Source organism: Eriocheir sinensis, chromosome 7 (genome assembly GCF_024679095.1).
Source record: "Eriocheir sinensis breed Jianghai 21 chromosome 7, ASM2467909v1, whole genome shotgun sequence".
Classification (NCBI taxonomy): Eukaryota; Metazoa; Arthropoda; class Malacostraca; order Decapoda; family Varunidae; genus Eriocheir; species Eriocheir sinensis.
The window spans coordinates 14164986-14309164 of record NC_066515.1 but is presented as its reverse complement, the minus strand read 5'-3'; the positions used below and the strand labels follow the sequence as shown (position 1 = coordinate 14309164).

General features: G+C 44.0%; 1 non-coding gene across 1 annotated transcript; it reads right to left on the bottom strand.

Moving 5' to 3' along the window:
* Positions 1-9883: 9883 nt before the first annotated feature.
* On the bottom strand, positions 9884-9957 carry Trnaa-cgc (transfer RNA alanine (anticodon CGC)). Its single transcript has one exon. It is a non-coding gene; the product is annotated as a tRNA-Ala (tRNA).
* Between the last annotated feature and the right edge of the window lie 134222 nt (positions 9958-144179).

The following is a 144179-nucleotide window of genomic DNA, read 5'->3' as shown; positions in this document are numbered from 1 at the left end:
GATAGGTGTTTGGAAGATTGTGTCGAGTTGATAGGTGGATAAATTGAGTTTTTTGAGGCATTGAAGGACACAAGGTCCCTTCTACCCTAATCGGAAATGATAGCAAGGTCTGAGGTTAAGCGTTCTGCAGCCTCCAGTCTGGAGTCATGTACTTCCTGTTGGGATGGTCTTCTATTGAAGAAAGCTGAATAATGCAGAGTGGAGTCATCAGCGTATGAATGGACAGGACAGTTTGTTATGGAAAGAAGATCATTGATGAATAACAGGAAGAGAGTGGGAGATAAGACAGAGACCTGTGGAACACCACTGTTAATCGGTATAGGTGAAGAACAGTGGCCGTCTACCACCGCAGAGATAGAACGGCCGGAAAGGAAACTGGAGATAAAGGAACAGAAAGAAGGATAGAGTCAGAAAGAGGGCAGTTTAGAAAGCAAAGACTTGAGCCAGACTCTATCGGAGACTTTCGATATAGTGCAACAGAGAAAGATTCACCGAAACAGCTAAGAGAGGATGACCAAGAGTCAGTTAAGAGAACAAGAAGATCGCCAGTAGAACGCCCCTTGCGGAACCCCTACTAGCGATCAGATAGAAGGTTAGAAGTGGAAAGGTGCTTTTGAATCTTCCGGCTAAGGATTGATTCAAAAGTTTTGTATAGACAGGAAAGTAAAGCTATAGGGCGGTAGTTTGAGGGATTGGAACGGTCACCCTTCTTAGGCACAGACTGTACGGAGGCGTACTTCCAGCAGGAAGGAAAGGTAGATGTTAATAGGCAGAGACGAAATAGTTTGACCAGGCAGGGTGTCAGCACGGAAGCACAGTTTTTAAGGACAATAGGAGGCACTCCATCAGGTCCATAAGCCTTCTGGGAGTTGAGGCCAGAGAGGGCATAGAAAACATCATTATGAAGAATCTTAATAATAGGCATAAAGGAGTCAGAGGGGGGATAAGTAGGAGAAATATGCACAGAATCGTCCAGGGTGGAATTCTTACAGAAAGTTTGAGCGAAGAGTTCAGCCTTAGAGATTGATGAGACGGCGGTGCTGCCGTCAGAGTTAAGGAGCCGAGGGAAAGAGGAAGAAGTGAAATTGGGGGAGATATTTTTGGCTAGGTGCCAGAAATCACGGGAAGAATTAGAAAAAGCAAGGTTTTGACATTTTTTATTTATGAAAGAACTTTTAGTAAGTTCAAGAATAGATTTGGCACGGTTCCGGGCAGAAATATAAAGATCATGGTTAGCAGGAGTGCGAAGGCTCTGGTACCTTTTGTAAGCTACCTCTATCTTTAATAGCACGAGAACAAGCATGATTAAACCAAGGCTTTTTAGCATGAGGAGTAGAGAAAGAACGTGGAATGTATGCCTCCATTCCATAGACAATCACCTCTGTGATGCGCTGGGCACACGCAGAGGGGTCTCTCTTCTGGAAGCAGTAATCATTCCACGGAAAATCGGAAAAGTACATACTCAGGTCGTCCAATCGAGCTGAATGAAAATGCCAGAAACATCGCCTCTTCGGTGGGTCCAGAGGATGTACAGGAGCGATAGGACAGGATACAGAAATAAGGTTGTGATCGGAGGAGCCCAACGGAGAAAACAGTTTGACAGAGCAAGATAAGGGTTAGAGGTAAGGATGAGGTCAAGTATGTTGGGCGTGTCTTCAAGACGGTCGGGAATACGTGTAGGGTGCTGAACCAAGTGCTCTAGATCGTTGAGGAGAGAAAAGTTGTCGGCTTGTTCACCAGGCTGGTCTGTGAAAGTGGATGAAAGCCAAAGCTGGTGGTGAACATTGAATTCTCCGAAGATGGAGATTTCAGCGAAGGGAGAGTGAGTCAAGATGTGCTTCACTTTAGAGTTCAAGAAGTCAAAGAATTTTACAAAGTTAATAGAGTTAGGTGAGAGATAAACATCACAGATGTATTTAGTGATTGAAATTAAGGATAAATATAGTAGGAGGGAACCGAGTAGAGATTGCCGTCAGTAGCCTCACAAAACTGTGTTTCGGTGAGGAAGAGAAGGTGAGGTTTAGAGGAGGAGAGATGGTCTTCCACAGAATGGAAATTAGAACTACGACCGCGAATGTTGCGAAATAATAGTACAATATCCAAAACCAACTTACAATATTCACACAAATATACGAAAAGGCCAATAGACTAACCTACCCTAACTCACACCCTTCTTTACCATGCACGGGAACCTCAGGTCACGATGAAGGCCAGCGTAGGTGACGGGCGCGGGTAGCTTTGCCCCTCCCCCACGAGGAATATTCCAGAAGAATATCTCGTGCTGTTACTGAACGACGTGTTTCCTGAGTGGAAATTTCCACTCGGGAAACAAGGAATGTCACGGCAAAGCCATGACATTGTTAACGTTTATAGTATATATTTAACTTACACAACGACTACCCAGACAGCTAGAGAAAGAGAGAAAGAGAATGAAATACGTACTTGGTTTACCGTTTGGGCAACTGAATTACTTCCAAAAAACAGCAACAGGATGGTAAATCTTGGGTACATGTATTCCTCTGAAAAAGAGAACAGTTAAGTGAAAATTTCACAATGGTATTAACAATGAGATAACTTAGTGCATGTCAAACGAACATTACCATAAGCTCATATATAATAGAAGAAAAAATAGAACATCCTGCAAACGTCCGAACGAACTGTGAAGATATGGCAGGACAATTCAGCAGAACATAATGAATACTTCAAAGCCATGTTATTCTATGTAGAAAGGAAACAAGTAATATTATAAAATAGGTCAGTACTTGGGGTGTGGCCAGGTGAAAAGGAGGCGCAGAGAGAGAGAGAGAGAGAGAGAGAGAGAGAGAGAGAGAGAGAGAGAGAGAGAGAGAGATTTACCTCTTCATGTGTCCTCGCTCCATTACTTCATATTTAATCTTGGAGAGTAGTCAAAGGTGAAAGTGATCCACTGGCGCATGTTTTCTCCTCCTTTTGCTCAGGTGAAGGTGTCGGGGGACACTGAAGACGCCACTAAGTGTTTGGGCAGATGGGAGACGGAAGAAGAGGCAGTAAGAAGTGGAAGATAAAAAGTGAAGAGGATATTGCGAGTGATAGACGTGTGTGCGACGTTTAAAAAGAAAAAAAAAGCAGTAAGAAAAGAAAACTATGTATAGTTACGCGCAGTGTGAAAACCAGACGCATTTTGTTATGTAGACACGGTGATGTGGTGCCGATGGGCAAGCCTTCCATAAATCACTCAGCGAGTGAGGTAGCTCTTTAGCCGACTGATTACCCCTCGGTACCACAGACGCCGATTTGTTCCCGATTTTGAAAATTTCTAAATCTGCGCAAAATCCCAGTTCATCCTGACCATCCTAGTGTAGCCCAGTTCATCCTGGAAGCAAATCGGCAACCAAAACCTATCGGGGAGAAAATTTCAGCATGTCGAAAAAAAATTGCCGATTTTGGAGTGTCCCGATTTGATAAGAAATCGCCGTTTATCGGTGTTCATCGGTGTTTGTCCTAGTCTGTCCCAGTCTATCCTAGTTTATCGGTGACCAAATTCGCCCTCTTAACCAGGAATTTGTTTCCCGATAGACACCGATGAACCAAAATGATTCAAACTGAAAAGTAGCAGAGTTTTACACTACGGTGGGTCTTTGGTTCAAAATCGGCACCGAAATCCTGGTCATCCTCATATATAAGTGTTCATCGGGGAACTTACTGCTTCCCTATAGACACCGATAAACACCGACGATCGGCGTCTGTGGGACCGAAGGGGCAGGGAGTGGCTCTCCAGTCTCGCTGGTTGCGGGTTCGATCCCCGGCGCCGGCAAAAACTTTACTTGTCTGGATTAATTACTCGCGTGTTTCGTTACACGCAGAGGTCGTGGAGGAGTATAGTAAAGAGAAAACTCGGGCGTTTCACTAGTGGCAGCGTTGGGATCCTCTCCTGTTATTATGTTGTGTCTCCCCGAAGTGTCAACAGGAAGAGTGATGGCCCATTCTCTCCGTAGAGTTCATAGAAAATGGGAGGCTTCAGTAACAAGTACACAGAAATTGATCTAGGCGTGGAGGGGGAGTCGTGTGGTGCCGAGACCCGCCTGATGGACGAGCTTCCCATTACTCACTCAGCGAGTTGGGTGCCTCTTTGCCCTCCTGGTAAGGAAGTGGCTCTCCTGTCTCGCTGGTCGCGGGTTCAATCCCTGGCGCCGAAAAAAAACTTTCCTTATCTGAATAATTTTTCGTGAGTTTCGTTACACGCAGAGGTCAATGGGGGAGTAAAGTACAGAAAATTCGGAGCGGGAGCAACTATGACTCTCTTAAGGAAGGCATAGGGTAGTAAGGTGTCCCCCTCCTCGTGGGCCCGCTGGGCGTAGAACGCAGGGTGTTTCCCGCCACACCCGTCGTCGCCCAGGCTGCGACCCTCGTTCTACGGCAGAGTGACACCACATTGCTGACCTGTCGCCGCCATAAGTCAGTTTGAACAGCGGATGCAAGATAAGCTTTTGCTCCTGCTCGACTTGTCCAACCAACATGTCGGGCTCCGCTGATGATGGGCTCCCTGAAGTCGACATTGGACGCACCTGCCCCATCTGCGGCCGCATCCTCGCCACGCTTGCCGGGCGGAGGGTGCACGAGAGACGAGCCCATCCTGAGGCGTTTCACGATGCTGAGTCTCGGAGACTGGTTGACCGCCCAAAGGCACGGTGGGACCCTGAGGAAGTCGCCCTGATGGTCGCCTTTGAAAAGTCCAGCCCTCAAGGGCGCCTTATCAACCAGGCCATCCAACGGGAAGTGTTCCCTCATAGGACCCTAGAGGGAATAAAGGGCAAGATGAGGTTGGCGGAGTACAAGTGCCTGATCCAGGCTGAAGTGAGGGAGCCCGGGCCAGCCAGCGCGCCACCTCCTGCACTTCCCCCAGCTGAGGGCCGGGTTACTGGGGACCGGACTTCAATCCCTCGTCCCGGAGGACCTCCAACACCATCGGAGCCGCCGGGGCATCAAGAGGACGCCGATGCCACTCCCGAGGTCGGCAGCCCACCGCCACCTCTACCAGCCAATGACCTGACGTCCGAGGAAGAGGTCCGAAGAGAGGTGGGTCGGCTCTCAAGGCTCCTTGGCGTCGAAATTCCTCAAGACATCGAGGATCTCCAGAACCAGCTTGATGTGTGGTCTCCTCCCAGGCCGGTAGCTCCTAGGCCAGCTGACCGTCCGCCACCGCCGATGACAGCCAGGCGGCGAGCCCTTAATATCAGGGGCATGTTAAAGAGACGGGGGTTTGCGCTGTTTTAGCGGGCCTTAAGAAAGACCGCGGCCGTGCAATTGGCAACATCTTAGCCGGCCACAGCCCCGGGGGGGTATCAGACACCTGCCTGAAGGCACAGTTTAGTTCTGGAAGGTTTTTTTTTAACGTCCTAGCCCCGACTTTGTCGGGCAGCCTCCTCAGGTCAGTCCCAATGTGGGTCATTTGCTAATAGCCCCGGTGACACCTGAGGAGGTGATGGCGGCTTTCGCCGCCACAAAGGCTGACACAGCAGCCGGACCCGATGGGAGGACAGTGTCTGACATGAGGGCCCTAAGCACTGATCGGCTTTTGTGGCCGATGGACTCATCTATCATGCTGGGCTCCCTCCCCGAGAACTGGGTCTTCGGGCGAACAGTGCTTCTCTCGAAGGTAGACGTGCATTCTTGTGCTTCGGATTACAGGCCGCTGACGATAATACCCATCCTGACGAGGACGTTTCATAGGGTACTATCGCAGCGGCTTGCCAGATTAGCTCCCCTACCACTGGGTCAAACAGGGTTCAGGTGGGAGGAGGGTTGTGCGGCCATCCTGTTGTTGGTGCGACACGCCTTGGAGGCAGCCAAACGCGCCCCCCGCTCCCTTTCCATGGCCTTTGTCGACTTTAAGAAGGCCTTTGACTCAGTGGACCACCCCGCCATAGTCGGAGCTGCTAGGCGGTGGGGGCTAGGGGAGCAGTTTGCCCAGTACATCAGGGCCATTTATGACAAAGCTCAGACTGAGCTGGATGGCACCTGCCAGGTGCGACTTAAACGTGGTGTGATGCAAGGGGACCCTTTGTCACCCATGCTTTTCAACATCACACTGGACCAGGTGCTGTCCGCCCTGCCCCAGAACGTCGCAGTAGAGCTGGGTGGCCGCGCCCACGGCTACCTGGCTTTTGCTGACGACGTCGTGCTGTTGGCCTCTACCAAAATAGGCCTGGAGACAAGCACGCGTGCAATAACATCTGCCGCTGCTGCTCTGGGCCTTGGGGTGGGCCCATCCAAATGCGCGACCATGGGGGTAGTAACGGATGGCAAGAGGAAAATCTGGTACCAGGACACTCAAAGGCTCCAGGCTGGAGGTGGTGAGATCCGGCCCTTGGCCCCAGGTCGCTTTTATAATTACCTGGGGTCACCGTCCCACCTATTGGACCGGCTCACCGAGAGGCTGGGGCGACTCCAACGAGCCCTAGCCAAACCCCAGCAGAAGCTCTGGGGCCTCGTCAATGTCCTCCTCCCACAGATGCTGTACCCTCTGGTACACACAAGGGCAAACAATTTTTTTTTTAAAAAGATGGATGTGGGGGCTCGGAAGTTCGTCGAACCGCCCTCCATCTGCCGCATGATACTCTTTTGGAGTACTTTCATGCGACTAGTGTGGATTGCGGACTCGGAGTTACGGCTCTCGAAACCCGCATCCCCCGATTAAAATCGGCCCTTTTAGACCGACTCAGGTCGTCCCACGATCCTGTAGTCAGAGCTGTGGCAGAGGGGCTACATCAGCTCGAAGACGCCTCTACTCCATCTGAGAGGAAGAGAGCGGAGATGGGGCTTTGGCGCGAGAGCCTATACGGCTCAGTCGACGGTCGGGGGTTGCAGGGAGCTTACTTAACACCAGTCTCTGCAGCCTTCCTGGACGGGTCGGCCCTGATGAAGGATGGTGACTTTTCGAAGGCGGTGAGGCTCAGGGGAGCCTTACTGTCGAGGGGTCGGCTAGAACCCGACGTCGCGTGTGACCTCTGCTTCGGCCGAAGGGTTGAATCCCAAGGGCACATCTTACAGCAGTGCCCGGCCGTAGCAGGGGTCAGAACTCTACGCCATGATAAGATCTTAGATGGCGCCGTCCAGGCCCTCCAGCAGGCCGGGTACCTGGTGATGCGTGAGCACGCCATCCCCACTCCAGCGGGGCTGAGGTACCTGGACATTGTATGCTGGAGGGGCAACTCCTCATGGATCATCGACGTGCAGGTTGTCGCCGACAGTGCCGCCACGGACCTGCACGTGACCCACAGGAGAAATATAGAGTACTACAACGTGGCGGCAGTGAGCAGCGCTGTACTCGAGTTGTCTGGTAGCCCCCCCACGTTTAACTCGCTCACGCTATCGTGGAGGGGGGTGGTGGCCCTGGCCTCCAATAACACCTGGGAGGCCCTAGGACTACCTAAGTTCAAGCTCAAACTGCTTGTTGTCCGGGTCTACCATACATTTAAAAAATACTTCGGGTGCGCCAGTGTCTTGAGGGTTGTCCAGAAAAAGGAGTCGCGCCCTATGGCGAACACTGTGTGATGATGGGATAAGATCAGTGCTAAGTGTTGTGTCGGTTGTGAGATCGAGTGAGGCAAGTGCAAAGTGTCACCATATCCCCATCTGGGGTCTTCCCCCTGTGTGCCTGCCTCGCCTATGTATATAATATTCAATGAGAATGTATTGTTATTGGTGCCTGGGTTTGTGTAATTGTTGGTGAATTTGTTGTATCCTTCGTGTTTGTTAATAATTAATGACTGTATGTATTATGGCTTAAAAAATAAAACGGCGAGGTAAGGAGATGGCAGGGGGTGGCAACGCCAAAAGGTCACCGTGTAGAAAGTTGTATGCAAGTTTGATCTTATTGAAATAATTGTTATGCGCTGAACCACTGAATCAAACAGGAGATACATGAGCCCAAGGCGGTCATCGCGTCGCCTAACCTATGACGCCGGAGTAGTAGGATAAAAGAGACTCAGTATAAGAAAAAAAGGACCCTCGTTGTGCCCATGTGCTACTCTCTCAAAACATGCACGCTCGCCCGCTCTCATGGCGGTGAGTGGCTCTCATCAGACCATAACCAAGGCCTGGGTTCTCTATCCTCTTTAGTCACCCTATTAGTTTATTATAATATCACCACTCTCCCCCCGACTATGTGGTGCATGAGAGATAAATGTTTGTTCTCTACTCCACAAATACGCCTTAACTATTTTTTTTCTTCAGGCGATCAATATTTAGTTTATTTAGCGAGATATCCTACTGTTATATTTATTGTTGTGTTGTTATATCGTCCAGCATCCATTGTTAAAATGGTCAGTGCTGTACAATATTTAAACAGCAATAAATGAGTATTATCTGCAAGACATGCTCGAAGAAACTGCTGGATAAGTACCGTTCGCTAATGCAGCAGTTCAAGTCTACATCACCAAACATTATGATTTCAGGAATTTTTCCAATGATGTCGGCGGCAAGCGAGTTTTACAACAAGGCCTTCAGTCTTAATAGCCGTTTAAAGACTTTGCAGGGAGCACGACGTGAGATTCTTCGATGCCTGAGACCATTAATTTTCTACAGTTCTACAGGGGTGGTCTGCATCTGTCCCCTTTCGGAGCAGTTAGATTTGGAAGACTTCTTAACGAATCAGTGCGCGACTCTCGTCCAAAAAACATATATCGGCTGCGTCTCCCCAACCCCCTTCCTGCAAATGAACGTCATACGCCTAATCGTTAAACAGCAAGTAACACCACCTCTAAGTTTCAATGCTCGTAGTCTAAGAAATAAGACTGAAAAAATAAGATGACTTGTTTCAGAATAAAATTTTGACGTAATAGCTATAACGGAAACATTAACTGACACCTCAAAAATTGATTAAATTTCAGATTATAATATAGATGGCTACAGTCTCTTCAACAAAGATCGCATCAATAGAGTTGGTAGTGTTGCCCTTTATGCCAAAAACTATTTGCAACCCAGTGATATAACACCAAGAAACACTAATATTGAACATTTATAAATACTGTAAAAAATATTTTTAACAAATCTGTCACCTACAGGTCTCCGGGTCAATCACTCGGTGATGATGTTTAACTGTATAGTGTTTTGCAACATTCACAAAACAGCGACTCGCTGATTTTAGGAGACTTCAGTCTTCCTCATATTGCCTGGACGTCACTCTCCGGTACAGAAGCTGAGTTACATAGATTGCTTGTATTTTTAGATGATAACTACCTAAGTAAAATGGTTATTGAACCAACTCGACTAAATAACATATTAGACCTTGTAATTGTAGCCCAAGCTAACCTAGTCAGTAATGTTGTTGTAGGTAACTTGTGATCACATATCAGTGCGCATCGACATTGACGCTCAAACTAAAGTGACTGAAAACAAAGTAATGGTGCCTAAATTCAAAAGGGAAAATTTCACAGAAATCCGACATAAATTGACAGAAATACAACAATCAGTTGATTCCAGAAGATTCCAGATGATTTCAAGAAGCGTGGCTATACTTTAAAAATCAATTACTCACTCATCAAATTACGTATGTTCCGTTTTTTGAGAAGCGACGTAACACTAATAAAAGTCAACCGTGGGTTGACAACGAACTTAAGCATTCAATAAAGGACAAATTTGCTCTACCGGCTAAAGAAAGTTCAAAACACTCATGAAAATATGACATATCATGAAGCTTGGTGACCAGTGAAAAAGTTGGAAAGTTTCGTTTAGTCGGCGCAACGTCTGTGGTCATATGCCGTTGAGAGACAGAAGGGGAAGGAATTATAGGAGAAGGGAACAGATCCCAGGAGACGGGACACAACCCCAGATTAATTCCTGGTACCCATTCACTGCTGGGTGGACAGGGGCGTAAGGTATCGGAAAAGCCGGCCAAATTTTTCAACTCCGCCCGGGAATCGAACCCGGGCTCTCTCGGTTGCGAGCCGAGTGTGCTAGCCACTGCACCACGAAGCCCCCTGCGACCAGTGAAAAGACTAGTAAGTCAGACAAATCGTATGTACGTACAGTCGTGGGACACAAGTGTTGACACAGTTTCCAAAATGTTTCGGATGCCGCTAGCGAAAGACGGCAACTATCCAGCAGAGCTGCATTCGAGTTATATAAGACGTATGTGTGTCTGTTAGGGATGGGCAAGTACCGTTAATTTGAGTACCGGTAGTACCGGTACCGAAAACTCAAGTACCGTTAGTACCGGTACCGGTACCGGTACCCAAAGGAGTTTTTTTTTCTTAATGACTTCTGATGAAATTCCCAAACAAATTTCCTGTAAAGAAAACTCTCTCTCTTCCTTCAACTTAATATCAACTAGAGTAGAAATGCAACGTTTAGGAGCCTTCTGATTAATGTAAAATCACTTAGGTTTAAGGACAGACCACCTAGTCTGTACCATGGGGTCTGTGTAGTCTAATTTTCTATGTAAATCTATTTATCTATCTCTCTCTCTCTCTCTCTCTCTCTCTCTCTCTCTCTCTCTCTCTCTCTCTGAAGTGAATATTTATTTTATCGAAAAAAAATAGCATGTATAGTGTATTATGGATGTACTCGTCATAGTCTAATAACAATAAAATATTTATTAGCAACCTAAAAAGAAAAAGAATCGGACATGAATGAATTATCCAGTAATTCAATAAATAAATAAACGGGAGTGATGGAAACGGAAAGCAGGACAAAATGGTGGGAACTTGGGAAGACGGTCAGCGGGGCAGTGACTCAGCGTCTACACACAGTAGACGCTACCACATGGAGGCGGGCGGGCGAGCGCCGAGCGTCACTAAGATCCAAACGGTACCGGTACTAGCGGCAATGCGCAGTGCCAGTGATCATTAAGCTTCCCGGAACCCAAGTGATCATGATGCTTCGCGGTACCAGTACCGATAGCAGTTATCGATACCAGTACCGGTACCGCGAAGCATTACCGGTACCTGGTACCGATACCTGGTATCGGTACTGGTACCGCGAAGCATCATGATCACTTGGGTTCCGGGAAGCTTAATGATCACTCGGCACTGCGCATTGCCGCTAGTACCGGTACCGTTAGGATCTTAGTGACGCTCGGTGCTCGCCCGCCTCCATGTGGTATGAGCCCTGTGTGTAGACGCTGAGTCACTGCCCCGCTGACCGTCTCCCCAAGTTCCCACCATTTTGTCCTGCTTTCCGTTTCCATCACAGCTCCCGTTTCCATTATTTTATTTATTTATTGGAGTTACTGGATAATTTTTCATGTCCGATTCTTTTTCTTTTTTAGGTTGCTAATAAATATTGTTATTGTTATTAGACTATGATCGAGTACCCACTACCCATATCACCGAGATATCCACTCACTAAGTGGTGATATCTCTCTCTCTCTCTCTCTCTCTCTCTCTCTCTCTCTCTCTCTCTCTCTCTCTCTCTCGCCTGCTACACCTCCAATATTTAATAATCTTATATAATTCATCTATATATTATTGATAGACAGAAACTCTCGCCAAGTGATTAAAAATTTTTTCTTTAATTATTTATTTGATAAATTTTATCTCTCTCTCTCTCTCTCTCTCTCTCTCTCTCTCTCTCTCTCTCTCTCTAAAAGTTAACGAGTCATACGAATTTAACAGTTGCAAGTAAAAAGAAAACGAAGTCTTGGGTTAAAAGTTAGTGAGTCCCACGAGTCTTTAGAAAACGCTAATATATATTGTTATTGTTATTAGACTATGATCGAGTACCCACTACCCATATCACCGAGATATCCACTTACTAAGTGGTGATCTCTCTCTCTCTCTGAATGAAGAGAATATTTATTTTTTCGATAAAAAAATAGAATGTATAGTTATTATGGATGTACTCGATCATAGTCTAATAACAATAACAATATTTATTAGCAACCTAAAAAAAAAATCGGACATGAAGAATTATCAATAAATCCAATAAATAAATCCGAGCAACTGGTACCGGTACCGAGCAATCTGGTGTCAGTACCGTGCCGTTTAGCTGGTACCGTTAGTACCGGTACCTGCCCACCCCTAGTGTCTGTGTGTGAGTGTGTGCAAGAATGAAAGAGTGTGTGTGGGTGTGAGAAACATATTATTATAGGATTTTTCTTACGAAATTGTGAGCATCAACTGTACGACGATTATGTTTCTTTAAAAAAAATCTATTATGAATGCTCTTGTTTCCACTAGTGCACGATCTGTAATAAGATTTTCTGCATTCCATTAGCTAATTACTTGCTTCCCTTTGGTAGCCAGTGTGCATTCTGGAGAGAGAGAGAGAGAGAGAGAGAGAGAGAGAGAGAGAGAGAGAGAGAGATTAATTTCTCTTAAGAAAAAAAGTCACTGCAAAATAATAGCGTACTTTTCTTAAATGCATAATAATAACTTAGTATTCGTTAATGCAAAGTAATAGCCTAGTCTCATAAATGCAAACAAATCGCTTAGTATTCTCAAATGCAAAATAATAGCTTCGTAATTCATTTCAATTCATAATAGCCTACTAGTTTCCTAAATGCGCCGGCTGGCATGGTCGATGACGTCATTGCATAACATTGTCAAGCTAGAATTAAACGGTTGTATTATTATATATTTTTAAACCATATCAGAATTTTTGTGCACGTTATCAATGTTTTCTTCGTATTTTCTTAGCGAGGACGTTGCAGGAATGAATACAACATTTATTCAAATGCATAATAGCGTTGTAAACAACTTTAGCCGTCCCTGACTAAATTTGAACGAAGTGTAAAGAGACATTTTCGTCCGCGAATTTAAAAGTTGTTATCAGTGTGCACAACTGACAAATTCATACCTAATAAATTATGGAGAGTGTATATGCAGTGACATATCTGAACATTAGCCTCCTTCCATGCGCTGTATAGATTTTAAAGTCGGGGCCGCTGAACGAAACTCAGTGGACAGTGTGTCATCACTTGTGGCCCACGATTGTACGTACAGTGTAAAAAGTTGCCTGCCATTATTATTGGATGCGTATACCGACAACCTAAAAGACTTGCTGTATTTTTTGGTTATATTCAAGACATATTAAAGTAAATATATTTATATATTAAGAAAGTTTTTATTCTTGGTGATTTCAATGACAACTTACTATCGGGAAATTAATTTAACAAGAGAATAAAGAACAATTGTATAGTTCAGATAAATGACAGACCCACTTTGATCACTCACACATTAGCTACTTTACTTGATCTAATTATAACATAAGCTTGATGTTATAATTTCACATCATGTTGTCCCTGAATTTTTTTTTTTTTTTTTACAACAAAGGAGACAGCTCAAGGGCACCAAAAAAGAAAACAATAATAAAAAAAAACGCTACTCGCTGCTCCCCAAAAAAGAATCAAAAGAGGTGGCCGAAAGAAAGATCAATTTCGGGAGGAGAGGTGTCCTGATACCCTCCTTTTGAAAGAGTTCAAGTCGTAGGCAGGAGGAAATACAGATGAAGGAAGATTGTTCCAGAGTTTACCAGCGTGAGGGATGAAAGAGTGAAGATGCTGGTTAACTCTTGCATAAGGGGTTTGGACAGTATAGGGATGAGCATAAGTAGAAAGTCATGTGCAGCGGGGCCGCGGGAGGGGGGGAGGCATGCAGTTAGCAAGTTCAGAAGAGCAGTCAGCGTGGAAATATCGATAGAAGATAGAGAGGCAACATCGCGGCGGAATTTAAGAGGTAGAGGACTATCAGTAAGAGGATAAGAGCTGATGAGACGAAGAGCCTTAGTCTCCACTCTGTCCAGAAGAGCTGTGTGAGTGGAGCCTCCCCACACGTGAGATGCATACTCCATACGAGGGCGGACAAGACCCCTGTATATGGATAGCAACTGCGCGGGGGAGAAGAACTGGCGGAGACGATACAGAACGCCCAACCTCGAGGAAGCTGATTTAGAGAGAGAGGAGATATGAAGTTTCCAGTTGAGATTTTGAGTTAAGGATAGATCGGATGTTTAGTGTCGAAGACGGTGACAGCTGAGTGTTGTCGAAGAATAGGGGATAGGTGTTTGGAAGATTGTGTCGAGTTGATATGTGGAGAAATTGAGTTTTTGAGGCATTGAAGGACACAAGGTCCCTTCTGCCCCAATCGGAAATGATAGCAAGGTCTGAGGTTAAGCGTTCTGCAGCCTCCAGTCTGGAGTCGTGTACTTCCTGTTGAGAGGGTCTTCTATTGAAAGAAGTTGAATAATGCAGAGTGGAGTCGTCGACGTATGAGTGGACAGGACAGTTTGTTATGGAAAGAAGATCATTGATGAATAAAAGGAAGAGAGTGGGTGATAGGACAGAACTCTGTGGAACGCCACTGTTGATAGGTTTAGGGGAAGAGCAGTGACCGTCTACCACCGCAGAGATAGAACGGCCGGAAAGGAAACTGGAGATAACGGAAAAGAGAGAGGGATAGAATCCGAAAGAGGGCAGTTTAGAAAGCAAAGACTGGTGCCAGACTCTATCGAAGGCTTTCGATATGTCTAGCGCAACAGAGAAAGTTTCACCGAAACGGCTAAGAGAGGATGACCAAGAGTCAGTTAAGGAGGGCAAGAAGATCGCCAGTAGAACGCCCCTTGCGGAATCCATACTGGAGATCATATAGAAGGTTAGAAGTGGAAAGGTGCTTTTGAATCTTCCGGTTAAGGATTGATTCAAATGCTTTAGATATACAGGAAAGTAAAGCTATAGGGCGGTAGGTTCTATTAAACTCTTATATATAAGGAATGGGCCAATGGTCAAATCCCTTCCTCCCCTGGGGTATTTTCAAAGACCAGTATTTTTAGATAGGGTACACATCAACATTCATGAATCTGCTTGTCTGCAGTTGAATCATCGGTGGGTAAGTGTACCAGCCCATGTTAAAGTTCGAGGTGCACTGCTTGTTTTGAGCCAAAATTTTAGGGGTAGGAGAACTGTAAATTCAATTCAGTTCTTATAACAGGAACGCAAATTATTCACCAAAATGGATGCCCTCTTTCTAACGTGCAATTTCTTAATTTCAGGTGGTCTGTATGAATTACTTTGATGATGGCCAAGAATAAAACGTCAGATGAAAAGCCTCTTAGACTATCGAAGTCAAAAAGGAAGAAAAAGCGGGTGACTTTGTGTGCATCAAACATTATTCTCATGTATCAGACAAAAAAGTCCGGCCATTGTCTGAAACTAGCTTTAACCCTTCGTTACTCCCCTGGGGTGTTTTGGCACCCCAATTCTGCTTAATTGCTCGTAATTCCTAGTTTAGTTGGCATTTTTTTTTTTTTTTTTCCTCCTCTCTCCTCCATGAAGGTGGTGTGTGTAGTGTTGCTCAGTTGTTGTTGTCAGTGGTCTTGGAGAGAGAGACGTCGACGTGGCCTGTTGGGTTCAGTCACCACCCCACCCAGAGTATGTTTTTATTGTTTTTATATATTTTTATTTTTTTTTTTTTCCATGGAAAATAAATGGGTCGAGATAAATATTGTATATATATCGCCTACCTACTAATATAGATAGATATAGAAAGAAAAAAAAAAAGGAATTGATGGATGGAAAGAAAAAAGAACATGAATTGGAAGAAATTGCCAAAAAAAAATTGTCGTAGTTCTATAAAGGTATCAAAATTAATATGCTACCAAAAAGGACCTAAATTAAATACCTCCTACTTCCCCTGGAGTTGGGACCATCTATTCATACATCATTTATTTGGTTTTATTAGCAATTAGCATAGCATACTAACTCGATGATCGCTATGGCAGAACAAAAACAAAGTCAATGCACAAAGATGAAAAACAAAACTGATTGGTTGTCTTATGAAGTAACTGATTGGTCTACTACGTGTTAGCTGGTACATATCTGCACCTTGCTGATATTTGCTGAGCAGGATTGTACTATCGATAGGATGGTATCGAGGTGTTGTCACTGATCGCTTTTGTTTTTCGTTACTTTTGTCTGTTATGTTGTCACAAATTTGACGACAAAAGAACAAGAGGAGAAAGAAAGAGGGTTAGGCAGCTTTTGGATGTTGAAGGCAAATATTTGAAGAGTTTGTAGAAAAAAAAACCCATCAGCTATAGATGTTGTCCCTTTAGGCAATATATCCCCAAAAAACCAGCCAAATATGGCATCAAAATACATGCACTGTGTGATGCACAAACATATGTATGTAACATGGAGAGATATATGAACACAACACAACCAGATGCATTCAAGGCTGACAAGCAGTACAATCAATCATCACAGGTGGTCACAAGACTTATTTCTTCTGACATCTGTCTGTCTGAATGAGATGTGTAATTTGTATACTAGCTATCCACTAGTGGAATCACTACTTACTCTCTATAAGACTATAAGTTGGACCTCAGAAAAGAGAAGAGGAAAGAACAAGATTCCTCCAGAATTCTTGACAAAGAATAGACCTCCTGTGGACAGCATGTTTGGATTTGGAGACAACCTTACATTAGTCTCCATACATACCAAATAAGAGAGAAGAAAGAAATGGTGTGTGCTCGTTAGCAGCATGCACCATGATGACAGGATAGACGAAGAAGGTGATGCCAAAGAAACCTGAAATCATCACGTTCTATAATTCAACCAAAGGAGGCGTAGATGTGGTCGACATGATGATGGATAAGTATAGCGTTTCTAGAAACAGCGGGTTGTTGGCCTCTAACTGTGTTCTTGCTCCTCCTGAACATCTGTGTAGTAAATTCGTATGTCTGTATGCTGCTCAACCCACAGAATAAACTCAAGCGCCTCAAATTCATCAAGGAAGTATGCATGATGCTATTAGAGGACACTCTAAAGAGGAGACTCCAACACATCCGCCTGCCAAAGGTCTCAGAACAGGGATTGCAAGACTATTCCCGAAGCTGCAGATGCAACAACCCCAAACAAGCACAGACATTACAATGCCAAGCAAAGAGATGTGTATTTTGTGCCAGGTCAAAGGATCGGAAGGTGAAAACAGTATGTAAACATGTTTGCAAGGATCACAGTAAGATGACTGTGAGTTGCATAGATTGTGAGAATACAGCAGTAAGTGGTGAATCAGAGTGAATATAATGCTATGTAATGAGCTCACACTGATTTTTTTTTAGAATTTCATTTCATAGAAATATTTTTTTTTTTTTTTTTACTTTTGATAAAGAAACCATGTATAAGTTTATGTAACTAATTCAATGTTATGCAATGAGCTCACCTTTTTTTATTTCATTTCAACTCATGGAAACATTTTGTGTTTACTTTTGATAAAGAAACCATGTTTATGTTTATGTAACAAATTTATATTAACTTTAATTTCAATGAATAATTATGTCTTTAGTTCAAGTTTTCATTTCATGTAGTTTATAAGGGAGATTTGCCTATTTTGTAATTTTTTAATGTTAATATTCATCATAAATATTAAAGGGTCACACAAAATGGTGTATCCCGTGAATATTTTCAAAATAAATGTGATCTGAATCTAAGTTTTGGTAATTTTTCCTTAGTTTTATAATTTATTTTATTGCATTATTGTATATTAATATCAGCCAGCTACAAGCGATTCAAACTGTTCAATAGGGATTGTAGATATGTCCTGAATCAACAGATTGACTATGTTTTACATAATAGTAACACTATAAATATTTTTGTATTGGGGTGAGTAAATACCCCAGGGGAGTACTCATGTTTGGAAACCCCAGCAAAGTAACGCAGGGTTAAAGACAATAACAGAGACTGTTCAGCTGCGACCGTCTGCGGGCAATGACAGTGATAGGTTGGATGCCATTTGTGCTTGTGTCCCAACAGTTTTCAATAAACATTGCCACGGTATTCATCAATGGTGTTATAAAAAAATCACCACCTCTAGACTTCGTAAACGTAAGCATTCGGAAAGTCCAAAAAGACTAGACAGGCAACTGCTGAACGAAATGTGTTTGCCCAACTGTTGTTACTTCCAATGAAGAACGAACTCAGTATGGAAAAAGTACGCAGCTATCCCTTAATACCAGTTCCTGCATCACTGGTGATATTTGATGGTGTGCCTGCTAAAACAGATAAAACAGCATTGACGCATACCATCGAACAGGACTTCACGGCTGAATAACCCAAGGCTACCAGTTCCATCATTCATGGAAATGCGTTGTTACAATCTCTGACGACTCTTCCGGAGACTTTCGGACTGCTGGCAAGGAGTGTGTTTTCACCGCTCCCCGGGGGGGAAGCGAGTAGACTTTGTAACTGATTCGTACTTGGAGCAATCCACTAGACTCACCTAATCAAAGGACCCAACACCAAGGTGCCGAGAGATTGGAAATCGTTCATGTAATTGATGGAAATAAAGAGCAGCTGATCGAATTCCCCTTCAAGGAATGGACAACAGACAGTTATGCAGGAAAGCTTCAGGGCCGGGAGATTTTCTTAGTACATGGGGAGAGCTGCACCAGGCTCAACAGTCGAGATGGCGCCGAGACAATGGCAGAATGTGAGATAGACTTGTGCTCTGATCAAGAGGAGGCGGATCCAAGAATAATACTGCACCTGCACATTTCCAAAGAGACCCAGGAAGATGTTCCAATCGTGGTCAGATCCCCCGACACTGATGTATTCGTGTTACTTGCACATTTTTCCCATCGGATAAAGCAGAATGTCCTATTCGATACTGGAGTAGGTAACTAAAGGGGCCTTATTGATGTACAGCAAGTGTCAGCATCCCTAGGAGAGGATATGTGTCCTGCATTACCAGCATTACATGCCTTCAGTGGCAGTGATTCTACAAGTGCTTTCGTAGGAAAAAGAAAGCAGATTCCATTGAAAACACTGAAATAACACTCGGACTTCTTTGAAGTTTTCAATGCACTTGGGCGATCACCTGAAATACCCCGCTACATCTTTGACACTTTGGAACACTTTGTCCGCCTTCTCTACCAGAAACGCACGCCAACCACTAACATTAACACTCTTCGCTACTTAAAGTTTGCAGAATGTTTCAAAGCAGAGAGTGGGAAACCTCTTTCGAGTTTAAACGGCACAGGCATGAGCGTCCTTCCACCTTGTTGAGACTCACTGAGACAGCATGTCAAGAGAACCAACTACCAGGCCCTTATTTGGTATCGAGCGGATCAGGCAATGCAACGTTTTCCTCAACCTGATGCCCATGGTTTGGAAATAGAAGATGGACGCTTGACAATCAAATTGACTGATGGGGATTTGATGCCTCATTAATTAACTGATATTCTGGTTGAGCAACCAGATCAGGAGGACCAGGATGATAGCGATGATGATGAGATGGAGAATATGTATGACGCGATCTTTGAGGAGGATGAGGAAGATGATGATGAGGAGAAAAGGGAGGACCAGGACGAGGGGGAGAGGGTTAGTGACCCTGGTGTTTGACACATGATGAAGGTGGACTAGCAAACTTTTAGGCATGAAGGAATAAATTGTATAAACGTATATATATTGGTAATTATCCATTAGAACAATTTTACACCATGACCGGCTTAACATGTTCTACAGTACCTTTACGAATGAGCTACAAAAGTATTTTTGGGCAAACTGCTCATATCAATATAACTGTAAACCATTTTTTTCTCAGTAATAAATCATGAAATGCCACAATTTCTGTATTTTTCCAGTGTGGATAACATTGTAATATGCATTCTCTTTCCTTGACCTTTTTAACCTCTGGTGACCTGCTTCTTGGGTTAATTTGCATATTGTTGATTTTAATTGAAAGGACATCAAGCCGATCATTTTGAGCCATAATTTGTTGTCCTTTGATTAGAAATAATGAAGATATTGTGATTCATATTTCCCCTACCCCTAAAATTCAAGGTTAAAAACGTACAAATACACCTTAACTTTGACATAGCCCCATACCCTTACCCACCGCTAATCTAAGGGTAGACAAGCATATTCATAAATGGCACACCTAGGGGTATCCAATAATACTAGTGGCCTTAAATCCCTAAGGGTATGACATTATTTCAGGTGTTACTTTTGTAAGCCTCAACAATTTTAAGTTTTACTTCTTTAATGTAGCATGTTTAAAAGTGTTCCTTCGCTGAAATCTCTTATCTTGGGAGATTTCAATGTTCACCACCAGCTCTGGCTTTCATACTCTTTCACTGACCAGCCTGGTGAACAAGCCTACAACTTTGCTCTCCTCAACGACCTAGAGCAGTTGGTTCAGCACCTTACACGTATTCCCGACTGTCTTGGAGACAGGCCCAACATACTTGACCTCTTCCTTACCTCTAACCCTTCTGCTTACTCTGTCAAACTTTTCTCTCCGTTGAGCTCCTTCGATCACAAAACAACCTTATTTCTGTACCCTGTCCTATCGCTCTTGTACATCATCTGGACCCACCGAAGAGGCGATGCTTCTGGCATTTTGCTTCAGCTCGGTGGGACGACCTGAGAATATACCTTTCCGATTTCCCGTGGAATGATTACTGCTTCCAGGAGAGAGACTCCTCTATTTGTGCCCAGCGCATTACAGAGGTGATTGTCTCTGGAATGGAGGCATACATTCCACGTACTTTCTCTACTACTCATGCTAAAAAGCCTTGGTTTAATCACGCTTGTTCTCGTGCTGTCAAAGATAGAGAGGCAGCTCACAAAAGGTACCAGAGCCTTAAAACTTCCGCTAACCATGGTCTTTACATTTCCGCCCGGAATCGTGCCAAATCTATTCTTCGACTTACCAAAACCTCTTTCATCCATAGTAAATGTCAAAACCTTGCTTTTTCTAATTCTTCTCGGGACTTCTGGCACCTAGCCAAATATACCTCCTCCAATTTTACTTCTTCCTCTTTTTCTCCTCTCCTTAACCCTGACGGCAGCACCGCCGTCTCATCTATCTCTAAGGCTGAACTCTTCGCTCACACGTTCTGTAACAACTCCACTCTGGACGATTCTGGGCATATTCCTTCTACTCATCCCCCTTCTGACTCCTTTATGTTTGTTATTAAGATTTTTCGGAATGATGTTGTCTATGCCCTCTCTGGCCTCAACTCTCAGAAAGCTTATGGGCCAGATGGAGTGCCTCATATTGTCCTTAGCCCGGTAGCAGCGACGGGCCAAATTTGTGGCTTTACCGAGTACCAGCGACGGGGGCCAAATTTTTGCCATGATATAACCTCCCCAAAAAGAGATGATGCATAAACTGATGACAAATGCGTTGATATATATTATGAAATGGTTTGCGTGAGTGATGATTTTTTCTCATTTTTCTCGCTTAGAGGGGCCTTTAAGAAACATGATCCCCGCAGCTACCGGGTTAAAAACTGTGCCTACGTGCTGACACCCTGCCTGGTCAAACTTTCGCCTCTGTCTATCAACATCTACCTTTCCTTCCTGCTGGAAATATGCCTTCATAAAGCCTGTACCTAAAAAGGGTGACCGATCCAACCCCTCAAACTACCGCCCTATAGCTTTACTTCTCTGCCTATCTAAAGCTTTTTAATCAATCCTTAACCGGAAGATTCGAAAACACATTTCCACTTCTGACCTTCTACCTGATCGCCAGTATGGATTCCGCAAGGGGCGCTCTACTGGTCATCTTCTCTTAGCCGTTTCGGTCGCAAGCTTTCGATAGAGTCTGGCAAAAGTATCTGCCTTCTAAACTGCCCTCTTTCGGATTCTATCCCTTTCTCTGTTCCTTTATCTCCAGTATCCTTTCCGGTCGTTCTGTCTCTGTGGTGGTAGACGGTCACTGTTCTTCCTCTAAACCTATCAACAGGGGTGTTCCACAGTGCCCTGTCCTATCACCCACTCTATTCCTGTTATTCATCAATGATCTTCTTTCCATTACAAACAGTCCTATCCACTCATACGCTGACGACTCCACTCTGCATTATTCAACTTGTTTCAATAGCAGACCCTCTCAACAGGAATTACATGAATCCAGACTGGAGGCTGCAGAACGCTTGACCTCAGACCTTGTTATCATTTCCGATTGGGGTAAAAGGAACCCTGTGGCCTTCAATGCCTCAAAAACTAAATTTATCCACCTATCAACTCGACACAATCTTTTAAACATCTATCCTCTATTCTTCAACAACACTCAGCTGTCACCTTCTTCAACACTAAATATCCTAGGGCTATCCTTAACTCAAAATCTTAACTGGGAACTTCACATCTCCTCTCTTACTAAATCAGCTTCCTCGAGGTTGGGTGTACTGTATCGTCTCCGCCAGTTCTTCTACCCCGCACAGTTGCTATCCATATACAGGGGCCTTGTCCGCCCTCGCATGGAATATGCATCTCACGTGAGGGGGGGGTTCCACTCACACAGCTCTTCTCGACAGAGAGGAGTCTAAGTCTCTTCGTCTCATCAGCTCTCCTCCTCCTACTGATAGTCTTCTACCTCTTAAATTCCGCCGCCATGTTCCGTCTCTTTCTATCTTCTATCGATATTTTCACGTTGACTGCTCTTTTGAACTTGTCAACTGCATGCCTCCCCCTTTTCCGCGGCCTCACCACACACGACTTTCTACTCAAGCTCATCCCTATACTGTCCAAACCCTTTTGCAAGAGTTAACCAGCATCTTCACTCTTTCATCCCTTACGCTGGTAAACTCTGGAACAATCTTCCTTCATCTGTATTTCCTCCTGCCTACGGCTTGAACTCTTTCAAGAGGAGGGTATCAGGACACCTCTACTCCCGAAATTGATTTCTCTTTCGGCCACTCCTCTCTAACCTTTTTAGGATCAGTGAGTAGCGGGCTTTTTTTTTTTCATTATTTTTTTTAAGCCCTTGAACTTTTTTCCTTTGCTGTAAAAAAAATAGGATTCACATATATTATATACTTTTTTTTTACAGCAAAGGAGACAGCACAAGGGCACAAAAAAGGAAACAACAATAAGAAAAAAAAAGCCCGCTACTCGTTGCTCCTGTAAAGAATCCGACGAGGTGGCCGAAAGAGCAGTCAATTACGTGAGAAGAGGTGCCTGATACCTTCCTCTTGAATGAGTTCAAGTCGTAGGCAGGAGGAAATACAGATGAAGGAAGATCGTTCCAGAGATTACCAGCGTGAGGGATGAAAGAGTGAAGATGCTGGTTAACTCGTGCGTAAGGGATGAGCTTGAGTAGAGAGTCGTGTGCGACGGGGCCGCATGAGGGGTGGAGGCATGCAGTTAGCAAGTTCAGAAGAGCAGTAAGCGTGAAAATATCAACGGAAGATAGAAATGGAGGCAACATGGCGGCGGAATTTGAGAGGTCGAGGACTATCAGTAAGAGGAGGAGAGCTGATGAGACAAAGAGCCTTAGACTCCACTCTGCCCAGAAGAGCTGTGTGAGTGGAGCCCCCTAACAAGTGAGATGCATACTCTATATGTCTTTTGCTATTTTTTTTCTAACAATCTTTTTGCTATTATCATTATATCATTTTTGTTGTGCTAGCCGATGTATCCTTTGTAAGTTTTTATAGAGTCACGAATATATGTGTGACCATTGCTGTACCTGTTCATGTACTTAATAACCACTTGTAGATGACTAAATAATATCAATATGAACATGAATTTCTCTCTCTCTCTCTCTCTCTCTCTCTCTCTCTCTCTCTCTCTCTCTCTCTCTCTCTCTCTCTCTCTCTCTCTCTAAGTTATATACTTTATGGGGCAAAAAAAGAGAATATTCACTCGAGACACTTTCATGGATTCATAAACGCTTAAGGGGATTCAAAAAGACCCATAGTATTAGGAACTTTTTCCACCGTGCCGTAAGTAATGTTTATTATGATCATCCTTATGGACTAAGTTGGTACAGGCGATGATGTGGCCATTTAAGCGGTTTTCTTACCCCATAAATTATGAAAATTTTGGGACGAGTGACCTACCTCAAACTACCAAAAAACAAAATATTAAGAAGGAAAAGGGAAAAATATGAAAGAAAGGCTAAATAGAAGACATGTAAATCAATAAAAAAGTGTGTACATGCTGTATAAATAAATACACACACACACACACACACATATTATATATATATATATATATATATATATATATATATATATATATATATATATATATATATATATATATATATATATATATATATATATATATATATATATATATATATATATATATATATATATATATATATATATATATATATATATATATATATATATATATATATATATATATATATATATATTTTACGTCGCTGTCTATTGCGCCAGTAGGCTTGATCCTGGTGGGTCCTGATGGCCGGGCCGGCCAATCGAGTGTTTATAGTGGCGCCATCTTGTGTTGGCTCATGCTGCCCCCTGAACTCATCTTTGAGCCTCTCTTTGTTATCTAGAGCCCGGGTTGATGGGTGGTCTTCAGGGCAGCATATGTATATATATATATATATATATATATATATATATATATATATATATATATATATATATATATATATATATATATGAAAATTCATAGTGACTGCAAATAAGGTACCTATATCCCTGCAGAAGTAAAGTGAAAAACTCAAATAGGTAGATATTTAATTTTTTAGAGCAAACAATCCCTTATTTTTATCTCATAATGAGACCCTCAAAATTTTCGTTGAACAAGAGTTTCCCCTTCACTGCTCGTCGAAGGGGAGTCACCTTGTCGTGGTGACGGGGCTCGAAGCGAGGTCGGCGGCACCACCTACCGTGGTAGCTTGCCTACCTCGATAGGGCTGGATGTCCGCTGACTTCGTGGACCAAGTGCTCTCCCCTCATCATCGGTAGAGGAGGCCTACTGGTGATGTTGCCTGCGCCCGTCCATTTACCACCTAGGGCAGGGCTATTGTCTCCCCACGTGTTTGCCGTGCGTGGCATCCCGTATACTCCCCGTGCCCTCTCATCTGGATCTGGATCTGGATAATAATGAGCAGGGCACCTGCATGGTGCATAACACGCATATTTGTTGGCTGTTGGGGGGACGCGGAAGCCGAGTGTGCAGGGGAGGGAAGTGAATCAAGTGTAATTGTTAGTGTTGGTGTGTTGTGGTGACAAGTGAGTATGTATTTGTTTTTTGAATGAGTCTATTGTATCGCAGTCTAAAATCTGTTGAGGGAGGCTGTTCCAGTCATGTATGGCGCGTGGAAAGTATGAGTGCTTGTATGCGTCAGTGTTAGTATGATATGTTTGGTATTTATGGATGTGTGTGTTACGAGTACGTTGACTGTTTGCCTTGTGTAGGTATGTTTGTGGGTCAATGTCAATGTGAGTGTTTGTGATCTTGTACATAAGTGTAAGTCTGTGTGCTTGTCTGCGTATGTGAAGAGGGTCCATGTTTATCTGTTGTTTGATCTGGGTTGTGATTCCAGGCGTTCGAGTGTAATTGTTTGTAATAAACCTAGCCGCCTTGGTGTTGATTTGTTCTAACCTATCAATGTTTCTGTGTGTGTAAGGATCCCACACCGTGGAGCAGTATTCCAGTGTTGGTCTCACAAGTGTGTCATAAGCTATGTGTTTAATGTCAGGTGTGCAGTTATGTAAATTCCTCCTCAGGAACCCCAGTGTTCTGTTGGCTGTGGCACTGATATGGTCTATGTGGGTGTTGAATTTCAAGTTAGTTGAGAGATGGATGCCAAGGTACTTGTGTGTGTGAACTGATTCTAAATTTGAATTGGGAAGAGTGTAGGTGTGATGGAGGGGGTTGTGCGCTCTGGTGAATCTTAAAAGTTTGCATTTGTCTGGTCGGAAGTGCATCTGCCAGGTGCGTTCCCACCGCTCGAGGGCGTCCAAGTCGTTTTGTAGTAGTCTGCAGTCGTCAGTAGTCTTTACTGCTCTAAACAGTAAACTATCATCTGGGAGTCGAGCCCACCTCGGGGCAGGGTGCAGTTTCCCTCGCTGGGCAACACGCTCCTTTGGTGGGAGGGTTGGGGTAAGACGGGCGGTTCAGTGTGGCCCCACTGAATCAATCGGTTGGTCATGCGCTGGCTGCGGCAATGCGATGGCTAGGGTCAAGCGGTCACTGCCGGGTGGGCGGTCGCAAGAGTCCCGCGGCCGCCGTTAAACACCTATCAATGGCTTCGTATACTTCTCCATTACCACTGGGGCTGTTGGGTGCGGTCTGGCCCCAACATCCAGCCTCCCCTTGTTGGGCTCCGTGGTGGGTGGGGGTGTGGGGGAGCGAAACGAATCCCCTGTGTATGGGTAAGTTATCCCTGCATCGGCCTGCCTCTCTCTCCCTGACGTCCTCCTGTCCCTGGAAACTCCCACACGGCCCTCTCTCATCGCCACCCTGAAGCCTTTCACGGCTCCTGGTGGTGCTTCTGAGAAGTCCCTACCCCCTAGAGCAGTGGTTCTTAACCTTTTCAGAGGCGCCGAACCGTAACGAAAACCTCCGCACAGTAGCCGAACCCCTCAAGTATAAAGAAAAAAATAGACTAGTGGAAGAAAAATTGCTTCAAAATTCAAAAGTATATTAATTTTGGATAATAAAAATAATGGATTCCATTTTAATTCATAAAAATATTAATGAAAATTTTATTAAAATTCAATCGCAAAATTGTAATGTCTTTCAGGAGGATCTTTGCCAAACCCCTGAGACTGGCTCGCCGAACCCCTGGGGTTCTGTCGAACCCAGGTTAAGAACCACTGTCCTAGAGGGTCTGCCCAAGACAAGTCCATGCGACCCAAAAGTCCACGGAATAGTTCGCGTAAACCTGGAAACCCCCCAGTTTCCCAAATAGAAGTTATGCCTGGTGTATATGAGCCTGTTTCGTTTGATAAATATATAGTAATCAAGTCTGTGGATGGCTGCTCAATAAACGACCTTGACAAAATTTGAAGTATACCGTTCCTTGGTCAAGGCTTGCGGCCGTGAGCCCAAGATCATGCCACAAGGCCACAAGGGAGCTTGGTTGTTGAAGTATCGTCACCTGCGAAGAGCTCAAATCTCCGCGCCCTTACTTCTGTTCCGGGCGCATCAGTATCCTGCTCCCCTCATGATACCATGAGCCAATCTAGGGGAGTTGTCTTCTCATGGAACCTTCTCCGCTATTAAGAAGAAAGACTGGTGACCGAACTTCAAAACTACGATGTCACATCAGTGCGACGAGTGCAACGCAGAGTAGACGGAGTACTCACACTTACACCAATCCTGTTCATTACCTTCAACCGTCTAGTACTGCCCAGGACCGTCAAGCTGGTGTGGCTTAATCTTAACGTGAAGCCTTACATCCCCAACCCAAGAAGATGCTTCCACTGTAAAGCATATGGTCACGTCACCCAGACTTGTCGTCGCTCGAAAAATGGACTTACAAAAGAATGTGTGCCTTGTGGCCTGGATAACCATGATGAAGACTGCCCTGGCCCTGTGCGGTGTTACCACTGTGGTGAGCCTCATCCTGCCTCATCAAAGGATTGTGAGCGTTATCGCTTTGAAAAGGAAGTACTCAGTATACGTAATCAAGAAAGAGTACCCTTTGCGGAGGCGTAGCAACTAGCCCTCAACATGATGTCAAGCCCTGGTATGACATACGCCGCTGTCCTTTATATCCATGCCAATCGCCGTCGTGCTACCACCAAGCCTGTTGCTCCCACAACCTCAGGTTGCCTGAAAAGGCCGCCCAGACACCTGCTGATGGCCGCAGTGAGCCCCATCAGCAGAAGCGCATTCGCAGCGAGGAGTCCCTCAGGGAAACCCCTCCTGCTAAAGTGCCTTCTCCAGCGCCCGCTTCGGGGTCGCTGGAAGAACCCCGGGTGCCGGCTGCAGCCGCCACCCCCGCACCAGCGGCCCCGGCTGACCCTCAGCCGGTGACTGCTGCTGCCAAAGGTCATGGCGCGGCCCTGCCGGCGCCAGTGTTCTCAGCCTCTGCACAGTCTGTGCCGGGGGCTCCATCCGTGTCCCGCTCCCTTGCCGCTTCTTCCGGGTGGCGGAAGGTTGAAGGGGGCAGGGTGAGGAAGCCAACGGCAGGAGGTGGAAGCCGGGGAAACTTAGGTGCTCCCCGGCCCGTCACATCGGCCATAGGGCCGATAAAGAAAACGCTAGCGCTGGGGTCAACATTCCAGCGAAAACCCGGTGCTACGACAGGGAGGTCCGTCTCCAGGGACGCCCTGAAGAAACAAAGATAAATTCAAGATCCTACAGTGGAACTGCCGAGGTCTAAGAGGAAGCTGGAAGGAACTCCAGTTCCTAATTAAAGACTCCCAGCCATAGTGTCTCTGCCTTCAGGGGACACTATTAGGAGAAAACGCTCATCCTCCCCCACGGAATTACAGCGCCATATACTCGCCAGCAGATCCCACACAACCTTCTTCGGAAGGTACGTGTCTTCTCGTCTCCAACGACATAGCACACACTCCACTCTCACTTAACACTTCATTGTAGGCTTCCGCTGCTAAAATCCACGTTACACGTACCTACACTATATGCTCCCTGTATCTCCCACCCAGTACATCACTCGATCAGCAAGACGTCCTGACACTAGTACGCCAATTGCCCTCACCCTTCCTAATAGTTGGCGACTTCAACAGTCGCCATACACTATGGGAAGATATCACCACCAACCCAAGAGGAGTCACTGTGGCATCTGTAATCGAAGATCTAGATCTCTGCATACTTAACACCAGTCATCCAACACACTACCATATGCAAACAGATACACGGTCAATTATTGACCTCTCACTCAGTTCCCCTGATGCATACCTGGACTTCACGTGGGAAATATCAGAGGATCTACATGGCAGCGACCACTACCCGATCTTCATCTCCCATTCCACTTTTTAACCGTCACCTCGATTACCGCGTTGGAAATTAGAGCGACCGGACTGGGAACTTTTTCGGACCATGACTCACACGGACACATCAATTGATGACTTCGACACTACCGAGGATGCAGTCGCCTTTCTTACGGCGCACATAAACCGGGCTGGAGAACGCACAATCCCACAGACAACGGCCTGTGCCTTGGTGGTCGGACGAGTGCCAGCAGGCAGTGGCTTGCCGACGCCGGGCCCATACGTTACAAGAGGCAGAGGACAGAGTTCAACCACATCGCCTACAAGAAAGCTCGTGCACAAGGACGCCGAATTGTGAAGGAAGCACGACGTTCATCATTTGCCAGTTATGTAGCCTCCTCAACTCACCGACGCAAATACCCAGGTGTGGAAGAGGGTACACAAAATTGCAGGAAAGTTCTGATCAAGCCCACCGCCTGCACTTAACATCAACAACAACATTATAGCAGGGAGCGCCGAAGTCGCCGATGCCATAGCCAGTGCATTTGCCTCTGTGTCTAAGAGGGCCTCTAGCCGGCACTTGGAAGAACAGGAGAGACTCCACCTAGACTTCTCATCCCTAAACACTGAAACATGCAACGTTCCCTTCTCCATGTGGGAATTAGAATCGGCTTTCTCTGCTTGCAACGACACGTCGCCGGGCCCCGATAATATACCATATCATATGATCATACACCTTAGTCCTACCACCACGACCCTGCTGCTCCAAATTTACAACAAAGTTTGGCAGACTGGTATCATACCAAGTGGATGGCGCAAAGCCACTGTACTTCCAATCCGCAATCCTGGGAAGTATCGTTCACAGCCCTTACACTACCGACCCATACCTCTAACATCCTGCCTCAGCAAACTCTTTGAAAAGATGATAAACCTCCGCCTGATACACTATCTAGAGAGCAATGGACACATGTCTCCTTACCAGTCAGGGTTTCGGTGGATGAGATCTACAGTAGACGCCCTTGTACGTCTCGAGTCGGCTATCTGCCGCTCGTTCGCAGAAAGACAACACATGGTGGGCATATTCTTTGACCTCGAGAAGGCCTACGACACGACATGGAGGTATGGGATTTTAAAGCAGCTTCATAACTTTGGACTTCGGGGACGGATGCCAAAGTTTATTGAGGGATTTCTTGGAGAACGGACCTTCCGCGTCAGAGTCGGTACCTCCTACCCACCACCCTAAGAACAGCAAGAAGGGGTTCCCCAAAGAAGCGTCCTCAGTGTCACCCTCTTTGTCGTGGCAGTAAATGGAGTCACAACATCGCTCCCAGAGGGGGTGTCGTCCTCCCTCTATGTCGACGACCTGGAAATCTGGTACTCAGCGTCTCGAATGTCCACTGCAAAGCGAAGACTGCAACATGCCATCGACAAGATATCTAGATGGGCGGAGAATAATGGCTTCCGGTTCTCCCCTTCCAAGTCGGTTGCCATGCACTTCTGCCGCTTGAAAGGCCAACATCCAGACCCTGACCTCATCATGTGCGGCTCACGCCTCCCTGTTGCAGAAGAACATAGGTTCTTGGGACTCGCTTTTGACAGGCGCCTCACATGGCTTCCACACATAAAAGCCTTAAAAACTAAGTGCATGAGATCGCTTGATCTCTTTCGTGTCCTTTCATGTACTTCATGGGGCGCTGACCGCACAATACTCTTACGCCTCTACCAGGCACTCATCGGGTCGAGACTATCCTACGGCTGCGAAGTATACACTTCGGCAACAACCGCCCGCCTCCGCACACTTGACGCAGTCCACCACGCTGCAATCCGATTGTCAACAGGCGCTTTTAGATCATCCCCCATATTAAGTCTTTTAGTTGACGCGGTAGTGCCACCCTTGGACTTACATAGAGACGGACTCCTTATTAAGTACTGGTACAGACTACAATGCCAACCGAACAACCCTGCATACACCGTTGCCATAAACACCAATTTAGATACAATATATAGAAACAAACCTCTCCTACCTCGCCCCTATGGGTTCCGTGTCCGGAATGCAATTGGGGACCTCTCACAACCATACTTCCTAATAGCAGTTTACCAGGTACCCCCCCATCACACCGTGGGAGTTCCCTAACACACATTTCTGCCGCTATTTCACCTTAACAAAGCAAACATCTCTACGGAGACTGCACGACATATTTCCCTGTCTCACACAGCTAGTCACGCCACTTCTGTACCAGTATACACCGACGGCTCCAAATCCGATGCTGGCGTTGGATTTGGAGCTGTCTTTCCAGACATTTTCCGTTCTGGAACTTTACAGTGCCTCAATTTTTACCGCAGAACTATCTGTCATTCTTTTAGCCATTCGCACCATCTTCACTTTGCCTGTCAATATCTTTACTGTTTACTCTGACTCACAGGCAACCCTGTCGTCAATAGAATATTTTAAGAGCACCCACCCGATTGTTTTAGATATTTTTAACTGGCTAGTTCTAGCAAAAAGGCGTGGGCATCAGGTGACCTTCTGTTGGGTACCTACCCACATCTCTGTGCATGGTAATGAGGAGGCTGATGAGGTGGCGCGGGCCGCTGCTTCTGGTCCTCCCTCACAGTGCGCTCTTCCTATTAGGGACGTGCGATCCGCACTCCTGGACTCCTGGACGATTCTGGGTATATTCCTCCTACTCATCCACCCTCTGACTCCTTTATGCCTGTTATTAAGATTCTTCCAAATGATGTTTTATATGCCCTTCTCTGGCCTCAACTCTCAGAAGGCTTATGGACCTGATGGAGTGCCTCCTATTGTCCTTAAAAACTGTGCTTCTGTGCTGACACCCTGCTTGGTCAAACTCTTTCGTCTCTGCCTATCAACAGCTATCTCATCTATATCGAAAGCCTTCGATAGAGTCTGGCACCAGTCTTTGCTTTCTAAAATGCCCTCTTTCGGATTCTATCCCTCTCTCTGATCTTTTATCTCCGGTTTCCTTTCCGGCCGGTCACTGCTCTTCCCCTAAACCTATCAACAGTGGCGTTCCACAGGGCTCTGTCGTATCACCCACTCTCTTCCTGTTATTCATCAATGATCTTCTTTCCATAACAAACTGTCCTGTCCACTCATACGCCGACGACTCCACTCTGCATTATTCAATTTCTTTCAATAGAAGACCCTCTCAACAGGAAGTACACGATTCCAGACTGGAGGCTGCAGAACGCTTAACCTCAGACCTTGCTATCATTTCCGATTGGGGCAGAAGGAACCTTGTGTCCTTCAATGCCTCAAAAACTCAATTTCTCCACCTATCAACTCGACACAATCTTCCAAACACCTATCCCCTATTCTTCGACAACACTCAGCTGTCACCGTCTTCAACACTAAACATCCTCGGTCTATCCTTAACTCAAAATATCAACTGGAAACTTCATATCTCCTCTCTCGCTAAATCAGCTTCCTCGAGGTTGGGCGTTCTGTATCGTCTCCGCCAGTTCTTCTCCCCCGCGCAGTTGCTATCCATATACAGGAGCCTTGTCCGCCCTCGTATGGAGTATGCATCTCACGTGTGGGGAGGCTCCACTCACACAGCTCTTCTGGCCAGAGTGGAGTCTAAGGCTCTTCGTCTCATCAGCTCTCCTCCTCCTACTGATAGTCTTCTACCTCTTAAATTCCGCCACGATGTTGCCTCTCTTTCTATCTTCTATCGATATTTCCACACTGACTGCTCTTCTGAACTTGAAAACTGCATGCCTCCCCCCCTCCCGCGGCCCCGCTGCACATGACTTTCTACTCATGCTCATCCCTATACTGTCCAAACCCCTTATGCAAGAGTTAACCAGCATCTTCACTCTTTCATCCCTCACGCTGGTAAGCTCTGGAACAATCTTCTTTCATCTGTATTTCCTCCTGCCTACGACTTGAACTCTTTCAAAAGGAGGGTATCAGGACACCTCTCCTCGCGAAATTGACCTTTCTTTCGGCCACCTCTTTTGATTCTTTTTGAGTAGCGGGCTTTTTTTTATTATTGTTTTCTTTTTCTTGAGCTGTCTCCTTTGTTGTAAAAAAGAAAAAAAAAAAAAAAACTCCAGTGTGTGGCAGCGCAGGTGGCCGGCGGTCATTGCCACGTCAAAGATTGATCGTATTCCCAAATAAGATGTCGTAAGACGGAGACTGTCTTGGCCCGCCTTAGAGTGGGTCATACTCGATACACACATGGCTTCCTCATATCCCGGGGAGTTCAGCCCCACTGTGATGACTGTTTGGTCCCCCTGACTGTCCGGCACTTGCTGGTCGAGTGCCCCAGTTTGTGGGACCTGTGAGAGCGGTACCTCCCCCGGTGTCGGGGCGTGGATGGGAGTTTCTCTCTCTCTCTCTCTCTCTCTCTCTCTCTGGTGCTGGGGGAGAAGGCATTCTCCCCGGGACATGACGTTCATGGCTTCCTACAGGAGGCTGGCGTCCTTAGCCTCCTGTAGGTTTTATTGATTTTCAATCGTTGTTTTTATCTTGTATTTTATTTTTAAATGTTTTTATATAGTTATATTAGTGTATTTTTGTAGTTTTTTTTATTTTTAAGCGGTTTTATATAGTGTATTGGTGTTGTTTTTCTATTAAGTTTTTATTTATTTATATATATATATATATATATATATATATATATATATATATATATATATATATATATATATATATATATATATATATATATATATATATATATTTTTATTTTTTAAAAGTTTTATATAGTTTTAAAATACCAGCCATTTTGAAATAGTTCCGGCGCCATATGACCCATGTGTTGCGGCGCCAAGACATGACGAACCAATAATCAAGCAATCAATCCCCTTCACTGTTTGAAGTTTGTTTAAAACCTTGACAATATTAGGCACTGGTGTTACAAAGATATCAGGATTATCTGGATCCTTGAAAGTATAAGAACCCATTTTACCTTCGCCAATAACCTTGGTTCAATGGCGTGAAAAAAAATAATGAAAAAAAAGGTCGCTTCTTACTGCTCCAGAATAGAGTACAGAGGAGTGGCCAAAAAGAGAGGTCAATTTCGGGAGGAGAGGTGTCCAGATACCCTCCTCCTGAAAGAGTTCAATTCGTAGGCAGGAGGAAATACAGATGAAGGAAGATTGTTCCAGAGTTTACCAGCGTGAGGGATGAAAGAGTGAAGATGTTTGTTAACTCTTGCATAAGGGGTGTGAACAGTATAGGGATGGGATTGATTAGAAAGTCGTGTGAGGCGAGGCCGCGGGAGGAGGGGAGGCATGCAGTTAGCAAGTTCAGAAGAGAAGTCAACGTGTAAATATCTATAGAAGATAGAAAGAGAGGCAACATCGCGAAGGAATTTAAGAGGTAGAACACGATCAGTAAAAGGAGGAGAGCTGATGAGACGAAGAGCCTTACGGCTGTACCATACATCTCCCTCAAAACCTTCCTCTTCCTCCTCCCTTAAACAGTGTCTCCTTTCTGCTGGATACTATAATATGATCTGGACCCCTTCCTTCGCTAGAGCTTCTTCCGAGTTGGGTTGGTAGCCTCTTCAAACACCTCTACATGGACATCTTGATAATTGAAGCATATCACATACATTGGTGTAGGTTGTGGCTGAGTGGTAGCGTGCTGGGCCCACATTCACCACGTGATGAATGGTGCGAGTTCGAATCCCCACGCTACCACCTCGGATTTTTCAGTCACCGCCGAGTAGCTTAAAAGTACCCACATGCTGTCCTGAAGACCACCCATCAACCCGGACTCTAGAGGAAATCGTCCAAGTGAATCAAGAACGAGTTCCGGGGGGCAGCATGAGCCAAGAGAAGATGGCGCCACTATAAACACTTGCCTGCGCCATGTCGGGCTGGGGGCCGAACACCATCCAGGCCCCTCAAGCAAGCCTACCGGCACTATAGACGTATATGTAAAAATAAATAAATAAATAAATAAATAAATAAATAAAATAAACTATATAGTAGGATTATACTTTGGTGATTATATCAAGTAAAATTGGTGATTCAATGGTAAATATATAGGTATAATTGGGTACAAAGCAGGGGTTGTCGTTTTTTACCTTTTTCTTTGTCCCGGGATTCCGGGATAAATTTCGCCCTAATCCCGGGATCCCGGGAATTCCAGGGATTTTCAATTGTCTAAAATTGCACATTATACCTAGTCCCTTTCAGGTTTTTGATGTGCTTAATATTAATAGATATGCAGAAATATTACTGTAGATTGACTGTTTTATTAATTCCACTTAATGTTTAATTCAAAATTTCCAGCATACACTTTGTTTCTCAACAAAGTAAAAGAAATAAAAATAAGAGCTAAAATATGCTTCGTTCACTACTTTATCTTTGTTCTGCTTCCGAATTCGAATGCGAATGTCAATGTAAATTACAGTTCATTATCGCTGTTAAAAAAAAAAAAATACATTTGTTTAAATTTATAATCAGTGAAATGAATAGAGTACTTAATGACAGAAAATGTAGTAAAAATAAATGAAGAAAACTTAAACGTATGCATTCTATATTTATAACATGAACTAAATGATTAAGAAGTATCTCATAGAAAAGGGAAAGTGTGCTGCTTTTTTTTGTAATTTTGTTAAGTTGTCACGCTCATCTCAATGCCTTATACATACAGCAACGTGGAATATGCAGACATGGTGTTCATTATACGAGCTCTGTTACGGGTAACGGGAGTGCCATGGCTGCTTTATAATACTCAACAGTAAGTCCTTCCTTCACACACACAAAACATTCCTCACGGGACACCCTGTATATAAATATAAAAAGAACCACAAGTCCACAACCATCCTGCAGTCAAATTTGCCCCTAATTATGTACTTAATTTCATCCCGGGATTTCCCGGGATGTGCAAAAATATCCCGGGATTACTAAACCTTGAAAATTATCCGGGATCCCTAGTACATAGCGAGTGATAGGGTTGGCATCCCTGCGCGGCCCGTGTTTCCACCTCTCTACACCCACTCAGCCAGGAGTCCACATGTGCCCGGCGCTATCACTTCTCTGCCCCTCGCTACCATCTCGTCAAACAAGGAGCCGTTAGAAAAGTGATCGAGCCCCATCGGAAATATAGGAAAAGACTATCTGCTCGAATTAATTAAAGCAGGTGTGTTGACACGGAAAGGGTTAAAAATCATGATACAACCCTGAAGTCTTTAATAACATTTTAAATCATTTATAAAAAAAACATTTGCCGATTCATATTAGATCAAATACGTTTTATTATAATTCCTGGATCATTTACTATTATATTAATGAAAGAAATGCAGAATTGGCGTATTAAATATGCGAAGGGCCGGGCTGACGAAGATGTGCCTATCTCGACCCCTTGCCAGATTCCAACAATTTCGCCCTTCAACACCTTCCCTTCCGCTCCGGAGGAAACCCCTCGAGTATTACGGTAGGAGAAAAAGGCCGAAAAGGTTCTACAGTCGAAGAGGTTGTCTTATGGTACGGCCGTTAGACTCCACTCTGTCCAGTAAAGCTGTGTGAGTGGAGCCCCCCCACACGTAAGATGTATACTCCATACGAGGGCGGACAAGACCCCTGTATATGGATAGCAACTGTGCGGGGGGGGGGACAACTGGCGAAGATGATACAGAACGCCCAACCTCGAGGAATCTGACTTAGTGAGAGAGGAGATGTGAAGTTTCCAGTTAAGACTTTGAGTGGAGGATAGACCGAGGATATTTAGTGTTGAATAAGGTGACAGCTGAGTGTTGTCGAAGAATAGGGGATAGGTTTCTGGAAGATTGTGTCGAGTTGATAGGTGGAGAAATTTTGTTTTTGAGGCATTGAAGGACAAAAGGTTCCTTCTACCCCAATCAGAAATGATAGCAAGGTCTGAGGTTACGCGTCCTGCATCCTCCAGTCAGGAGTCATGTAGGGTACTTCCTGTTGGGATGGTCTTTTATTGAAAGAAGTTGAATAATGCAAAGTGGAATCGTCGGCGTATGAGTGGACAGGAGAGTTTGTTATGGAAAGAAGATCATTGATGAATAACAGGAAGAGAGTGGGTGATACGACAGACCCCTGAGGAACGCCACTGTTGATAGGTTTAGGGCAGTGTTTCTTAAAGTGTGGTCCGCGGACCCCCAGGGGTCCGTGGAATGTTCCAAGGGGTCCGCAGGATAATTTTTAATATCGATTTCAGTCAAATTTTCGGCCAAAACGTCATAAATTCCTATTTTTGTAGCACCAAATGTTGTGGAAATTATGTTAAGCAAAATATAAACATTTATTTTGAAGATAAGCCAGTAATAAATAATTCAGTTGTAATTTCAGTATATTATGACCTGCAAACACTTTCAAACTCAAGAGGAAAATTATAATAATAAAGGGTCCGCTACATGAGTAATTTTAATAAAAGGGGTCCGCTGCACAAAAAAGTTTAAGAAACACTGGTTTAGGGGAAGAGCAGTGACCGTCTACCAGAGATAGAACGGCTGGAAAGGAAACCGGAGATAAAGGAACAGAGAGAGGGATATAATCCGAAAGAGGGCAGTTTAGAAGGCAAAGTATTTTACCAGACTCTATCGAAGGCTTTCGATATGTCTAGCGCAAAGTTTCACCGAAACGGCTAATATATATATATATATATATATATATATATATATATATATATATATATATATATATATATATATATATATATATATATATATATATATATATATATTGTCAGGGGCAGGGTTGCTATGCAATGATGTAAAAGGGCAAATCGGGCTCTAATCCCTACCCCGGTCATTTAAAACCGAAAATACCTGTCAGTCAGTGGTATAATACCTCAGTAGAAAAATTTAAGCTACAGGTTAAACTATAAATATATTAATACTAGAATATATTAACACATAACACACAAACACACAAACACACATTACTTAGTAATAACTTTAGTCTTCAAATGCAATGACCAAACAGTCACTCACCCACTTACACACGCAGCCACGCACCAACACACGACTGATAGTATGCACACGCACGCATACTCTAACAGCCTGGTATTCAATCTGTCACTAAGAATAGCTACACCACGGCGCTAGAGATATAGTTTATTGCTTAGGGGCTTCAGTGTGCGGAGAGATACTTGACGGACGAAGCAGTAGACTTGACATTCATCATAGTACACAGATGGCACTGGAGAGCGATGAAGTGTACCCAGGTGTACACACAAGGCGCTTGAGGGTAGAGTAATACCTCCTCCAGGAAATAGCACGGACTAGGTACACCAGTATGGGCGACACTCCGAGTAGCGGGTAGCACAGGCACCACTAACACAGACGTGGTATGCTGCTGTCACCGTCTCCTTGTCCCACAGTCTTCTGACGTCACGGCACAGGCACGGACACATACGCCACAGCCGTCACCGACGCCCACAGCACCAACACCATCACTCACTAAACAAATAATATAAACCCATAATAGTTTTTAACACAAAACCTACACTCAACACACCCACACAAACACTCAGTAGAGTCACAAAATTAATCATTATATTTCTGCACTTTAAAACACGCATATGCACTTAAAACCCTATTTCACTTTAACACTTTTAACTTATTATGATTATTATTATAACTTAACTTAGTAAAACACTTACATATAATAGGTGGCTTACACTGACACCCCCCCATATTCAAACTTATATTACCTGTAATATAAGTAACAAACAAAAGTGTAAGCTACCTTAGTTATGAAATCACTCTACGGCCTGCTCAGAATATCTGCAATCACATTGTCTACTCCATGAATATATTTAATATTAATTCATAAGACTGTAGCACTAACGCCCGCCGCATCAGTCTACCATTAGAATTCTGCATATTCCTGATGTATGTGAGAGGCTGATGGTCCGTTTGCAGAGTGAATTTCTTTCCCTTGAGATAAAACTCAAAATGTCTCAAAGCCCAGACTACTGCTATGCATTCTTTTCTATTGTAGAATAGTTATTCTCCCTGTCTAACAACTTCTTACTGGCATAGGAGACTGGCATTAGCTCTCCATTTACATCCTGAAGTAAGACAGCTCCCAAACCCTCATTACTGGCATCAGTTCTTACTATAAAAGTCTTACTACGGTCGGGAAGAACTAGAATGGGTTCCTTAGTTAATGATTCCCTTAACTCGTAAAACTTATCCTTTAATGATGGTGTCCAGAGGAGACTATTTGGACTGTTCTTCCTAAGTAAGTTAGGTAGTGGATCCGTAAGGGAAAAAACATTAGGGATGAACTTTCTGTGAAAATTGATTGAACCTAGAAAAGACCTTAACTGTGATTTAGTTTTAGGAAGGCTGATGTTCTTTATAGCAGTAATCTTCTCCGCCATGGGCTTGATAGTGTCTTGACCAAGTGAATACCCAAGATAACTGATTGAGCTGTACCCAAGGGAACACTTCTTAGGACCAGCCGTGAGACCATGTTCTCTGAATCTCCCTAGAACATTACGAATTTCACATACGTATGAACAACCACATTGTCTAAGTAACAGCATGTAAACTTGAGACCCTTTAGGACCTTCCGCATCAGCTTAATAAAACTGGAGCAAGCTGTCTTAAGACCAAACGGCATCCTAGTAAATTGCATTAAGCCATGACTAGTGGTAAATGTTGTCAGAATCTTCGAATCCTCTTATAACGGGATCTGCCAATACCCTTTGCATAAGTCAAATTCAGAAATATACTTATCTCCGACGAAATCTGCTACATGCTCGTCACGGGTCGGCACGGGTTTCGCGTCAAACAACGTGATGTCGTTCAGGGCCCCGAAGTCTATATATAACCGATAACTAGAGTCTTTTTCCTTGATTAAGACGATGGGTGAACAATAAGGGGAAGATGATGGTTCTATAATTCCGCCATCTAGCATTTTGGCTATCTCTTCGTCCATCACCTCTCTTAAATGATCGGACACAGAATACGGCTTCTTGTGAACAATAACTGGAGATGTCAGACTGATCTTATGGACAAAAGAGCTAGTTTTACCAGGTTTATCTGTCATCACATACGAATACATACCAATCAGCTCTTCTATTTCATTCTTCTGTTCTTGCGATAACTCTGGATTGATCTTACACTCTTTAACCTCCATATCTTCACTATCATTCATTAGAACTAGTTCTCCCTCAGTGTCATCAGCTTCTTTTAGTCCAGTACACACGGACTGAAATAAACTAGACTGCTCACCACAGGTTGTACGTTCGTCCTCTCTTCTGTAAAACTTCTTTAGCATGTGTATGTGGTAGAGTCTTAGTCTATCCTTAACCTTGATGAAATAATCTACGTTGTTTCTACATTCAACTACTTTATAAGGTCCTTTCCATTGCATCGTCAACTTATTATTGCTACTAGGTAGTAGGAGTAGTACTTCATTTCCAACGGCTAGATTCCTAGGTTTCGCCTTCTTATCGAAGTACTCCTTATTTTTATTTTTTTTACAACAAAGGAGGCAGCTCAAGGGGCACACACACACACACACACAAAAAAAAAAAAAAAGCCCACTACTCGCTGTTCCTATAAAAATAATCAAAAGAGGTGGCCGAACGAGAGGTGAATTTCGGGAGGAGAGGTGTCCAGATACCCTCCTCTTGAAAGAGTTCAAGTCGTTGGCAGAAGGAAACACAGATGAAGGAAGATTGTTCCAGAGTTTACCAGCGAGAGGGATGAAAGAGTGAGGATGCTGGTTAACTCTTGCATAAGGGGTTTGGACAGTATAGGGATGAGCATGAGTAGAAAGTCGTGTGCAGCGGGGCCGCGGGAAGGGGGAAGGCATGCAGTTAGCAAGTTCAGAAGAGCAGTCAGCGTGAAAATATCGATAGAAGATAGAAAGAGAGGCAACATCGCTACGGAATTTTAGAGGTAGAAGACTATCAGTAGGAGGAGGAGGGCTGATGAAACGAAGAGCCTTAGATTCCACTCTGTCCAGTAGAGCTGTGTAAGTGGAGCCCCCCCCACACGTGAGATGCATACTCCATACCAGGGCGTACAAGGCCCCTGTATATGGATAGCAACTGTGCGGGGGAGAAGAACTGGTGGAGACGATAAAGAACGCCCAACCTCGAGAAAGCTGATTTAGCAAGAGAGGAGTTATGAAGTTTCCAGTTGAGATTTTGAGTTAAGGATAGACCGAGGATAATTAGTTTTGAAGAAGGTGACAGCTGAGTGTTGTCGAAGAATAGGGGATAGGTGTTTGGAAGATTGTGTCGAGTTGATAGGTGGATAAATTGAGTTTGTGAGGCATTGAAGGACACAAGGTTCCTTCTGCGCCAATCGGAAATGATAGCAAGGTCTGAGGTTAAACGTTCTGCAGCTTCCAGTCTGGAGTCGTATACTTACTGTTGGGATGGCCTTCTTTTGAAAGAAGTTGAATTATGCAGAGTGGAGTCGTTGGCGTATGAGTGGACAGGACAGTTTGTTATGGAAAGAAGATCATTGATGAATAACAGGAAGAGAGTGGGTGACAGGACAAAGCCCTGTGGAACACCATTGTTGATAGGTTTAGGGGAAGAACAGTGACCGTCTACCACCGCAGAGATAGAACGGCCGGAAAGGAAACTGGAGATAAAGGAACAGAGAGAGGGATATAATCCGAAAGAGAGCAGTTTAGAAAGCAAAGACTTGTGTCAGACTCTATCGAAGGCTTTCGATATGTCTAGCGCAACTGAAAAAGTTTCACCGAAACGGCTAAGAGAGGATGACCAAGAGGCAGTTAAGAGAGCAAGAAGATCGCCAGTAGAACGCCCCTTGCGGAACCCATACTGGCGATCAGATAGAAGGTTAGAAGTGGAAAGGTGCTTTTGAATCTTTCGGTTAAGGATTGATTCAAAAGCTTTAGATAGACAGGAAAGTAAAGGTATAGGGCGGTAGTTTGAGGCATTGGAACGGTCACCCTTCATAGGCACAGGCTATACAACGGCATACTTCCAGCAGGACGGAAAGGTAGATGTTGATAGGCAGAGACGAAAGAGTTTGACCAGGCAGGGTGTCAGCACGGAAACACAGTTTTTAAGGACAATAGGAGGCACTCCATCAGGTCCATAAGCCTTCTGAGAGTTGAAGCCAGAGAGGGCATAGAAGACATCATTCTTAAGAATCTTAATAACAGGCATGAAAGAGCCAGAGGGGGATGTGTAGGAGGAATATGGCCAGAATCGTCCAGGGTGGAGTTCTTACAGAAAGTTTGAGCGAAGAGTTAAGTCTTAGAGATAGATGAGACGGCAGTACTCCCATCAGGGTTAAGGAGAGGAGGGAAAGAGGAAGAAGTGAAATTGGTGGAGATATTTTTGGCTAGGTGCCAGAAGTCACGGGAAGAATTAGAAGAAGCAAGGTGTTGACATTTTCTATTGATGAAAGAGGTTTTGATAAGTCGGAGAATAGATTTGACACGATTCCGGGCTGAAATGTAAAGTTCATGGTTAGAAGGAGTGCGAAAGCTCTGGAACCTTTTGTGAGTTGCCTCTCTATCTTTAATAGCACGAGAACAAGCATGATTAAACCAAGGCTTTTTAGCATGAGGAGTAGAGAAAGAACGTGGAATGTATGCCTGCATTCCAGAGACAATCACCTCTGTGATGCGCTGGGCACACACAGAGGGGTCTCTCTCCAGGAAGCAGTAATCATTCCACGGGAAATCGGAAAAGTACATCCTCAGGTCGTCCCACCGAGCTGAGGCAAAATGCCAGAAGCATAGACTCTTCGGTGGGTCCAGAGGATGAACAGGAGCGATAGGACAGGATACAGAAATAAGGTTGTGATCGGAGGAGCCCAACGGAGAGAACAGTTTGACAAAGTAAGCAGAATGATTAGAGGCAAGGAAGAGGTCTAGAATGTTGGGTCTTTCTAGCGCTTATCTTAGAGTTGAAAACGGCAAGCTCTGCAAGATCTTCTAACCTCTGACGTAACTGTAGGACGTGTCGGTAAGAATTCTGAAGTTCGCTGTGGGGTTCTTAGAAAAGGTCTGGACTTCTGAAGATCTCGATGTATTCTCAGCAATAAAAATATAAAATAAATTATCTGAAAATGGAGTTTTCAGACTCAAAGCCCCCTTCTCGTCACTTATTTTTGACCAATCACACAATCATAGGATAACCAAAGGCCAGTTGAACCTGCTCTTAAGTTTATTCAACTCAACAAGGAAAACTCGCTGGAAATAAGGAATAATTTATTAATCACAGGCACTTAGCTACCTAGCTAACTGGCTTAAACTACCCTAGGCAAGAACTGTACTTAGCTCCTTGGATGGGCGCGCCTGAAGCCACACACTGATGCCACGTGGTCAGTCCGCCCAACGTTGGAGTCCTGAATCTAGCCACACGCCGCCTCTCGTACTTCCCAGGGTCGTCCTATAACCTCCCAGGGCTTCCCTTGCCTGCAGTACACAGCTACCTAGCTTGTGGATACGGCAGGGCAGGAAAGACCCCCACGATGAACACACGTGGCGGGAGAGGGAGGTATAACATCTGGGCGGGGCTGGGTCACTAAGAGAAGTAGAAGGTGCGGCCGCCGCCCTGCGGTCACCCCAGCTCGCCCCGGCCCGCGGTCAAGATGCCAGCACTCGCCACAGCTGACATCTCTCGTCTGCATAACACTTAAACTAACGCCCTAACGGCTATGGGTTATTAATTATTAATAACCTAACACCATGCACTAAGTAATAGTGGGTCATGCATCCCACGAATACTTCAGCATTGGCAGCAATAGGCGATAATATTATTTGAATAAGCTCCGCCCACTCTTGTGCACTGACCCGTTGGAGAGTAAGAATAATGGAATCTTCCGCGGGAATGAGGAGTTCCACGGAGTATTCCACTGTCGTCTATTCTTGGAATGAGGAATTCATGACATTCGCTGTCTAGCTCTTCTTTAGTTAGCAGTTCGTGTAAGATTGAAAGTGGACCACGGACATTCCTACCATACAGCAACTCGAAAGGTGAAAACTTTAACGTGTCACTGGGAATCTCACGATGTGCGAACAACACGGCAGGTATATAGATACCGGTCCCAAACATCTGGGTGATCAATGCACACCTTCTTCAGCATAGACTTGAGGGTACCATTTAACCGCTCGACAGCACCATTAGAAGCAGCACGGTAAGGACTAAAATGAACTGCTTTAACTGATAACAATCTGTTAATTTCCTTCATTAAGTCTGAGGTAAACTGTGGGCCGTTATCTGACAATATTTCCCTAGGGATACCAACCCGTGAAAATATTCCTACTAAACTTTCCGCGACGGTTTCTATCTCTTTCAAAGGTACAGCTTCCCGGAACCGGGTAGCTCTATTCTCCAGCGTCAGAATGTAGCGATGCCCTCTACCCGACTTCGGAGATATTGGCCCCACGATGATAATAGCTACCTTTGAGAAGGGTTCCGACACTAGAGGCATAGTTGACAAAGGCACGGGCTTGACTCTGCCCTTATGAGTGAATCTCTGACATGCCTCGCAAGATTTACAGAATCGCTCAAAGTCTGCTCCGATACATGGCCAAAAAAATGTCTTATATAATTTCCCTGCGGTTTTAAGATGGGAGAAATGTCCTGACAGAAGCCCCTCATGTGCCAGCTTCATGATCTGAGTCCTATAAGACTTAGGAACTATAAGCTGCCTATCTCCAATCTCTGTGGGATCTCTACTCTCAACACATACCCTATGCAAAAGACCGTGATGAGAAGTAGCGGTGCCTTTCCTCTGCAAGTTCCACACTTCCTTTAGCGTAGCACATTCCCTCTGGGCTAAGAGAAATGGAGCTCTGTCAGTTGTAACGTCAAAATTTGTAGTATCTAGAGGCACATTCGTCAGCGTCCTTTTTGCCTCAGCCCTGGTCTGAACGGCCACAACAGGTACTTCGGCTCGATCCTTCACCTGTGCAGGCTGGTTACAGACTGAAAAAGAAGGCACAGTTACTCCTGGAACTATACCTAGCAAAATGTCTGTAAACCTAACAGGGGCAAGAACCGCTCTAACCTCACCTACAAAAAATTTGCACTACATGTTTATGAAAGCTGTGGGGAAGACCATAGGCCTACCTAAGAAATCATAAACAGTGCAACGAGGACCATTTCGAACGAACTTAGGGACCAAACTGGGATTTACAATTACAGTTGAACATCCTGTATCAAGGGTCACTTCTGCACGGTTGCCATCAACCTCTCCATTCGGATCTAATATTGTTCCAGATGGTTTCAAAACACTATCAAACACAAAGTTTACCCTAGATGAATTCTTTACAGTATTACGTACTGGGCACTCAGGCTTTTTATGACCCTCCTTACCACATAGAAAACATCGCGGGATAAACTGTCCCTTACCAGTGTTCTTATCAGAATTACTATCTGCCTTACACTTTTCGCGGTTTTCACTCTTACCTTCCAACCTGATCGGCTGACTAGATTGCTTTCAGTGTCCGTCCAAAATATGAGTACTCCTGAACAAATCAGCAGATTTAGCTAACTATGTATTACTAACCTGGCCCTTTTCCTTTAAAAACACACTCATCTCCGATGAACAACTGCTTAAAAATTGATCTCTAACAAAAAAAGTCCAACAATGCCTTGTAGTCCTCACTAACGTCGGATAAAGACAACCAACGCTGTAAAAGTAACTCCAACTGAGACAAGAATTGCAAATGTGATTCATCAGCTTGAACCTTCATGCTCCGAAACTGCCTACGAAAGCTATCTTCGTCTACCCGAAAAAGCTTTAAGTAGGGCACGCTTAAGCTGACTTTAATCACTAGACACATCGGCGGGCAAGCCAACATAAACCTTTAAAGCCTTTCCCTTCAAAAGTGAACCAAGGTGGAGAGCAAAGTCTTCCTCCTTCCACCCATAAAATTTGCCTAATTTCTCAAACCACGCAATATGCGCATCCATGTCTTCATTATCAGTAAAAGGCGGTATCCTAGGCTTAACTGAATCTTCTACAGTACGGAAACTGCCTGAGCTACCCTCAGAAGACTTTGCCTGAGCCAAAGCGAGCTCAAGTGCTCTCTGCTTATCTCTCTCTTCTGCCTCTCTGCTAGCCTGCTTCTCTTGTTCCTGCCTCACTAGCTTCTTCCTAGCAACTTCTCTAGCTAATTGTCTCTCCTCACGTTCTTCAGCCTGCTTGATTAAGGCCTGGATCTCATCCATTGACAAACCTGAATCACGACCAGCTCTGAGTATCTCTGCAATAAATTACATATTGGCAGAGAAGTACCTGTTACGTAATCAAAATAATCGTGAATGAAGAACTTATGAAAAATAACTACGCATAAATACTACAGAATTAATTCACCCACTGAGGCACCAGCCAACTGTCAGGGGCAGGGTTGCTATGCGGTGATGTAAAAGGGCAAATCAGGCTCTAATCCCTACCCCGGTCATTTAGGACCGAAAATACCTGCCAGTCAGTGGTATAATACCTCAGTAGGAAAATTTAAGCTACAGGTTAAACTAGAAATATATTAATACTAGAATATATTAACACATAACATAAGACAAACACGCACTATTACTCACACAAACACACATTACTTAGTAATAACTTTAGTCTTCAAATGCAATGACCAAACAGTCACTCACCCACTTACACACGCAGCCACGCACCAACACACGACTGATAGTATGCACACGCACGCATACTCTAACAGCCTGGTATTCAATCTGGCACTAAGAATAGCTACACAACGGCGCTAGAGATATAGTTTATTGCTTAGGGGCTTCAGTGTGCGGATAGATACTTGACGGACGAAGCAGTAGACTTGACATTCTTCATAGTACACAGATGGCACTGGAAAGCGATGAAGTGTACCCAGGTGTACACACAAGGCGCTTGAGGGTAGAGTAATACCTCCTCCAGGAAACAGCACGAACTAGGTACACCTGTATGGACAACACTCCGAGTAGCGGACGTCACGGCACAGGCACAGACACATACGCCACAGCCGTCACAGACGCCCAAAGCACCAACACCAACACCCACTAAACAAATAATATAAACCCATAATAGTTTTTAACACAAAACCTACACTCAACACACCCACACAAACACTCAGTAGAGTCACAAAATTAATGATTATATTTCTGCACTTTTAAACACGCATATGCACTTAAAACCCTATTTTACTTTTAACACTTTTAACTTATTATGATTTTTTTTTTTTTTTTTTTTTTTTTTTTTTTTTACGTTGTTGCCTATTGTGCCGGTAGGCATCTTCCCGGTGGGGCCTGATGGTCGGCCCAAGACTTCTTCCAGGTGGGGCCTGATGGTCGGCCCAGCCCGTTCTGGCGCAGGCGAGTGTTTATAATGGCGCCATCTTGCATTGGCTCATGCTGCCCCCCGGAACTCGTACTTGATTCGCTTGGACGGCTTCCTCTAGAGTCCGGGTTGATGGGTGGTCTTCAGGACAGCATGTGGGTAGTTTTAAGCCACTCGGCGGTGACCGAAAAATCCGAGTGGTAGCGTGAGGATTCGAACCCGCGTCGTCCATCACGCGGCGAATGTGGGTCCAGTGCGCTATCACTTCGGCCACCGCCTACCCTAAACTTATAACTTAACTTGGTAAAAAACTTACATATTGTTATGCCGGACGTGTTACTTGGGTTCCGTGTCGCCGTCAGGAGACTCCGTGGGAGGGAGATATGTAAACACTTCGCACAGCTTCTGTAGTTTAATATTCTTCCTTAGTAGTACACTTCACTTTGACTCTTCACTTACCACTAGCTTACTATGACTGGGACTGGGACTCTCTCGCCCTCTTCTCCTATATATATCCAGAACAGTACAGTCTAGAATGTTACAGTATATTTTAGATCATACAAGAACATGTAGCAAAAATATATGCGAGTTGGCAACACTTCCCGCCTGGCGCCTGGCCGCGCCCCGCGGGGCGCGGACGGCTCGCCTTGCTCCACTCCCCTTTGCTCGTTTCTCCGGGAGCCTTCTAGAGGCCTATGGTCGCCGGGGGAAGCTTCCAGCACAACACTATCCCCCCCTCTTAATTGTGATCGTCCCGATCACACACTTAACTATGTACAAACATAAGAGAATTAATCAAAAACATAATAATCGTCGTATCGCTGTGGACGCCTGCGTTGTCTCTGTCTTCTGTTCGTTGCCTCCTGCGCGTCTGTCTCCTGGTGCGCCTCGTCGTCGTCCGCTTCTTGGGGTGTCCCTGGAACATCTGCCGAAGCCGGGAGGTTATCTCCCTCGGCTGAAAGGTACGTCGTCGTCGACCTCCTCTCGGTCCTGGACATCCCTTGCGTTTTCGTCGGCTGCTGGGTGTCTGTAGTTGTTCCAGGTGTAGTTTCCCGGACCGTGGTACCTCCATAGGCGGTTGACGTGGACAACTTTCGGCTTGGTCTTTTCCGTTCTCCGGATTCGGTAAGTCACGTCGGAGAGGCGTTCTAGCACAGTGTAAGGGCCTTCCCAGGGGCTCTGTAACTTCGGAGACTGTCCTTTCTTCCTCTGCGGGTTGTAAAGCCAGACTCGGTCTCCTTCCTTGAAGTCAACGTGGCTTGCCCTCATATTGTAACCGCGCTTCATGGCCTCCCCGGAGAACTTCAAGGCACCTCGGACTTGATGGTGCACCTCTTCCAGCCGTTCCTCTAGTTGACGGGCAAATCTGGAGGCGTCCCTTGGAAGGCTTTCCCCAGGAGGCCTTCCTGTCAGTAGGTCCACCGGCAATCGCAGCTCACGTCCAAACATCAGCTTTGCCGGCGAATACCCCGTAGTCTCGTGGGCGGCAGACCTGTAGGCCATGAGAAGAGCAGACAGCTTCTGATCCCATGAAGACTGATCATTGTTGCACTGCTTGGCCAACTCCTGGCCCAACGTCCAATTAAACTTCTCCACCATTCCATCTGACTGTGGGTGCAGAGGGGTGGTCCGGGTCTTCTTGATACCCAGAAGCTTGCAGCACTCAGCAAGGACTGTTGACTCAAAATTCCTTCCCTGGTCGGAATGGAGCTCGTTAGGCACACCGAAGCGACAGAAGAACTCCTCGACCAAAACCTTGGCGATGGTAGTGGCTTCCTGGTCAGGGATGGCGTAGGCTTCCGGCCACTTGGTGAAGTAATCCATTGTGACGCAGATGTACCTATTTCCGTTCGTCGTCAGAGGCAAGGGTCCTGCTATATCCACTGCCACCCGTTCCATGGGGGTTCCAACCTGGTATAGTTGCAGTGGGGCACGGTGACGCTTCTTGGGGCCCTTCTTTGCACAGCACACCTCACACGCGTGACACCATTCTTCCACGTCCTTCCTCATGCCAACCCAGTAGAACCTTTGGCGCAGGCGACTCAGTGTCTTCTTTACCCCAAGGTGTCCGCTGGTGATGCTGTCGTGCATTTCTTTCAAGACGCCTTCCCGGGACTTCACAGCTAACACCGTGGACCAGTAGTGGTCAAGACCATCATGAGAGACCCAGCGTCGCTGCAACACCCCGTCGTCTATCCGAAGAGTGTCCCACTGAGTCCAGTAATTCTTGGTGGTAGGGCTTTCTCTCGAGATTACTTCCCACCCAGGTCGCGTTGACGACTGACTCAGCCACTCCATAATTGGTCTCAGATCTCGGTCCTCCCGCTGCAGTTTTCCCAAGTCTTCCCATGGCACCTCCGCTGTAGTGCGGCGGCACATATTCTGGACGCTTTCCCTCTGGAGGCAATGTTGACACTCAGGTAGGCAGGGGCGCCGGCTCAAGCTGTCCGCGTTACCGTGTGTTAGTCCAGATCGGTGCACAATAGTGTAGTGATGCTGCTCTAGTTTACCTATCCAGCGAGCAAGCTGGCCCTCAGGGTTTTTCAGTGACTTCAGCCACCGCAATGCAGCGTGATCCGTGCGGATGGTGAAAGTTGCACCGTACAGATAAGCATGGAAAAAGTCAAGGCTCTTGACTACTGCCAGGAGTTCTTTCCGGGTCACGCAATAGTTTTTCTCGGCTGGAGTGAGCTTCTTGCTGAAGTAGGCCACAACCCGCTCCATGTCAGCACATGCCTGGGACAGCACTCCACCAATCCCCTCATCACTGGCATCACAATCCAGTATAAAAGGCTTAGAGGGGTCTGGGTAGGTGAGTACGGGCGAGCTGATGAGGGCCTCCTTGAGCTTCTCAAAGGCAACCTGAGTTTCCGCTGTTCACTCAAACTTGCGCCCCTTCTTTGTCAGGAGGTGCAGTGGTGCAGCAATCGTAGCGAAGCCTTTCACAAACCTGCGGTAGTATGAGCACAACCCGAGGAAGCTCCGCAGCTCCTTCACGTTGGTGGGTGTCGGCCTTACCGCAGCCACCTTCTCAGGATCAGTGCGTACTCCAGCCTCGCTCACGATGTGTCCCAATTATTGGACCTCCTTTTGGAACAGACAGCATTTCTTCGGGCTGAGCTTAAGGTGTGCAGCTCTAAACCGGGCGAAAACCTCTGATAGCCTTTCCATCTCCTGCTCGAAGGTCTGGCCAAAGACAATCACGTCGTCGAGGTAGATGAGTGCCGTCTTCCAGTGAAGTCCCTCCAGCACCCTCTCCATCAGCCGCTCGAACGTGGCCGGCGCGTTGCACAGGCCAAAGGGCATGACCTTAAACTGCCACAGGCCTTGACCGTAGGAGAAGGCTGTTTTCTCTTTGTCCTGCTCCGCCATTTTGACTTGGTGATACCCAGACTTCATATCCAGTGTTGAAAACCACTTGGAGCCCACCAAGGCGTCGAGCGTGTCGTCGATCCGTGGGAGTGGGTATGAATCCTTGATGGTGAGATCGTTGAGGGCTCGGTAGTCCACGCAGCACCTGAGGGAACCGTCCTTTTTCCTGACGAGCACTACAGCAGACGCCCACGGGCTGCTGGACCGCTCGATTAACCCTTGTTGCCGGAGATCATCCATTACCTCATCCATCTCCTTGCGACGGGCTGGTGCCATCCTTCGAGGAGCTTGCTTCACTGGGCGGTGGCTACCTGTGTCGATGTGGTGCTCTACCAGGTCCGTACACCCCAAGTCCAGGTCTCCTGTGGAAAACACATCTGCATTTCTCACGAGAAGCTCCCTGAGCTGTTCCACTTGGGGTTCCTCAAGACACTTGGAGCTCCTGTCAAACAGGTCGCGCAGGTAGTCAGGCAGCTCCTCCTGGGGCTTCGTCAGGGTTCTCCTGCAGACACAGGTTCTTGGTTTCTGGTCGATCTCTTGGCACAACCCCACCATGGTCCCTTGTTTTATTTTCTTTGGGCTGAAGGAGACATTGGCCACGACGACAGGCACTTCCGCTGCAGCAGGGTCTACCAAAGTACTGCCTACAATCACCCCGTTTTCTACCGGGCATCAACTTCCACTCTCTACCACACACAGGCTAGCCGGGGGGGCACCCGTAATTTGACAGGGTAACAGCATCTCCGACCTCGGAGGAATAATGGTGGTGCGCTTGACCGTCACTGGCAGGTCTTCCTTGTTCACAGTCGTCAGTGGCACCCTCCTTCCTCCTACAGTCAGCTGCTTAGCGCGGAAGTCCAGCTTGCACCTGTGGGAGACAAGATTATCCATACCTAGGATGCAGGGGTCATCCATGTCGGCCACGTACACAGAGAGGAACTCTTCCTTTCCTCCGAGCTCAAACTTCACGTCCACTGGGCCTCTGAGCTCTGCGTAGTGTCCTGTGACTCCACACAGTCGATGCGGCGTCTTAGGAAGCCGACGATGACTCACCACGTCAGGCCGCACCAATGTGCGTTCCGAGCCTGTGTCGACGACCACAGGCCACAACACTCCGTCAACCTTGCCCTCCACTTGGCAGCTTGTCATGGTGGTTCTCCTGCACACTGATATCTTCGGGGCATGTACAGGACAGACTGGTCGTTACCCCCGTGAACCAGTCCTTCTTAGTTTCCCGAGTGGTGGTCCCTCGTTGGGGGCACATTTTTCCGACACTCATTCTTCCAGTGCCCCTTTTCTCCACAGGTCCAGCACTTGGGTCCTTCCCTGGGCTTCTTCTTAGCGCCACCTTCATATTCCTTCTTCCTCTTATAGCATTCGTTCTCCTTGTGCCCAACCTTCTCGCAGTACCAGCACGTTCCTTGGAACCTGTCTGTGTCGCTGACAGCGCCCTTTCGTGCCCTAAAGCCAGAAGTCGAGTCGTCCCTGAAGCTTGACAAGCTAGACCTAACAAAGGACTCAAACTCCATGGCACGTGCCAGAGCTTCCTGCATTGATGTTGGCTTAGCTTGGTTCACTTGTATCTTCAGCTGAGGGCTGTCCAGGGCATCGATGAATTGATCACGCAGCAAAACCGTCAGCAGGTCAGGGGTGGCACCTGGGTATGCCTTGTGCGCCATGCTCTCAAGGTCCTGAGCGAGTTCCTGAAGAGATTCGCCGCGCCTCCTGTTGCGGGTTCTGAACCTAACCCTGAAAAGCTCGTTCTGGTGCTTCGTCCCATATCGTTGTTCCAGCGCCTGTGCCAGCCCGCTGTAGCTGCCCTTTGTCGCATTGTCGAGCTGAGCAAGGACCTCCAGCGCCGCCCCTTTCAGGCTAGTGGCCAGCTGTACCGCGCACTCTTGGTCATCCCATCCGTTCCGAGCTGCCAACAGCTCAAACTGAGCGCGGTAAGCCTCCCAGGAGACCTTGCCATCAAGCTCCTGAGGCTTCTTTCTAACAGGCGAACCCAGCAGACCCATGGGGCTGGCGGAACTTCTTGCGGGGATAAACTCAGGCGAAACAGGGCTCAAACTACCCCGGACTTGCGTAGGAGAAGCATCTTGGGTACAACTAGCCCCTGCAGGCACTGGCTGTCCGTTTCCAGCCAAGCAGTCTTCAAGGGCCTTCACTCTGTCACTTACTTCTAGTATTTCTTTGTGTGTCGTCTCCCGTACCACCTCCATCTCTTGTTGAAGATTTGTGTGTTCTTTCTCCACTTCTATCAGGCGTTGTCCCAAGTTCGTGGTCACATCAGTCATTTCTCTTCGCACTGATTCACTTCCATCTTGTACTGCTTTTAGCTGTAGCTGTAATCCCGTGAAGCGATCTTCTAGCTGTTCTTTGAGTTCTTGGAGTGTTCCTTCTTGTTGTTGCTGTGCTCTTTCTTGTTGTTCTTTGAGTTCTTGGAGTGTTCCTTCTTGTTGTTGCTGTGCTCTTTCTTGTTGTTCTTTGAGTTCTTGGTGTGCTTTTTCTTGTTGTTCCTTGAGTTCTTGGAGTGCTCTTTATTATTTCTCCCCCTGTAGTCTCAAGGCTTCCAAAATTTCAGTCAACATGTCGTCCCTCTGGGCAGCTTGGGAACGAGTCTCCATGGCAAAAAAACAAAAACAAATGGCTACACTCCTGACACCAGTGTTATGCCGGACGTGTACTTGGGTTCCGTGTCGTCGTCAGGAGACTCCGTGGGAGGGAGATATGTAAACACTTCGCACAGCTTCTGTAGTTTAATATTCTTCCTTAGTAGTACACTTCACTTTGACTCTTCACTTACCACTAGCTTACTATGACTGGGACTGGGACTCTCTCGCCCTCTTCTCCTATATATATCCAGAACAGTACAGTCTAGAATGTTACAGTATATTTTAGATCATACAAGAACATGTAGCAAAAATATATGCGAGTTGGCAACACTTCCTGCCTGGCCTGGCCGCGCGCCCATGGGCGCGGACGGCTCGCCTTGCTCCCCGCCCCTTTGCACGTTTCTCCGGGAGCCTTCTAGAGGCCTATGGTCGCCGGGGGAAGCTTCCAGCACAACAATATAATAGGTGGCTTACACTGATATATATATATATATATATATATATATATATATATATATATATATATATATATATATATATATATATCAGGGCTGGGCACTTCCGATCGTAAGTCCAATCGTCCGATCTTCCGATCTGATCGGAACAGCAATTGGCGATCGGAATGCAAAGATTGGATCATCTTTGTAAAAGGTAATCGGACTGTGGAGATCGGAACTTCTCAAACAAACTTCCTATCACCGATCATAGACAAGGAAGTGGTCAACGTTGTCATGGCAACAAGTGATTGCGGACTTCTTACAATTATTTATATACACGTTGCTAAATAGTTACTTCAATAAGCGTCTTTATATATAAAATTAAGCGATAATTATTGATAGTTAATTTATTTAATCCTGGTAAGGTATCGTGAATGAGACGCGCAGGCGCAAAGTCGCTTTATTTGCTTGGCGGGACTTGTTACACGACGCCATGACAGTGTGGTGTGGGCTGCAGTAGTGGGCTTCCGCTCACTCCAGTAACCGAGTGGCCGGCCCCAGTTGTCAGTTATGCATTTTCTGCTGCAGTGTTACCACCCTCTAGTTCCTATTCGGGAAACCAACAAGACCTAAGCTAAAAGGGGGGGCTTCGCCCCGCCTCGAACCCCCCACCTTCTTAAATGAGGGGAGGGCTTTGCCTTCCCTCGACCTCCCCCCATCCACTCGTCGGGCTCCCCCCGCAACAAGAGGAGGAGGAGGAAGGAGGTCTCGTGAGACAGCGCAACATGCCGCCCAGACCACGGCACCAAACTAACGCTCCATACCCCTTCCATCCAAGAACTTATCTAACCTCTTCTTGAATGTATCTATCGTGTTGGCGCTTACCACATGACTTCTACGTCTGTTCCACTCAGCCACCACTGTTGGAAAACCAATTCTTGCTTATGTCTTTGTTAAACCTGAACTTATCCAACTTAAATCCATTGCTACATGTCCACCTCGAAGTGGTATCATCTGCCATCTACGTATCCTAAGACATCCCATCCAATCTGCGCATGCCCGGGATTTGTTTACAAACAAAGGGTGGATGAATTGCGACACGGTACCGAGTCTTTGTCGACTGCCTATCGCGATAAGTCGCACCTGAGTTTTTTTTTTTTTTTTTAAGTAAATGTTGACGTATGTTTTGAATTTGAAAATTGTTTGAAATATGAAAGTTTCTTCCTGCACCCTTTGTATATCAATAAATGAGGTATGTCGCTAAATGTTATAAATGAAATAAACTGCACCCCTTGTATGTCGGTAAATGTGATAAATGAGATAATCTGCACCCCTTGTATGTCGGTATATGTGATAAATGAGATAACCTACACCCCTTGTATGTCGGTATATGTGATAAATGAGATAACCTACACCCCTTGTATGTCGGTATATGTGATAAATGAGATAACCTGCTCCCCTTGTATGTCTGTAAATGTGATAAATGAGATAACCTGCTCCCTTGTATGTCGGTATATGTGATAAATGAGATAACCTACACCCCTTGTATGTCGGTAAATGTGATAAATGAGATAACCTGAACCCCTTGTATGTCGGTATATTGATAAATGAGATAACCTGCACCCCTTGTATGTCGGTAAATGTGATAAATGAGATAACCTGCACCCCTTGTATGTCGGCAAATGTGATAAATGAGATAACCTGTTCCCCTTGTATGTCAGTAAATGTGATAAATGAGATAACCTGCTCCCCTTGTATGTCAGTAAATGTGATAAATGAGATATCCTGCACCCCTTGTATGTTGGTAAATGTGATAAATGAGATAACCTGCTCCCCTTGTATGTCGGTATATGTGATAAATGAGATAACCTGCACCCCTTGTATGTCGGTAAATGTGATAAATGAGATAACCTACACCCCTTGTATGTCAGTAAATGTGATAAATGAGATAACCCACACCCCTTGTATGTCGGTAAATGTGATAAATGAGATAACCTACACCCCTTATATGTTGGTATACCTATGTGATAAATGAGATAACCTACACTCTTCTGATTGATGGTCGTGTTTCTCGGATTCTCTCCATTTAATGGTAGGCTATCTGAATTATGGGGTCATTGTCATTCTTGAATTTGGCCATTTTCCCATAAAAGCTGCCATGCTGTCGTGCCGCCATCTTTCCTGGACAAACTACGATATCAGTACTGTTTGTAAACATCGGGTTCCACGCATGCGCAGATCAGGATGTGATGTGTTAGTATACGTGGATGGCAGATGACACAACACCGGCTCACTTAAAATCAAAACTTTATTGCTTACGTTCTTCTTGCAACTAATTTATTTATGGACCAATATCTTTTATTCAGAAAGCTATTTCATCAGGAAGGATAGGAGATTAATGATCACTATCGCTCGTTTTTTATGGAATAGTAAAAAAATATTTCCTAGATATCGATGATAAAATATTAAAAAGTTGAAAAATGCTTGTCAAAAATCTAAATCAACTTCAAACAAAAGTTAAAATAGCGAACATAATTCCTTTTTCATACTTTGAGAAATTGAATAAAAAGAGTAGACTTAAATAAATGCCTAAAATAAGAAGTTAAGATAACATTTTTTCTTTACCATGACCTGTATACCAAAAGAAAGAGGAAAAATAAAGATATTTATAAGCAAATAATTAAGTTATTACTTATTTGAAATTATTACTTAAAGAACGCCTAAAATAGGTGTTTCTTGTAATTATTGAGAAACTTTTTTTTGTCTTTGTGAAAATGTTCCTATATTTCGCTTTTATGTAATGCATAGAGGGTAATAAAATGTTATTGACTAGTTTTTTGCCTGAAAATTTATTAGTTACGCAATTATAGGGTGATTAATAAAATAACCACTGTCACACCAGAGCCTTCAAACTAATGCTAATTATGAACTTTACATTTCTGCCCGAAATCGTGCCAAATCTATTCTCCGACTAACCAAAAATTCTTTCATTAATAGAAAATGTCAAAACCTTGCTTTCTCTAACTCTTCCCGTGACTTCTGGCATCTAGCCAAAAACATCTCCTCTAACTTCACTTCTTCATCTTTCCCTCCACTCCTCAGTCCTGACGGCAACACTGCCGTCTCATCTATCTCTAAGGCTGAACTCTTCTCTCAAACTTTTTCTAAAAACTCCACTCTGGACGATTCTGGGCATATTCCTCCTACTCATCCCCCCTCTGACTCCTTTATGCCTGTTATAAAGATTCTTCAAAATGATGTTTTCTATGCCCTCTCTGGCCTCAATCCTCAGAAGGCTTATGGACCTGATGGAGTGCCTCCTATTGTCCTTAAAAACTGTGCCTCCGTGCTGTCACCCTGCCTGGTCAAACTCTTTCGCCTCTGCCTGTCAACATCTACCTTTCCTTCTTGCTGGAAGTATGCCTTCATACAGCCTGTACCTAAGAAGGGTGACCGCTCCAATCCCTCAAACTACCGTCCTATTGCTTTACTTTCTTGTCTATCTAAAGCTTTTGAATCAATCCTTAACCGGAAGATTCAAAAGCACCTTTCCACTTCTGACCTTCTATCTGATCGCCAGTATGGGTTCCGCAAGGGACGTTCTACTGGTGATCTCCTAGCCTTCTTAACTGACTCTTGGTCATCCTCTCTTAGCCGTTTCGGTGAAACTTTTGCTATTGCGCTGGACATATCAAAAGCTTTTGATAGGGTCTGGCACAAATCTTTGCTTTCTAAACTACCCTCCTACGGTTTCTATCCTTCTCTCTGTACCTTTATCTCCAGTTTCCTTTCTGACTGTTCTATTTTTGCCGTGGTAGACGGTCACTGTTCTTCCCCTAAATCTATTAACAGTGGTGTCCCACAGGGTTCTGTCCTATCTCCCACTCTTTTTCTGTTGTTCATTGATGATCTTCTTTCCAAAACGAACTGTCCTATCCATTCCTACGCCGATGATTCCACTCTGCATTATTCAACTTCTTTTAATAGAAGACCCACCCTTCAGGAACTTAACGACTCAAGGCTGGAGGCTGCAGAACGCTTAGCCTCAGACCTTACTATTATTTCCGATTGGGGCAAGAAGAACCTGGTGTCCTTCAACGCCTCAAAAACACAGTTTCTCCACCTATCCACTCCACACAATCTTCCAAACAACTATCCCCTATTCTTTGACAACACTCAGCTATCACCTTCCTCAACACTAAACATCCTCGGTCTATCCTTAACTCAAAATCTCAACTGGAAACTTCATATCTCATCTCTTACTAAAACAGCTTCCTCGAGGCTGTGCGTTCTGTACCGTCTCCGCCAGTTCTTCTCCCCTGCACAGTTGCTGTCCATATACAGGGGCCTTGTCCGCCCTCGTATGGAGTTTGCATCTCATGTGTGGGGGGGCTCCACTCACACATCTCTTCTGGACAGAGTGGAGGCAAAGGCTCTTCGTCTCATCAGCACTCCTCCTCATACTGATAGTCTTCTACCTCTTAAATTCCGCCGCAATGTTGCCTCTCTTTCTATCTTCTATCGATATTTCCACGCTGACTGCTCTTCTGAACTTGCTAACTGCATGCCTCCCCCCCTCCCGCGGCCCCGCTGCACTCGACTTTCTACTCATGCTCATCCCTATACTGTCCAAACCCCTTATGCAAGAGTTAACCAGTATCTTCACTCTTTCATCCCTCACGCTGGTAAACTCTGGAACAATCTTCCTTCATCTGTATTTCCTCCTGCCTACGACTTGAACTCTTTCAAGAGGAGGGTATCAGGACACCTCTCCTCCCGAAACTGACCTATCTTTCGGCCACCTCTTTGGATTCTTTTTAGGAGCAGCGAGTAGCGGGCTTTTTTTTTTTATTAATGTTTACTTTTTTGTGCCCTTGAGCTGTCTCCTTTGCTGTAAAAAAAAAAAAAAAAAAAAAAAACACCGTGTACGGGATAAAAAAATAATAAAATTGAATATTCCTTAGATAAAATCATTCATAAAGTGTAAGTATTTAAGAATTTTTTTATAATAAAGTCCATAGATATAAGAAAATGCACCTCCAAATGAAAAAAAAAATGAGGAAAACTTAATTAGAACAATAAAAAAACTTCTGTAATGTTGAGACTTCCTCAATCTAATTAGGCACTGCATGGTACAGACTTTTTTTTCTTTTACTTTCATACTTTATTTGGTTTAAATATTCTAGTCTTACTTTTCAACACTGTGAAACTTTGTGAAGCATCTCCTTTTGTTATTGAGCAGTGGAACTTCGTAAACTGAACCTTCCCAAATTGTGCGATGAGGTTCGAATCTTTTTCTGTGCTGCAGTAATTACATCGTATGCGTCTTTCAATTCTGGTTGGAAGGTGATCAGGTTTATCAAGTCTTATTTCTTGTGGTATTTTACTTTTTAATTTTTTAGAGGGTAGACTAACCACTATGGAAGATTCACCTGATGTTATTTTGCAAGCTTTGGACTTTATGCCAGCTGCGCCTGCTAGCCCATGAATCACACTTCTTTTTTTTAATTTTTCAGTGTATATATGACTTACTGGGCTGAGCTCATTTTCAGGGAATATGCTAGATGGTCCAACCTTTTCACTGAATACTGGGAAGTTTATGTCATACACCTTCTTTCTCCATTTTGGGACAAAATCATGGGAGACAGCAGAAGAGGCTATGGCGTCGACAAAGCCTTCATCGGCATCACAGTCAGACTCATCATGGTTGGGTGGTTCACGGCTTTCCTGCAGGGGGATATCTTCTTCAAAATATCCCCCTGCAGGAAAGCCGATATATATATATATATATATATATATATATATATATATATATATATATATATATATATATATATATATATATATATATATATATATATATATATATATATATATATATATATATATATATATATATATATATATATATATATATATATATATATATATGTATATATATATATATATATATATATATATATATATATATATATATATATATATATATATATATATATATTTTTTTTTTTTTTATATTTAATTTTTTTTTTTTTTTTTTTTTTTTACGTCGCTGCCTGTTGCGCCGGTAGGCATCTTCCTGGTGGGGCGTGATGGTCGGCCCAAGGCTTCTTCCAGGTGGGGCCTGATGGTCGGCCCAGCCCGTTCTGGCGCAGGCGAGTGTTTATAGTGGCGCCATCTTGCATTGGCTCATGCTGCCCACCGGAACTCGTTCTTGATTCGAATGGACGGCTTCCTCTAGAGTCCGGGCTGATGGGTGGTCTTCAAGACAGCATGTGGGTAGTTTTAAGCCACTCGGCGGTGACTGAAAAATCCGAGTGGTAGCGTGGGGATTCGAACCCGTGTCGTCCATCACGCGGTGAATGTGGGCCCAGTACGCTACCAGTTCGGTCACCCCCTATATATATGCATATATATATATATATATATATATATATATATATATATATATATATATATATATATATATATATATATGTGTGTGTGTGTGTGTGTGTGGTGCACACACACACACACACACACACACACGCACAGACACACACACACACATACACATTCAATGGCTGACCTGACTCTCTTACACTTTCCCGGCCACGTGTTCTCCCGGAGGAAAACCCTTTCCTCAGGTCAAGACCAGGTGTGGAGATTAGCGCGACCTCACCTGACCGACACACCCAGGCCGGATGGTCAGGACAGCCAGTTAACCTCCAGACACGGCGCTGTACCAGTGTTGCCAGATCTACCGAAATTTCATGAGATTTACTGAAATTCCGACGAATCTCACGAAATACCGAATTATTGCTGCAATCTACAGAATTTTGATAGGTTCTCCAGAATATCTCCAGAAATTAAGCTTCCCGGTTACTGGTAGTTCGAAATTCATAAGAGGGGAAGGGGGTGGGCAGAGCAGAAGGGGTAGGGGGGTTAGCGAAGCTGCCTGCAGCCTGAGAGAGTACGGGTACACAGCTGACGCGTCTGCGACATGTTCGTCTAGGCATGTGAACAGTAACTGTGTAACGCTCCTGTTGTTTCTGTTTTGAGTTTCCCCAATTATGGTTTTCTGTTGCGACTTACGGTGGAGAGGGAGTTGAAAAGGGTAACTATAGTATAATTACTTTTCCTAAGGGAGTCGTATGGGCTGTCTAACCCATGGTTTATTACTAGTTTTTCTTTATTTTGATTGTTTCTTTCTATAATCATAGGTAATAAGTACAATTATAAGTATTGCATAATTTTTGGAAGAGATTATGACACGTTGGGTAAAGCCACGAGTAACTCGTTAAGGGTAAGCAAAAGCTTATAAAACGTGTTTATATATTTAGGGTGTAATTATGTACGTAAGTTAGTGTCCAGCCTATATCTACTCACCTAGCTAGCCAAATATTCCTTCATTTAGTTAAACTCACGTTTCAGTGAAATGCTTGTTTAAGAAAGGCAAGACACGTTTAGTTACAGTTCCAATATGTTGGGTGGAGAAGGCCTCATTGTGGCAGCGTGGCTTCGTCTCCCCGCCATTACAGGTGAGAGCTAGGGTTCTCTCTTGAGATAATGTTCTTTTCCTTTAGTTAAGAGTGATAATTGTGATCATATCTAGTATTCATGTCTCTAGTGAAGGTGTAATAAGTGTGTTATTGGCTGATTGTGGCTTCGTCTCCCCGCCATTACAGGCTTAAATAAGGCTGGGCTTGTCCCCCAAGTGGGTGGCTGGCGTCCCCAGAGTTCATCGGGAATGTTTAGTGCTTAGTGATGTAGTTATTTCTTTCTATTTCATCTAAAGTCAATAGTGAATGTGTTGCAAACAAAATTATTGCCGTGGAGAAGTGTGTTATCAAGGCTGTGACGCTATACGGAGATAAATGTGCCTAGAATCTCGGGTGTTTAAGGGAATTAAATACAACATATTTTCTTGTTTCTTCCGTAAGGGTTAAGTTATCAGTGTGTTAATTGATACTCATTATATTCATTTTCGTTGGTAACAGGGGTCCTGTCAGGCCATAGATAAACCCCGACTGCATGCTGTAACGTAACATGGCGTCAGAAGAAGATGGGTCTGAAGGCAGCAGAAAGAAAGCAAGATATGCCCAGAAATACAACACAGCATGGGAATATGATCCAGAATTTAAAGGATGGCTGAGGCCAAGTTCAAAGGGACAGTTGTTTGGATTTTGTAGTGCTTGCCATGTTCATATATCTGTGAGTCACGGGAAAATGGAAGTTAGAAAACATTCAGCTTCAAAGAAACATAAACAAAATTGCACTGCAGTAGCCAAACAGCCTTCTGTCTTAGACATGCCTAGTGTGAGTGGTAAAAAGAAACTTCATGAATCTGTACAGGAAAGTGAAATAAGACTTGCAGCATTCATCTGTGAGCACGATTTACCGATTAGAACTGTAGAACATATGCCCAAACTAATTCAAGCAATATGTCCAGATTCTGCTATTGCCAAAGAATTGAAATGTGGACGGACAAAACTGACGTCCATTGTAAACCATGTGACTGGTGAGGAAAGTGCTGCTATGTTAGTTACAAAGTTGCAAGAATCCAAGTTTTCATTAATAGTGGATGAAAGTACAGATTTGTCTAGTACCAAACATTTGTGTATGGTTGCTAGAACTCTCATAGGTGACAAAGTAGCAGATTGCTTCTTAGGACTGATTTCCTTGCAAGAAGCAACTGCAAGAGCCCTTTATGATGCAGTGACAAAATTTTTTGCTGATAACCACATCCCTTACAAAAATAATATGATTGGCTTTGGTGCGGATGGAGCCAATTCTATGCTCGGAGCTCATAACTCTCTTTCAACTTTGCTTAAAAATGACATACCTTCACTTTTTGTTATGAAATGTATTTGTCACTCCTTTGCTCTTTGTGCCTCAAAGGCTTGTGCTACTTTGCCCAAGGATGTTGAAGATTTAGCACGTGATGTTTTTTCATATTTTCAGTGTAGTCCTAAACGCATGGGAATACTGAAAGAATTTCAGTCTTTTGTCAATGTGAGACCACACAAATTGCTTCATCCAAGCCAGACACGGTGGTTATCATTACACATGGTTGTGGCTAGGCTCCTTGAGCAACATGAAGCACTCAAGCTGTACTTTACAGGAGCTGTGCTTGATGACAGACTTTTGGCATCTGAGAACATACTGCAAAGACTAAACAACCCTTTTACAAAATTGTATCTCCAATTTCTTGACTTTGTTCTCCCCATTTTTAACTCCCTCAATTTACAAATGCAGTCAGAGAGTCCACAGGTTCACACACTGCACAAATCAGTGTTGCAGTCCTTCAAAACTCTGTTAGAATGCTATCTTAAAGATGAATACCTGCAAAAGACACCCATTAGCAAGGTAGAGTACAAGGATCCTCGTAACTTTAAGAAACTATCTTGTATGTATCTTGGAGCCAAGGTAGGGATGTCTCTCTGTCAAGAGCAAGCACTCCCATTGCATGATGTGCAAGTGTTTCGACAACGTTGTCAGATTTTTCTAATAGAAGCAGTAACACAGATTAGCAAAAGATTCCCCTTTGATGGTACTGTTTTCCAGAATTTAAAGGTACTAGATCCCCTAAGTGTAAAGAGTAAATCAGTTGCATCACTTGTACCACTGATGGCCTCCTTTCCCTCTCTTGTAACTGACCAAACTCTTCAAGATATTGATACAGAATGGAGGTTGCTCAGAAACAGTGATATGGTGAGCTCTGAGATGTGTGATCTCAATGTAACTCAGTTCTGGGTAAAAGTGCGTGACACGAAAACAGGTGATAATGAGCCAATGTACCCACACCTCTCTACCTTAATGCTTAATTTGTTGTGCTTGCCTCACTCAAGTGCAACGGTGGAGCGAGTATTTTCAAGCATAAATCGCATGAAAACAAAACTGAGAAACAGACTGTCAACTAAAACCATCAGTGGATTGCTTCACACAAAAAGAATTATATCAAATGATAATTGTCATGGTTTTGAAATAAAAAAAGAAATGGTTAAAAGAATGAATAGTGAAATGTACAAGAATAAATGTGAGCAGAAAACAGCAGCTGAAACCACTGCTGCTGATGATGATGAAGTAGAAGATTGATGTATTTTAGGCTAAACTAAGGTAATTCTTTTTGTTTTGTGAAAGAAGTTTTTTTTGTTTTTTTCTACCAGCATATTATAAGAAAGTATTACAGTACTTACAGAAAGTTTCTTAATTTGATTTCACTGCTTCAAATGTATTCATATGTAATTTTTTTATTTGATTATATGTACATATATCATGGAGCGTGTCTACTGATTTTTCACCTATATCTACTGACTTTTTCCGCACATTTCTACTGATATTTCACCTGCGCCATCTGGCAACACTGCGCTGTACAGACCTCGCTCCTGTACTCTCTCGCGTCCCGTGTCTGTGTACATATTAGTATTACCACAATAAACCCCAAGACCAGCGCTGCGTATCTTATCCCCGGAATCCCTGAACACCAAACACCACATTGATGACCCTAAAGTGCTGGGGACAAGATGGGCAACCGCTTATGACAGCTTCCGCCCTTCCACGCCGATGTCGTCAGTTGGTTCCTATATATTAAAGCCGCCTTCGCTGCCTTTCCAGACTTCACGGACGACCAGAAGTACTACGCCACCGTCGTCGGCCTTCCTACTGCTATTGCGTCACGCATAGCACCGACCCTCGCCGCACTTCCTGAAGAAGGCAAATATCTGGCGGTGAAGCAGGCACTCCTCCGCGCTCTGGGTCGGACACGTGAGTACCACCTCCACGCCCTGGAAGGGGTGCGGTACGATGGCGGCCGCCCCGCCCTCCTCCTTCAGCGCCTGCAAGCCCTCAACGCCGCCGCTGAGGAACCCTACTCGTCAGAGATGCTGAGGTTTCGGTGGCTGTCCCTCCTACCACCTTCGATGCGGGTCCTCCTCACCGACTCCTCCGCCAAGACACTACAGGAGTGCGGTGACCTCGCGGACTCCATTTTCTTCGAACAAAACCTCCATACAATGCCGCTGGATCGTGTGTTTAATGCGGCGCCCCCAGGGCCCAGTGTGAGTTTGTAGCAGTGACCGGTTAAAACTTCGTGCTTCTTCCCCTCAGTGACATCAAGAAAACGAGTGCGGCAGCACGAACTATGTATTTTGTTATTGTATTCCGTTGTCTTGTATCGCGTCTTCATTGTTTAACTTTTCTTGTACTCGTTTACCTTTGACTGTCCGTCTATGTCCTTTTGTTGTCCACCGTTACACATTGTTGTACACATACACCAGCACTTAAACGTTAACCTACACAAACAACATTCACACAAACGCATACACAAAAAAACACCTATTCTATGTGTTGCCCTTGTCGTAATGAGCTGTGTATGTTTTGTCCAATAAAGCAACCCTGACGGATATTGAGTTTCTATATCCGGGAACCTATTAGCATTTGAGAACACTCGCTACCACCAACAAGTTTACCGTACAGTGCGTCTACCCCCGCTACTGTAACGACCGGTAGTGCCCCCTCCCTCCCACCCCAGTGCAGTGTTAGTGCTTTCCCTCATTCCGCCATGCGTGAGGCGATGAAACCAGTGTACAGTGTGAGTTACCCAAGCAGTGCCCCCACTCATACCAGTGTGACGGATAATCGCGTCCCCTCCCCTATCGACTCACTTCAAAGTGGCAGTGCTCCCCTAGAGCCCGCCATGCTGGGCGCTGTTTCTCGGCCTCGGAGCGGCGCGGGCCCCTCCATTTCCGCCCCGAGCAGTGAGCGCTTCGAGGCCAGGCTTGCCGCTTTGGAGAAGAGCCTGGAGAGACTGCATTCACCCGCGCACCATCCCCACCCCGCCGGACGCCCCAGGACTGTTACTATCACAGGAGGTTCGGCGCGGCTGCCAGGAACTGCGAAGCGCCGTGTTCTTGGTCGGGAAACGGGCGGAGGGGAGGACGGTAACGCATCCCCGTCCCTTCCCTCTGTCACCGCCGCACCCCGAAGCCTAACAAGAGCCTTTCATCACTAGGCCACGCGCCCCGCCGCCCACGACCACCTCTCCACCCCCCACCCGCCAGGGCGGCGCCACGGCGGCACCCCTGCCTGACCGGTCGCGGACCCTGATGTGGGTTAAAGACAGGGCGTCCGGCATGCGTTTCTTGGTAGACACAGGCGCGGCAGTCAGTGCCATTCCTCCACCTGCCCGTCACACTCGCCGACATCCATCGTACGACCTCCTGGCAGCAGACGGTGCCCCTATCCCTTCCTACGGCACCCACACCCTCAGTCTCGCCCTCGTGCCCCGCTCGGCATTCGTGTGGGATTTCGTGGTAGCGGGCGTGACGCAGGCGCTACTGGGAGCCGACTTCCTCACCGCCTTCGATCTCCCTGTCGACGCTCGCCGCCGACGCCTCCTGCACCGTCCTTCCGGCAGCATAATACAGACGGAACCCTGCACGTCCCGCGCCCCTATCGTGACATGCCTCCGTGGAGCCAACGTCTACAGCGACATCCTTGCCGCCTTCCCTCACCTAACGAGCCCCACCACCTCGCCCTGTGAAGCTTGCCATGGTATCAAGCACACTATCACCACACGCGGCCCTCCGTGTTTCTCCCGCCCTCGCCGCCTGCCTCCGGAACGCCTAGTGGCGGCTGAAAAGGAGTTTCAGCTGATGCTCAGAGAGGGTATAGTGCGCCCCTCTTCCAGTTCCTGGGCGTCCCCCCTTCACATGGTTCCCAAGGCGCAGGCGGGCGAATGGCGGCCCTGCGGCGACTACAGGGCGCTGAATGCCATGACGGTGCCCGACAGGTATCCCATACCCCACATCATGGATTTCCACGTAAAACTGGCGGGTCGGACAGTGTTCTCCAAGATCGACCTTGTCCGGGCCTTCCACCAGATTCCCGTCGCGAAGGAGGACATTCCGAAGACGGCCATTACCACGCCCTTCAGTCTCTTCGAGTACCCCATGATGAACTTCGGGTTGCGCAACGCTGCACAGACAATGCAACGCCTGATGGATGGACCACGTCACGCGGGACCTCGATGGCGTTATAGTGTACATCGATGACATCCTCGTCGCCTCCCCACCCCAGCCACCACGAAGAGCAGCTCCGCCGCCAGTTTACTCGGCTGCAAACCTACGGGCTCAAGATCCACCCGTCGAAATGTGTGCTGGGCATCAGCGAGGTGGATTTTTTAGACCACAGAGTCGGGCCCGCCGGCATAGCTCCCCTCCCACAGAAGGTGGAGGCTATACGAGACTTCCCGCGCCCCACCACGGCGAAGAGTCTGCGGCGGTTCCTCGGACTGGTCAATTTCTACCACCGCTTCATCCCTCTGCAGCCACCCTTCTCGCGCCGCCCCATGACCTCCTGAAGGGGACTAAGAAGACGTCACCGAAGCCGCTCCACTGGTCTTCGAGGCCGATGCCGCTTTCTGTCAAGTGAAAGAAGAGCTTGCAGCCCTCACTCTACTGGCCCACCCCGTCCCTGAGGCCCCCACCGCCCTGACTACCGACGCTTCAGCGGACGCTGTAGGAGCAGTCCTCCAGCAGGATTTAGGTGGCGTCCTGACACCTATTGCCTTTTTCAGTAAGAGGCTGTAGCTGGCCCAAAGGCAGTATATTGCCTTTGACAGAGAGTTGCTGGCCATCTACGAGGCCATCCGCCACTTCCGTCACTTCTTGGAGGGGCGGGAGTTCTTCGTCCTGACGGATCACAAGCCCCTCACACACGCCATGTCGCAGCCTGGCGACAACCACTCTCCACGGGTAGCCAGGCACCTTTCTTACATCTCGGAGTTCACATCGGACATCCGACATAGTAAGGGGGAAAATAATGTGGTGGCAGACACCCTCTCTAGGGGAGTGCCCACTGTCAACAGCGTGTCCGTCATCAACATCGACGGCCCCCTTGACCCTGAGTCCATAGCGGCGGCGCAGGAACGCGACGACACTGCCAAACTCCCGCCGGAAGTTGGGGTGCGACGTCTCTTGCGGCCCCCCCCCCCTCCCCCCCGTCCGTACATCCTGTTACCACTCCGTCGCCGCATCTTCGAGCACTTCCATGGCCTTGCTCATCCAGGCATCCTAGCCACACAACGCCTTCTTACTTGTCGTGTCGTGTGGGCAGATATTAAGCGTGACATCAAGATGTGGACGCGTGCCTGTGCAGCCTGCCAAACGGCCAAAGTTGGCCGCCACACTCGGACCCCTATACAACCTATCCCGATGCCTACGTGTCGCTTCCACATCGTCCACGTCGACATCGTCGGCCCACTCGTGCCATCTCGGGGATGCCAGTACCTCCTAACATGTATCGACAGATTCACGCGGTGGGCAGAAGCGATACCTATTCCCGACATTACTGCGAAGACTATCGCCCACCATTTCCTCGCCGGCTGGGTAGCCAGCTTTGGTGCGCCACACCTTATCATTACTGATCAAGGCAGGCAGTTCGAATCCAGCGCGTGGGCTGCCCTCCTGCGATTCCTCGGTGTCACCCGCCACAGAACCACGCCCTACCATCCGCAATCTAATGGCATGATTGAAAGATTTCACCGCCGGTTGAAGGAAGCTATTCGCTCGCAGCCGGATCCGTACGACTGGGCAAACACCCTTCCGATTATCCTCCTCTCCTTACGCGCCACACTGAAGGAGGACATCAATCACACCCCAGCGGAGTTGGTGTATGGTGAGGATCTCCGGCTCCCGGGAGAATACGCCCCCACCAGCGGCGATGAATACTCCCTGTCTTTCCTGCCTGCCCTAAAAGCTGCCATGGCCAATCTCCGCCCCACGCCCCCGCGGAGAGTACTCCAGGCCACTACCCACGAGCCGGCGGACCTGCGATCAGCTGAGGCGGTCTTCATCAGGAGGGACACGGTCCGCAACGCCTTAGAACGCCGCTATGACGGACCTTTTCCAGTGCTAAGCCGGGCCCTCAAACATGTGACGGTCGACAAGAGCGGGTTTCCCTACACGGTGTCCTGGGACAGGGTAAAGCCGGCACACCTGTATCCTTCGCCCCTACAACCTGCTAGGGTACCGGCTTGCCGACCGATCCCACCTAACGAGCCCCTCCCCAATCCTCCCCCACAGCCGTTGCTCATCAGCCTCCCAGCCCCCAATACCGTCACAGTACCTCAACCCCCACCCCGCATCTCCACCTGCTCCCTCGCCTCCCTTACCGGCCCCAGCAATCTCCCCGGCTCCCTCGCCTCCCGCACCGGCCCCAGCATTATCCGCGGTTTCCTCTTCTCTCCCTGCCAGCTTCCCATCCCCCTCCACTAATTCCTCTTCCCCTTCTCAGCCACTCCTTCCCCCCTCGCAGCTGCCATGCTTTCCCACTCCTCAACCTTCCTCCCTGCCCCGCCCACCCCTTCCTTCGTCCCTTTTCCAGCCCCGGCCTGCCACTAACTGTGATGAGCCCCAAGGACCTCCTCCGAAACCTCCGCTTCCCCTACAGCCTGATATCGACGATGCTGAGGATCCGGTACTCCCGTCGCTACCTACGCCTCCTCCACGGCCTGCCAGCGACCAGCCACCGGTTCCTCCACCTGAGCCATGGGAGTGTCAATTCCTAGATCCCGTCTTATGGCCGGCGCTGCCCCCCCCCCTCCCCCCGCTGCCTCCGTCGCCCCCACCGTTCTGTCCTGGTGAGGCATTGACGAGGACTGGACGTGTCGTCCGGTGCATGTGTCATCGGTGACCCGGCCGCTTTTCCTTCTGTCGTTGAAGGGGGGGAAGGGGGAATACTGTGGTGCACACACACACACACACACACACACACACACACACACACACACACACACACACACACACACACATTCAATGGCTGACCTGACTCTCCTACACTTTCCCGGCCACGTGTTCTCCCGGAGGAAAACCCTTTCTTCAGGTCAAGACCAGGTGTGGAGATTAGCGCGACCTCACCTGACCGACACACCCAGGCCGGCCACGTGTTCTCCCGGAGGAAAACCCTTTCCTCAGGTCAAGACCAGGTGTGTATGATTAGCGCGACCTCACCTGACCGACACACCCAAACCGGATGGTCAGGACAGCCATTTAACCTCCAGACACGGCGCCGTACACACCTCGCTCCTGTACTCTCTCGCGTCCCGAATCTATGTACATATTAGTATTACCACAATAAACCCCAAGACCAGTGCTGCGTATCTTATCCCCGGAATCCCTGAACACCAAACACCACATCATCTCAACTGCATAATCGACCCTCATCTCTTTATGCCAGTTCAGTTCTCTGTCCTATTATAGAATGATATCAAGATTGAGAATCTAGAACAGGTAGGAGATGACGAAGATGAGATAGGGGTGAGGAGTGCTTTATGAGGAAAGACAGGCTGAAAGCAGTTAAATCTACACTCTCTAGAAGGCGAAGGGCGAGAGGAGACTTGATCGAAGTTTAATGGATGGATGGAGGGATTTAATAAAGGGGATGTCAATAAAATTTTGGAGAAAGGTAGGACAGTAGACGTGTGGTTTTAGTTTTTAAACAAACAAGATTCAACAAAAGACATAGGCAAAAATTGGTTCACCTAATAATAGTTGATGGGACGAATGGGACGACAGCCATTGTGTTGTGGGTGCCAACCAAGATACATATTCAAGAAATGCAGATGGCGCTAATTATAACACTCGCCCTCGCGCCAGAACGGGCAGGACATCATCAGGCCCCACCTGAAGAAGCCTGGGCCGATTCACAGGCCCTACTGGGAAAATGCCTACGGCAATAGCAACAACGTATATATATATATATATATATATATATATATATATATATATATATATATATATATATATATATATATATATATATATATATATATATATACATATAAAATAATCGGTTTATTAAGAGATTGCAGCTGTTAAACAGAAAATGTACAAGTTAAAAAACAATTTTGAAATATAGTAAACAAAAAAGGGAAAAAGTACAATATGAAAGGGGTATACGGTGTTTGTGGTTTACATTGTGGGAAAGTTGTGATGAAATAGTTGAGGGCGGGAGGAGTGGATGTGAGGTGGAATGCAGTGCGTTTGTGCGGGAGGAGGCGGTGGTCTTCCGGGTGGCGGGTCAGATGTTAAGCCCCAGGTCAGAAAGGGTCAGGTCGCAGTGATGGCAGGAGTGCAGGTAGAGGCTGTTTCGACCGTCACTCAGGTGTGTGTGTGTGTGTGTGTGTTTGGATGTGGTTACATTTGTGTGGGTGGGCGGGTTGGTGTAGGAGTGTGTGTGTGTGTGTTAATATGTGTGTGTGTTTGTTTGTTTGTTTGTTTGTTTGTTTGTTTGTGTGTGTGTGTGTGTGTGTGTTAATGTGTGTGTATATATGTGTGTGTGTATATGTGTGTGTGTGTGTGTGTATATATATATGTGTGTGTGTGTGTGTGTGTGTGTGTGTGTGTGTGTGTGTGTGTGTGTGTGTGTGTTGGCGTGCATGTGTGTGTGTGTTTGTCTGTGTGTGTGTGTGTGTCCTTAAGCGACCAGGTGTATAATTAAATATCTATGACAATGGTGCTAATGACTTGTTTATTTTGAATATATTATCGTTTTCAAATGTATTTTTAATATTTCGTCATGATTTCACCGCGTCCGTTTATAACGCTCTTCCATTCACCCTCCCACTAACTCCTTAATTTACTCACGCGTTTTTTTTAGTTTTATTATGGATCACATTTCAGCAGACATTCGGTTAGAGTGCCAAGCTACAAATCCGCGAGTCTGCGCTCATTTCTCTCTCTCTCTCTCTCTCTCTCTCTCTCTCTCACACACACACACACACACACTCTCAATTTCTCTCTCTCTCACATACACACACATCCACACACACACACACACACACACACACACACACACACACACACACACACACACACAAACAAACTAACAAACACTCTCACACATACACACACACACATAATCCACTAGAATTCATATTATGAATTCTAGTGGATTGGTTAGCACGCTCATTCCACAACGTGTTCCCTGCCATAGCGAGGGCAGATCGGTTGTGTCGTTGTTTAGTATATATATTTTTCCTTTCTGCAGACACTAATGAATGTGTACTGGTGTGAGTCTGGGTCATGTTCTGCCACCTCATATGTGTACGTGTGAGGTTCCATCCAGGTTCAAAGATTCGTCACCTGAGTTAAAAAAAACAACTCAGTCACATCAGTGAATTCCACACACACACACACACACACACACACACACACACACACACACACACACACACACACACACACACACACACACGCATCCTATATTTCGCTTCACTAGTGCAGTTATTTAACATCATTTAATCATGCTGAGTTAGAGTAGAAATTCTAGTGCAGCGGAATCGCGGGACATGTTGAGACATGCAGTTACCATGTTCAGAAAAGGAGTCAGCATGAAAATGTCGATAAAATATAGAAAGAAAGGAAACATTGCGGCTTCATTTCACAGGTAGAAGACCATCAGTAAGAGGAGGTGAGTTGATGAGACGAACAGCCTTTGTGTCTACCCTCTCCAAATGGGGTATGTGTGTGGAGTCCTAAACATGAAAGTATATTCCATACTAGGGCGGACGTGGCCCTTACGTATGGGCAATTTCTGCGGCGGGGGTGGAGGGGTGGGGGCGATACTAGTTGTGTACGAGGCGGAACGCTTAACCTCGAGGAAACTGATTTAGTCAGAGAGGAGATATGAGGACTGTAGTTGAGATTTTGATGAATGTTTAGGCCGAGGATGTTTAGTGTAGATTGTAGAAGGTGGCTGCTGAATGTAATCAAAGAATATTGGCTATTTGTTTGGAAGATTATGTCGAGTTGGCAAGAGGATAATTTGAATTTTCGTGGCATTAATGGTCACCATGCGTGCTGAGGCGGTTCTGAGTCCGGCTGAGAGTCACCGGGAGGGGGCGCTGTAGGGCGGAGGAAGCGGCGGTTCCTCCACCAAATGCGGCCGCTGGGCATCCTGATGAGGTAGTCACGGGATCTGCCGATGCCCATGACTGTGACGACCCGGTCCCAGCGCTGTGTAGTCGGGTCCTGGACACGGACTACATCCTTGAGAGCCAGCGGTGGGAGGGGTAGGGCGTGAGCGTCATATCGAGCTGTGGCATCTTGGTGACGGGAGGCAGCCCGACGGTCACAGCTCTCCGCCCTCGCCTGCCACTGTTTCTGGAAGGCCTTGGCGTGCGCGGGGACGCAGGAGCGGAGAGGGTGACGATATAAGGTCTGGTGCTGGGGAGCGGCCGGTGTGGTTAGGAGTGTTCCTAAGTTCGAGGAGGCCCCTGTCGAACGCCTCGCAGTTCAGGTTTCCTGAGGGGGCCACCTTCTGGATGAGATGCTTAACGGATTTCACCGCGGTTTCCGCGTGGCCGTTGGACTGCGGGTAGTGAGGCGTCGACATTTTGTGGCGGACGCCCCAACGCTCCAGGAACGCAGCAAACTCCTGGCTGGCAAACTGCGGGCCACCATCCGTGCGTAGGCGAACTGGAACACCCAGGTCGCGGAAGAACTGCCGGAAGTGGCGGATGGTGGCGGCAGATGTCGTGTCTGGGCCGCAAGAAACCACCACAGGCCAACCAAACAGTCGATCGGCGATCACGAAGAAAGACTTCCCCGCAGTAGAGAAGTCGGCCGGCACCGACTCGAAGGACCTGGTGGAGTTGTCGTCGCAGCGCAGGGGCTCTTGCTGCTGGCTTGGCTGCATAACTTGGCACGGCTCACAGGCCCGGACCGTGTTCACGATGTCTGCGTCGATGCCGGGCCAATACACCGCCTGTTGCGCTCGGCGCTTCGTGGCCTCTGCTCCGCGGTGGCTGTCGTGGAGGCGGGCCAAGACGCGACGGCGTAGAGCAGCCGGAACTACCACCCGAGCGCCGTACAAGACGAGGTCCTCCTCGCAGTAGAGGTCCTCCCGCAGTTTCCAGAACGGGCGCAGGGTGTTGGGGAGTGCGTAACGGTCACGGGGAAAGCCTTCCCTCACGCACTGAAGAAGTTCCGCGTAGACAGTGTCATCACGAGCCGCACGTCGAAGTTCCTCGAACGCCATCTCGCTGTCAGGGGTTGTCTCTGAAGAGATGGGGACTTCTGTAGTGGCGAGAGACTCGACACCCCGCAGGGTGACGATACTCCTGACGGAGAAGCTGGTCTCGGCGTCCAGTACGTTGTCCTCCTGCGTCGGGTTGGTCACAGGAGCCCGGGAGAGGGCGTTGGGGATGCAGAGTTCCTTGCCTGGGGGCCACACTGCGGTGAAAAGGAACGCCGAAATCTTCTTCAAACAGTAAGGTAGAACCGGCAATTTGCCATGGCCCACACTACAGCCAACAGCTCCAACTCAATGGTGGCGTAGCGTGTCTCGGAATCCGTCAAGAAGAGTGAGCCACACTGGACGAGATGGAACTGTCCTCCACCGTGATCTTGCAGGACGACATATCCCAGGCCGTACAGACGCGAGGCGTTTGTCTGCAAGACGGTGGGCAGGGCAGGGTCGAAGTTAGCGGGGACCGGTGGACTGGACAAGGCCTCCTTGACTCTTTGAAAGGCCTGATCGTGATCTGCCGTCCATACAAAGGTCCTCTTCGGGCTCATCAAAGGCCGTAATGGGGCAGCACCGCTTTAGATGTCCGGTGTGGTCTGCTAACTGATTTACCATACCCATGAAGGTTCGCAGGTCTGTCAAGTTGGCAGGTTTGACAAAGTCCGTGATAGCGCGGACCTTCTCCGGATCAGCTGCGATGTCGTCGTGAGATAGCCTGTAGCCGCAGAAGGAGACCGCCGAGGCGGCCAGAACAAACTTATCGGCGTTCAGGGTGATGCCATACGTCCTGCACCTTAACACACTGCATCACTCCTTGCAGCGCGAGGTCGCCTCGTCGACAGAAAGCATCCCCCGTGGCGGCGAAACCCATGGGGCCGCGGAGGTAGCGGAAGCGGCCGTAAGGAGTGATGAACGTCGTCAAGGGCTGGTCTTCCTCGGCCAAAGGGATCTGCCAATATCCGCACAAGGCGTCCACCGTCGTGAAGAATTTCGTCTTCGGGTCAAAACTGCGTATCGCCGCGAACGGTGTAAGCGATGGGTGGGCTGGACGGGACACCTGGCCGTTAAGTTTTGACAGGTCTGTAGTAATCCGGACACCTCCGCTAGACCTCGCGACGACGACCATCGGGTGGCACCATCGTCATCAGGTCATTGCCTACTGGCGCGATGATGCCTTGCGAGACCATGGAGTCCGGCTCAGCTTTCACCGGATCCCGATAAGCGAGAGGAATCACCCTGGAGTGTGTATCGCAAACGGCTGGGTGTCCCCTCTCAGGTGGATCCGCATAAGTGGGTCTGACATCGGTCTGAGAGGTGCGTTCTGTAGGTCGTCCTTCCTCACCAACACGTCCGAGTACTCTCGGAGAAAGTACTCTTTGGCGGCCGTAGGGGACGTGGTGCACGTAAGTGGAAGTAGTGGCGGAACTGCTTGAGGTGGAGATGCTACCACGTCAGGCTGCTCGCAGTTCTGTGCACTTTCGTGGGGCGTGACACTCGCTGATTCCCTGATCCTGTTAACGGTGGTTCGAGTGTCCGTGATCTGCTCCGGGAAGTCCCTTGACAGTGCTCCCAGGACAACAGAGGTTTGCTCAGGGAGCCTTGCACGTCGATCCACCCCGTGCACGACAGTGTACCGTAGGTAAGCTCCGCTTGAAAGGAGCCCAGGGCCGCTGGCATCTTGGAGCCGTCCGCGTTGTAGTACGTCAGCGAAGGGGGCGGCTCGAGGTGACGCTTGGAGAGACCCAGGGTCTTGAGGTGCTGTGGGCCTATTACCGTCGTGTCGGCGCCGGTGTCTGGTATCACCTCGATGCTCCTTGACACCCCACCGTGTGTGACGACAACACAGATGGTGGGAGAGGGCGTGGGCCTGTCACGTGTGGTCGACTGAACTCTTCGGACGTTGCCTCCTTGCCGCTCGCAAGTCCTAGGGTCCTCCGGAGGCGCTTCCGCTCGCACCACGTGGAAGGTGGAGCGACTCTCCTTCCCTGTTTTCGGAGGCTTGGACTCCGAGGGTTGCTGATTCGTGGGCTTCGAGGATTTGCACAGCTTCTCGAGGTGTCCATAGCGGCCGCAGGCGTTACACAGGGTATTCCTCGCTGAGCATTTCTCCGTGTGCGACCTGTGTCCCGTCTTGCCACATCCACGGCAGGATGCCTCGGTAGCAGGGCATCCCTTGGAGCCATGCTGCTGTTTGCCGCAGTTACTACAAGAGGAGGTCTACGTGGGTGCGACTGGGTGTGCTTCTGCCTTAGTTTGGTGGGTCGCCTTCTTCACCTTCTTGTACTAGGAGACTGCTCGTGATGCTGGTGGGGCCCATATGGCAGAGGCTGCCGATCTGGTAGCTTCATAAGACCGGCACAACGATACGACGTCAGTAAGTGTGGAGGAGGCGTCGAGGGCGATGATTTTCTGCACCAGCTCCTCGTCCTGGACCCCGGTCAGGATACCGTGCTAGATCCATGCCTCTACGCACACGTGGGCCTTGGAGACGTCAGTTTCCTCTGAGAGGCTCTTCAGTCTAACGAAGAAGTCTGCAAAGGATTCTTCTGCCGCCTGCTTGCAGCTGATGAACGCCCCCCGTCGGAGTGCCTCGTTGCTGGAGTCCCTGATGTGCCTCTGGAGGACGTCGAGCACCTCGTCGACGGAAGAAGTGGAGTCCGGGGGCACTTGTAATGTGTGCTCCAGCACCCTCTGGGTCTCCAGTGAGAGACACATTCTTAACTGTATCAGCTGTTTGGGTCGGGGCATGCTGGGTAGGTCCACCATCGTCGCGTAGTCCGTCCAGCGTCGTCTCTATTCTTTGAAGGTCTGGTACGTAACGTCAGGGGAAAGGGTGGGCGGTGGGTGCACAGCTGCCTTAGGCGCTGACGGGGCTGCTGTGTGGCCAGGCGACACACCTCCCGCAATGAAGCCCGCCTGTTCCGTCAGCGAAGAGGTGGGGGGGTTGTGTGGGCCGGCCAGTCTCGTTAGCAGTGCCTCGAAGCGCGCAGCATCCTCCCGTTGTTGTTCTTCCCTCTCGGCCCTGGCGGCAGCTTCCTCCGCCCTGCGGCGCGCCGCTTCATCTTCATGCTCCGCGCGGGCTGCGGCATCGCTCTCCCTCATCCACATGAGAAGGGCGTGGAAGTCCGTCGGTGGAGGTGGAGATGACAACCATCGTGGTGCGGCTTAGGTGAGCATGAGTCCGGCGGTGGAGGTGATGATGAACCCTCGTGGTGCGGCTTAGGTGAGCATAAGTCCGGCGCCGACGCTCCTTCCGTGTCGGCGGGTGGTGGTGTGCGCTTATTTCTACCACGCGTCATGGTATTACTCTACGTGTGAGAAGAGCACAAAAAGTTTGTGGAGTTTAGTGTGTGCAAGTGGTATTTAGTGCGCGTGCAGTGGCAACATCTTGTGTGGCGGTTGGGTGCGGCAGGGGTGGGGAGGGAAGGGGAAGGACCGCGGCTGCCCGTGGGCTGCGCCCGCGACACGGCAGTGACACATAGGGATGGGCAAGTACCGTTAATTTGACTACCGGTAGTAACGGTACCGAAAACTCAGGTACCGTTAGTACTGGTACCGGTACCGGTACCCGAAGGAATATTTTTTTTTATCTATGACTTCTGATGAAATTCCCAAATAAATTTCCTGTAAAGAAAACTCTCTCTCTCTCTCTCTCTCTCTCTCTCTGAATGAAGTGAATATTTATTTTTTCGATAAAAAAATAGCATGTATAGTTATGATGGATGTACTCGATCATAGCCTAATAACAATAACAATATTTATTAGCAACCTAAAAAAGAATCGGACATGAAGAATTATCCAGTAACTCCAATAAATAAATAAAATAATAAAATAATGGAAACGGGAGCTGTGATGGAAACGGAAAGCATGACAAAATGGTGGGAACTTGGGGACGGTCAGCGAGGCAGTGACTCAACGTCTCCGGCCAGGGGCCACCACATGGGCGGGCGAGCGCCGAGCGTCACTAAGATCCAAACGGTACCGGTACTAGCGGCAATGCCAAGTGCCGAGTGATCATGACGCTTCCCGTTACCTAAGTGATCATGAGGCTTCGCGGTACCAGGTACCGTTACCAGGTACCGGTACCTGGTACCGCGAAGTCTCATGATCACTTGGGTGCCAGGAAGCGTCATGGTCACTCGGCACTGCGCATTGCCGCTAGTACCGGTACCGTTTGGATCTTAGTGACGCTCGGCGCTCGCCCGCCTCCATGTGGTATGGGCCGTGTGGAGACGCTGAGTCACTGCCTCGCTGACCGTCCCCCCAAGTTCCCACCATTTTGTCCTGCTTTCCGTTTCCATCACAGCTCCCGTTTCCATTATTTTATTATTTTATTTATTTATTGGAGTTACTGGATAATTCTTCATGTCCGATTCTTTTTCTTTTTTAGGTTGCTAATAAATATTGTTATTGTTATTACACTATGATCGAGTACCCATATCACCGAGATATCCACTCACTGAGTGGTGATCTCTCTCTCTCTCTCTCTCTCTCTCTCTCTCTGAATGAAGTGAATATTTATTTTTTCGATAAAAAAAATAGCATGTATAGTTATTATGGATGTACTCGATCATAGTCTAATAACAATAACAATATTTAGTAGCAACTTAAAAAAAAAATCGGATATGAAGAATTATCAATAAATCCAATAAATAAATCCGTTAGTACCGGTACTGGTACCGGTACCTGCCCACGCCTACCCTAGACTGACGCAATGGCTGCCCAGACTCCGTAGCGAGTGGATATGTACTGCGCCGCGCCCCGTCACCTACGCTGCACTGCACTGAACACACCACCGCACTGCACACAACACTCGGTCACTGCACTGATGTCGCAGGGGGCGCCTCGGTCTGGAGTCCAGACAGCGACTCCACAAGATCACGGCGTCTCCCTCGTAGTTTCTGTCTCCTCTGTCACTTCCACTCCGTCCACTGCGCCATGTCTGTGCTTGTCTCGTCGTATGGGTCCTTACAGGTGTGGGGAAGGGTACAGACACGAGGGACTTGGAGAGTGAACAAAGGCAGAACAGTAGATGCGTCCTTACAGAGGGGAGACGCCCGGCCCGGAATACATCCATAATAACTATACGTGCTATTATTTATCGACAAAATAAATAGTCACTTCATTCAGAGAGAGAGAGAGAGAGAGAGTGTGTGTGACACACACACACACACACACACACACACACACACACACACACACACATACACACACACGCAGTGGACTTTTTCCTCTCATTTATTTCTGCCCTTAATTAGGATGTTTCGTCTGTTGTACACTCTCTCTGAATGAAGTGAATATTTATTTTTTCGATAAAAAATAGCATGCATAGATATTATGGATGTACTCGATCATAGTCTAATAACAATAACAATATATATTAGCAACCCAAAAAAAGAATCGGACATGAAGAATTATCCAGTAAATAAATCCAATAATAAAATAATGGAGACGGGAGCTATGATGGTAACGAAAAGCAGGACAAAATGGTGGAAACTTGGGAAGACGGTCAGCGAGGCAGTGACTCAGCAGCCAGCACAACATCCAAGGCTTAAAGCGTCTCCACAGGGCCATACCGCATGGCGACTGGCGAGGCCGCGCGCCGCTGAGCGTCAATAAGATCCAACCGGTACCAGAACTAGCGGCAATGGTCAGTGCCGAGTGATCATGAATCTTCCCGGCACTGAGTACCGGTACCGGGTGCCGGCTGAATCGATTCTTCCCAGCACTTGGTACCGGTACCGGGTGCCGGGTGAATCGATTCTTCCCGGCACTTGGTTCCGGCACCGGGTGCCGAGAAGAATCGATTCAGCCGGCACCCGGTATCGGTACCCAGTGCAGGGAAGACTCATGATCACTCGGCACTGACCATTGCCGCTAGTGCCGGTACATTTTTATTTTTTTATTTTTTTTTAAACAAAGGAGACAGCCTTTGGATCCTAGTGACGCTCGGCGGCGCGCGGCCTCGCCTGTCGCCATGCGGTATGGGCCCTGTGGAGACGCTTTAAGCCTTGAATGTTGTGCTGGCTGCTGCTTAGTATTCTCAAATGCAAAATAATAGCTTTGTAATTCATTTCAATTCATAATAGCCTACTAGTTTCTTAAATGCGCCGGCTGGCATGGTCGATGACGTCATTGCTTAACATTGTCACGCGAGAGTTAAACGGTGGTATTATTATAATTTTTTAAACCATATCAAAATTTTTGTGCACGTTATCAATGTTTTCTTCGTATTTTCTTAGCGAGGACGTTGCTGTGCATGCTGAGGCGCATGAAAGCACTGGGAGCCCCCCAAAGGTCGCTTAAGGACCTGTACACCACCTTCATCCTCCCCAGACTCTTATACGCCTCTCCTGCTTGGGCTTCCTCCATCAACAAGACCCAGCAACGCCAACTAGAGAGAGTGAAGAAGCGGGCTTGCAGACAGATTCTGGGCAGTTCTTACACTAACTACGAGAACGCACTCGCCCAGCTGAATCTGCCCACCCTACATGACCAATACCACACAAACCTAACCAAATTCGGCAAGTCCCTCCTCCACAAACCCTGCCATAGAGACCTGCTCCCACCCGCCCTCCCTTCCCCCACTAGACCCACAAGACATCACAATATTCTCGTCCCGGTCAAAACTCGCACGAACAGATATCGCCTTAGCGCGATACCGACGCCTGTGAGGGCCATTAACACCTCCATGATCACATGACCCTTCCACCCCAACACACACACACACACACACACACACACACACACACACACACACACACACATCACCCTTCCCCACTTTCCCCATTACTCATCACATGAAACTCATTGTATTGTATTTTGTGTATTTTCAGCCTTATAGCTGCCAACAAATGAATAAACCATTTATTATTATTATTATTACACACACACACACACACACACACATACACACACACACAGACTCAAAAACCCACACACACACACACACACACACACACACACACACACACACACACACAAACTCACAACTCCGTTCGTTATTTCCTCCTGCTGTCGGTTCGGCTGGTAAAATAAGCAGATATGTTACTGCTTGAAAATAGTCTTCCATTTCTCTCCTCCGATAAGACGGCCGGCAAGAGAAACATTAGCGCTGCTCTGCCCATGTAAACACTCCAAGATTCTCATTTTCGATAGCACTAAGGAAGGAAATTAATGTTTTCTTTATATGTATGCATGTAATTCTTGGCAGTGCATTTTGTTTGGAGGTTGGTTGGGGTTAGGAAAGAGGCAAGAGTGGTTTTCGTAAAACTCCAAGATAACCTGGCTATTGTCTCTACTAATGGAAAGGTGTGACATATGATTGCCAACATATATTTTATTTTGCAATAATTCCAAAGGAATAAATTATAAGGAGTAATGAATGAATTTCATGGAAGAAAGGAGGATGGGGGTTAAAAAGAAAAACGACATCCGTAACATAACTGCCAGTGAGGGAACGGTAGCAGTAATGCAGGAACGCTGTTGACTGGCTGTTGGTGGGTGGGGTGTTTAAGAATCACTTTACTAATCTTTCCTTGTCTCCCGTTCCATTGCACTTTATCTATTATTTGAAAGTGTCTTCGTATTCAGGCGGATTTTCTATACGAAAATAAACAATTAAAATTTAATCATAAAGGTGACAGAGTCTGGCACAAGTCTTTGCTTTCTAAACTATCCTTCTATGGATTCTCTCTCTCTCTCTCTCTCTCTCTCTCTCTCTCTCTCTCTCTCTCTCTCTCTCTCTCTCTCTCTCTCTCTCTCTCTCTCTCTCTACTTTTATCTCTAGTTTCCTTTTCGGCCGATATTTTTTTTTTTTTATTTTTTTATTTTTTTTACGTCTTGGCCTATTGCGCCGGTAGGCTTCTTCCCGGTGGATCCTGATAGTCGGTCCAAGGCTTCTTACCGGTGGATCCTGATGGTCGGTCCAAGGCTTCTTCCCGGTGGATCCTGATGGTCGGTCCAAGGCTTCTTCCCGGTGGATTCTGATGGTCGGTCCAAGGCTCTCTGCTGCTGTTGTAGACGGTCACTGTTATTCCCCTAAACCTATTAATTAACATTGTGCCCCGCAGGGCTCTGTTCCATCTCCAACTTTCTTTCTGTTGTTCATTAATTATATTCTTTTCATAATAAACTCTCCTATCCACTCCTTCGCTTATGGCTCTACTGAACGCTGCAGAATGCAAACCTCAGAGCTTGCTTTCATTATCGATTGGGGCAGAAAAATACTTGGCGTCTTTCAATGCCTCAAAATCTCAATTTATCAACCTGTCAAGACGGTATCATCTTCAAAATACCCATCTCCCTATTCTTCAACAACACAAAAGTATCCCCTTCTTTTATAATTGTTGTCGGTCTATCTTTAACTCAAAATCTTAACTGTAAATTCATATTTCCTCTGTCGCCAAATCAGCTTCCTCAAGGTTGTGCGTTCAGTATCGTTCAGTATCGTATTGTTTACGTCAATCCGCCCCCCCACCCCCCCAACTAAGATGCTGTCGATATGCAGGGATCTTTATCCATATTTTCATGTTTACTGCTCTTCTGAACATGTTAACTGCAAGCTTCCCTCCTCACGTGGACCAGCTGCAAATGACATTCTACTCTTGCTCATCCCTATACTATTCAAATCCCTTATGCAAGAGTTAACTAGCATTTTCATTCGTTTATCCCTTCCGCTGGTAAACTCTGGAACAACCTTCCTTCGTCTGTACTTCCGCCTACCTATAGAATTGATATCTTTCAAGAGGAGAGTATCAAGACACCTCTCCACCCGATATTGACTTCGCTTCTGGCCTCTCGTTCAATTATCTTTTATTGGAGCAGCGTCTAGTCGGCCTTTTTCTTGTTTTTGTTTTTGTATATAGCTCTTGAGCTGCCTACTCTGATGTAAAAAAAAATACTGTTATTCTCTAAAGTCTCAGTCAGTCATCGGGGCCATATGCCTGGTAGCGCGTAGCCTCGTCCGGGTTTCCTCCGGGAAGGTTTCCATGCAGGTCCGCTTCCCATCACAAGTGCCTCACGGTAGGATTTATCGGCATGTTCAGGCCATGAATACTAAGGGCGTTCCCTTGGCCTCCTCCAGTAGGGGTTGTCTCTTACAGAAACAACCCGATAAGGAGGGTCGCCTTCTGGGTAGCGTACCACATGTCGTATAGCCAGTGTTGGCATTGACGGACTTTTTTTCTTAGGTGCTGCCTGTAGCACCAGTAGGCTCTCTTCGACAACCCCAGCTCGTTGGTGCACAGGCGAGTTTTAATTATAGTGCCTGCCGTGGTACATGACTTGCTTGGCCTGTGCTACTCCCTGGTGCTCCTCTTGACTAAGGTCGTTGAAGTGGATAATCTTCCGCCATTCGACGATGGTTTGAAAAATCATCGTGTAATGGACCGTATTGGCTATACAGGCAGCGCCACATGTGGCCACTCAACTCCAAGCTGTATTTTCCATAGAGTTCAAGTTATAGACTAGAGTGCGTCTGAGGCTGTCTCCGGGATACACGTCCATGGTGCCGCCATCGCCCCAAGTCGATGATTGCACACAGTTCACTCCTACCCGATTTCAGTTTTTCTCCATGTCAATCAGTAGAGTCAGGAAATCGAGTAGGAGTAAAGTGTGTGCAGTCGTTGGCTTGGAGCGGTGGCGGCAGTACGGTCTTGTATCCTGGAGGCAGCCTCAGACGCACACTAGTTTATACCTTGAATTCTACGGAAAGTACTGCTTTGACAGTTCACCGAGTGGCCACGTGTGGCGTGGCGTTTACAAACGCCTGGCACCCCACGCCTACTCGTCACGGCCACATTTCTATCACAACCAACAAGAGAAAAACATCTGCTGGATCTAACTTAATGGGTGCGATCACCACTAATCCGTTTTTAATATCAACATATGTCACAAACTCGTAGATAATCCATTGCCTACGAAATCCAGGCGAGTATGGAATGTAGATCCACCGTGGATGACCAGAGAAATAAAACAACAGCCTCAGAGCTTGTCGCAGCCTTTATTCGAGTAGCAAACGCAACTATGTCAAAACTAACTCCAAAATTCTTCACGTACATAATAAGAGAAAAAAAGAAGTAAAAATCCAATCTTGGTCCTGACAGACGAGACTCAACTCAGGAACAGGAGACAGTAAACAGACAGGTCAGAATCAACAGTAACTTCATCTGAGAGCCCTGCCGCCGGGAGAGAGATCACGCCGCTGACAAGATCAATATAGTACTTGGACAAGAAAGTAAAAAGACAAACACAAAACAAGTCCCCGGTTATTAAAAGAGCTAACAACAAATACTTCAACCACTCACTACCATATTCAACGGTCAGTTGAAGATGGCGAACGTAACACCGATTTTTCAAAAAGGAGACAAAAGCGTTTATTAAACTACAGGCCCATAATAACATCAGTCAGTGGAAAAATAAATAAAAATTATTCATAAACTTGTTAACGTTTCTCAGAAAAAACGAAGTACTACTCAACGGACAGCCTTCCGATTGGCTACCAGTCACTAGTGGGAGTGCCTCAAGGGTCAGTGCTGGGACCCATGTATAATTCCATGGTAAGACCGCACCTCGAGTATGCAGTGCAGTTCAATCTCTTTACATTGGAGAAAAGACGCCTACGAGGGGATATGATTCAAGAGTTCAATCTATCTAAAGTTCAATAACGTCGATTACTCCAAATTCTTTGAACTGCAAACCAACTCAAGAACTAGAAATAACGGTTTACCCATTCAGTCGAGTCGATGTAACACAGACATTGGAAGGAGTTTCTTTTCAAACCGAGTCATCCGCCACTGGAACAATCTTCCCTCAGAAGTAGTAAATGCGAATACCATCAACTCCTTCAAATATAGAATCGACCGTCATTTCGCTGCGTCAGGAGTAAACTGAATAACGAGGGGCTTCCATCTGCTCCTCAATATCGAGGTGCTTTCATCTGCTCACCAAGCACAGGCAAGTGTTTATAGAGGCGTCATCTCACTTGGCTCATGCTGCTCCCCGGAGCTCATTTATGATCCCCTCTTTAGAGAGAAAGAATCCAGGTTGATAGGTGATCTACAGGAGAGCATGTTGGTAGTCCTAAGCCACTCGGCGGTAACAGAAAAATCCCAGCTTTTTGTTGCAGGCGTCGCCGCGTCTCTCTGGACGCGGCGTCGGCACGCAAACCACTCAGCCACCACCTTCCCAGATACCCTGAAACTCCTCATTACACTCTCTGTACCCAAGACAAAAGGCCTCCTTCTAAGCTATCAGAACCTGCTCGCCCCGTGTATGACTTACAAAACTTCGTCAAGACCAATGTCAACACATTTCAGAAAATTCATCAACGCATCAAACTTTCACTTGTTATATCAAAAGCGATATGCTTCTTTATCATAACAAGTCGGTCTCGGACTTCTCTATGGCACTGTGGATGTTGTCCATCTCGATCACCACAAGAAAGTATCACCTTGTCGACTTCGACGACCCTTCGTTCCCCCACCCTTCACCCTCAGTTTTTTGCTCAGCACCCTCTCCACCTCCATACAACCCTTCTCCTACCATCTTCGCAGCCGAGACCAGACATAAGTCATCATATATACACTCACATCTCAATTGCATTATGTGCCCCACCCAACTTTTCCTTTACTCAAATTTCTATGACCCCAATTTTCGGTGTTTGATAATTTTGATGTCAGTTCTCTCGCCTTGCGCGACAAGTTCCATCCTTTTATCATTATGCAATGTGAGATTTTCTTTCCCCCTTCATTTTCTGCCAACATTATAACATTTTTTTTTTCTCTTTCCTCTCTGTGTTGCCACTGTTGATGAGTTGTCAACAGGGTGATGTAGTTTTCCCTGTAAGTCTCGTTCAGGGCAAATGGAAACGTGGCCAATCATTTATAAGTCATTGGTGTTGTTATTATGACAGGGCTGTTAAATTGTGTATTAAGGCATAACTCTCCCATCGCCCGTCCGTCGTTCATATCCGGCAGCACTCAGACAAACCAGCCCACAGCTCGCTCGCCTCCTTCTACTTTTAATACATTGTGTTACAAGCCACGCCACCTATTTCAGTCATCACCTGCTAACTACTCACCATGCGGATTAACCAGCTAACAAGACAGCGAAGATAATAACAACAATAATAATAATAATAATAATAATAATAATAATAATAATAATAATAATAATAATAATAATAATAATAATAATAATAAAATTATTATAATGATAATATTGATAATTAATAATAATAATAATAATAATAATAATAATAATAATAATAATAATGATAGAAAAATAGTAATAACAACAACAACAATAATGGCAATAATAGTAAAGATGATGATAATAATAATGATAACAATAATGATAACAATAATGATGATAATAATAACAATAATGATGATAATTAGAAATATAACAATAAGACAAAATATATTATATGGTAAGGAGCCAAAGTCTTAACCGAGCGCACGAATTTGAACACATGTCGATCAGTTCCCGTAGCGGAGCGGCAAAAAATACTTTATTTCATCACTTCACTGTGATGAAACGACACTTAGGAAAGCACTCGTTTCATTTCTGAACACAGTTTTTATCGAATTTAATGTGGAAAACACTTCAGTTTAAGCAAAAATTGCCCGGACGGTGTGTAGGACTAATCCCGCTATTTTAACCGATTTTAATAAACGATACATCACTGAAAAGAGGAGCAGAAGCACAAGCTTTTCATCATGAGTTTTCTTTTCAGTTAAGGGACAATTTTCGGAAACAAATTAATAACGTTGGATACACCAAATAAATTGAAAAAAAAATATCATCATATAACAAAAGCAAAATTGAAACATTTTCCACGATACATCTTTTGGATTCTGCTTTAAATTTCTTTGGTATTTATTTTCAGCAGCATAGGTCATTAGATGAGAGAGGAATTTTGAGTTGAAGTTCGTTAAAAAAGTACATTTTATTTTTTTCCTGATATTATGTATCGACTTATAGATCTGGAAGTGAGCGTATATTACTTTCCCATAAGCATACATTTCACATGAATATAAACAGGATCATACGTTAAAAATTTAACACATGGCGGACGCTCCCCTTACATCGACAAACATTTCAAAACTGCGCCTCTCCACGGTTCTAACAGAGACAGGCATGTATTTTTTCATTAATATTGTAATATTGTATTTAATGTCCTATCATATAACTTTTCAAAAAAGTCCTGGAAAGTAGCTTTTATGTAACATCCATCAGTGATAGTTTGTTTCATGCTCTGCAATACACAGAGAACCTTTGTAATTTGGCACAGGTATATTATTTTTGCCATCACATATGCCCCATAGCACACTGCTTTGTTTAACATAGCGAGATATTGCTTTCTTCATTGTTTCAGCCTGTCTGCATTGTCCCTGAAAGATAGTTCATGTTTTCTTTATAAGTGTATCATATCATTGCTTAAGTGTGCCTGGCAAAGTGTTCGTTCATCTGCTGTTGATGCAAGTTTTCAGTTTTCAGACCTGAGCAATCTTGGTTTACGTCCGGTAAGTCAATAACTGGCCAAATCCTAGCACTTCGTTTCCTACTCGTGGCCTATGTCGATTTCAAGACACTCTGGGATATTCTGTAGATCCGTAGGATTCATGACATGTTTAAATTATTTGATGATTGGTCCTCTCTCTAGGACTGAGTGTGCTACGAAGTGTGGCGGATACATTTCTAGCTTTTTCCCTGTCAATTCATGAGTGAAGCAGGGTTCCGTCTCTGTTCCATCACTTTTCAACACTCGCATGGAGTAGGTATTAGGCAAAGTTTCTGATCAAAGTCTTTGCTTAGCAATGTTGGCAACATCAAGGTCATTAACCAGTTTTTTCCTGATAATGTTCTTTTCGTAGAATCGATGGATGTAATGATGATTCTTGATGTGCTACACGAGGAGACGAAGCCACAGGAATTGAAGGTTTCCAAGGTTCAGTCGTTTGGAAGTTTGTTGGATGGCACACTTCATTCTTATCATGCATGTAGTGAGATCATTGAGGTCACCAAAAGCTTCACCTAGTATGGTATCGTAGTGCACAACAATGGTGGCTCTATTCAGGAATTTGCTCGACGGATTGCCATGGCCAATCGTGTTATAAACTCGCTCAAGACGACTGTATGGCGTTTTCAGTATATATCATCAGCTTCCCTACCTATCATATGAGCTCAGAAGGCTGAGGGTGGACATAGTGGGACTCGCTGAAATGAGGAGGCCTGTCAAAGGCCGTATCAGTAGGGGGGGGGGGGACATCAAGTATTACTGGCACGGCATGAACAATGGTGCCCGTCTTAAGGGCTTCGTTATAGGCAAATCAAACGAACTGCAGCCGTTTATGGTTGAGGTTACTCCGGTCAATGTGCATATAATGCGGGTGAGGTTGAAACGCACACTCGGTTTCATGTCTCCTGTTGCAGCGTGCGGTCTTACCGAGATGTGTGAAACTGAAGAGAGGTAGATGTTCTACGCCAAACTTCAATCCGTATTAGGCCAGTACCTTTCTCGGGACACGCTCATTGGGCGACTTTAATGCTACTGATGGCACTGGCAGGGTTGGCTTCGCACTATGTATTGGTACCATGCTTATGTAACAAAGAACACACATTGCTTTCTCCTCCTGAATTTTGGAATATACAGGAGATTGAGTATTCCAGGTTTTTGGTACCAGAGACCAGAGCTTCACCTCAGCACTTGATTTAGCAATGCCGGAGGGGTAGCTAAGGAGCTTGACCACATTCTCGTAAGTACTCGTTAGAGAATCCTGCAGAACTGCAGGGTTGTCCGGAGAGCCGAATACTTTGGAATTCATTATAGGATTGTCAAGAAGAATCTCGAGATGCAACAATAATGTGTTTCATCTCGAGAGGCTGAAAGACTTGACATGTCCTCAGGAATATGCAATGATAGCCTCAGTCTCAGTCTCAGCTCAGCACCCTTGAGGACCCAGTAGAACTCTGGGATACCTAAAAACATGCAACTCTGTAAGCTGACAAGGAGTGCATTTAGTCCGGTGGTCAAACACCATTTTTGGGTCGAACCTTGAAATTTATGGTGTATAATTGTTCTTTGTGGATTATTATAGCCTAGTACCTCTACTTTTATAATCCGTCAGGTGCAACTTCTGCATCCTTGAGCATTTTGCAAAAATTAAGATTGCAGATCGGACTAGGAAACCTCTTTTGGACAGTGAAAATCTGGGGTACGGCAAATTATAAATGACCGTAGATCACATAAGGATAAACTTATTCAAACATTGTAACTATCAAAATTATCATATTGATTAGCTCTATCTCCTCAAATCAAAGACATATAATTTTGGTTAACAGTAACGTCAAATGGTCACAAATTTTGGCGAGAAAACGCAATGTGACGAGATAAACCTGTCCTATTGTGTGTATAAAAGAAAGCAATAAAACTTATTTATGGTTGTATGGGCTAGTGAATGTAATATGTATTAATCTCCGTTATCTTTTCTAGGTGACAATGGTGGTAGAGGAAATCCTTCGGGGCACACTAGCTCAGTCAATTCTTATGAAGAACTTCTTGATGAGTGAATTGTCCACGAAGGCAGAAGCCAGTCGCACTGCAAATTATCACTGGGTAAACAATCTGATCTTGCCAGTCTTCCTCATGATGATCTTTGTGCGGGGTGAAAGGGAAGGTGATTGGGCTCTACATTTATGGGCTGTGAATGAAATGCTTCCTTACTTCTTCGCATCAGGACATATTTACTGTGCACGTTACGGGATGGTCTACCTCCGATCCATGGAGAAAGTGAATGGAGAAATCCTAGAGAGATTCATGAAAGGTGAGCATATCCAACGTCACACAAAGGGAATCTGGAACGGCATGTGGACTGATATGGAACGACATTTATGCGGTATGGACATGGGCCACGCGGTCTGACAGGGTTAACCATGAATCAGTCTGCTGTTAGTCATTGGGCTCTTAACTTACATATATGCAGCCGGCTACTGAAAGATGTAGCAGACATGAAACACTGGAACTACAAAGATGACCAAAGACAAAAAGGGGAGATGTTGCCCCGAATGGCATACGATGAAAAGGTCAGGACAGCTGCGCGTGAAAAGCTGAAGTTATGTATTCATTCACTTAAACTTGAAGAACATCCACAGGGTGTAGTCAACATTGTCACCGGAAGAATTAATCTAGAGACAGTGAATGTGGAAAGTGCCAGCGCCATTGGAACCCAGCAAAGACAAGAATTTGAATCATGCTAGCCAGAGGGATTCCACAAGGCAATTGTAAACCACGTGAAGTGTATGGTAGGAAGTAAGAGAAGACAGGCCTCTAATAAAAAAAAGGAACAGATGGACTGTGAACTGATATTTTCAAGAGTGATGACATTGTGACAACATCGAGACATTGATGTAAAGTCAGTCATGGGTTATGAGCTGGCCCCTCTTCCAACATCGCTCTTTGATGACAAAAAGGACCAACCTGAGATGAGAATGGCTAAAGCCAAAGCTACACTCAAGAAGACTCTTCAAGTGGAACATTCCTCCCGAACATTCACAAGCCAAACAGATGCGATATTCCTGGATGGGTTTGAAATGATGTGGATAGTTCACTGGCCAACGACGGGAATCATCATGGATTATGTGAATGCCTTCATACATCATGTGCTTACCAAACTGACTGTTTTAAGCAATGTATTTGTAGTATTTGACAAATACCACGATAATAGCATCAAGAACAATACAAGGATTGCACGAGCTACTGGACTGCATCATTCAAAGAGACATGTTATTACACTGGCAACGCCTATTCCCTCCCGTGACGGTGTTCTTAATGTGCCACACAACAAGGATCAGCTCATTGAGATTATCACCGAGGAACTCCTAGGTAGAATACAAGGACTCCGGTTGCCAACTTGCCAAACAGCCTTGTTATCACATGAACATCTGATACCCCTGTTGAAGTCAAGCAAGGTGTACGAGTGGTGAGATAAGACTTGCGAACCAACTACGAAGAAGCAGACGTTATCATGTCGGCCCAATAGTAGCCCTTCTTATCACTAGTGCCATCTATGAGACTCCTACTTCAATTACCTTCCACCTTCTGATCTCATTCGCTAGGTAAAGCAGTTGGTGATCTTCCGAGAGGCTACGGCGTTTTAGGAGCCACACGAAGAGCCATCCCAATGTCAATCTCAGGTTTGGTTTCGCTGGCGAGACCTCTTCAGGCGACATAGCTGCACCACGTAGGTCACCTCCAAAACAAAAAGATGGCCTAGGAGGCCTTTCGTTCCTAAGGATACACTCTTCCCCTAAGTTTTGTCCTGCACCGATCATAGGCTGCAGGCTCATTCAGTGCTGAAGCATCGGGGATGCCTGCAGCGCTATCGGGTCTCCCAGCAAAACAGGGGCGGGGTCAAACCTCACGCCGCGATCCCAACATCTCAATGCTGATTTCTTTTTAAACTAGATTAAATTTTAAAGGGAAGTGTTGCACACCCCTAACCCAATGAACACATATCAGGAGCTGGACTGCCTGCTAGCTCTAGGCAGGGACACATGCTCTCAGAGAGGATAAATACCCATGGCAGGCAAAATAATACATAAACTGATGTGTCATGTTTATGTGGGTGGGGATGGCGATGGGGTGGGGTGGTGTGTGTGTGTGTGTGTGTGTGTGTGTGTGTGTGTGTGTGTGTGTGAATATAATATAAAATAATAAAATAAAATATATTTATTTGCTAAGACTTACAGAGTAAGGAGCACAGCTCCTAAAAATGTAACAAAACACAAATTCATCTTAACAACCTCAACAAACCCTTAATAAATTTTGCTAAATTCGTTAACAAATCAATATTTTTAATCTGCATTAAATTAACAAACTTAAACTGATTTTTTTTTACAACAAAGGAGACAGCTCAAGGGCACAAAAAAGTAAACAATAATAAAAAAAAAACGCTACTCGCTGCTCACAAAAAGAATCCAAAGAGGAGGCCGAAAGAGAGGTGAATTTCGGGAGGAGAGGTGTCCAGATAACCTTCTCTTGAAAGACTTCAAGTCGTAGGCAGGAGGAAATACAGAATAAGGAAGATTGTTCCAAAGTTTACCAGCGTGAGGGATGAAAGAGTGAAGATGCTGGTTAACTCTTGCATAAGGGGTTTGGACAGTATAGGGATGAGCATGAATAGAAAGTCGCGTGCAGCGGGGCCGCGGGAGGGGGGGGAGGCATGCAGTTAGCAAGTTCAGAAGAGCAGTCAGCGTGAAAATATCGATAGAAGACAGAAAGAGAGGCAACACGGCGGCGAAATTTAAGAGGTAGAAGACTATCAGTAAGAGGAGGAGAGCTGATGAGACGAAGAGCGTTAGACTCCACTCTCTCCAGGAGAGCTGTGTGAGTGGAGCCCCCCAACACGTGAGATGCATATTCCATACGAGGGCGGAAAATGCCCCTGTATATGGATAGCAACTGTGCTTGGGACAAGAACTGGCGGAGACGATACCGAACGCCCATCCTCGAGGAAGCTGATTTAGTGAGAGACGAGATGTGAAATTTCCAGTTAAGATTTTGCGTTAACCCGTAGCAGCGACGGGCCAAATTTGTGGCTTTACCGTGTACCAGCGAGCGACGGGCCAAATTTGTGACTTTACCGTGTACCAGCGAGCGACGGGTCAACTTTTTGCCATGATATAAACTCCCCAAAATAGATGATGCATAAACTGATCACAAATGCATTGGTATATATATATTATGAAATGGTTTGCGTGAGTGATGATTTTTTCTCATTTTTTTTTCTAGCTTAGGAAACCTGATCCCCATGATCCCTGCTGGTTAAGGATAGACCGAGGGTGTTTAGTGTTGAAGATGGTGACAGCTAGGTGTTGTCGAAGAATATGGGATAGGTGTTTGGAAGATTGTGTCGAGTTGAAAGGTGGAAAAATTGTTTTTTTGAGGCATTGAAGGACACAAGGTTCCTTTTACCCCAATCGGAAATGATAGTAAGGTCTGAGGTTAAGCGTTCTGCAGCCTCCAGCTTGGAGTCATGTAATTCTTGTTGAGAGGGTCTTCTGTTGAAAGAAGTTGAATAATGCAGAGTGGAGTCATCAGCGTATGAGTGGATAGGAGAGTTTGTTATGGAAAGAAGATCATTGATGAATAACAGGAAGAGAGTCGGTGATAAGACAGAGCCCTGTGGAACACCACTGTTAATAGGTTTATGAGAAGAACAGTGACCGTCAACCACAGCAGAGATAGAACGGCCGGAAAGGTAACTGGAGATAAAGGAACAGAGAGAAGGACATAATCCGAAAGAGGGCAGTTTAGAAAGCAAAGACTTGTGCCAGACTCTATCGAAGGCTTTCGATATGTGTAGCGCAACAGAGAAAGTTTCACCGAAACGGCTAAGAGAGGGTGACCAAGAATCAGTTAAGAGAGCACGAAGATCGCCAGTAGAACGCCCCTTGCAAAACCCATACAGTCGATCAGATAGAAGGCTAGAAGTGGAAAGGTGCTTTTAAATTTTCCGGTTAAGGATTGATTGAAAAGATTTAGAGAGACAGAAAAGTAAAGCTATAGGGCGGTAGTTTGAAGGATTGAACGGTCACCCTTCTTAGGCACAGGGTGTACGCAGGCGTACTTACATCAGGAAGAAAAGGTAGAGGTTGATAGGTAGAGGCGAAAGAGTTTGACCAGGCAGGGTGTCAGCACGGAAGCACAGTTTTTAAGGACAATAGGAGGCACTCCATCAGGTCCATAAGCCTTCTGAGAGTTGAGGCCAGAGGGGCATATAAAATATCATTGGGAAGAATCTTAATAAGAGGCATAAAGGAGTCGGAGGGGGGATGAGTAGGAGGAATATGCCCAGAATCGTCCAGACTGGAGTTGTTACAGAAAGTTTGAGCGAAGAGTTCAGCCTTAGAGATTGAAGAGACGGCAGTGCTGCCGTCTTGGTTAAAAAGAGACGGGAAAGAGGAAGTGTATATATATATATATATATATATATATATATATATATATATATATATATATATATATATAAAAAAAAATAAAAAAATAAATAAATATATATATATATATATATATATAGATATAGATATAGATATATATAGATAGATAGATAGATAGATAGATATAGATATATATACATAGTTTTTGACAAACATATTTCAACTTTTAAATATTTTATCATCGATATATAGGGAATATTTTTTTACTATTCTATAATAAACGAGCGATTGTGATCATTAGTCTCTTATCCTTCCTGATTAAATAGCTTTCTGAATAAAAGATATTGGTCCATAAATAAATTAGTTACAAGAAGAACATAAGCAATAAGGTTTTGAGTTTAAGTGAGCCGGTGTTGTGTCATCTGATATCCACGTATCCTAAGACATCCCATCCTTATCTGCGCATGCGCAGAACCCGATGTTTACAAACACAGTGTTGATATCGTAGTTTGTCCAGGCAAGATGGCGGCAAGACAGCATGGCAGCTTTTATAGGAAACGGCCAAATTCAAGAATGACATGGACCCCATAATTCAGTTAGCCTACCTTTAAATTAAGAGAATCCGAGAAACGTGACCATCAATCAGAAGAGAGTGTAGGTTATCTCATTTATCACATATACTGACATATAAGGGGTGTAGGTAATCTCATTTATCAAATTTACCGACACACTAGGAAGGTTATCTCATTAATCACATTTACCGACATACAAGAGGTGCGGGTTATCTAATTTATCACATTTACCGACATAGAAGGGGTGCATGTTATCTCATTTATCACATTTACTGACATACAAGGTTTCAGGTTACCTCATGTATCACATTTACCGACATACAAGGGGTTTAGGTTATCTCATTTTTCACATTTACTGACATATACGGGTAGGCGGTGGCTGAGTGATTAGCGTGCGGAGCCAGCATTCATCACGCCATGAACAATGTCGAGTCGAATCCCCACGCTACCACCTGGGATTATTTAGTCACTGCCGAGTGACTTCAGACTACCAACAGGCTGTCCAGAAGACCACCTATCATCCCGTATTCTAGAAATAACCGCACACGCGAATCAAAAATCAGTTCTAGGGGGCAGCATGAGCCAAACATAACCAGGGCTCCCACTTTTTGGGATTTTGTCCCTAGATTGGGACTTTTTCATGCATTTAGTGATAATCTGGGGATTTTGGCTTTTTTGGGGATTTTCTGGGGAATTCTGGTCGCCTTTAGTGACAATTTAGGGATTTCCAGCTGGAGAGAAAGACTGAACCAAAAAAAAAACATAAGTGGTGGGTTGAAATACAGAAATCTGCAAAGAGTTATTGGGTGCATGATGTCACTACCTTGAGCAAATGTTCCAGTTGAAAGACTTTTTAGCTCTCTGAAAGCAATTAAGAATGATCACAGAAACTCACTGAAAAGGGAAAGCATTGTGGGACTACTCCATGGAAAACTAGGTATGGCTTCAACTGGGTTAACTGCTAATAAACTAAGTGTACATGATCACCCAATTAAGGCAATGCAACAGACACTAAAGCTCATGAAATCATTGCAAAAGCACTATAATCATAATAATGCTTATGAAGTGTAAAGTAAATAATAAGCAACATATAATTTTTGTATGAGGTTGTTTTTTTTTACTGTATTTTTAATACTGCAAGTTTTGCTGGAAAAAGCAAAAGTATGAACTCTCAAGTTTTTTTTTTTTTATATTGTGTTGACTGAGGAAATGTCAGACTGCAATATCTCAGGATTCTCAGTTATTTATTGATTTTAGTTTAGTCTATCAATAATTTTTATAGAAGATAGAACGTGATGGAAAGCACTCTAGTCTATCTCAGCTGCTAAGGAATCTCTTTTTTCATTTTATCATTCTGTTAAGAATATGATAGAACTTTACTTATGCCAATAATATATTCTGTATACCAAAGTGTAAAGTACACAAGTAACACATATATTTTGTATGAAAGTGTTTTCTTAAATTACTGTATTTGTTAATAGTGCAATTTATGCTAGAAAAAGCAAGAATATGAACTGCCAGTGTATTTTTTCATATTATGTTGACAAAGGAAATGTTAACAGTTAATGCTCAGGATTTTCAGTTATTTCTTGATTTTAGTTTAGTCTTTGTTTATTTGTTATACTGCTAGATGAAAATCCCTCGTCTATCTCAGCTGCTAAGGGATCTCATTTATTTATTTCATTTTAGCATTTTATTAAGAACATGATGAAAATTTAATCATCACAAGAAAAACTCAAATATTGTGTTACAAGTTCTTTTTTTGTTTCGAGGGAAATCATTGTCAAAAAGGGAAAGAAAAGTGTATTATCTGTATACTGATAAAAAGTATACCTCTGAAATACTTAAAAAGCAAATTTTTCCTATTATTTCGTAATTTTTTATGTGTGTGTGTGTGTGTGTGGGTGGGGGTACTGTATATGTCAATATTTGTAAACTAGGAACTTTTTGTCCAATCTAGGGATTTTTCAGCACGAGTCTAGGGAATTACTGATTTGCCTTTGTGGGAGCCCTGAACATAACTTGCGCCACTATAAAAATTGCCTGCGCCATGACGGGCTTGGGCAGACCACCAGGCCCGTGAAGAAAGCCTACCGGCGCTATTGGCTGAGATGTAAACAAAAAAAAAAAGTTACCTCATTTATCACATTTACCGACATACAAGGGGTGTAAGGTACCTCATTTATCACATTTACCGACATACAAGCGCTGTAGGGTACCTCATTTATCACATTTACCGACATTCAATAGGTGTAGGGTATTTCATTAGTCCCATTTACCGAGATACAAGGGGTGCAGGTTATCTCATTTATCACATTTACCGACATACAAGGGGTGTAGGTTATCTCATGTCTCACATTTACCGACATACAAGGGGTGCAGGTTATCTCATTTCTCACATTTACCGACACACAAGGGGTGTAGGTTATCTCATTTATCACATTTACCGACATACAAGGGGTGAATGTTATCTCATTTATCACATTTACCGACATTCAAGGAGTTCAGGTTATCTCATGTATCACATTTACCGACATACAAGGGATGTAGGTTATCTCATTTATCACATATACCGACATACAAGGGGTGCAGGTTATCTCATTTATCACATTTCCCGACATACAGGGGGTGTAGGCTATCTCATTTATCACATATACCGACATACAAGGGGTGCAGGTTATCTCATTTTTCACATTTACCAACATACAAGGGGTGCAGGTTATCTTATTCATTACATTTACCGACATACCTCATTTACCTCATTTACTGACATACAAAGGGTGCAGGAAGAAACTTTCATATTTCAAGCAATATTCATATTCAAAACATACGTCAACAGTTACTTTTAAAAAGATAAAAAAAAAATTTAAAAATCAGGAGGGACATATCACGATAGGCAGTCGACAAAGACACAGTACCGTGTCGCAATGGACATGTTTCCGGTTCTGGGAAGAGCCTAGAAATGCATTGTGCCACGTACCAAATATAACGTAGTGCACAAATTACGTCCTTTAAATCGCTAGTTGACTGGATATTGGAGAGATATCTCAAATTCTTCTCATCTCACGGGGAGAAGCCACCATTAGCTCGTGACGTCATGGGGGAGGCGGTGGCTGAACGGATAGCGAGACGGCCCCGCGTTCAGGAGGACGCGAGTTCAATCCCCGACCGGTGCCACCAAGCTGGGATTTTTCAGCCGCCGCCGAGTGGCTTAAAACTACCCACATTCTGTCCAGAAGACCACCAATCAACCCGGACTCTAGATTCTAAGTTGTAAGATGAGCTCCGGGAGGGCAGCATGAGCCAATGCAGGATGGCGCCACTATAAACACTCTCCTGCGCCAGAACGGGCTGGGCCGACCATCAGCCCCCACCGGGAAGAAGCATTGGACCGACCATCAGAATCCACTGGGATGAAGCCTACCGGCGCAATACGCCAAGACTTAAAAAAAAAAAATAATAATAATAATAAAAAATCAGGCTGAAGCGGAGTACAGCAGACGACAGTACCAGTGTTGTGTCCATTGTTAATTTATCAGCCATGGCCACTCCAGCACCAAACTGCGCCCAACAGATATGTTATAGGTGCTTACAGAACATCTTATGAATGTTGGAAATATGTTATATTATTAAAATGGGAGTGAAATCAACCGATTCGCCTCTGCTCTGCAGAAAATAGTTGAGTTCACGATTAAAAGTTAGTCCGAGGGGAAACTATAGATAATAATCAAGGTTGAATTTATATTAGTATTATGGAAACTTACCTAGAGTAACCTAGATAAAACAATGGCCCTGGAACGTCAAAGAGAGAGAATCAACGCCTCGAGATGAATAAGAAGAAAACGAATGCAGACCAATATTTTATAATCAGAGGACGTGACAGTAGAGAGAATAGTTGAGTTCACGATGAAAAAGTCAGTCTGAGGGGAAACTAAAGGAAATTACAGCAGGATTCATTAGCACAGATAGAAATATCTTACGTGGAGTGCTTTTGTCCGTATATATATATATATATATATATATATATATATATATATATATATATATATATATATATATATATATATATATATACTCTTGCACATTGGCACTAATTACCAACGACTGCGGGTTACGTCTCCAGGCATTGCTAGACACTAGAAACATACACCCCCACACGAAATCTCGGAGTAACACAAAGTTGGCGGCCTGCTGACTGCATCGTGACGTCATGACCGATGAGCACCCGTTTTCAGGTCACGTGATTTTTCCTCAACTTTAATCCATATTTTATACCACATTAACTATTTTACATGAATAAAAAATAGTACCATAGCTGAATTTAGGGCCTAATTTATCCAAACAGACAGAATTTGAAATAAATATGTTGACCGGAAACATGTCCATTCATGCACCCTTTGTTTGTAAACAAGTCCCGCGCATGCGACGATTGGAGGGGATGTCTTAGGCTACGTAGATGGCAGATGACACCACAACGGGTAGGACACGTAGCAATGGGTTTAAGTTGGATAAGTTCAGGTTCAACAAAGACATAGGCAATAATTGGTTTACCAACAGTGGTGGATGAGTGGAACAGACGTAGAAGTCATGTGGTGAGCACCAACACGATAGATACATTCAAGAAGAGGTTAGATAAGTTCTTGGATGGGAGGGGTATGGGGCGTTAGTTTGGTGCCGTGGTTTGGGCGGCATGTTGCGCTGTCTCGCGAGACCTCCTTCCTCCTCCCCCTCTTGTTGCGGGGGGAGCCCGACGGGTGGGTGTGGGGGGGTCGAGGGAAGGCAAAGCCCTCCCCCGGTTAAAAAGGTTGGGGGGGTTGAGGGGGCGCGAACCCCCCCCTTTTACCTTAGGTCTTGTTGGTTTCCCGAAAAGGAACTGACGCTACCGCCATTAGAGGGTGGTAACACTGCAGCAGAAAATGCATACCTGACAACTGGGGCAGGCCACTCGGTTACTGGAGTGAGCGGAAGCCAACTACTGCAGCCCACACCACACTGTCATGGCTTTGTGTAACAAGTCCCGCAAAGCAAATAAAGCGATTTTGCGCCTGCGCGTCTCGTTCACGATACCTTACCAGGATTAAACAAATTAACGATCAATAATTATCGCTTAATTTTATAAATAAAGACGCTTATTGAAGTAACTATTTTGCAACGTATAGAAAAATAATTATAAGAAGTCCGCAGTCACTTCTTGCCATGACAACGTTGACCACTTTCTTTTCTGTGACCGGTGATCGGAAGTAAGTTTGTGAAGTTCCGATCTCCACAGTCCGATTACCTTTTACAAAGATGATCCGATCTTTGCATTCCGATCGCCAATTGCTGTTTCAATCAGATCGGAAGATCGGACGATCGGACTGATGATCGGAAGTGCCCAGCTCTGGTGTATATATATATATATATATATATATATATATATATATATATATATATATATATATATATATATATATATATATATATATATATATATATATATATATATATATATATATATATATATATATATATATATATATATATATATATATATATATATATATATATATATATATATATATATATATATATATATATATATATATATATATATATATATATATATATATATATATATATATATATATATATATATATATATATATATATATATATATATATATATATATATATATATATATATATATATATATATATATATATATATATATATATATATATATATATATATATATATATATATATATATATATATATATATATATATATATATATATATATATATATATATATATATATATATATATATATATATATATATATATATATATATATATATATATATATATATATATATATATATATATATATATATCACTAACCGTTTCCCTATTGTCTCACCAACACCGGAGAGTACTTCAGCATGCTCTCTAAAGACAGATCATCTCTTTATCCACACCACACTACATTCACACAACGTATACACCTTTTCCCAACATTAAAAAAGAGCACATCTTGACCCACTCTCCCTTCGCTGAAATCTCCATCCTAGGAGATTTCAATGTTCACCACCAGCTTTGGCTTTCATCCTCTTTCACTGACCATCCTGGTGAACAAGCCTACAACTTTGCTATCCTCAACGACCTAGAGAAGTTGGTCCAGCACCCTACACGTATTCCCGACCGTCTTGCAGACCGGCCCAACATTCTAGACCTCTTCCTTACCTCAAACCCTTCTGCTTATTCTGTCAAACTATTCTCTCCGTTGGGCTCCTCCGATCACAATCTTATTTCTGCATCCTGTCCTATCGCTCCTGTACACCCTCTGGACCCGCCGAAGAGGCGATGCTTATGGCATTTTGCTTCAGCTCGGTGGGACGACCTGAGGATGTACTTTTCCGATTTCCCGTGGAATGATTATTGCTTCCAGGATAGAGACCCCTCTGTGTGTGCTCAGCGCATCGCAGAGGTGATTCTCTCTGGAAAGAAGGCATACATTCCTCGTTCTTTCTCTACTCCTCACGCTAAAAAGCCTTGGTTCAATCACGCTTGTTCTCGTGCTGTCAATGATAGAGAGGTAGCTCACAAAAGGTACCAGAGCCTTCAAACTAATGCTAATTATGAACTTTACATTTCTGCCCGAAATCGTGCCAAATCTATTCGCCGACTAACCAAAAATTCTTTCATTAATAGAAAATGCCAAAACCTTGCTTTCTCTAACTCTTCCCGTGACTTCTGGAATCTAGCCAAAAACATCTCCTCCAACTTCACTTCTTCATCTTTCCCTCCACTCCTCAGTCCTGACGGCAACACTGCCGTCTCATCTATCTCTAAGGCTGAACTCTTCTCTCAAACTTTTTCTAAAAACTCCACTCTGGACGATTCTGGGCATATTCCTCCTACTCATCCCCCCTCTGACTCCTTTATGCCTGTTATAAAGATTCTTCAAAATGATGTTTTCTATGCCCTCTCTGGCCTCAATCCTCAGAAGGCTTATGGACCTGATGGAGTGCCTCCTATTGTCCTTAAAAACTGTGCCTCCGTGCTGTCACCCTGCCTGGTCAAACTCTTTCGCCTCTGCCTGTCAACATCTACCTTTCCTTCTTGCTGGAAGTATGCCTTCATACAGCCTGTGCCTAAGAAGGGTGACCGCTCCAATCCCTCAAACTACCGTCCTATAGCTTTACTTTCTTGTCTTTCTAAAGCTTTTAAATCAATCCTTAACCTGAAGATTCAAAAGCACCTTTCCATTTCTGACCTTCTATCTGATCGCCAGTATGGGTTCCGCAAGGGGCGTTCTACTGGTGATCTCCTAGCCTTCTTAACTGACTCTTGGTCATCCTCTCTTAGCCGTTTCGGTGAAACTTTTGCTATTGCGCTGGACATATCAAAAGCTTTTCATAGGGTCCGGCACAAATCTTTGCTTTCCAAACTACCCTCCTACGGTTTCTATCCTTCTCTCTGTACCTTTATCTCCAGTTTCCTTTCTGACCGTTCTATTTCTGCCGTGGTAGACGGTCACTGTTCTTCCCCTAAATCTATTAACAGTGGTGTCCCACAGGGTTCTGTCCTATGTCCCACTCTTTTTCTGTTGTTCATTGATGATCTTCTTTCCAAAACGAACTGTCCTATCCATTCCTACGCCGATGATTCCACTCTGCATTACTCAACTTCTTTTAATAGAAGACCCACCCTACAGGAACTTAACGACTCAAGGCTGGAGGCTGCAGAACGCTTAGCCTCAGACCTTACTTTTATTTCCGATTGGGGCAAGAAGAACCTGGTGTCCTTCAACGCCTCAAAAACACAGTTTCTCCACCTATCCACTTGACACAATCTTCCAAACAACTATCCCCTATTCTTTGACAACACCCAGTTATCACCTTCCTCAACACTAAACATCCTCGGTATATCCTTAACTCAAAATCTCAACTGGAAACTTCATATCTCATCTCTTACTAAATCAGCTTCCTCGAGGCTGGGCGTTCTGTACCGTCTCCGCCAGTTCTTCTCCCCTGCACAGTTACTGTCAATATACAGGGGCCTTGTCCGCCCCCGTATGGAGTATGCATCTCATGTATGGGGGGGCTCCACTCACACAGCTCTTCTGGACAGAGTGGAGGCTAAGGCTCTTCGTCTCATCAGCTCTCCTCCTCCTACTGATAGTCTCTTTCTATCTTCTATCGATATTTCCACGCTGACTGCTCTTCTGAACTTGCTAACTACATGCCTCCCCCCCTCCCGCGGCCCCGCTGCACTCGACTTTCTACTCATGCTCATCCCTATACTGTCCAAACCCCTTATGCAAGAGTTAACCAGTATCTTCACTCTTTCATCCCTCACGCTGGTAAACTTTGGAACAATCTTCCTTCATCTGTATTTCCTCCTGCCTACGACTTGAACTCTTTCAAGAGGAGGGTATCAGGACACCAGACCTCTCCGCCCGTATTTGATCTTGCTTTCGGCCACCTCTTTTGTTTCTTTTTTGGGATCAGTGAGTGGCGGGCTTTTTTTTTATTATTGTTTTCTTTTTTTGTGTGCCCTTGAGCTGCCTCCTTTGTTGTAAAAAAAAAAATATATATATATATATATATATATATATATATATATATATATATATATATATATATATATATATATATAAAAATATATATATATATATATATATATATATATATATATATATATATATATATATATATATATATATATATATATATATATATATATATATATATATATATATATATATATATATATATATATATATATATATATATATATATATATATATATATATATATATATATATATATATATATATATATATATATATATATATATATATATATATATATATATATATATATTTTACAACAAAGGAGGCAGCTCAAGGGCTAATCGCTGCTCCCATAAAAGAATCAGAAGAGGCGGCCAAAAGCAAGATCAAACTCAGGAGGAGAGGTGTCCTGATACCCTCCTCTTGACAGAGTTCAGGTCGTAAGCAGGAGGAAGTACAGCTGAAGGAAGATTGCTCCAGAGTTTACCAGCGTGAGGGATGAAAGAGTCAAGATACTGGATGACTCTTGCATAAGGGGTTTGGACAGTATAGGGATGAGCATGAGTAGAAACTCGTGTGCAGCGGGGTCGCGGGAGGGGGGAAGGCATGCAGTTAGCAAGTTCAGAAGAGCAGTCAGCGAGGAAATATCGATAGAAGATAGAAAGAGAGGCAACATCGCGGCGGAATTTAAGAGGTAGAAGACTATCATTAGGAAGAGGAGAGCTGATGAGACGAAGAGCCTTAGCCTCTACTCTGTCCAGAAGAGCTGTGTGGGTGGAGCCCCCCCACACGTGAGATGCATACTCCATACGAGGGCGGACAAGGCCCCTGTATATTGATAGCAACTGCGCGGGGAGAAGAACTGGCGGAGACGATACAGAACGCCCAACCTCGAGGAAGCGAGAGAGGAGATATGAAGTTTCCAGTTGAGATTTTGAGTTAAGGATAGACCGAGAATGTTTAGTGTTGAAGAAGGTGACAGCCGAGAGTTGTCGAAGAATAGGGGATAGGTGTTTGGAAGATTGTGTCGAGTTTATAGGTGGAGAAATTGAGTTTTTGAGGCATTGAAGGACACTAGGTTTCTTTTGCCCCAATCAGAAATGATAGCAAGGTCTGAGGTTAAGTGTTATGCAGACTCCAGTCTGGAGTTGTGTACTTCTTGTTGAGAGGGTCTTCTACTGAAAGAAGTTGAATAATGGAGAGTGGAGTCGTCGGCGTATGAGTGGACAGGACAGTTTGTTATGGAAAGAAGATCATTGATGAATAACAGGAAGAGAGTGGGTGATAGGACAGAGCCCTGTGGAACGCCACTGTTGATAGGTTTAGGGGAAGAGCAGTGACCGTCTACCACCGCAGAGATAGAACGGCCGGAAAGGAAACTGGAGATAAAGGAACAGAGAGAGGGATATAATCCGAAAGAGGGCAGTTTAGAAAGCAAAGACTTGTGCCAGACTCTATCGAAGGCTTTTGATATGTCTAGCGCAACAGTGAAAGTTTCACCGAAACGGCTAAGAGAGGATGACCTAGAGTCAGTTAAAAGAGCAAGAAGATCGCCAGTAGAACGCCCCTTGCGGAACCCATACTGGCGATCAGATAGAAGGTTAGAAGTGTAAAGGTGCTTTTGAATCTTCCGATTACGGATTGATTCAAAAGCTTTAGATAGACATGAAAGTAAAGCTGTTGGGCTGTAGTTTGAGGGATTGGAGCTGTCACCCTTCTTAGGCACAGGCTGTACAAAGGCATACTTCCACCAGGAAGGAAATATAGATGTTGATAGGCAGAGACGAAAGAGTTTGACCAGGCAGGGTGTCAGCACAGAAACACAGTTTATAAGGGCAATAGGAGGCACTCCATCAGGTCCATAAGCCTTCTGAGAGTTGAGGCCAGAGAGGGCATAGAAAACATCATTAGGAAGAATCTTAATAACAAGCATAAAGGAGTCAGAGGGCGGGATGAGTAGGAGGAATATGCCCATAATCGTCCAAGGTGGAGTTCTTACAGAAAGTTTGAGCGAAGAGTTCAGCCTTAGAGACAGATGAGACGGCAGTGCTTCCGTCAGGGTTAAGGAGAGGAGGGAAAGAGGAAGACGTGAAATTACATAAGAACATAAGAACGTAATTAGTCTGCAAGAGCCCGGTTGGCCTATACAAGGCAGCTTCTGTACACTCAACCCCACCTTACCTCACCATCCATGGCTTTATCTAACCTCTTCTTGAATGTATCTATGGTATTGGCACCCACAATATGGCTCCCAAGCCTGTTACATTCGTCCACCACTCTATTGGTGAACCAATTCTTTCCTATGTCTTTGTTGAATCTGAATTTTTCTAACTTAAAACCATTGCCACGCGTCCTACCTGGCTCTTTCACTCTCAAAATTTTATTGACATCCCCTTTATTAAATCCCTTCATCCATTTAAAGACTTCGATCAAGTCTCCTCGCAACCTTCGCCTTTCTAGAGAGTGTAAATTTAACTGCTTCAGCCTGTCTTCATAAGGCAAGTTTCTCACCCCCTGAATCATCTTTGTCATCCTCCTCTGTACAGATTCTAACCTCTTGATATCCATTCTATAATAGGGGGACCAGAACTGAACTGCATTATCGAGATGAGGTCTAACTAGTGCTAAGTAAAGTTTGAGGATGACTTCAGCGCTCCTGTTGCTCACGCTCCTTGAGATGAAACCTAGTACTCTGTTTGCCCGATTTTTAGCCTGAATGCATTGAGCCCTAGGACGGAGGTCAGCGCTCACTAGGACTCCTAAGTCTCTCTCACGCCCAGACCTGCTTAGAGGAGTGTCATTTAAGGAGTAATTGTGTAAGGGGTTATTCCTACCTACACTCAAAATGCTACACTTCCCGACATTGAATTCCATCTGCCACTTCCCCGCCCAATCATATAGTCTGTCAAGCTCATCCTGGAGAACGGCAGCGCCGCTGTCTGATTGGATTACTCTACCGATCTTGGTATCATCTGCGAACTTACTGACATCACTACTAACTCCTGTGTCATTGATGTAAATAATAAAAAAGCAGAGGACCCAGCACCGACCCCTGTGGGACTCTACTCGTAACACTGCCCCATTCAGATTTCCTACCATTGATTTGCACTCTCTGCTTCCTACCACTAAGCCACGCCCTGATCCAGTTCAAAACTTTCCCGTCTACGCCGTGAGCCTGTAATTTTAGTAATAGCCGGTGATGAGGGACTTTGTCGAACGCTTTACTGAAATCTAGATATAATATGTCATAGTTTTCATCTCTGTCAACCGCCTCGATTACTTTAGTGTAGAAGGACAACAGGTTAGTAAGGCAAGACCTACCCTTTGTGAACCCATGCTGTGAATCATGAATTAAATTATGCTTTTCTAGATGATCCCGAAAGCTCCGGGCTATAATTGACTCCAGCATTTTTCCTACAACTGATGTTAAGCTAACTGGGCGATAGTTTGAGGTGGTTGACTTGTCTCCCTTTTTGAAAATCTGCGTCACATTAGCTACTTTCCATTGATTGGGCACATACCCAGAATTTACCGACATCTTAAAGATATCGGCAAGAGGGCCACTAAGGACTTCCTTGCACTCTTTCATAACCCTTGGGAATACTTCGTCTGGGCCCGGCTATTTGTTTTTCTTCAACCAACCAATCTCATCCTGGACTACTTGCCTAGTGATGATCACATCCCTCAACTTGTCGTTCTCGTCACCCTCATATATCTGAACTCTCTCCGGAATGGTTGTTAGATTTTCCTGCGTGAAAACTGAGAGGAAATAGTTATTCATCATTTGACTCATATCTTTGCCATTCTCAACGAGCTCGCCCGTGTTTGTTTTCAACGGTCCAATTCTGTCCCTTGTTTTCGTCCTGTACAATTTGAAGAAGCCCTTGGGATCGCTTTTGGCCTCGTTGGCTACCCTAATCTCATAATTTATTTTTGCTAGGCGGGTGTTCTTCTTCACCGACCTGGTTAGCTCAACATACCTACCCCTGAGGTGGATCTCTCCGTTCTTTATTTTCCTATAAATTCCTCTCTTCAAGCCTATTTCATGCTTGAATCTGCGGGTCATCCATTTGGGGTCGTTATTTTCCTTCCTACGTGCTTGGTAAGGGATATGCTGTCTCTGACCCTCTGCAATTTCTCTAACTAAATTATTGTAGGTCATTTCTACATGGTTCCCCTGTCTTTTCGGTTCCAGCCCTGAGATCTGGCCCTCATCCAGCCCTAAGGTTTCCCAATTTACCTCCTCCAATCGGCTCTACTGTGGGGAGAACTGGGAATCGTCCCTCCCCTCCCCTACCGCAGTGGTGGGCCCGCCGCCAATGGTTGCGCGTCAGAAAGTCGTGACTTGCCCCCTGCCACCACAAGTGCCGCAGGTGCTGGGAGGACCCCTCGAGAGGTCTTCAGAAGCACCCTCGAAAGAGTCATCTTCACCATACTCCAGTGGAATTGCAGAGGTCTCAGAGCCAACTGGGAGGAGCTACTCCTTCTGAGGAGTCTCCAGCCCTCAGCTTCCACTCCTCGTCCTCCTGCGGGCTACCAGGTTTTTATTCCCCATGATCCTGCCCAGGGTGTCATGGGGATCTGCTATTTTATATCTTCTTCTATCCCATTTAATGTTCTTCCTCTTAACTCTCCTTTGGAGATGATTGCTGGCCAACTTCACCTTCAGAAGACTTATACCTTCTCTATTTATCTTCCTCCTAACACGCCTGTTGTTAGGGAGGATTTTACGGCCTTCGTCTTCTTCCTCCTCCTTTCCTACTACTGGGCGATTTTAACGGACGCCACCATCTCTGGGGTGACACTGTCACCAATAGGGTGTCATGTTGGCTGCAGCTTTGCCGATCTGGATCTCTGCCTTTTCAACAGTGGTGAAGCGACTCATTACCACGGGGCCAATGGCATTCTCCGTGCTCGACTTGTCTGTCTGTTCCCTGACGTCTACCTCGACTTCTCCTGGCGGGTCACTGAGGACCTGTGGGAGTGACCATTACCCCATAGTACTGAAGACCCCCGGTAATGCCATCTGCCCGTGTCCTCGCTGGCGAATGGATAGAGCAGACTGACTACATTCCGCCTTCTTGCTCAGGTGGATCACTGCCTTGAGGATTTCGGTGGGATGTCGCTTATTTCACCGCCCTCATACGATGGTCCGCTGAACACTCCATTCCTCAGACTTCTGGGACTGTCCACCGCAGACCAGTACCTTGGTGGTCTGAGGAATGTAAACTCTTGGAACGTCGTCGGGCTTTGGGCGCTACAAACGTCACAAAACTGACTTTACAGGGCGGCCTATAAACAGGCCAGGGCTCGAGCACGGAGAACTTTGAAGGAGGCACGCCGTGCATCTTTTCGTTCTTTCTAAGCCCCTGACATGCCAAACACCTATGTCAAAAGTCTGGAAGCGTGCGAAGGATATCGGGGCCTCCACCGGTGCTAAACATCAATGGCAATCGTGGCGGAGGGTGTTGCTGTAGCCAACACCATTGGCGAGTCTTGCCCACGTCTCCAGACGTGCCTCGCGTTCTCCAGCTGTACAGCGAGCTTCAGGAGCGACATGCGCTAGACTTTTCGTCGTTTGGGGTGGAAACGCCGTTCACTCTGCTGGATGTACTCACTGCTCTGTCCACCTGCAATGACACATCCCGGGACCTGATGGTATCCCGCACCTCCCAGACGACTCTCTCCTTTCTACTTAACATCTGGAGGAATGGCTTCATTCCTCCATCATGGAAGGCTTCACTTTAATTATTCCAACCCAAGCCAGGAAGGATCCTGCTAACCCGCCCTATCGCACTGACATCTTGCCTTATAAAGGTATTTGAAAAGATGGTTAATGTCCGTCGTCTGGTTCCTCGAAAAGCACACTCATCTTTCTCCAGTACAATATGGTACCCTGCTCCACCACTGATGCTCTTGTGCAACTGGAGTCTACCATCTGCCGTGCTTTTGCGCAGAAGCGTCACGTGGTGAGCGTGATCTCGAGAAGAATGACACAACATGGAGGTATGGCATCCTCCATGTCCTTCATTCTATAGGGTTGAGAGGGCACCCTCTGTTCCTCCAGTCCTTTCTCAGAGATCGCACCTTCAGAGTCAGGGTTGGCACTGGTCTTTCGCGCATCTTTGTGCAGGAAGAAGGTGTCCCACAGGGCAGTGTCCTTAGTGTCACCTTATTTGGCCTGGCCATCAATGGCATCGCCATACTTACCACCAGATATCCACTGTTCACTATACGTGGACGACCTTTCCATATCCTATGCTTCACCCCGTCTTGATGTTGCTGAGCGTCACATCCAGCTGGCACTCAATCGGGTCACAAGGTGGGCTGACTCACACGGGTTTCACTTCTCTCCCGCAAAAACGTTGACCATGCACTTTTCGCGGGTGAGGGGCGCCTTCCGTGAGCCTGACCTCTACCTTTATGGCAACAGACTTCCTGTCGTCGAGCAAACACGCTTTTTAGGGTTATTTTTGACAGTCGTCTCATGGGTCCCTCACCTGAAAGACTTAAAGGCTGCGTGTTCTAAGCGCCTCCTCTTGCGGGTACTGTCCAGTCTCTCCTGGGGTGCAGACCGTACTATCCTTCTTAGATTATACCAATCTTTGGTGCAGTCTGTTGGACTACGTTGCGAGGTGTACTCTTCTGCCACTCAGCTCGACTCAAAAACGCTGGACTCCATCCACCATGCTGGAGTCAGGTTGGCGACAGGAGCTAACCTGCCCCATTCCAAGCCTCCTTGTGGATGCTGGCATGTTACCGCTGGACCTACATCGGCAGTCCATTATCTGCAGGCTGTGGTTTAGGGCCCACGCAAATCCTGGTTGCACACACCATTCTGTCAGACACCACTGACAACCTTTATTCTGCCTCCCAACGATGTCTTAAGCCTCTTGGGTTTAGGGTGAGACACTCATTCAGGAATTGTCCTTGCCTCAACCTTCCATAGCGGTGCCGGAGCTACTCTCTGTTCCACCCTGGGAGTTCTCTGTCGGTCCCTCTCAGTGCCTAAAGCATCATTGCGGACTCCAAAGTCCATGTTTTTAGCTCATTCTTTTGAGCATGAGGGTAGCATACCAGTTTTGACACCAAGTCTGACGCTGGCGTCGGTATGGAGCCGTCTTTACTGATTTTACCCGGTGTGGCACCCTACCTGCTTTTAGTTCCATTTTACGGCAGAGCTTTCTGCCATTATCCTTGCTCTCCGTACTATCTATCCTCTCCAGGTGGGGAGATTTTCTGACTCCCTCGTCAGTCGAGAACCGGTTTTCCTTCCATCCTTTGGTGCTCCAAATATTTATCTGGCTGCTACTGTACCGCAGACGTGGTCTGATTTCCTTATGCTGGGTCCCACGTCTCTGTGGAAGGGAACGAGAGGGCGGACGAGATAGCCAAGGCCGCTGCTCGTCGTCCTGTCCCCCTTGCTCTGTTCCTTATCGCGACCTGTTTCCTTCCATCACAGCTGCTGCACAGTCTGTATGGCAAGCTCATGGGAGGGGTTGTCCGCACTGACCCGCCTTAGGACTCACACGCTGCCGGGAGATGATGGAACCTTCCGTCTCTCCTCATCCTGGGGAGATGGGACATGATAAATTAGTAGTATATGACCACGTTGTTGCGGCGCCATGCTCTCCATTATTTAAATATTCATTCATTCATTCATTCCTCAAGGTGTCTTCTGAGCCCCTCATAATCAGCTCTTCTAAAGCCAGGCACCAACATAGGGTTGAGTTTATGGGTCACCGCCCAGTCTAATTTAAACCTAATTTCCTTGTGATCACTGCCACCTAATTCTCCCCCAACATCTAGCTCTCTGATCTTATGCTCGGTGTTAGTTAAGACCAAGTCCAGAATGTTGTTACCCCTGGTGGGTTCAGTTACTGTCTGCTTGAGAAAATTATCTGGTATTACTTTCAGAAAATCCTCAGACTCTAGATCACCCACCACGCCTTCCCAATCTATATTCCTATAGTTAAACTCCCCCATTATGCAGACAGTTTTGCTCCTGCTCGCCCTGCCTACCTCTTGCAGTAATATATCAGTGTCCTGCCTGCTAAGGTTGAGTGGCCTGTAAAGAACCCCTAGAATTAGTTTGTCTTTCCCTTTGTGGACGTCCACCCAAACTGATTCTGAGTCGCCATTTGTTTGAATAGAGTTGTTAGCGGAACATTCAAGTGTGTCTTTAACATATAGTGCCACCCCCCCTCCCCTTCTTCCCTTTCTATCTTTGTGAAACATCTGATAACCATCTATTTCATACTCAGACATGAAGTTTTTGTTTGCAGTATCCACCCATGTTTTCGTGATAGCTATAATGTCGAATTTCTCGACACATGCTTTCCCCCTCAGTAGATCTATCTTGTTCCTGAGACTCCTACTGTTGGTGTAATAAGCCGTTAGCCCATCCTTTCTTATATCCTTTCGATTTATCTTGCGCCCCCTAGTCCCAGTCTGCGATGCATAGCCACTGATGACAGGCCCTCCCCCCTCGCCTACTCTAAAAAATCCTGTAGGGTGCTAAGTGATCGCTCAAGGGAGTCTGCGAGAAGAAGCAAGGTGTTGACATTTTCTATTGATAATAGAAGTTTTGGTAAGTCGGAGAATAGATTTGGCACGATTCCGGGCTGAAATGTAAAGGTCATAGTTAGCGGGAGTTCGAGGGCTCTGGAACCATTTGTGCCAGTGTGACATGAATACTACTACTAGCTAATGGAAAGCATACGCTCGGAGGTACCTCGCTCGACTCACCGCTTCTGTTCCCGACGGTTCCCCCGAGGAAGCTCGCACGCAGCTGCCCCATCCATACCAAGTCCTTCCTAGCAGGAGCTTTCGACTTGCCCCGCCCAAAAATTATATGGTCGTCACCTTGGTAGCCTTAATAAGAGATAGTTTTATACAGAAAGAATCCTATGAGTAGGTCCATGTAGCTGGAGTTGGCGTTCATGAACTAAGCTCGAAACAGGCTTCGAATCAGTATCATCATTTAGTCGCATAATCGACACGAAGTCATTCCAGCGATACCCAGTGGTGGGCATGGTTCCGCTAATCCGCTAACCGCTAATTAACGAAGCTAACTTTTTCGGTAGCTGATTGGCGTTTAGCTGATTAGCTAACGTTGGAAACAGCTAGCGGACCAATTAGCTTCCGCTAAATGTAGTTCCTCCTCCGCTAACTTTAAGTCCACTAAAGAATTCATACAGGTTTGTTCTTGTCTTTCTGCACTGTTATTGCAAGTTCATATATAAGGCATAAATAAAGTGTATGTTGACTTTAATTTGTTTATATGTGTACACCTTATCATCGTCTGATTTTGGCATTCTATACTTTCTGGAATGCTATATGTCTAAGCTACAACATATTGAAATTTCATGTCACTTGGTCTGTTTTTAATGGTTTTAGATACAAAATACTAAACCGAGGCTAAATCCATATAAAGTTAGGGGTTAGCGGTATAGCATAAGCGAAGCTAACTTTTTACTTAGTGGATTACCAGTTAGCGAAGCTAACTTTTCGGTTAGCGGTGCCCACTACTGGCGATACCTCATGACCCTGCGAAGGTTCTTGGTACCAGAGGCATCGACACGCCTTTCCAAGTCAACATTCAGTGTCTATGTCTGACAAACATACAGTAGGACAAGAAGAACAAGCGACGTAAAGATTCGAATCTTTGTCCACCTGCATAGCTACCGGCAACACCATATAATCATGTTCAACGACTCAATAACACCATGGGCCAGGATAATCCGTCGATTGACTTCCTAGTAAGACCCACCATTATTATTCACTACGATATGTGAAACATTTGGTGGTTTCGACATCCTCACAGGCACAGGCTGAACTGTGTCTTCCAGGAAGCCTCAGAGAGGCTTCTTTGCATCGTCGTGCATCACTTACAAATTGATGGAAACAAGCTGGCAGGGTAACAGATAGGTATATATAAGTGCTTAGCTTGGAGCTGATAATAAAGATGCGCAGAAATTTTGATAGACAAAAAACAGGATGACATGAATAACAGCACATACCTTTTGCTTGGTCCAAAGTTGGATAGAAAAAGAATGAAAGGGTAACATGTATAAATTAAAATATGAAAATATTGGCATTTGAAAGGGATAGATAACAAGGGCTCTGTAGGGAAATAAATTGGGAGATCCGTAACCGGTAACTTGAATAAACGTAGCACCAAATGATGGAATGATAAAGGGAATCTAAGACAGGCTTATGCGGTAGACAAATAGGAACAGTGTAGCGGAGGATGTCACCGGGTTATAAGGAAATGTATGGTGAAGCTGTGGCATAGCAAAATATTGGGGTGAAAGATTTGTTGGAATAAAGGCCAAAATAAAAATTTTAATGCTGACATATCAAACATAGGGCAAAGAGGTTAACAGGAAACAATAATTGCTTAACAGATGAGGGACAGAAAGACAAGGACAATATAGTCAAGACTCGATTAGTGGCTGTTATATGAATGATTGGGTAGAAGAGACTAAAATAAAGACAGATAACTAATAAAAGTTGAAGATATTGATAGATGGGAAAAATAGGATGATAGGGTTGGGCTGGCAGAGATGGGCGGGATGACAGGGAATCCCGATGCCAGTGTGTGCGTTGGCGACAAGCCAGGATCAATAGTAAGTCTGGAACCCGAAAACCAACGAGAGGGAAGTCAGGGGGGCAGTGGATGGGAGGCAGAGGAGGAAGGAAGGGAAAGAGGGGATGGGGTTTGGGTCTTCCTGGCGCCAAAATCTGTGTACCACCTCCTCCTATTCCTCCTCCTCCTCCTCCTCCTTTTACTCTTATCAATCCAGATTATTTTGGGAGGGGCAGGGCACGGATAGTCATGGAAAGGGGAAGAAAGAGAAGGAAAAGGGGGAGGAATGACGAAGAAAAGGAAGAGAAAATTAAAAAATGAGAAAGAGGAAATATAAATTGACTAAGGCAGGATGTATTGTTTATTGTTTATGTTATCAATATACTGGTTTTGATACTAAACATGCTATACAACAAGGAGGAATTAGTTAGAAAAACAAAAAAAAGAAGAGGTAAGAGAAAGAAGGAGTGAACTATAGTAATGAGGCCAAATTAGAGTTAATTAATCAGTAAGTTGGCCAGTCACACAATTAACAAATCATCCAGTGAGTCTGGCAGTCAATCCTTGTGTGTAATAATTAGTAAGTAATCAATAAGTAAGTCAGTCTAAGGACCAATGGACAGTTATGGAACTTATTGCTTATATATTGAGGGTCTATTTGTGATGTTCATCGGCACTAAATTTGTGATGACTTATATGTAAGTCACTATGCTGCGTCATCTTACCCGTAAACTTCGATCTAGTAGTTATCCTCCAGTGCCACCTGCTATCACCATCCCTTCATTTTGGATGCCTTTCCTTTTTCTTATTTATAAGCTTCCCCACAAGTCGTCGTGGCCTCCTTCTCATACTCTAGATTTACCTCTTCCACCTCATCATCATCATCATCATCACACTCTTGCTCCTCCTCCTCCGCCGCCGCCGCCTCCTAATCCTCCCCCTTTTCAAACTTCATCTCCTCCTCCTCCTCCTCCTCCTCCTTATTTTCCTTTTCCTTCAGATCTTCTCTATTTGTATTCCCATCAGGATATGTTATTTTTTATCTTATTTTTTCTGTTCTTCAGTATGTTTCTTCCTCTTCTTCCTCTTCTTCTTATTATTAATATTGTTATTATTTTTATTATTATTATTATTATTATTATTATTATTATTATTATTATTATTATTATTATTATCTTTTCTTCATTAAATGTCTTGTTCTTTATACATTTTTCCTTTTTCTCTTTTTTTCTTCTTCTTTTACTTTTTTTTCTTCTTCTTCTTTCCTTCAATATGTGTATTCTTCTTTTCCTTTCCTTGTTCTTGATCTTTTTTTTTTCTTCTCTCATATCATTATTTCTTCTTCTTCTTCTTCTTCTTCTTTTTCTTCCTCTTCTTCTTCTTTTTACACTTCTTTTTCTTCTTCTTTTTCTACTTCTCCTTCTTTTCATCATCTTTTCTTCTACTCTTTACTCTTTTTCCTCTTTTATCTTCATCCTCCTCTTTTTTTCTCCCTTCATCTTCTTTTTCTTCTTATTATCCTTCTTCTTCTCCTTCTTCTTCTTAATCTTCTTCTTCTTCCTTTTCTTATTCTTCTTCGTTTTTCTTTTTCTTCTTCTTTCTTCTTTTTCTTCTTTTTTCTTCTTTTCTGCTTTTTCTTCCTCTTCTTTTTCTTCTTACACTTCTTTTTCTTCCTCTTTTTCTTCTTACACTTCTTCTTCTTCTTCTTCTTCATCTTCTTCTTCTTTCGTCTTTTTCTTCTTCTCTTGCTTAGCCTATGCTGCCCTCCGTTGCTACACTTGGAGAAAGTCGGGAATGGAACCTAGGTCTACGGGCTTAACACGCCCACGCGCTGACAACGCGGTCACTGTCTCCCCATGTAAACTATTTTGTAAGTTTCATTAGGTATATATGTAATTATTTTAGGATTGTATAATACCTATGTTTAACGTACGTATCTAAGTAACTATTTTGTCTTTTTATATCTTAATAATCACTGACTCCGGAAATAAACAATTTATAATTCTCTCTCTCTCTCTCTCTCTCTCTCTCTCTCTCTCTCTCTCTCTCTCTCTCTCTCTCTCTCTCTCTCTCTCTCTCTCTCTAAGAAATCATAACCTTCGAAAATGTATTGCGACGCCCTTTCTGCCTCCTCTTCCTCCTCCTCCTCCTCCTTCTCTTCCTCGTCCTCCTACTGCCCTTCCTCATTCCTCTCCTCCTGGCGCCAATCCAGGATCAATACAAAGGAGACAGCCTGGCACCAACAACTACTACTGGCGCCAAAACGACCTTTCGCCTCCATCTCCCTCCCATCTCCTTCCCTCCCTCTGTCCCCTCAACTCATCCCCTGCCGCCCTCTCCCTCCATTGTTCCTTTTTACCCCCCCCCCTCTCTCTCTCTCTCTCTCTCTCTCTCTCTCTCTCTCTCTCTCTCTCTCTCTCTCTCTCTCTCTCTCTCTCTCTCTCTCTCTCTCTCTCAAATATTAAAATGACATTATGTAGCCTCTTCAAAATATCAAAATTCGCAAAAATAAGAAAATAAATGACATATGAAGTCTAATACAAATCCAGTGTAGATGAAGCGCGACAACAAATTTGTCTCATTTAATGGAAGAAATAGAAGAAAGACTACCGGCGCTGTAGGCAGCACTTATCTAATTAAAAATAATCTCTTAGGAATTGTGCAGGCACAGGAAATTGGAAAGATTTCCATTAAATATCGCATTTTATCATAAAGCCATGCAACGAGTAAAACAAAAATCAAGTTTAGGTAACACTAGGCATCAAGAAAATATTATCGTCAACTGAAAAATAACTAATCTGTTATTTCTTTACCATTTATTAGTCCTGGTGGATCTGTTGGTCACCTTGCAAAGCGTTGGGATGTTTTTTTTTTGCTCACGGATATGTTTTCCATTTAAAACTCAATAACAACTACAAAAATATTACCAATATGTCAGGGTTTCCTTGAATCCGGTGAACTACAAAGACATTTTCTTTCTTTCCTCCGTTACAGTCAAGTGATGAAACAAAGCATATTTCGTAGAATATTTTGGGTCCCTTTTGTATTTCTGCCATTATTATTAGAGATTTAGATGATAATAATAACAACAACAACAACAACAACAACAACAATAATAATAATAATAATAATAATAATAATAATAATAATAATAATTATAATATTAATAATAATTATAATACTAATTATAATATTAATTATAATAATAATAATAATGATAATAATAATAATAAAAATAATAATAATAATAATAATAATAATAATAATAATAATAATAATAATAATAATAATTATGACAATACCAATTATGATAATAATGATAATAATAATGATAATAACAATAATTATTATTATCATTATTATTATTATTATTATTATTATTGTTATTATTATCATTATTATTACTGTTATGATTATGATTATGGTTGTTATTGTTATTGTTATTGTTTTTATTATTATTATTATTATTATTATTATTATTATTATTATTATTATTATTATTATTATTATTAATATTATTATTATTATTATTATTATTATTATTATTATTATTATTATTATTATTATTATTATTATTATTATTATTATTATTATTATTATTATTATTATTATTATTATTATTATTATTATTATTATTATTATTATTATTATTATTATTATTATTGTTATTATTATTATTATTATTATTATTATTATTATTATTATTATCATTATTATTATTATTATTATTATTATTATTATTATTATTATTATTATTATTATTATTATTATTATTATCATCATTATTATTATTGTTAACGTAACGTCCCTTCCCCCTCTCTCTTGCCTCCACCAGCAGCATGCAGCGGCTGTCACTCATTGCATGTTCGATATATTTTAGGGTTGCCACTCGTTCCTTTAAATATGGATCCATTCCGTACTGGAGAGTGAGATGTTGAATTCCACATTTTTATGAAGTGGCAGCCCTAGTTGTGTCATTCAACCCATAAGGGAGGCAGCACGAGTGCGTGAGTGCTGTGCGGCTCCAAAATTTGTGCCAGTGAAACGTAATCATACCCAGAAGTTGTTGTGCTTGTGATTGCAAAATGAAAGTATATATTTCCTGATGGCGGCAGTGTTAACCAATATTTCTGAGCCGACAGTCGTCACGAACGCCCTTCATTAGGCGAAGACTGTCGTCACGACAGTCCCTCATCATTCTTAGTAGTCGGCACCGACGACTGTGCCGACAGGAAACAGTAAAAATTTGAAAATTGGCCCCGACAGTCGTCACGGCTGTATCAAGACAAGCCAAGACTGTTGACGACAGTCTTGACGACTGTCCCCGCCCTCCATCAGACCTCAACCGGAAATGACGGTTGGTCAAGATCCTTGCCGACTCTTGTCGTGAAAGTTTAGCATGAAATACTTTTTCGCGCTAACCCGCACGACCCCAAACTCCCCTCCCAACGTCCGTTCAGCATTCGGCGACCTTTTCTAGACCTCTTTACAGACATGCCCGACCCTTTCACATCAACACCCAAGACCTCGTGTACCCTAGAGTCGTGGGTAGTCGTGGCCCAGAGTCGGTACAGCGTGAACGGGGCTTAAGTCTGACCTCTTCTCTCAGACTTTCTCTAAAAACTCCACTTTGGACGATTCTGGGCATATTCCCCATACTCATCCCCCTTCTGACTCTTTCATGCCTGCTATTAAGATTCTTAAGAGTGATGTCTTCTATTCCTTGTCTGGCCTCAACTCTCAGAAAGCTTATGGACCTGATGGAGTGCCTCCTATTGTCCTTAAAAGCTGTGCCTCCGTGCTGACACACTGCCTGGTCTAACCCTTTCGTCTCTGCCTATCAACATTTACCTTTCCTTTTTGCTGGAAGTACGCCTTCATACAGCCTGTGCCTAAGAAGGGTGACCGCTCCAATCCCTCAAACTACCGTCATATAGCTTTACTTTCCTGTCTATCTAAAGATTTTAAATCAATCCTTCGGAAGATTCAAAAGCACCTTTCCACTTTTGAACTTCTATCTGATCGCCAGTATGGGTTACGCAAGGGACGTTCTACTGGCGATCTTCTTGGTCTTTTAAGTGACTCTTGGTTATCCTCTCCTAGCCGTTTCGTTGAAACTTTCTCAGTTGTGCTAGACATGTCGAAAGCTTTCGATAGAGTCTGGCACAACTCTTTGCTTTCTAAACTGCCCTTTTACGCTTTCTATCTTCTCTCTGTTCCTTTATCTTTAGTTTCCTTTCCGGACGTTCTGTCTCCGCTGTGGTAGACGGTCACTGCTCTTCCCCTAAACCTATCAACAGTGGTGTTCCACAGGGCTTTGTTCTATCAACCACTCTCTTCCTGTTACTCATCAATGATCGTCTTTCCATAACAAACTGCCCTATCCACTCATACGCTGGCGACTCCACTCTACATTATTCAACTTCTTTCAACAGAAGATTATCTCAACAGGAATTACAAGACTCCAGACTGGAGGCTCCAGAACGCTGAACCTCAGACCTTGCTATCATTTCCGATTGAGGTAAAAGGAACCTTGTGTCCTTCAATGCCTCAAAAACCCAATTGCTCGACCTATCATCCCGACACAATTTTTCAAACACCTATCCCCCATTCTTCGATAACACTCAGCTGCCACTTTCTTCAACACTAAATAGCTTCCTCGAGGTTGGGCGTTCTGTATCGTCTCCGGCAGTTCTCCTCCCCCGCACATATGTTTTTCATAGACAGAGGCTTTGTCCGCCCTCGTATGGAGTTAGTAGGGTTCTTACGGTCCAAAAAAAGCCTTTTGCTCCACCAGACGTGATGCAAGTGTGGACATGGCCTTATCTTACATAATTTAGGGCACTGATTTCAGAAATCACTCGTCCAAGCATCCTTCTCCTGTCAGTGATGCGCTATTCGACAACATATGCGTAGATAGCCTTAGTTTGAGTTTTAAATTTCCCGCTAAAAAAAAAAAAATATATATATATATATATATATATATATATATATATATATATATATATATATATATATATATATATATATATATATATAAAATGTTAAGCATTTAATGACCAAATATACTCCTTAAATAATTCACAAACAGTGTTTTTCAAGATATTTAGCTATTTTATATGCAATCTATTGCTTAACATTCACGATTTAAGGCTACTCGTATTCCCGACCGTCTTGGAGACAGGCCCATCATTCTAGACCTCTTCCTTACCTCTAATCCTTCTGCTTACTCTGTCAAACTGTTCTCTCCATTGGGCTCCTCCGATCATAACCTTATTTCTGTATCCTGTCCTATCGCTCCGAAGAGGTGATGCTTCTGGCATTTTGCTTCAGCTCGGTGGGACGACCTGAGGATGTACTTTTCCGATTTCCCGTGGAATGATTACTGCTTCCAGGAGAGAGACCCCTCTGTGTGTGCCCAGCGCATCACAGAGGTGATTGTCTCTGGAATGGAGGCATACATTCCACGTTCTTTCTCTACTCCTCATGCTAAAAAGCCTTGGTTTAATCATGCTTGTTCTCGTGCTATTAAAGATAGAGAGGCAGCTCAGAAAAGGTTCCAGAGCCTTGGAACTCCCGCTAACTTTGACCTTTACATTTCAGCCCGGAATCGTGCCAAATCTATGTATTCTCCGACTTACCATAACAGAGTGGAGTCAAAGGCTCTTCGTCTCATCAACTCTCCTCCTCATACTGATAGTCTTCTACCTCTCAAATTCGGCCGCCATGTATGCAAGAGTCAACCAGCATCTTCAATCTTTCATCCCTCACGCTGGTAAACTCTGGAACAATCTTCCTCCATCTGTATTTCCTCCTGCCTACGACTTGAACTCTTTCAAGAGGAGGGTATCAGGACACCTCTCCTCCCGAAATTGGCCTCTTTTTGGGCACTCCTTTGACCTCTATTTAGGAGCAGTGAGTAGCGGGCTTTTTTTTTTTTTTTCTTTACGCCCTTGAACTGTCTCCTTAGCTGTAAAAAAAAATAAGAAATATATTCAACAAATTTGTTTACTAATAAAACGATTTGAAGAAAACGTATCTTAAGGATAGACTGGTATTAACAAATCCTGCGATGTTGAAGGTCTGCGACTGTTTACATAATATATATCTGCCTCAATGACGACGCAGTGAGTAATAGCAGTATTTGCTAATATATGTGTGGATAGCTCAGACTTAAATTTTTAATTTCATGCTTATTCTTTTACCGGCAGTTTAAGAAAACATCATGTGCATCAGCAAAGTAGAGTAAGTATATATATATATATATATATATATATATATATATATATATATATATATATATATATATATATATATATATATATATATATATATATATATATATATATATATATATATATATATATATATATATATATATATATATATATATATATATATATATATATATATATATATATATATATATATATATATATATATATATATATATATATATATATATATATATATATATATATATATATATATATATATATATATATATATATATATATATATATATATATATATATATATATATATATATATATATATCAGTGGTGGGCACCGATCACTTTTTTGCTGTTCCGATCATCCGATCAGTTTGGGCAACTGATCCGATTCCGATCATCCAATCATTTTTCAAGTACTGCCGTTCCGATCACCATTCCGATTATCCGATCAATAAAATTTATAATAATTACTATTATTTTTTAAAAATAAGAATGACAAGAAACACCTTTTTTAGGCGTTCTTTAAGTAATAATTTCAAAAAAGTAATAACTTAATTATTTGCTTATAAATATCTTTATTTTTCCTCTTTCTTTTGGTATATATGTAGGACATGGAAAAGAAAAAATGTTATCTTAACTTCTTATTTTAGGCATTTATTTAAGTCTACTCTTTTTATTCAATTTCTGAAAGTTTGAAAAAGGAATTATGTTCGCTGTTTTAACTTTTGTTTGAAGTTGATTTAGATTTTTGACAAACATTTTTCAACTTTTTAATATTTTATCATCGATATATAGGAAATATGTTTTACTATTCTATAATAAACGAGCGATAGTGATCATTAATCTCCTATCCTTCCTGATTAAATAGCTTTCTGAATAAAACATATTGGTCCATAAATAAATTAGTTACAAGAACATAAGCAATAAGGTTTTGATTTGAAGTGAGCCGGTGTTGTGTCATCTGCCATCCACGTATCCTAAGACATCCCATCCTGATCTGCGCATGCGTGGAACCCGATGTTTACAAACACAGTGTTGATATCGTAGTTTGTCCAGGCAAGATGGCGGCAAGACAGCATGGCAGCTTTTATGGGAAAATGGCCAAATTAAAAATTGACATGGACCCCATAATTCAGATAGCCTACCATTAAATGGACAGAATCTGAGAAACATGACCATCAATCAGAAGAGAGTGTAGGTTATCTCATTTATCACATTTACCGACATACAAGGGGTGTAGGTTATCTCAGTTATCACATTTACCGACATACAAGGGGTGTAGGTTATCTCATTTATCACATTTACCGACATACAAGGGGTGTAGGTTATCTCATTTATCACATTTACCGACATACAAGGGGTGTAGGTTATCTCATTTATCACATTTAACGACATACAAGGGGTGTATGTTACCTCATTTACCGACATACAAGGGGTGTAGGTTATCTCATTTATCACATTTACCGACATACAGGGGTGAAGGTTATCTCATTTATCACATTTACCGACATACAAGGGGTTTAGGTTACCTCATTTATCACATTTACCGCATACAAGGGGTGTAGGTTATCTCATTTATCACATTTACCGACATACATCCCATCACTCAAGCACTGGCAACACAAATGCAAATGTGGGCAACAAACATCACACTCAGCCACACCAAGGGGAAAACCATCATCCCCAAGGTCAAAATAAGAAGAGAAATCTTCCAAGGAGACAGCCTATCCCCCATTCTCTTCTGTATGGCAATAGACCCTCTCAGTAAGCTCCTAAATAAGTGCCAAAGTGGGTACAACGTAAGTCAAACTCGCAAAAAAGACCCAAACAAAACAGTGAACCATCTACTGTTCATGGATGACCTTAAGCTCTATGCAAGCTCTGACGCAGAACTCCACCAACTGCTCCAGGCTGTACACACCTTCTCCAATGACATCGGGATGAAGTTTGGCCTTGATAAATGTGCTAAATGCACAATGCGCAGTGGAAAAAAGACCCACACCGAGAACATCCAGCTAGACGAGGCCAGTGAAATCAGAGACCTAATGGAGCATGAGCCATACAAATACCTTGGCATTGAGGAAAATGACAGCATACAGCATACCACCATGAGGAAGAAGGCAGGCACTGAATACCTCAGCCGTCTGAAGAAAATCTGCAAGACGCAACTCACCAACAAAAACAAAATAACTGCCATAAACCAACTTGCCATGCCAGTGCTAAGTTACAGCTTTGGCATTATTGACTGGCCTCAAACCGAAATAAATAAATTAGATGTAAAAACAAGGAAAACTTTAACACTCCACAAGGTCATCTACAGAAATCAGTGCCTTCCAAGACTGTATATGCCAAGAAGAGAGGGAGGCCTAGGACTGTCTGAAGTTAACCACCAACACAGAGCCACTATGGTGAGCATCGGCCAATACTTCAGAAGCTCCCTAAGTCCAAACATTGCCAGGGTCCGGGAACACCACACCAGCAAAGCCAGCAAAAACACCTCAATTACTAAGCTGGCCCAGCATTTTGGACAGGATTGTATAGTAGATGAGCAGGAAACAGAAAACACACCAGCCACCAAAATGGCCAGAAAGAGCCGTTCAAAATTCACCAGGAAGTTCCAGAACACCAACTTAACTGAGTGGGCAGAACACCAACGTGCCAAGTTTTTCCTGCAAGAGCTCTCCAAAGACTACATTGACAAGGAGAGCTCTCTGAACTGGCTCATCAAGGGAACCCTCCACTACGATCAGGAGAGGCTGATAATGGCAGCACAAGACCAGGCCATAATGACCAACGCTTTCAAAAAAATGGCTGGTCTCAGTAACAACAACAAATGCAGGTTCTGCCACACTGAAATTGAAAGTGTGAGCCACCTGATCTGCAGCTGCCAGACTCTGCTAGCCGATGGCTACTACACAGTCAGGCATGATGAAGTGTGCAAATACCTACACTGGACCATCTGCAACAGCCTGAACATCAAGTGCTCTAGCAAAGTGTGGGAACATCAGCCAGAGAAAATCACCGAAAATGAGACGCACACCATCTACTATGACCAGGTAATTCCAACAGCTAATTACCTAGATAATGCTGCAGTGAAACCGGACCTGGTTGTGTGGAACAGGAAAGAAAAAGTGGCTATGATAGTTGAGGTCAGTATCCCACATGACAGCGGGCTAAACAGAGCTGAAAGAGAGAAGGTCACCAAATATCAAGGCCTGATGCATGATATGAAAAGAAACTGGAAATTGAAGAACATCTCGATTGTGCCAGTCAATGCCGGAGCAACAGGCCTACTGAAAAAGAACTTCAAAGACCATCTAGCTAAAATCCCAGGAAACCCGAGGGCAACAGAAATCCAAACAATTGCCCTTAAGGGAACCACTACCATCCTAAAAAGAACCCTCGGTTGCAGCCTCTAGAAAGTGGGTGATTGTTAGGCACTTGGCAGAGTGCCCCATCACCCATAATCAAGACTGAAAAAATAAACCAGAACAAAAAAGGGTGTAGGTTATTTCATTTACCGACATACAAGGGGTGTAGGTTATCTCATATACCGACATACAAGGGGTGTAGGTTATCTCATTTATCACATTTACCGACATACAAGGGGTGTAGGTTATCTCATTTATCACATTTACCGACATACAAGGAGTGCAGGTTATCTCATGTATCACATTTACTGACATACAAGGTTTCAGGTTACCTCATTTATCACATTTACCGACATACAAGGGGTATAGTGTACCTCATTTTTCACATTTACTGACATACAAGGATAGGCGGTGGCTGAGTGATTAGCGTGCGGGGCCAGCATTCATCACGCCATGGACAATGTCGATTCGTATCCCCACACTACCACCTGGTATTTTTTAGTCACCGCCGAGTGGCTCATGCTTGGCAGCATGAGCCAAGCATAACTAGCGCCACTATAAAAATTGCCTGCACCATGACGGGCTTGGGCAGACCACCAGGCCCCTGAAGAAAGCCTACCGGCGCTATAGGCTGAGGTGTTAACAAAAAAAAAAAGTTACCTCATTTATCACATTTACCGACATACAAGGAGTGTAGGGTACCTCATTTATCAGATTTACAGACATACAAGGGGTGTAGGATACCTCAGTTATCACATTTACCGACATTCAATGGGTGTAGGGTATCTCATTTATCACATTTACCGACATTCAATGGGTGTAGGGTATCTCATTTATCACATTTACCGACATACAAGGAGTGTAGGGTACCTCATTTATCAGATTTACAGACATACAAGGGGTGTAGGGTACCTCATTTATCACATTTACCGACATTCAATGGGTGTAGGGTATCTCATTAATCACATTTACCGAGATACGAGGGGTATAGGTTATCTATCACATTTACCGACATACAAGGGGTGCAGGTTATCTCATAAATCACATTTACCGAGATACAAGGGGTGTAGGTTATCTCATTTATCACATTTACCGATATACAAGGGGTGCAGATTATCTCATTTATCACATTTACCGACATACAAGGGGTTTAAATTATCTGATTTATCATATATACCGACATAAAAGGGGTGCAGGTTAACTCATTTATCACATTTACCGACATACAAGGGGAACAAGTTATCTCATTTATCACATTTACCGACATACCTCATTTACCTCATTTATTCCTACTGACATACAAAGGGTGCAGGAAGAAACTTTCATATTTCAAGCAATTTTCCAATTCAAAACATACGTCAACTTTTACTTTTAAAAAGATAAAAAAACAAACTCGGGTGGAACGCTGTTTACTCAGCCACATGTGTCATATCTTGCACTCAGAGTGTAGGAAAGAGTATTACATCTTAACTCTATTTGATCCAACATTGATCTCGCGACATCAATTGTGCAGTTATCGACATGTAGCAGCAGTCATTGTTCGGATGGCACGATATCTTTTTGCTAACGAACAGATGAGACAAAGTCATACATTCACTAAAGCAGCAGTCAGGCACCTGATGCGCACCGTCTGTTACACCGGCAATATTCGGAACTTCAGCAATTGTCTTTCAGTTAGTTGTCATATGTCGCCGACATCGTCTTCTTTACACTCTGCCAGTTCAATACATCTCCACATTCATTCACATCTTAACTCTATAAATGTGTGACTTTGTTTCAACAGTCAACTCAGGCCCTATTTTATGTATATAAACCTGGAGATTCAAACCCGAATGAAATCTTATCTTTCTCATCTGGTTGTATTGTTAATCAGTCAAAGACTACTACAGATAGTAGGAAATGAGAATGATGGCGTAGAGGCAGGAAGAGTTCAAACACGTGTTACACTTTAGCCTACCAAGAATTTGATTTCTAATCTTATCTTCAATTAGTTAAATAGGTAGTAAGCTAATGATGTACATAACCTGAAATGAATTTTATTTTCTCATTTAGTATTACAATTCTCTTCTAGACAAGTAAATGATGAATAAATAATAGGCTGAATAAAGTTGATTCTACAAAGAATATATGATGAATATAAAACTAAATTCAAATGTCTAAGAAGAAAAATCAATTAAGAATGAAATGAAGTCATCTACAAGTATGAACAAAATAATGACACTATACAAAGATGTAGATAAGAAATTTTAGAAGTTGAAACATAATAGAAAGAGATAACTGCAAGAGAAAGAATCATCTGATCGTAAGAATTATCTGAAAATAAAAACAAGATCGATCTATAAAAATGAATATGAAAATTTAAATGTAATGAATAGATATAGAGAATGATCATTCAAACAAGAGTTGACCTGTAAACAAAACATCTTATCTTCAATATTGATAAGTCAATTGAATTGAAGAAAATTTCTGAAAAGCAATAATGAATATGGATTTGATCATATAGTATCGACCTGATTTCATACGAAAAACAAAATTAACTTTATAACAGAATTCTGAAAAGCAAATTAATTGATAAGAAATTTTAAAGTGCAATTTTGATGGTGAATGCATCATTTCAACAGACCCATTCAGGATATTATAATGTATTTGTCGCAATCAATTAGATGTTGGTATCGCACTTTGTTCCAGAGATTACATGCGCAGACTTTAGTTCTGCAAATGGACTGATTCTGAGATTATCGCGTGATTGTTCTGCAATGTAGAATTGAGACGTTGAGACGCATTACCTGAGACGTTATGAATGGCAGACTTCGTTAGACCACCGAGACGTTAAGAATGCATGAGACCGCTTCATATATTGGTAATGTGCACTTGTTCGCAATATTTGTGATGGTTTAACATTAAGTATCATTTGACGAATAGTCTGATGTAAATGGCCTTTGGAGATGTTAAATCTGTTTATTCATATCGTACTCCATTGTTGAGTTGCATTGTCGCTAGCTGCTTAACATTATGATTTATTCATTACTTATTAGGAATCTGGAAATAAAGTCTTCAAGAACCACTCTCCGTCCCATTCAAATGATTCCCATCAACAAGACTGATTCGATGATAGTATGTCAACGTATTACAGTCGTCTGCCCCATACAACTGATCTGTTATATTCTTGTAGAAGAGAAATATTTTGTTTCAACTCTTTAATGAATTGATCATTCTCAAAATCTGATTCGTTTATTGCGTTGTTGAGCGAACGGTATTCATTTTGTATGATCGACCTTAGCGGCCGTATAATTCTGCGTCTATTTGTAATTTTTCCTTTATCATTCGTATTTGCATTAATTTTATGAATTTCATTATTCTTTGTAGAATATCATTACTTGTTATGGGTTTCATAGACATTTGGGTTTTTTCTCAAATTAGATTTTCATGTTTTAGTTTTATATGATTTGCATTCATCCATGTGCTTTTAGATTCCACAACTCTTGACTTTAAAGATATTTTATTGAATTTTGAGTGTCCTGAGAGGAAATATGGATTGAAGATCATTTCAAGAAATATACCTTTATACAGCTACCTGGACTCAAATAACCAAATATAGATAGATTCAGAATAGAGTTATGTAGGCTGTGGAGGTGGTAAAGGTTGTCCTCATTTCATTTGAACCCTTGGAATAGCCACCACCTCTGTAGTAGATGTATTGAGAGGTAAGCAATGCAAACCAAGTGAGAAGATAAGATTCATTTCAATATAATCTGGTTATGTACATAGCAGATTTTCAGTTGATCACAAAAGTCAGCCATTTGAGCAAGATGTAGAGTGAGATGCAGTGACTTAGGTGTAAGAAGACGATGTCGTGACATGTCAGACAACTAACAAGATGAATTAGAGTTCAGATGTGTTATGGTGTAATAAGACGAACTGCACATCAGAGTACCTGACTGCTGCTAGTGAATGTGTGACTTGTCTCCATCTGTTCGTTTGCAAAAAGATGCCCATCCGCCATAACTGACTGCCATTACATGTCGAACTGCACAATTATGTCGATCACGCCATCTCAACATACACAGATTTCACCCAGGAGTTAAATGTAATAAATGTGGCTGGAGAGTGGCTGTGAGGTAATACCCGTAACATCCGAGCGGCTTTTAGGTGTAACAACAATATCCGAGCGGCTATGAGGTGTAACAATAGTACATCCGAGCACCTGCGACCCTGCTAGTGAATGTGTGACTTTGTTTTGACGGTCAACTGAACCTTCCGCGGATTCAGAATAGAGTTAAGATTTGCGATTTGAGATGATAAATTGTAACAGGAAGGCGAACGGTAATTGGCGTTTGACTGCTTGATGTACCGGTGGCGCCATATAAATTTATGTAGCGACAGCAACTCAGCGCCGCTATCGTCACGGCACGCCGCGGCGGCGGCAGTAAGATCGCCCTTTCATCATTCTACACGGGAGGAGAAACAAAGTACCAGCGCAGAGACATCTGAGTCGCAAGCGCATAGCGTGCATAGACACTCCAACTGACGGTACAAGTTCATCCACGGAGAACACGAGCGCGGCAACGCGCCGGTGCTCGCCACGATTTTGGGACGGACGTACAGCCTGTTTCACTTACTGGAGAACGTCCCAACTCATTTACATCACATAGTGCCTAAGAGAGAATTTGGTGACGACAATCAAACTCATGTAGTATTTTTCTTTACCATTCTTTGTATATCATTATTTGTTGTACTTCGCGCATTAATTTTCACCTTCTTAATTCCAGATTTTTCTTCTTCGTGTTTAGTCGGTTATTTTGTAATCATCCATGTGCTTCTTTATATCGGGCTAACTTGACTAAATAAACTTATTTCATTAATTTTAGTCTAACCTACCTGGCACTTATCCGCAGTTTTTGTTATATATTCTAATGCTTCATCGTTCCATCATCAAACTGGCCCGAATCGCTTGGGAAGGTCAACAAATCATCTCCCCATTCTCTATGTTATCACACATGTCCAACACTAGAGGGGCTGCAAATTCGATCAACTTACTCTTCGAACAGTATCTGACACTTCTAATAGAGTTGTCATCGTCAATGTTAGCTATGTCGTGACTCGACGTTCCCTTTCTCATCAACGACTCAGCAACGGCATTCAATTCAAACGCTGCAACGAATAGATTCAAATCGGACGCGACTACTTCTGCAGATTCAATACTATCGAGCGACGGGTTCATTACCATTAACCGTGTTAGGAAATATAGGTTGAATAATGCGTTCAATTTCTGAACGAAGCTTTCAGATGCCTTCATTCAGCATCTGACATTTCGTACTCTGTTACCGTCCCTCTGTTTGTTCTCTCAAAAAATACACCAAATTTGATTGAAATTTTGTATTTGTCCAACAAGTGTTTTCAATTCCTGTTGTTGTTGGCAGATGAGGGATTAATGAGTGTTGAGAAGCTGCTGAATTTTTATATTGAAATATTTTATTTTCAGGTTGTAATATCGACTCAACCCCATTTTTCTACCAAAGAACCGTAAGTATTTGTTTGTTGTATGATCTAGTAATGATTTTATTTCATCTGAATCGAATGCTTATTTTGTGCTGTGTAATGCAACTGTCGATCAAGATCTGGCCACGATCGATTGTACTTTTTAGTAAGTCGGCGTAATACTTCGGCCATTACCATGTATGCCATAATAATAATTAGCCGTAGCATTTGTCAAATCTTGCAGCGTTCTTCTATATTGACGTCCGTTGTTTATCACAGTAGACTCTTCGTGGTTCTGTGACAGGAGTGTATGCAATGGAGAAAATAATTACAGGAAATTGAATCTGCACATTGCTACCCTGACTGCTTTGAACTTACCACTGCAAACCAATTTAGACCAGTATCTTCTGATACTGGGTACGACGGAATCTTCTTCAAGGTTGTTTTTATCGCTGATGTCGATTAGCTGACCAGACACATGCTGCAGAACACACATACACCACCGTTATTGTTTTAATTTTAAGACAAGTGGTGACAAATAAAACAATAATTAACGTTCAGATTTTACATGGACGGCTCAGCACGCCAAAGTTGAGTGTACTATGAGATGATCGGTTTTGGCCCGCATGTTTCAGTCAAACAGAATTTAGACTAATGTGTCGTCGGAAGGAGATGATAATGAAAATATCGGACATCGCTCGCTTTTGGCACTTTCTCGTCGCTTCGTCGGGTTTGCGTAGTTAGACGAGACAGGCGTGTGTCGCCAACCGATTTGACCAGCAGGAGACTACAGATGGATCTGACGAACGATCAGAGTCGTAAGAGCCTAACAGATTTCAGACAAGCACCAATATTTTACATGATTTTAATGTACACACTACAGAGTTCAGAATCGTATCTTATCTATATTCTGTTCTATCTGAATATGTTCGCAGCAACTCTCTAGTTGTGTGTGACATTGGCATGGGTCTCTCTGCGCGCATGCAATTGTAAGCTAAGACTTCCTTGTCGTCAACAGATTCCAGACAATCGTCATCGCAACTCTACACAAGACATGTATCTCTACATCTTGCATAAGTCGAGGCTTAGTGCGTCGCCTCTTCTTCCCGGTGGCATCTGTCTTATCACTATCTTCCGACGGCGCCCTTTTTTGTTGGCTCGTCTAATTGTCAAAGCTGCCATCGTCGATTAACTTTAACCAGATAAATATTTAGAATTCGTCGCAGACGGCAGAGTGATTCCTCGGGTGTTAGAGTGATTCTTCGGGTGTTTGGCTCTCTTGCTTTTTCCTAATTTATTTGTAGGTCTTCAACAATACCGGCTGGTCACACTACTTTTTATTCCGTCTTGTGTGCAGAACAGGTGTGTAAATGTGCGTGTTTTGGATTTACAAAGTCGACTTTAAAAACAAAAAGAGGAGGAGAATGGTAGGATTCTTTACGAAATATTACCAGATTAAGATGTAGCTGCACATGACGGTATCCGTACAAGGCGTATCTATCGAGTCACCTCAAATTCTATCCAAAATAAATTCGGATCGATCTAAGTTAGACCCCTTTTAAACTAAATTACAGTTGATAAAAATACGGTCTTCGGCGTAACGCTATTTAAGATCATCAGAAATATTAACTTGGACACCGCGTTGTGAACCACCAATAAAAATAGAGTCTAGGCGTGAGTCCAAATTAAGTTCGACTCAAATTAAGTTCGGTCTACATTACAGACGAAGTCACGCATTCACATTTACAGACGAAGTCACGCATTCACCAACGTCTCAGAATTGGTCTACATTGCAGACAAAGTCACGCATTCACCAACGTCTCAGAATTGGTCAGGAACGTCGACTCACATGACAAAGCTAACGTGACGTATCCAACACCAACAGCTTATGAATAGGAGATCATAATCTCAGTGTGCAGTGTCACATAATCTCCTCAATATATAAATTCACTTGTCGTTGTCGTTTACTCAGCCACATCTATTACATCTTAACTCTAGAGGTAGGAAAGAGTATTACATCTTAACTCTATTTTGGGATCTTGATATTTTGAGATCAAGTAAGAGATAGCACGAGGTGAACGCTAGCTCGAGTGGGGTCCAACATCTGACGATTTCGTTTCAAGAAAACAGCTAGGAAGAGAAGCAGATCGGTGTCGTTGTGAATTTCAAAAGACACTTGATGACTGTTGAACAGGTTGAAGCAATCGAATCCCGATTTGTCAAAACAAGTAAAGAAAGAGTCGGTGTCTGTTCTTACGGTCATGCCGACTGTTGTGGCTGTGGATTTAATATTGGCAACGGCTCTGTAGAACTGTTCGAAATTACCGTTGTTGACCAGTCTGGTAAAACATCTCTTCCATTCTTCTGTACAACGGCGATGATACCGTTCCAAGACATCTGAAGGACGGATAAAAAGACTGTCGATTTTGGTAATGTGTTCGTAAAATTTATTATTATTGAACAACAAAATATTTTCGGTGACGTTGATTTGATCCATCTTGGAATTGACTGTGCGGTAGTCGGTCACGACCGAATCTCGAATCTGAGTGACTACTCCAAGGCAATTCAATTCTTTCGCTGTTATTTCCACGAACCGTATTAAACTTTCGAGACAGGACCGACCGATTCTTTTTGTCTCCTTTGTTGATTTGATTCACTGTTTTTTTTGGGAACGCTAACATGTAATTTTCGTAGACTTCGCTAGACATTTCTGGCCCAGACATACTCCATATAAAATTATTGTTCATCACAGTACTGAATCGAACATCGAGAAAAGGCAATTGTGTCTTATCTTCAGAGTTATTAGGCAGGTTGTTCGAAATGTCAATCCCGCCGTTGATATACACGCTTTTTCCGTTTTTTTAATTTTTTTATTACTCTATTCCTAATATCGTCAGCAGTAGGTTCTCCAGTAATGTCAAATTGCAGATTTCTGAATTTTGTGTATACTTCCGCTTCCAAGAAAGATCAACACATGCGTCAAGCAGTCAAGTGCTCAGATGTGCAATTCGCCTTCCTGTTACAATTTATCATCTCAAATCAAATCTTAACTCTATTCTGAATCCATGAGTTCAGTTGACCGTCAAAGCAAAGTCACACATTCAATAGCAGGGGTCAGGTGCTCGGATGTGCAATTGTTACTCCTCACAGCCGCTCGGATGTGCAATTGTTACACCTCACAGCCACACTCTCAGCCACATTTATTACATCTTAACTCTAGAGGTAGGAAAGAGTATTACATCTTAACTCTATTTTGGGATCCAACATTGATCTCGACATCAATTGTGCAGTTATCGACATGTAGCAGCAGTCAGTTGCTCGGATGGGCACGACATCTTTTTGCTAACGAACAGATGAGACAAAGTCACACATTCACTAGCAGCAGTCAGGTACTCTGATGTGCAATTCGTCTTGTTACACCCATAACATCTGAACTCTAGCAATTCGTCTTGTTAGTTGTCGACATGTCACGACATCGTCTTCTTACACCTCACAGTCTACTACATCTCCACATCTACTACATCTTAACTCTAAGTAAATGTGTGACTTTGTTTCAACAGTCAACTGAAATTCTACTATATGTACATAACCCGAGATTCATGTACATAACCCGAAATGAATCTTATCTTCTCACTTGGTTGCATTGCTTACACCTCTCAGCCACATCTACTACAGAGGTAGGTAAGCTATGCTCACGAGAGTTCAGAGTGGCGGAGGTAGGTAAGAGTTCAACACTTGCTACACCTCACAGCCTACTGCTTAACTCTATTCTGAATCTTATCTTCTCAATTAGTTGTACAGGTAGGTAAGCTATGCTCACGAGAGTATGTACATAACCCGAAATGAATCTTATCTTCTCACTTGGCTGCATTGCTTACACCTCTCAAGACGCTAAAATTAATGAAATAAGTTTATTTAGTCAAGAGTTAGCCGATTCTACAAAGAAGCACATGGATGAATTACAAAATCAACAAACTAAACACGAAGAAGAAAAATCTGAATTAAGGAAAGAAATTGAAAAGTCATCTGCCAAAGTACAACAAATAATGACGATATACAAAGATGTAGATACGAAATTCTTAGAAGTTAATGCAAATATACGAAAGATAATCCAAGAGAAAGACCGACTGAACGCAGAATTATCTGAAAATAAAAACAAGATCGATCTTATGCAAAATGAATACGAACAACTCCAACAACGTAATAACGAATTAGATACAGAGAATGATCAATTCAAACAAGAGTTGACTCAAAATAAAACATCTTATCTTCAAATATTCATAGGCAAGAGTTCAAATGAATTTATAATAGTACCCCCTGAAAAGCACACGAATGGTTGACTTTGTCTTATATATCGACCGATTCTGAGACGCAAGCTCAATCCCCGCCCGATGCCACCAAGCTGGGTTATTTCAGCCGCCGCCGAGTGGCTTAAAACTACCCACATGCTGTCCAGAAGACCACCTATCAACCCGGACTCTAGATTCTAGGATCAAAGATGAGCTCTGGGAGGGCAGCATGAGCCAATGCAAGATGGCGCCACTATAAACACTCGCCTGCGCCAGAACGGGCTGGGCCGACCATCAGGACCTACCGGAAAGAAGCCTTGGACCGACCATCAGGATCCACCGGGAAGAAGCCTACCGGCGCAATAGTCTGCAATGTAAAAAAAAAAAATAAATAAATAAATAAATAGTACCCCTTAGAGTGTAAATGAAATACACTGTAGACAAATTTCATTGGTGAATGCGTGACTTTGTCTGCAATGTAGACCGATTCTGAGACATTGGTGAATGCGTGACTTTGTCTGCAATGTAGACCAATTCTGAGACGTTGGTGAATGCGTGACTTTGTCTGCAATATAGACCAATTCTGAGACGTTGGTGAATGCGCAATGTAGACCGCTTCTGCGACATTGGTGAATGTGTGACTTTGTCTGCAATATTTGTGATGGTTGACATTAAGAATAGTTCTCGATTGGACGTGCGTGTGCAGGCGCTGGGTGGCGGAGTCTATAAACTATCCACGACGAACTTCACCAATTCTACACTTTTCGTTTTCATCCGACAAAAAGGCTTGACAAATCAAGGAATCAATATTACAATAAAGTTATTACAATAACTAGACATTGCATACAACCAAAATTCCAGATTAACTAAGTTTGCTGCTTGACTTCAATGCAATAGTTTATAAGTTTGCTTTGAAACGAGTTGTTTCATCGTATAGTTTTAAGTTTGCTTTGAAACGAGTTGTTTCATTGTATAGTTTTAAGTTGCTTTGAAACGAGTTGTTTCATTGCATAGTTTTTAAGTTTGCTTTGAAACCGTTGTTTCTCCTGGCTATAGATTTTTAAGTTAGTTATAAGGTTTGGAAACGAGTTGTTTCTAAATTGCAGCTAGTTATCATTTTTATCATTTATCATTTGCTTACAAATGTAGACCAATTCTGAGACGTTGGTGAATGCGTGACTTTGTCTGCAATGTAGACCAATTCTGAGACGTTGGTGAATGCGTGACTTCGTCTGTAAATGTGAATGCGTGACTTCGTCTGTAATGAAGACCGATTCTGAGACGTTGGTGAATGCGTGACTTCGTGATTATCTCCTTGGAGGATTCGTTCTCTATGATCATATTCTGAATTTGTTGGTTTAACAGTTCAATATCTTCTTTTTGCTTTTGGATAACGTCCTGATGCTTTTGGATAAGGTCCTGATTCAATGTTTCGGTCTTTCTCATCTCTTCTTGAAAGTCCTTCAATTCTGTTATCAATTGTGTTGATATTTCTTTCTCTGCGATCAGATCGTTAATTTCTTGGGTCAGCCGTGCAATCTCTGGTGTTTGCGTTTCGGTATTTTGGTTAGACTCTTCGATATTTTTCCTGTTTTCATTAATTTGGTCTTTTAACCGGTTGATTTCGGAATCTTTGTCAATCACGGTTTTCGCAATCTTATTCAATTCTTCGTTAGAGCTTGATAACGTCAGGTTAGTTACTTGCAATGCATTTGCACGTGCGGTTTCAGCTGCTAGTATTTCCTGGGAGGATTTGTTCTCTGTGGTCATATCCTCAATTTGTTTGTTCAACCGTATAATTTCGTCTTCTTTTTTTTTCAGTAATATCGATGTCATTACTCTTTTCACTCAGTTGGGTTTCGAGAGCAGTTTTCTCTTGCTGGAGGCGAGTGACATCTTGCTGGAGTCCATCTCTCGTTTGTGTCTCTTGTAGGAGTAGAGTTTTATTTTGAGTCAACTCTTGTTTGAATTGATCATTCTCTGTATCTAATTCGTTATTACGTTGTTGGAGTTGTTCGTATTCATTTTGCATAAGATCGATCTTGTTTTTATTTTCAGATAATTCTGCGTTCAGTCGGTCTTTCTCTTGGATTATCTTTCGTATATTTGCATTAACTTCTAAGAATTTCTTATCTACATCTTTGTATATCGTCATTATTTGTTGTACTTTGGCAGATGACGTTTCAGTTTCTTTCCTTAATTCAGATTTTTCTTCTTCGTGTTTAGTTTGTTGATTTTGTAATTCATCCATGTGCTTCTTTGTAGAATCGGCTAACTCTTGACTAAATAAACTTATTTCATTAATTTTAGCGTCTAACTCACTCTGGCACTTATCCAGTTTTTGTTTACAGGATTCTAATGCTTCATCGTTCTTTTCAAACTGGCCGGTTAGTTTGTAGATTTTTCAATTTGCCATGTATACGTGTGTATGTAAGTTTATGTAAGCCATTACATTTTTTACGTATGGCTCCAACATATATGCCTCGAATAGTGTAAGACATGTGCAGCCATCTTCAATACTCAATAGGATAAGATTTGTAGTTTAGCGATCTGCAAAGATCTTAATATTTGTCTTCTATGAGGACGTATATTTATGTAATATTTACATTAAAAAAACTAAACAAAATTTACATTGTTTTATTTTTAACAAATGTACATTACATTATTTAACAAATGTACTAGCAAATTATTTTCCAATTCACGTCATTTTTTTACTTAGTCAAAATCGAGGAACAATAATTTTTCACTGGGTAACAAAAAAATATTTTTTGAAAATCGTCCAGGGTTTTCCAGCTGAATTAGACTAATTTTGATGCTCTGAGTCCGAAAATGACCTTGGTTTTGCTCAATCAGGTCAAGATTTTTTGCTACAGAATTTTTTTTATAATCGATTTTTCGTAAAAAAACAAATTTCTGCGGATCATCAGTTGAGAAACCCTGACGATTTTTTCCGTTTTCCTCAAGAAATAAATGTCAACGTATCCAAATTCATTCAGTTTTTATTTACTCCATCAAATTTGATAAGCATATAATACTTCTAAATAAACGTTACGTGACACAAAATTTCAGAGTTCACGGCATAAATCGGCGTTTCTTCGATTCCCGTGCGTGAGCAGCTGCTGGGTTGTCTCTCTTCAGCGACCAGCAGTAGTCCGCCAGCATGACTGCATCCCACCTCCCCTGGTACCTCTCCTCCATTTGGCGCATGTCCTGATGGAACCTTTCTCCCTGCTCGTCGCTCATCGCCCCAAGGTTTTCAGGAAACTTCTCCATGTGTGAGAATAGGAAGTGCATCTTTATACTCATCAAACACCCGAGTTTTTGAAAAGCCTCTATCATGCTGCTGATGAGTCTGGCGTGGTTTGCTGCCTTCGTGTTCCCCAGGAAGTTGTTCACCACCTCCACAAACGATTTCCAGGCGGCGCACTCTAGCGTGTTCATGGAGTTTTGGGACTCTGTGTCGTTGATGAGCTACCGTATCTGTGGGCCATCGAAAATGCCGGCCTTCAGCTTCTCAATGGTCAGTCGAGGAAAGGCTCGGCACAGGTAGTTGAAGCACCTCCCATCCTTGTCCAAAGCGCGCGTGAACTGTTTCATTAACCCAAGCTTCATGTGCAGCGGTGGGATCAATATCTTCTCCCGGTCAACAAGAGGTTCGTTTATGATGTTTCGCCCCAGGTACTAACTGCTCGCGCCGGCCACTCTTTCTTTACATAGTGCTGGGCTCTGTCTCGACTGTCCCACATACATATAAAGCATGGGTACTTTGTGAACCCGGACTGCTGACCAAGTAGAAAGTTCACCATCTTGAGGTCGACGCAGATGATCCATTGGTGCTGCTCATATTGGATTTTGTCGAGCACGTACTTCACTGCTTCATAGTTCTCTTCGAGAGTTGTGGAGTGCGCAAGAGGGATTGAGGCGAACTGGTTCCCGTTGTGGAGGAGCACACACTTCAAAGAGCGCTTGCAGCTGTCAATGAAGAGTCGCCAATCTCTCGGATCGTATTGAGAAGCGCCGAGTTTAACAAAAAGACCGGCGACATCTCGGCAGTACACGAGGTCTTCCTCCTGGCAGAAGTAGCCCATGTAGTCCTCATGCCTTCTACGAAAGAAAGTGATACGCGCGTCCTCGCCAAGTAGATTTTTCTCTTTGAGTCTAGAGACCAATAGCTCGGAGGAAGTCTTCGACAAGCTGAGATCCCGAACCAGATCATTAAGCTCACCTTGTGAAAAGGGCTGGACCATACTCCTCTTCTATATCTCCTCCTCGTCTGTAGTGGTGGCCTCGTCGTCGCTGTCAGGAAGCTCTCTGAACGCTGGTACAGGAATTTCTTCGCAGTGAGCAACTGGACGGCGGGCAGATGGAAGGTCGGGGTACTGGAGGCTGTGCCGATTCTTCCGGTTGATGCCAGTAGTATTGATGGCGCAGAAGTAACAATCCGATGCATGGTCAAACGGCTCCCTCCAAACCATCGGAATCCCAAACTTCAGTGAAGTTTTCGCGCCCTTCGTCCACCGCCGGAGGTATTCCACGCACGTCTTGCACACCGTGTGCGGTGCCCAGGACTTATCTTGGTCACCCAGCTTGACTTCAAAGTAAGCCTGGTAGGCGCGCTTCACAAATCCTGTGATGTTCTTCCTGTCCACTGACAGCGTGTATTCTCCGCAGATGTAGCAGAAAACGTCAGGATTATTCCTGCATGACCGTCGCGCCTGAAAAATATTTTAAAAAAATATATGTAATATGTAATAGCAGGATGCAGCTGACTGTCAGCAGGATGACTGACTGACACGTATGCAGCTAATTTAGAGAAGTAAGTTAGTTTTGTAATTCGATATATTCTTCAAGAAAAATATGATTGAACTCAAAACCCCTGATATTAGCATATGTATAGCTCGTCAGGTAGGCCTATGGCTGTATCTCAAAAAGTTGACCTGATAGAGCAAAATCAGTGTGATATTCGGACTCAGAACACCAAAATTAGTCAGAATCAGCTGAGAAACCCCTGACGATTTTTTGGTTGTTAACCCTGTGTAATCTTTGAACAGTTCCATGGTTTTCACTCTGTTCAATAGAATTTTCGTTAAGTAGCTTAACATTTTTTTAGACATCAACGACTCAGCATCGGCATTTAATTCAAACGCTGTAACGACAGATTCTAAATCGGACGCGACTACTTGCCAAGTTAATATTTTTGATGATTTTAAATAGCGTTACGCCGAAGACCGTATTTTTATCAACTGTAATTTAGTTTAAAAAGGGGTCTAACTTAGATCGATCCGAATTTATTTTGGATAGAATTTGAGGTGACTCGATAGATACGCCTTGTACGGATACCGTCATGTGCAGCTACATCTTTAATCTGGTAATATTTCGTAAAGAATCCTACCATTCTCCTCCTCTTTTTGTTTTTAAAGTCGACTTTGTAAATCCAAAACACGCACATTTACACACCTGTTCTGCACACAAGACGGAATAAAAAGTAGTGTGACCAGCCGGTATTGTTGAAGACCTACAAATAAATTAGGAAAAGCAAGAGAGCCAAACACCCGAAGAATCACTCTAACACCCGAGGAATCACTCTGCCGTCTGCGACGAATTCTAAATATTTATCTGGTTAAAGTTAATCGACGATGGCAGCTTTGACAATTAGACGAGCCAACAAAAAAGGGCGCCGTCGGAAGACCGAGGGTAAGACATATGCCACCGGGAAGAAGAGGCGACGCACTAAGCGCCTCAAGCTGAACGATCAGATGATTAAGAAGACGAATAAGAAGAGACTGGGTAAGGCCAGATCAAAACCTTCGACATGCATGAAAAAATCAATCATCAAGCAAATGAAGAAATGTCTCCGTATGAAAGACTGAATGGGAATGTATCGGACAGTAAGAGTAAAATAAAATTATCTTCGGACGACAGGTGATCGACAGTGTCTCGCAAATCGTTCTCTGTGATGCGATGTTCGATTCCATCGAGGATGTTCTTGAATTCCTCTTTGCCTACTTGTCTCGATAACAAGTCTAAAATTGAATTGAAAAAATCCAGTGCGTCAAATGAAAATAATCTTTGCCAAGTTAACGCTAAAATACTTTACTATGTGATTCTAAACATCAACAACCAAGATAAGAACATTCAGGATGTATTTTACACTACCTTTGCTCACTACACCAGATGTACTAATAACCAATGTAATGCGATCTGCAGTCTGTTCAAACGCATTCTCACACACGTGTACGACAGACACAACTGCCCCATAGCCAAACTATACAAATACATATTGGAGGAACACATGCGGTCGTGTTTGAATGAAAATTGTCCTAATCTTGCATGTGCTGTGGCGCACAGAGTACGAACCCGTTCCAAAGGAACGTACATAATCGGCGCCTTCAAGTTAATCATAATAGATTGCAACAATTACGAAATACGTCGCTTGGACAACAACAATCTCATCGCTTACAAGAGAGCGATTGGTCAGTCATCTTCTCATCACGTCAGTAAAACAGTCTCGTCCGAGGGTCAACTTTAAGTTTGGTGTTGTTCTTGCAAGCTGGAAGAAGAAAGGGTGTGACTCACGTGATAAGATGAAATGTCAAGTGTTTATTCTACATGTGTGTGAATGTGTTTATTCTACATGTGTGTGAATGCTGAGATGTGTACTAATTTTTAAGATGTAATTTTTAAGATGTTGAATGTGTACTAAATTTTAAACTTACAGTTGTAAACGAACTCTTCCTGTTGAACCTCTTCCTGTTGTATGTAACTTGTGTGTGTGTATTAAAATGGAACTGTTGTGTGTGTGTGTAGTGTATGTAACTTGTGTATGTGTGTGTGATGGAGGTGTTCTGTACAGTATATAAATTGTGTTAACATTAGAAATCAAGTCAACCTAAGACATGTGTGCAGACTCTTATGTTACTCCTAAAATAAAAATGGAACTGAAGTTGTGGCTGAAAAAGTCTCTATGTAATTCGTGTGCGTGTGGACTGAGAATTCTGTATCTGTTATTCGTGTGCATGTATGTTCTGTAGTAGTGTATGTTTGTTTTACTCCTAAAATTAAAATTGAACTGAAGTTGTGGCTGTTTTTAACATGTAACGATGTTCTTTCATATTTTACCAAAGTATTGAGAGACATGAAATTCGAGGTTGTGTATGAATGAATCTACAGTCCATACAACTAACGTTGTCAGAATTTAATTGGTGAACAAAACCACTTTCTAATAGTTTATCTTTCATCGGAGGTAGACTTGACGGGTAAGTTTGAAAGCTCCTCTCTCTCAGCGAGCCGTGTTGTGTCCTGAAAGATCGTAGCGATGCCTGCTTTGTCTAACACTTTCTGGAGTAAGTTCCTGAGCGGGGTTTGATAATCGTAACCGAAAGGTGCGATTAATCGGTCTATTTTAGACATTAAGAGTGTGTGATGGGTTTGACCTTCTTTCAACATCATGATGACGTCGTACAACGCCATTGAAAAATTCAACAAGTAAAATGCAAAGCATGCCTGGCTAGCTCCGTTTTTACGTTCTTTGAATTTTAGAAAAGGTGAAGTATCGTTCTCCTTCAATCCATATCGAACACTTTGTACTTTGGGAGAGAACAGGAAAGTGAAGAACCGCAAGTTACGAATTTTAAAATAACTTTCACCGTCAGAGATCACAATGACAACATGAATCATCTTTTCAGCACCAGGGTCCGTTAACTCTAGTTGTGTGTGACATTTGCATGGGTCTCTGCGCGCATGCAATTGTAAGTTAAGACTTCCTCCGAGACCAATGTTTTGGCAAGCGTTCCACAAAGGTCGGAGACTACGAGAAGATATAGGTGTTGCGTCAGCAGGTGACGAATCTACCGTACTCTCAAGAAATGTGTCGTGCACCGTACTCTCAAGAAATGTGTGGTCACCGCGCACCGCTTCGCTGCTTCATGGATGCTGCTGTTCCACGTCTGCGTACTCTGGATCTGTTAAAGTGTTTAATTGTGTTGTTGTTTGCTCACATATTGCATATTGGTCACGGGGTTGGGAAAGAATGTAACTTTTTAAAAGTTTAATAAAATTACATGTAATTTGTACAACATCTGCGTAGATGAAGTTTAACAATATAATATATGCGTAGATGTTTTGTTATTAACTACCCCTGAAACTATGTACGTCACAAGGTAAAGAATGTGTGTGTCAATTAAATGTATTGTTAAATTAAACAATATTTGCATAGATGTTTTGTGTTTCTATTAACCTTTGTCATCTAGCTGATGCAAATCACGAATATGTCTACGGATGTAACACGTTTGGTGTAATTCACAAATAAATCCATGGAGATAACACAGACGGATCTCTAAGTTGTATAACGTCCTGATGCTTTTGGATAAGGTCCTGATTCAATGTTTCGGTCTTTTCATCTCTTCTTGAAAGTCCTTCAATTCTGTTATCAATTGTGTTGATCTTTCTTTCTCTGCGATCAGATCGTTAATTTCTTGGGTCAGCCGTGCAATCTCTGTTGTTTGGGTTTCGGTATTTTGGTTAGACTCTTCGATATTTTTCCTGTTTTCATTAATTTGGTCTTTTAACCGGTTGATTTAGGAATCTTTGTCAATCACGGTTCTCGCAATCTTATTCAATTCTTCGTTAGAGCTTGATAACGTCAGGTTAGTTACTTGCAATGCATTTGCACGTGCGGTTTCAGCTGCTAGTATTTCCTGGGAGGATTTGTTCTCTGTGGTCATATCCTCAATTTGTTTGTTCAACCGTATAATTTCGTCTTCTTGTTTTTTCAGTAATATCGATAAGTCATTACTCTTTTCACTCAGTTGGGTTTCGAGAGCAGTTTTCTCTTGCTGGAGGCGAGTGACATCTTGCTGGAGTCCATCTCTCGTTTGTATCTCTTGTAGGAGTAGAGTTTTATTTTGAGTCAACTCTTGTTTGAATTGATCATTCTCTGTATCTAATTCGTTATTACGTTGTTGGAGTTGTTCGTATTCATTTTGCATAAGATCGATCTTGTTTTTATTTTCAGATAATTCTGCGTTCAGTCGGTCTTTCTCTTGGATTATCTTTCGTATATTTGCATTAACTTCTAAGAATTTCTTATCTACATCTTTGTATATCGTCATTATTTGTTGTACTTTGGCAGATGACTTTTCAATTTCTTTCCTTAATTCAGATTTTCTTCTTCGTGTTTAGTTTGTTGATTTTGTAATTCATCCATGTGCTTCTTTGTAGAATCGGCTAACTCTTGACTAAATAAACTTATTTCATTAATTTTAGCGTCTAACTCACTCTGGCACTTATCCAGTTTTTGTTTACAGGATTCTAATGCTTCATCGTTCTTATCAAACTGGCCGAAATCACGCATTCACATTTACAGACGAAGTCACGCATTCACCAACGTCTCAGAATTGGTAAAGTGACAAGTCAGAAAAGTCTGAGAGAATAAGCATGCAACACTCGTATAGTATTCAGAATCAGTCTACTGCTGACATAAAGTCTCGCATTCACACAACTAGCAACATCTGCAACGCATTTGATCCAACTCTGAGACAAAGTAAGATTTGTATTCAGAATCACGCAGGTCACACAATAGTATTCAGAATCCGTCTACAGCTGACACAAAGTCTCGCATTCACCACCATCTGCAACTCTTGAGGGTTTAAGTCATGCAACAACACGTATAGTATTCAGAATACGTTTACCACTGACACAAAGTCTCATATTCACACAACATCTGCAGCATTCTCTGAGACAAAGTGACAAGTCAGAAAAGTCTGAGGAATAAGCATGCAACACTGGGAGTTGGTGGTGTTGGTGTAGTTGTTAGATAACTCGTTGAAGGAGCTTCTAACGAAGGAGAAATATGCGGAGGAGGAGGGTTAATCGGAGGAGGATTAATCTGAGTTTCTAAATCAATCGGAGTTTCTATGAACCTTTTACAGTTGCACGAATTGATCTCCCAGGTCATAGGAACAAATTCTGGATAGTCATCGGTGAAGTGATGACTGTTACTCGAGAAGTAAAGTAGCTTCTCACTTTGGTCGAAGGCGTTATTCGGAAATCCAACTGGTGTGAAGATCGTCCATCCCAACATTTTGCCATTTCTCGAAAAGGTGATGGATGGATGAACGTCCGATGAGTACCACGATACACCGCTGCTGTCAGGGTACTGGATCGTGATTATGGCGAGCAGCAACATCAGCAACAGTTGAAAGATCCCACCCATTTTCATCACGATGTCACTCTGCTCACTGCTCAGTCACTCCTCACTGTTCAATCTTTTCTTCACGACAAAGTCACTCTAAGTCACGACAACGTCACTCGTCACTTCTCCTCTTCAACGACTGGACTTCAGGATAGTCGAGTCAGGAGCAAGTATGCTCGCTCGCCAACACACCGAGTCGAGTGTCTGGACGGACAGCGTACCTTCTTTCTTTTATTGGTGACACGACAGATGCCTGGCATCGTTAGACACACGATTAAAAATACAAAACTGGTTTCAAAATGTCTTTTCTAAGAAATAAAACAAAAAGTGGGTGTGTCTTGGCCTACGTCATACGCTTGCTGCTGCTGCTGACGCCAAACGCAGCAGCCTACCTTAACGTTTTCTTCTGGAGTTCGGATATGGTCGTTTTGTACTTCAGTAATAGTTTTAGGTTTTCTTTGTAGTGTTGAAATAGACTGATTGAAAATGGATAGATTCCGTATCCTGTCGTAAAACACTCCGTCAGATACTGGCCCGACGAATTCTTGTCTGATTTGTCTGCTGTGGCGGCAACGTTGATGTTCTTGCAACCGTTATCAACATCTTAAAAATTACATCTTAAAATTAGTACACATCCAAGAGTTCTTCAACAAAGAAGAAGTCTTAACTT